The sequence below is a fragment of the Scleropages formosus genome, chromosome 13 (genome assembly GCF_900964775.1).
Source record: "Scleropages formosus chromosome 13, fSclFor1.1, whole genome shotgun sequence".
In the NCBI taxonomy this organism is placed as follows: Eukaryota; Metazoa; Chordata; class Actinopteri; order Osteoglossiformes; family Osteoglossidae; genus Scleropages; species Scleropages formosus.
The window spans coordinates 27,631,595-27,770,561 of NC_041818.1; the positions used below are offsets into that span (position 1 = coordinate 27,631,595).

Here is a 138,967-nt window from a genome sequence, read left to right on the forward strand (position 1 = left end):
TAGATTTTTATATATGAAGCATTTAACAGCAAACCAGGAGGCAACTTCAGTATTTCAATTACTGTCAATTATATTCCTTTTGACACAGTGGGACAAACCAAAGGGCCTGTTGTCTGTTTCAGATTCAAATCATGTTAAGTCCCAGAGCACATTACACACCATGTCCAAAGGGTTTAAATTTTAAGTACAATGCATTTCTTAAGAAGGCACTATCCATGCACAAACTTTCAGTTTAAAATTTTATTACAGGCAAAAATAACGAGGTGTACAAGACAATTAAAATCAACTAAAAACATTCCACATAACAGCATGGGTCTTACAGGTAGGGAAACAACTGAGACAACAAAATGTATAAAAAAAGAACAAGTAAGCAATCAGGGCGTGATTTTTAACCAAAATAACTTAAAATCCTTGACAGATTAGCCAGAACAATACTCAAGTATATTTTGAACTGCTATTGAACACTTCATCAATATCCCTGAGTTTGGAACAGCTAAAGCAACAGTCCTTGAAGTCGTCGTGGTGCAACAGATTCAAATACCAATCGCTGGACGTTCCGCAACTCAAAACGAGGCTACATTAAAAAGGGCCGCACATCGGGGTCGTTACACATGTCGGGCCGTTCAAACGGGCGCCGATTCTTCACACGGTGACGTCAGTACACGGGGAAAAGGGAAGCGCGACGCCGCGCGAGACAATGCGGCGACGGTTCGAACGCGCCACGTGCTCTCCCAACGGCCACCGTCAGTTTTTTTGTGTGTGTGTGTGTGTGTGTCCAGAAACGATGCATTTAAATGTTTAAAGTCCCTTGTTCCACACAAGGTCCCAAAAAGTAAGTCCCGAATCCTGCTTGTGGACATTTCATATTTTAGTGAAAACTTTTCACAGGAAAACAACGAGGCTGCCTCCTTAATAGCCGCCGTATCCCCCCCGGCCGTACCCACCGCTGCCTCCCCGAGAGTACGGTCCGCTGCTTCGGCCTGAGTAACCGCCCCCTTTCATCGCACCGTAGCCAGAGGACTGCTGGCCGTAGTCGTCGCCAAAGTCACTGTAGCCGTTCCCAGGCCCGTATCCGCCGCCCATTTGGTCGCCGTAGCCTCCTCCGTAGCCGCCTTGGTTTCCATAGCCGCCACTACTGCCGTAGCCGCCGTATCCATCATGGCCCCCGTAGCCTCCGCCATAACTGCCGTAGCCGCCGCCTCCTCTTCCCCCGCCGTAGCCATTTTGGGATCTTCCCATGGCCCGTCCGCCTCTGCCCCGGTTTCGGGCTCCGGCAGCCTGCATCTCCTGCTTGGTGAGGGCCTTCTTCACCTCCACCTTGTGCCCGTTGATGGTGTGGAACTTGAGCACCACCGCCTTGTCGGCCGAGTCGTTGTCCTCGAAGTAGACAAAGCCGAAGCCGCGCTTCTTGCCCGTCTGCTTGTCGCTGATCACCTCGGCTTTCTCGATGGCGCCGAACTGCGAGAAATACTCGCGCAGGTTCTCTTCCTCCACGTCGTCTTTGAGCCCCCCGACGAAGATCTTCTTCACCTTGGCGAGCGCCTCGGGTTTGCCCGCGTCCTCCCGAGCCACGGCCCGCTTCAGCTCCACGTTGTTACCGTCCACCACATGCGGCCTGGCGGCCATCGCCGCGTCGGCCTCCTCCACGGTCGAGTAGGTGACGAAGCCGAAGCAACGCGAGCGCTGCAGCTGCTGGTTCTGTACCACCACGCAGTCCGTCAGCTTCCCGTACTGCTCGAAGTGCTTACGGAGCCCATCGTCTGTCGTTTGTACATTGAGGCCGCCGACAAACAGCTTGCACAACTGGTTCGTCATATTTTTTCGTTCTAAATTTCCCCCCTAATTTGAAATGCCCTGGATGAATGCGGTTCCTTCCTTTTTCAAAGATTCGAGGGCGTATCATGGAAACGTCACTGATTGCGTCACTCCTGCTTTGCTTCCAAGAATTCTATTGGCTGCCCCCTCTCCATGCAGCTCGTAGTTTCTTCCGGCGAATCCCATTGGTTCTCCCTCAAGCCTCTGGCTGTAGTATCGACTTCCATTGGTTCTGTTTCGGCGTCGACTCTTCCTCTCTCCTCGCGCAGCCTTTCCTAAAAGATCGTGTACCGTTACGCCATTTGTAATATTAACGTATGAAATTATATATGTAAATTAGTACAGTAGACCTATAGTCGAGGAAAAAGGAATTAATGGGTTGTAGGCGTAGAAACTGCTCTTTTTAAACTACAAATTGCTTAAATGACCTTTAGTACCGTACCTATCCCTGATGTCAGTGAACAATGAGTAATTTTTATATAGATGTAACTTTTATAAGTAACCCTACAGCTCGTCCACTAGGGGGTCAAACCCCCTTCTGCTTGCACGCGTGACCCTTCCCCTCACGACACGTTTCGGGTAGATTTGACTCCCCGCTCTCGCGTGTGCGTTACCTGGTCGTGCTGTACAAAATGGTGAATAATTGGAGGGAATTTAGTACAATGGACCTAGCATTGGGATTCACTTTGCACAAAAGGTGGCAGTTGAATACTGATCACTGAACGTTGCGCTGCCATAAATACACAATAATATATACTGCATGGACTGGTCACGTGCTTGACAACTGAACTGAAACAGCAACAGCTGTAACTATATGCAAAGTAAAACGTACAAAAACTGGAGTACACATCTGCCACAGGATGACAAAAAAAATAGCACTCAAACTCAAAGTTAATATTTAAGAAACATTACACATAGTTGAACTCCCCACACACAAACTGGAGTATAAAATGTCTTTCACAAGACATCAAGTTAATGTTGGAGCACAAGGCAAAATTTGAGGGTGTAGCTACTATACCTGAGTGAATCTTACCAGGACTTATCCCTACAGCTTCATGTCTGCTCCACCTGCTTGGATTCAAAATCCACAGTTTTGGAGTAAGATAAAACCTTTCAGATCCTTTAGTTAGCAGCCCTGCAACTAGCAATTCCCGCCGTTCGCGTAACTTCTCAGCCACCTCATGCAGCAGAGCTCAATGCCCAAGAGCAATTCAACGAAAGACAAATGAAGAGGAGAAATGTTTTACACGTTTCCGAAACACATTGGCGTGAAGCTGCACAGAATGTTACTGCTTCATACAAGTATGCACTAAACTGGCTCCACAACTTATGAACACAACTGGGACAAGTCCAACATCATATTTATCAAGTCACAATCAAAAGCTATGCGATAAACATCTGTCCATTTTTTTGATAGTAGGTTCTGGAAAACCTCAGACAAAAAAAAAAAAAAAAAAAAAAAAAAAAAAAAAAAAAAAAAAAAACACCCACCCTGTACCATTTCCAGCCACCAGTCCATCTACAAGCACAGATCCAGTGGTTAGGAGCCATCCCAGAAGCACAGGGCAGTCTACTGAAGTGCACTCACTTCATTTTTATTAAATGGAAACTGAACACCCAGGGCAACCACACACATGGGTCTCATGATACTAAAGGGTATGAAAGGGGTTACTATGGCCTCCCACACATCCAAATTCCAAACCCACACAGATCATAAAAGCCAGATTCAAACTTACACCTGAATGTGCAGCTCAGGCAACGCAAAACAAAAGCATTACTCACCACACCATTACGCTGTTAAAATGAAGTCTTCACAAGCTCCTGGTCAATCCAGACTGCCGACTGATTTTTCCCCATAAACAAAAGCACTCGTCAACCTCTGGGCAGTTTCAAACTCATTGGCACAATCAAAAGCTTCATAGGAATGCCCCAAACAAAGGTTTTCTCAAAGTCTCCAAGAGCCATGAATACATCAATCTAACTTCAGTTTGTATTAAATTTGAAACATTAGAAAAAAAATCCTATTGAATGCTAGCTGCTATTTCACCTAAATGTTTAGGCAGACAAGCTGTGAACACAAACCAAGTTAACTGAAGGTAGTCCAAACATCTCATTTTGCCTTTTCTGTTAAGTACATTATAGTAGGTAAAGAAGTAGCAGTCACTTGCTATGCAGTAGACAAATTCAGGAAGTGATGAGAACACAAGTTTAAGAATTTTTATCTTCAAAAAGTTTAATTTCAGAAATAACCCAGTGTACGGGGGACCCCAACTTACGATGGTTCCACTTAAAATTTCACTTTACGATGGCGAGTTAACGATAGGCATTCAGTTTAAACTGTACTTTGAATTTCTTGGGTGCACAAGCAGCGCGATACTCTCGTGATGCTGGGAAAGGTCAGCACCCTGCATCTCCACGTCTGTGACGTAGATGTGTGTATTAAATGCATTAGACTTATGGTGGGTTTACATTTATTCATTTAGCAGACATTTCTCTAAAGCAACATACATCTCATGGAAAATACAATCTGTGCGTTACATTAGGAGAAAGACATAGCGGCAAATGCATGATTAAATTGTTTCCTTCATATGCACCGGCCTTCATGCCAGTTTCGCGGCATGTAACCATCGTAAATCGGTGACCACCTGTATAGTTTTACAAAAATCCAGTCTGACACAGTCCTATAAACCCCACAATATATGTACTTGCATTAAATATTTCCAGTTACAGTAGTTGTCAACCTACAAGATACACATGTCCTTAATGCCAACACTTGAACCTATAAGCATCAAGCTGGCACAGCAGGTTGCGCAGCAGTTGGGTCAGGAACTCACAGCCAACTTCCAAGTCCAGATCCTTCTCCACTACTCCCATATGATAGCGGAGTCAAAAGACGCAGCCACAAAATTGCTTAAAATTACTTTTGAGCAGCATAAGACAAAAGTTACGAGCATTACACGTTTGACATTCACAGGTGGGGCAATTCTTAACCAGTTACCATTATTCATTTTCTGTACAACTACATTACCTCCTTACTTTACAACTTTAGCTCTCACTATTTCTTGAACACTTGGACTGGTTTATGACCATGTAATAAACTGAAAGTGATCCTGTAGCCTGATGAGGATCTTCATGTTTGTAATTTATTCACTTGCTGTCTGAGTGGAACAAGATGAGAAGTTATGCTTCTGAAGAGAGGTCTGTACTTCAGCTATGCATAATTCGTTAACCATTTGAGCACCTCATTGAAGAGGTGAGATGAGCAAAGTCTTCTAGGATCACTGTGGCTGAAGGTTTGGACAGGACCTTAGAAAGGGAGAGAAATGCAAGAGTTTAACAAAATTACCAGTTTCAAAAAAGTAGTATCCATCACCTCAAATTCCAGATATCTGAACACAGGTCAGTGGAATAGACTCATGTCACCATATGAAATTTAATAGCTCTGCAAGTTAACATTTAAAAGCAAGACTGACAGTTCTTTATTAAAGAAAAATGAGTGGTTTAGACAAGTGGAAAACCATGTTGCATTTTTCAGAGTTAAACCACAAATCAGGTACAAGGTCTTTAACTGAAGTTACACCACATGGGGGATTTAAATAGCCTATGTTTATTTAAAAAAAAAGTTACTCACTGTGGGTACGATTTCCGAGTAGCGATGAACAGGAGTTGGCAAGGCTGTCTTTCGGTTGCCCAAAAGACATTCAGGGCAAGGAGGGAACAGGAAAATCAAGGCAATCCACTGACTCCCTGGATACAAGTGAAACACAGGCACGTGCAAATTAATGGTAACAAAGACTACCCGTGAATTACAATGACAACTCAAGTGCAGTGCACACAGAAAATGTGAAAATGTCTTCCCACGATCCAATTGCTTAATGAAAAAAATAGTTACTGTATTACACTTCGATAGGCATTTAAAGTAGCAGTACCCCCACAAGACGAAGTAAAACGTGGATTTTTTTTTTTTTAAGTAACGTGCATGTTACCACAGATTTTAAACACATGTTTAGAACCAAGAGATAGTTGAAGACAATGATTTACATACCTAGTTTTCAGTAGAACGCTGTGATCCTAACGAAATACGAGTCCTATCACAACCCCAGGTATCGAACACAGCCACTGTATAAACAAACTGCTATGGCTACTTTGAAGTACCAGGATTACAGTATGAACACCTAAATGTAGGAATCAGAGACGCACAAAAGCTCTTAGTTAACATATTAAGACAAGGGAGGGAACACATCATGACCTTTAATATAGAAAGACAAAAGGGAGCGGCCTGTCAAAGTGTACAATAATTAGAATGAAAAGCACTGTTCTGGTAGAACCAAGCTGGGGTCCAACCGAGGTTGTTACCTTTACTGGACGTGCTCCACCTGCCATCGCAGCAAACACTACTCTGCTACACCTGAAAATGAGCTTGAGACAATCTGGAGTTGTGCTTAAGGTCTGTTTTATTTTAAAAAGTCAACATACAGTTGCATACCAGTTTTTAACAATGCTAATTAAACTGCAACAAGATCATACATGTACATGAAAGGCATTTGTTGCTGGAGGGAGAGAGACTGTATGGGGGCAAGGAGGAGGAAAGAAACAAAAAAGCAATACCATAACTCTGGATCCATACATTAACAGCTCAGTAATTCAGCTTAAAATAGACATCTGATGGCACTTGGTTCCAAGGTAACTCACTGCTGTCAACATTACTGTACAGGCATTAAATCGTCTATTCATTAACAAAGTGGAAATATAAGCAAAAAGAACAAAAAAAAAAAAAAAAAAAAAACTCAAGACCTTCCAGAAGCACACAGGTTTTACAATAATACTTAGAGCACGAGCTGGTACTTTTTAAAAAGGAACAGAAACAAGCGCTAAAGCTACTAAAACAGTCGTTATAAAAGCTCAAGAGAAACGTGGACCGTGTTGTTTGGGCGCTTGAAGTAATTTGTATAAAAAAGACGCGCGATGAGGAGGAGCTGGGGGGTCTGCAGGGGGGTTCTCGTCCTACGGAAGGGGGGGTTGCGGGGAGGGAGGTCTTCCTACCTGGGACTGAGGTCTCGCAGGATGGATCACAGTGCCCGCTTCGCGCACCCTTCTCAGCAGGGCTCGGCTGGAGTTCGTGGAAGGTCCGAGAGACACGGCCATCAGCGGCGCCAGGAGGGAAGAGCTCCGGCCCGGGCTCTCAGTACGAGCCTCCGTAGCCCCCTCGGCTGTAGCCCCCGCCGCCACCCCGAGAGTATGGCCCGCTGCTCCGGCTCGAGTAGCCGCTGCCGCCCTTCACGGGCCCGTAGCCGGAGGACTGCTGCCCGTACCCGCTGCCAAAGTCACTGTAGCCGTTCCCACCGCCGTAGCCGCCCATCTGGTCGCCGTAGCCATAGCCGCCGCCGCTGCTTCCTCCGTAGCTGCCGCCGTAGCCGCCGCCACCGCTGCCGTAGCCGTATCCGCCATCACTGCCACCGTAGCCGCCGCCGTAGCCTCCGCTATAGCTGCCGTAGCCGCCGCCTCCTCCTCCTCCTCTTCCCCCGCCGTAGCCATTTTGGGATCTTCCCATGGCCCGTCCGCCTCTGCCCCGGTTTCGGGCTCCGGCAGCCTGCATCTCCTGCTTGGTGAGGGCCTTCTTCACCTCCACCTTGTTGTGCCCGTTAATGGTGTGGAACTTGAGCACCACCGCCTTGTCGGCCGAGTCGTTGTCCTCGAAGTAGACAAAGCCGAAGCCGCGCTTCTTGCCCGTCTGCTTGTCGCTGATCACCTCGGCTTTCTCGATGGCGCCGAACTGCGAGAAATACTCGCGCAGGTTCTCTTCCTCCACGTCGTCTTTGAGCCCCCCGACGAAAATCTTCTTCACCTTGGCGAGCGCCTCGGGTTTGCCCGCGTCCTCCCGAGCCACGGCTCGCTTCAGCTCCACGTTATTGCCGTCCACCACGTGCGGCCTGGCGGCCATCGCCGCGTCGGCCTCCTCCACGGTCGAGTAGGTGACGAAGCCGAAGCAACGCGAGCGCTTGAGCTGCTGGTTCTGCACCACCACGCAGTCCGTCAGCTTCCCGTACTGCTCGAAGTGCTTACGGAGCCCATCGTCTGTGGTTTCCACGTTGAGGCCGCCGACAAAAAGCTTGCACAGCTGGTTCTCCATGTTCCCTTCTGAAATTCTCCAGCCCAGCGGACCCAATGCTTTATTCTAGGCGGCAGTGGCAGGGAAATGGTGTCTAGCTCGTTTAAAATGGCCTCGTGACGTCATAAAGCGTACGCCTTCGCCACGCCCCCTCCCGCCAAAAGGAACAAGTGTACCACGTGACAAGGCACACAGCTTTTTTAATTGCAAATGATTTTTTTTCTCTTTAGAAATTAGGTTTCTTTTAAATTGTTTGCATTTACATGTTGCAATATATTTTGTTCGGTCAAAAGAAATAAAATGATAAAAAATATAAAAAAGGTAAGTTTTAGGTTTGTCAATAGAATTATTACACTATGCTGGATAAGATTTGAGTATTATCTCTCCGTTTTCTGTACCGATTGGTTTTCAGTGGATCGCAAATCTTTTTGGCATTGGTTTTATTTAAGCTTGTTTGGATTTTTTTTCTCCTAGTTGTTAGTAAATTGAATAAAGACATAAGTAGAATAATGATAGCTATTTTAGAAAGGAGACATGCCTCTGGTGGTCCTGCTGGTTTAATTTTGTCTGCATAAACCAAGATTTGAAAGAGAACAACCCCTGTGAAACGTGAACTGCTTAATACAGAGACACAAACTCTAGTAAATGACACAGTGAGGAGTCCTTCAATTATTCTGGGGCATAAATCCCTTGATTACAAGGTCATGTACAATATGAAAGTAAAAATAACTGGAGACCCAGCTTTATGTGCAAAGCTATTATTACAGCAATTACAGTAGGTTTAAAAAAAAAGACAAATCATTATTTAAATGATTTCTCAGTATATAATACTCATTTCATTTTACCAAATATATTTCTCCTAACACTGATACAAAACCAAATACTAAAATAAAGGCTTTAGGTCAGGAGTGTCCGAAATGTGATCCAAGGGCTCCACATAGTCTGCAACAATATTGGTAAAATTATTCATATATATCATACCTACCATAAATAACAGAAATTCTAGGTAATCACAGAACAATACAGCTATAGCTAGACATACAGTTTTTCGCATCACACCTAACTCAAATACAATAATAATTTTTCAGTTTATATATTTCTGATTCAGTATGTCACTCTCATTTTACATATGCCGCATTCAGACGAGTTCACAATAATGATTATGGACCTTAGTATATGACACCTTTGCTGTAGATTCAAGATTCAAGAGTTCATTGTCATGTGTACAGTAAACAGTTCGTTACTCGGTACAATGAGATTCTTACTCTGTGAATCCTCTCAGCAGCCTATGACATAAATTATAAGGACATAAGGAAAGAAAAACACAAGGAAAACACAGAGCGTAAATCACAAATTTACAAATTAGTGCAAAAATCCAAGAAACGAGGTTATATACGTATATAAAGCGTGCAGCGCGCAATGTAAATATGGAAGTCGTACATGTGCAAAGTCCTGCAGAGGTAGATTGGGTTTATTCGGAGTTGAAGGAGGGGTGTGTATTTGTGTACGCAAGGTATGCGGAGGTAGTCTGTGGTCTCTGATGATATTGGCGTTGTGGATGTGTATGTGTGTGTAGGAGGGATGGGGGTAGTTGACACCTCTCAGGATCAGAGGGTGAACTGTGTCTGCTGTGACGGGTGGAGGGGCAGTGGATGGGTGTCGTTCACAAGCCTGATGGCCTGTGGGTAAAAACTGTTTTTCAACCTTGAGGTTCTGGCTCTAACACTCCTGTAGCGTCTGCCTGATGGTAGGGTGTGAAAAGGCTGTGCTGGGGATGACTTTCATCCTTGATGATGTTAATGGCTCTCCTGATGGTTCTGGCCTGGTATAGGCTTTCCAGTGATGGTAAGGGCGTTCCAGTGATGGTTTGAGCAGCTTTCACCACTCGCTGTAGCACCTTACGCCTTCCTGTACCGTGCAGCTTCCAAATCACACTCTGATAGAGCTGGTGAGGATGCTCTCAATTGCACACCTAGAGAAGCTTCTGAGGATTTGGCTTGGCATGCCAAATTTCCTCAGCCTTCTCAAGAAATGCAGACGCTGACGTGATTTCTTCACCAGATGTGTTGTGTTGTGAGACCAAGTGAGGTCTTCAGTAATGTAAACACCCAGGAATCTGAAGCTGCTCACCCTCTCCACCACTGTCTCACCAATATGTGGTGATGAGTGCTGCTCACTCCTTCTCCGTGGATCTTTTATCAACTCCTTTGTTTTGTTGACATTGAGGGAGAGATTGTTGTCGTGGCACCACTTCACTAGGTCGGCCGCTTCCCTCCTGTATTCCGACTCATCGCCTCCCGTTATCAGTCCGATGACTGTCGTGTCATCGGCAAATTTGATGATGCTGGTGTTGTTCTGGGAGGCCACACAATCATGGATGAAGAGTGCGTAGAGCATGGGGCTCAGCCCGCAGCCCTGCGGAGTTCCTGTGTTTATGGTTATTGACCTGGATGTGTGGTTCCCCATTCTAACGGACTGGGGTCTGCCCGTTAGAAAGTCCAGAACCCAGTTGCAGAGGGTGGGTGACACACCAAGATTGTGAAGCTTGTTGATGAGCTTCAAAGGTATTACCGTGTCGAATGCTGAGCTGTAATCAATAAACAGCATTCGGACATAGTTGTCCTTGTTCTCCAGGTAGGTGAGGGCAGTGTGTATAGTTGTGCTAATGGCGTCCTCTGTAGATCTGTTCCGTCTGTATGCGAACCGGAGAGGGTCCAGAGTGTCCGGAGCGTTGGTCTGGATGTACCTCATGACGATTCTCTCGAAGCACTTCATCACTATTGGAGTCGTTGCAATGGGTCAGTAGTCATTGAGGCAGGATGCTTTGTTGTTTTTTGGCAGCGGCAGGATAGTGGTCCTTTTTAAGCAGGTGGGAATTGAGGCTTGTGCAAGGGACAAATTGAATATATCCGTAAAGACATCAGCTAGCACAGATGAGCAGGTTCTAAGTACGCGTCCAGGGATGTTGTCTGGTCCAAGTCTTTGCCACAACTGCAGATGCGACCGTGAATGGTGGGTTCTGTGTATTCCCTCCAGTCAGTTTAACACCCAGTGGTTCGTTATTCGTTGTACTGGTAAAAGAAAGATAGTTCTTCCAAAAGATTTGAAATTAGTTTTGTTTAGATAACATAGCACAACATGATTAAACACACACACACACACACACACACACACACACACACACACACACACACACACACTTTCTGAACCGCATGTCCCATGCAGCGTTACGGGGAACCAGAGCCTACCCGGTAACACAGGGCGTAGGGGGAGGGGACACACCCAGGACGGGACACCAGTCTGTCGCAAGGCACCCCAAGCGGGACTCAAACCCCAGACCCACTGGAAAGCAGGACCTGGCCCAACCCACTGCGCCCCCCCATGATTAAACATTTGTGCGTAAATTATCCATCCCTCCTTCACTTTGTGTACTAAAGAGAAATATGGAAACACACAGAAGACTTTGCATTGTGATTAAATCTGGCAGCTGCAATATCATTATCTGCTTTCACAGTATTTTAAATCAAAAGAGTACATTAAATCTGTCTGCAGAAAATATAGTATATCCCCAAATGTACAATGAATTTTAAGAAGAACTCATTGTTTTCAGTCTTGTCACACTGTGAATGCTAAATTTGGTTAAGCAGTTCTTCCCTGACACATGGGTAATACTGTGGCCAAATAGACTTACTTGGTTTAAGTAATTTTTATGTTATTTATGTCTTCATTTCTTTCTGTTTTAAAATCTGTTATTAGTCCCTCATTTACATGGGAAACATAGTGAAGCAATGACTTTACAGCTAAAGACAAGATTATAATGAAGAAAATGGAATGCCCAGAAATAATTAACGAACAATAAAAGCCACACACACATTTTCGGAACCGCTTGTCCCATACGGGGTCACAGGGAACCGGAGCCTACCCGGTAACACAGGGCGTAAGGCCAGAGGGGGAGGGGACACACCCAGGACGGGACGCCAGTCCGTCGCAAGGCACCCCAAGCGGGACTCGAACCCCAGACGCACTGGAGAGCAGGACTGCGGTCCAACCCACCACGCCACCACACCCCTATAAAAGCCACAAAGGACACCAAATAATTTGAACTGTTTAAAACATGTTCATGTCTCAGTGTCCTTCTCAGGTAACTACTATACTCTGGTAATTGTACACAGCATAGGGGAGAAACTCAGGTTGATCTTCTGCTGCATTTTCCAGTTCCAGGGAGAAAAACATACAAGTGAAGGGTAAAGTGACTGGTAAGGTATTATTAAGAGAGGGATGTACAAAGTACCTTTCAATGAGATAAACAGAATTCAGCAAAACTGGAGCTCACTGGTTACTCTTAGTTAAGTGTTAGTTAATGAGCTTTCTTGAATAAATTTCACCCATTCTTGTCAAAGAGAATGCAATGATTTTGAAGAGGTGAAAAATGAAAACAGATTGAAGATGAAAATTTATCAGAGTGGAATGGAACGGAATGAATGGAATGAATGAATGAATGAATGAATGAATCGAAACTTTGTTAACCCAAAGGGAATTTTTGTTTGGTTGCACCAGCAGCATACAGTATAAAAGGAATTTCACACTGGGATGAATCAAGTAAAAGTTGATTGGGAAAGTTTAATTAACTCATTCATTCATTCATTCATACGATAGTGTGTAAGATTATATGTAGTATTTTAGACAGATTATCTGTCAGATATGAAGAGTGCGCGATCAGCGCGGCGATGAGTTTAACGAATGGATCGCATCTGTAGCGAGTACAGTAGCGATACAGAGGATTAACATAATTTAACAGAATTTAACTTTAAGATAAAACGAAGACACCTTGGCTGTATGAGATACACGCAGTGCGTCCTGTAGTAAACTGACATGCATTATGCTTCAGTCTGGGGTATACTAGTACTACTATATATAGACTAAGGGATTGCTTGGTTCTGGCACTCTGCCATCGTGTTCTGTACCACGAGCCAAATGTATGTTGCATAAGGTGGGAATGCCTGCTAGTAAGTATCCGTCTGAGCCCACTGGACACACAAATAAAGATTCCGAATTAAACGAACACCCGCCCAAATCTCTCTAATTCACAATGATTCCCTGAGGAAGCGGCAAGCGGTCGGAGCGGGACGAGGAGATCTCGCGTGATGTGCGCGCGGACGGGATCTGAATTCAAATTACGGGTGAGGGAGCGCGCCATAGCGGGGGGGTGACGGCGAAGTTCGTTGGCTGAGGTAAAGTTACCTGATGAATTAATCGCTTTTACGAACGACTGAAAACACACACGAGTTAGTGTGACAGGGGAGTTTAAGTTGCTTGTGTTCGCGGGTTTTTAATTTTGTCGTTTTCGTTAAATTATATGTTCAAGCCGCACGGCATTTGCCTCATAATTCGCATTCGGAGCTGCTGAGTTGCAGGCGCCTGAGGCGGGATTCGTGTGTTATAACTTATATCATTGAATTCATCTGTATTACCAAACTTCTGCTAGTCACCACTTTAGTTGATTTCGTAGTTTCTTTTTTTGGGTGAATGAGATGACTCCGGATCTAAACTGCCTGTATTTTCACTCATTTACTAATGTATATATATATCATGTATACTGTCATGTGTGTATGTTTTAGTTCGTACCGGCGAAGGAGCAAAAAACCAGCGCGGCTCAGCACAGACTTTTTTGTCCTGTTCACTGTTGCCATGGAAACCAGAGTGAACATGGCCGACTGAGTGTGATTCCCATTCAGGACGTCTCTCCAGACTCTCTCCAGACTCCCTCCCACTCTCTGCCTCTAAAGGGTTTATCAAAGCCTAATCACAGCCTGGACCTGTCCTGTGGGACACCAGGCCTGCCAAAAGAAGGCTGTAGTGGGTAATATTTAGAAAATGTGCAGTTTCTTCCTAGATCAATAGTTTTGTCTGTTTATTATGTAATGGATGTTGTCGAGATTTATTTATTTAAGCTCCCAGGCCTGTTGATGTTCAGGTCTGGCCTGGGTGATTAAGCAATTGTATGTATATTGTGAATCTCTCCCTCAATGTGTGTGCTATAGAGAAATGTAGAAACAAATTCTTTCCACTGATTACATTTGGAATTACTTACTGCTATCAGTTTTTCTGATGTTTTCAATGACATCCCGTACAATTGTACATCGAATGCAATTGGCTGCAATAGGTACTGTGTTCCCCAAAATAGAGAACAATTGTAAGTCGGAACAGATTGTTTCCAGCCTTGTCAGACTGCATGTGATATTTGTACAGGTGGGTTTGCCCTGACTCAAGAAATATAAAGTGGACTTTAGGCTCTTTGCTGTTTCGATTTCTCTCCTTCAAATTTATGTTATTTTGTAGCACTGTTAACTTATATCTGCTTCAAATCCCGCTGAGCTCAAGCCCTTGTTTATAAGGGTGACATGTCAAAGTGGTGACAGACAGTAGAGATGCTCATGATCTCCAATACTGTTTCCTTTGAAAACAAACATCGGACACTTTTGTATAATGGTATAGCTAGAGGGTGGTGGTGCGCTGGCGCAACAGGTTTGGCCAGGGCCTGCTCTGTGGTGGGTCTGGGGTTCGAGTCTTGCTTGGGGTGCCTTGCGGTGGACTGGTGTCCCATCCGGGGTGTGCCCCCTTCAGCCTTGCTTCATGTGTTGTCAGGTTCGGCTCTGGCTCGCTGCAGCCTCGCTCGGGACAGGCAGTTGTCAACAGTATGTGTGTGTATGGGTATAGCTAAATATTGTAATGTGCCTGTTGAGCAGAATGTCCCTGATTTTAATAAAGAATAGTGATATTCTTCAAAATATCACCTCATATTAAGGTTTTCTGGGAAAATATTTTTGTGTTACTGTTGTGCTACTCCTCTCAGAAGAGGACGTCTCAAAATGTGTCCTTGAAGTTTAATACTTGGAGTTTCATAAACTTATTTCAAGTCTTTCCTGATAGATGTTGTGACTATAATCCTGCTCGACTCTGCAGAATGGCCAACGACAGCGAGGTTCAGCAGCTTAGATGCAAACTGAAAGAAGCAGAGGAGTCTCTGCAGAAAGCAGCCCAGTATGGCCTCCAATTGCTGGATGGTCAACTGGACCTTCAAAACCAGCTGGAAGAGCAGCGTGTTGAAATGACAAACTCTGTGGAGGTGAGCATTTACATTACATTCTTCATTTAGCTTATGCTTTTCTCCAAAGCAACTTACAATGTTAAGGTCATAATTATTACAGGCTTACAATCATTTACCCATTTATACAGCTGGGTAATTTTACCAGAGCAATTTAGGGTAAGTACCTTGCTCAAGGGTACTATAGCCGGAGGTGGGGCTCAAACCTGCAACCTTTGGGTCCAAAGGCAGTAGCTCTAACTACTATGCTACCAGCTAATCTTCCATAGCTCTGCCGCAATAACCTTGTCTTGGTGAATGCCCTGTGTGTATCCAAGGGGAGCTTTTTGTTTGTCATATTTTAGTTGTTGATATGGTTAAAACTACTTACAAAAAAGACCACTATGTGTATATTTCATCTTAAGAAATTCATTTTTGTGTAAAGGAACTGTTAGAGGTTGCCTTGGAGCAGCAGGTAACACTGCCGCTATACAGTGCCTCGGCTGTTAAGGTATTGGATCAGATCCAACTCAGCCACTGCGAAGTTCGCATGTTTTTCCATGGGTTTCCCATAGGTTCTGAGTTTCCTCCTACGGTCCAGACTCATGCGTTCCAGGTGAATCAGCAACACTAAATTGCCTGTCGCGAATGAATATGTCTGTGGGTGGCTACCCTGCAATGGACTGGCATCCTATCCAGAGTGTAACTCCCCTCCAGCCTCCACAAGCCTGAGAAGTTCAAGTTTCAAGTTTATTGTCATAGGTACAAGTACTGTGTACAAGTATCATGAAATTCTTCTTGAGTGCTTTTCCACAGGCTACGGACAAAAACAACAGAAATACTGCACAAAACAATGACAGTGAGTAATGCTAATAACAATAAATAACGGTAACAATAAATAACAGTAGACAGCCAGAGAACTCAGAACATGAGAATGCTTAAAGTGACAATGTAATCTACCAGTGTGCGTGGAAGGAGCAGTCCAACTCTAGTTACAAAAGGTGACACGTTGGTGAGTGTTGTATAATCTTACAGCACTGGGGTAAAAGCTGTTCCTGTACCTAGCAGTGCGGGTTCGAATAGACCTGAGCTGCTTTCCAGGCGGCAGAGAAGAGGAAAGTGCCCATGCTGGGTGATTATGATCTTTCATGATGCGCATCGGCTTTCTGAGGCAGCATGTAGTGTACGTGTCCCGTACTGCTGGTAGCTGTGTGCCAATGATTTCCTGAGCTGTTTTGAGAAAAATAATTGGTTAACAAAAGACCGTGAGTGAGTGATTCCAGCACAGTAAGTAAAATCTCAGCAGGAACAATATTTATTAAGTTATATTAATATTTATAACAATACCTGCTGGGGTTTGCCTGGACTAAGGCTAATGCATTTAAGCTTAATGCATTTATTGTTCTGGATCTGTGAAGTTATCAGTGGTTGAAAACTGTTCTGTCAGCCATTTCTGCAGCTCAGCTGAGTGACCAGCTTGACTCTCTGAGAGCAGCTTGCCAGTAGGAAGGAAGAATCTCAGCTGATGTGAAAAGAATCACTTGTCTGTGTCTACCGCTTCAGGCCCTTGAACAGGAAAAATACTCCCTGCAGAGGGAGGTAGAGCTTAAGAGCCGCATGATAGAAAGCCTGCGGTCCGAGTTTGATGCAGTCAAAGGCCAGCAAAAACTCCTGCTGGAGAAGCAGGAGGCACACCTGGAGAGGAGTCACTCCCTGGAGCTCAGTGAACTGAAGAACAAGGTGAGGTAGTTGACTGAAGTCCTGTGTTTAGTTTGTATTGTTCATGTGCTTGGAAATTTCTTTAATTTAAAAATTTTATTTATAAGTATTAAAAAAAGAACCTGAACACCAAATCACAGGATTAACTGGTTCAGTCTAATTCACCTGTTATAGATTTGTTTTTTAGTATAGTTGTAAATTAATACATTACACATAGACTCTTTAATATTAAAAATGAATATTTTAGTAGAGCATTTGTTATGGCAGTGGTGTAGTGGATGTGCCTCATTTGCGGCAACCCTGCAGATGGACAGAATGAAGGCAGAACTCGATGAAGCCCGGCTCTTGGAGAAGCAACTGAGGCACAAGCTAGAGCTGCAGGCTGAGGCCCTGAGCAGCAGAACAGAGGAGCTGCGTGTGTTGACGGAGCGTGCTCAGGAGACCATGTCATCTGAGATGCTAGAGCTGCAGGTTGAAAAGGCGGAGTTGGAGAATGTTAAGGTGAACGTCCGTATCCAGGCCCAAAAACATGAAAGCCACATCTTTCCGCGTTCAGAATATTAACAAGTAAAACAGGTGGATGGATGGAGCTCCTGACAGCTGTTCCTCACTCAAAATGTCCTCATTGCCAGAGTGCCTTGGAACGTGAACTTCACGAGTCCCACTACAAAGAGCAGCAGCTGCAGCTGGCCAACACCAACCTCCAGCACCAGCTGGAACGCCTGACTGAGGAGAAGGAGGAGCGTGAAAAGGAGGCTGTCTCATGCTTCAGTGCTCTGGAGGTCTAGTATCTCAGTGCTAGAATCAGCACTGCTTTCTGTGAGGGGCTGGGGGTGACGTACAGTTAAATCATTGGCTTAATTCCATTAAGCCAACTGTGCCACTGTGCTTCCTTATCTATTGGTAGCAGTTTGAACTTGTGCAGCATGGTGGTTTCCCCTTGGTCAGTGATTAATAATGTTGTCTTTCATTGTTTTGTATAGAAAGCTCGAGAAACAAACCAGGATCTCCAAATCCAGCTGGACCAGCTGCTGCAGCAAGCTCAGGACCCCAATAGCAAGGGCAATTCTCTCTTCTCAGAGGTGTGTCAATTCACGCAGCACTGCAGGCTGTGTGTGTGTGTGTGTGTGTGTGTGTGTGTGTGTGTGTGTGTGTGTGTGTGTGTTTCCCCCAGGCCTTCAGGTATACATATGTCTGACTTGCAGTCTCTGTGCTCTTCTAGGTCGAGGACAGACGGGCAGAGATGGAGAGGCAACTGATTAGTATGAAGGTCCAACACCAGTCCCTGCTAAAGCAACATACCTTTTCCAGACAGCAGCTGCAGCGTATGAAGGTACAGTCATCTTCACCTTTTGACTTGCTGTATTCTGGAACAATACAAAAAAAAGTAGATTGGACCTTATTTGTAGTGTAAAATTATTAAAATGTGATGGTGTCCATCCTCAAGCCTTGGGTTTCAGTTTTTGGTGTGGTGAGGTGCTGTACCTCCAGATGTGGAACTAAAGGTGACATGCTCTGAAATACTCCCCTTCACTGTCTGGCCCACAGGTGCAGATTGCCACCCTGATGCAGCTGCAGGGGTCTAGGGCAGACCCTGGGCAGCTAGAACGTCTGCAGTCCATGCTGTCTGAGAAGAACAAAGAGATTGAAGTCCTTATGATGAAGCTGCGGCGCTTGGAGAAGGTAGAGGTGAGTTCTGTCAGTTGGACTACATATGGCTCACGTTTCAAAGTCACAGCATCATTAACTGTATCTGTCACATATGTAATTTCCTGTAGATGACAGTAAAGGCTCAGCCATCCTGTGAACCTGCTGTGGCACCAGAGAGCAGTGACGGAACCTTTTACACCGACCTTCTTAAAATGCAGCTCACCAGCTCTCAGTAAGTATGCTATAAAGGGCTTTGCTGACATTTCTTACTGGGAATTCCTTTGTGAAGCCACATCAGAGGGCAAGTTATGTCTGGCAAAACACCTTTAATGTCCCACAGCGTTCATTAGCATGGCTCTGGAATGTACTTTGAGTCAAGCAAAGTTATGACACACTGCGGGTCCAGAAGTTGTTTTGTTTCTCTGTTTGTAGGAAGGATGCAGAGCAGTTAGGGGATGAGCTCTCCCGGCAAAGGATGAAGGCTCTCTCAGAGAGCCAGAGGGTCCTGGAGCTGGAAAGGAAGCTTTTTAGTGCTGAGAGGGCCCTGAAGCTGTCCCAGAGCAACAACATCAAACTGCAGGTCAAGTTGGATGAGCTGCGACTCAAATACGAGCCAAACGGTAAATGAGCCATGGTGGCCCATCGTTGTTTGTGGTTCTGTTAGACAGAGAAAATAGTCTTTGAGTTGAAAGGAAACAACAAAACTGACAACAGTAGATACTTACACCCTATTAGTTGCATGGCAAAGACAAGAAGGACAAGTAGCTTCATCAATGCTGAGGATCAATACTGACTGTAGGTTCTTGCTTCAGAACAAGGGATGCTGTAGAACTGCTTCAGTAAATAGCACAAGCCATATAAAGGTGTGAAATTACATGAATGCTGTTTTTAAAGATGGTTATGCAACTAAGAGTAATGATTATTGTTGCTGTTATCGGTTATTACTATGAGTACAAAACGAGTGCATTTTGTGATTGTCAGAGCTGAATAAGGTCCAGGGACAGAAGCGCAAGCTTGAGAAGCTTCCGGTGAACGACGATAACCTCCCAGGGCTGAAGAACAAGGAGTCAGAGACTGTTGAGGAGCGACAGCCTAGAGTTGTTGTGAAGGAGGAAGGTGAAACGGTGGCCCCTCTTCAGCCTGTGCGTCTCCCCGAGCCTAGCCATCCGCTGCCACGTGATAGCAAGTGTGTCCGCATCTGCGAGGAGCCCACCACCATCCCGGATGCCCCCAGGTCAGTGCCTTCATCCTCCTGCCGGCCTCTCTCCCTCTTCCTCCGCTGTGTCAACTATGCGTTCCTTTTCTTCTTCCTCCTGCTGGGCTTTGTGCGGAGCATCACCCCTCGTCTGCCGCTGCCCACGCTGGCCTTGCCGTTCAGAAAACCCGTCGCTGGGAAGAACGTGTACTGACATTTGTTCCTTGGGGCCTGCAGTGGCACAGCTGGTGCATGACAGTTCAAAACTTTCATGGATTCCTGTCATAGAGGGTCAGGTGGTGCTTTCAGTGGTTACTTGTATGTACTTTAGAGGAAATGTGAAATTACTATACTTTAATTTTTCCTTTCATTATTACTTTTATTAGGTGGCCAAGACTTCCAGCTGTTTATCAGAAAATGTTGATGTATGAGACATTGAGACCCTGTTTATTAACACTTTTTTTTTTTGCAATTTGTAAAGAAACGTTTTCAGAGCAGGTAATAAAGAAAGTATTACAAGGTTTGGAGAATGTGATTTCAGGAAGGTGTTCAAATGAAAAGGTGAAGGTAAGTGGCAGAGAGAAGGGGTTGGAACTAGAGAAGGATGTAAACTCATAAAAGCAAAGGGATGACTGAATTTATTTGCTACTGATATTTTACACAAGAGTAGGCTGAGAGTGTTTCTTGCCAGTAAACTAGTATAGCTGCATTTTTTATTTATTCAGTTTTTACAGTGCATTTCAGTGCCTTAATTTGTCAGTATGTATGTCTGTGACTTCATCCAACTTCCATCCACAATAAATGTTTTTCTTAATCTTATCTCAAGTATCTTTTATCCATTTAGCATTGGAGAAAACAGTCTGATTAAATGATTACATGTAAACTTATAAAGCATGAGAGGAATAAAAATACATTTTAGTGCAAGCAGTTTTGCCCTTCAACTGTAAAATAAAAAAATGTAAAGACAGATGTAGCTGTAGTTGATTTTAGAAGCTGCCTCTAACACAAGATGCCAGAGGCCAGGTGCGTGCTCTTGTGTTCTTTTACTGGCCCCTGGAGACAGACTGACAGTGCGCTGGATTACGGGGAAGGAAGGGGGGGAAGGGGGGAACCGGGAACTGGTATGATGGGGGGGGGGTCTTCAGGTTTGATCGGGGCTGGGCGAGGTTATCTCGGTCTCGTGCACAGTGTGCATGCTCTTGGCTTCCTTCTCCGTTTCCTCCCCTTCAATTTCAGGCACAGGAGTAGAGATAGTGTTCTTTATTAGCTTCACGTGTGGCGAACCCTCCCCTTTCTCCGTCCACTCTGGCATGCCACACTGCCATACCATGTTTTACCATTTGTCTTAAGGTATTTGTACAGATGGAGAACGTTTACTTTCTCTGTTTGTTTCTCAGTGTTTTCCTTTATTATTCTACCTTCCCTCAAGGTAGGACAATTGTAAAAAGTTATTTTGATGAAAACACTCCTGTATACCTCATGTATACTTCTGTGATAATTCTTTAAATTTGAAACCTTTTATTTAATATACAGGTAAAATCTAAACATGTTTTAAAAAAAAAAAAAAAAGTTGCTTATGCTAAAATGTGCAATTTAGACAATATAATAATTTTTTTACTGGTTAACTTTGTCCTTTATGTAGTCTGGTCCTCGGTGTTTGATTGGGTGTGTGAGGCCCATGGTCTAGGTCTTGCTCCTTAGCATTCCTTCCAAACTGTGTGTTTGTGGTCCTGATAAAGGTGACCACCAACCGGCTGCTTTGCCTGTAGGTCACCCCCGGTGGATTGCACGGTCAAGACAGAGAAGGCAGAGATGGTGGTAGATGTGGAGAACAGGAGAGCTGAGCAGACACGACCCCTTAAGTCCAATGGGGCCATCAATGTTGCCTCTGAGCCCACCATGGCGGACCAGTGTGCTCAGCAGTAGGGTCACGTGTTCCCAGGGGATCTCGATCCTCTCCTTTACCATGGTCGTCGCTTTCATTGCCTAAGAACCAGTGTTGAACCCTGGTTGTGAGGTGAACCTGCCTCAGAATCAGCAGCTTGTTTGCTTCAGTTTTGTTTCATTAAAAAATGTGCTGCTTTAATTCCAGTGACTGTGATGTTGGTGTTTTTTTTATACATGTAAACGTGTATGTTTGATATTAACTGTTGTAGCTGAATACAAAAGTTAACCACTAATTTAATAAAAAGACATGGAACTAGGTGGAGATTAATTTCTTCATTTTGTTTTTGGTTTGTCACCAAATTTAAGTTGTCTAGGGACAGAAACCATATGAGGCTAGTGGTGTAGAAGAGCCCTTTACACTGGTGGTTCTGGATTCAAGCCCCAGTGCCCACTAGAAGTGCTGTAGTAAATAAACCGTGAGGCTTACCTGCACTGCTCGAGAGTACAACAGGTAACACGGAATAAAGTGTAACAAAGTAGCAACATGCATTGGAAACACTTGAAACATCACGTTGAGAAATATAACTTGATTTAAGTATCCATGGCATATTTAAGTTCAGCATATTTAAGAGGAGAAAGAAATGAGAATTTGGGGTACACCAATTAATTTTACTGATTCAGTGACTCAGGGGGTAGAGCTGGTGCCTCGCAGGGCCTGGGCTGTGCGTCAGATGTTGGATCGATCTCTGCTCTACACGTGTCTATCAAAACCGCCACCCCTGGGCTGGGAGGTTCCGGGTTCGAATCCCCCCTCCTGCTCCAGCAACATACCACCAGCACCTAGCATAAGTTGCTCAAGTAATAATTATCTTGCATGCTTCAGAGAAATGCATCTTTTAACTGAATAATCAATCAAGTGTAGAGAAAATAGAGGAAAAAAAATTAACTGCAAACAAGACTCAAGAGGCACAACACTGACTGAACTGAATTGTCGCACTGGATGAAGTTGTAACCAAAGAAGTGCGCTGAGTGGATAAATCGTGAATATACCATTAGTAGTTTGTGTTTCTCTCGGTAATAACATGGAACAGGAACGAAACACTAAAATTCTCATTCATCTTTTTATTTTCCATTACTGAACCAAGCGAAAACTGTTTAACCGACGTCCGAATTTCGACATGCGTCACTCATTGCACGTCATTGCGTCATGAAGAAGAGACGCGCTGTAACCAATCAGATGACGAAGTTGTCGTTTTGTTCCGGAAGTGCACGCCGCTCGAAAGCTGATTGGCTAACAGCAGATGTGCGGCGCTCCGACTGCCTGTCGTGTGCCGTCGCTACTCGCTGCCTATATCGGTGTGTATGCGCGTGACACGTTGTGCGGTTGCGCTTTATTCGCGCTGTCGGCATGAGAATCTTGCAGAAAAGACGGTGTTAAAGGACCAAGTTGTGGGGGTGACGTTTCCGTGAGGAGCAGCAGGTTAATTTTTGGGTCGAGTGGATTTTCAGGTGAGAATGTGTTGCCGTTGTTGTTTGGTAGAGTAACTCAGTCATTACTTTTTTTCGTGATGTTACTTATTTGACGTTGTAAATTGTTGTGGAACAAAGGTTTTAACGCTGCGGGGTTTCGTGTGCTGCTGGTGGTGTATGTTACCTATGACCTCCTCCTCCACTCAGAACTGCTGAATCGAGTCTATCTCTATCTACCTTTGAAAACAGGGTCTTAACGCAGACCGACTCCCTCCCTTCGCCCACGTCACGTGTCCCATAAATGTTCGTGTTTTATATAATGCTGAGATCATACCTGTTGAATGACAGATAAACTTTCACACAGCGGCTCGTGTTATGTAATAAAAATAGGAAGGTGATCAGGAATTATTGATATTCTGATCAAGTTCTGTGCAGCTACTCGTGTGATGAACGTTGGCTCATATGGTGGAAAGAAACAAACTGCACTTATTAAGAATCACACGTCTGCATTCGTGTCTCTTCCTGCTATGTAATAAACACGTTGTATTGTCTATGAGATGTTGCTTTGGTGGAAAATGCTATGTGGCACCGGCCCCATGAGATGTCTCCCCCCCCCCCCCCTCCCCAAGGCGAGCATGGCTGCTGACCGCAGAGAGCTGCTGCTGGGCAGGTGGACCGTGGTGACCCTGCTCCTCTCCGTCCTGTGCTCTCATCTGGTTGTGGCAACCAGTGAAAAAGTGAGTATGTCTGGGAGGCCAAGGAGAGGGAGTCAGAAGGAGCCTCGCGAAGGTGTGTGTTCAGTGTAACTGCAGTGTGACTCTGTCCCTAACCCCCTTCCCTGGCAGCTTCCCAGGACTCTGTCTGCCTTGAGCGTGGTGGAGGGATCCGAGCCGAGCGACGTCGACGAGGAGGCCGAGGTGGACGACGAAGGGGACCCGGAAGATCTCGAGGTGTTCCAGCCCACGCACCGGTGGCAAACGCTCCGACCAGGTCAGCGGACACGCGCGCGCTTCTCCCGCCTGCTCCGGTTGGCCGCTCCGTGTTGGGTGCCCCTTAGACAAGCTCGGCCGAGCGAGCGTGCGAAGCGGGCATCTCAGACTCTCCACGTACGCTTTCCTGACCCCAGGTCAAGCGGTCCCTGCTGGCTCTCATGTCCGCCTGAACCTCCAGACAGGACAGAGGGAGGTCAAGCTGGATGAAGAGGCGCTCAAGTACTGGAGGAACGGCAAGAGGTACTGGCCTGTATTTTCCAAGGTCTCGGACGGCTTGTTTTCCTGAGCAAATTGCATTTGGTACCTTACCAAGGGTACAACAGCAGGGCCCCACATGAGATTTGTGCAAATGACGGCCTTGTTGCCAGCCACCCTGTACAAACAGCCAGCTGTGTGTCTCTCTGGGAGCCAGGCAGGGCATGGCAAACACGCGGTCCTCGTCCTTCACGGCTCAGGAGCTCAAGGAGGCCTTGAAGAAGTTTAAGGAAGAAGGAACGGAGCAGATGGATGAGGAGCGGCAGAAGGCAGGCACCCGCTTGACACATCTCCATCCTTCTTTCTTTCTAATCTTCATTCTACTTCTATGGATGCTGCGTAGAAGAGGTGCCTTTTAGATGTACGTGTCCATCTGTATGCAGGAAGAGGCGGACCTCCGGTCCCGGTTTCGCTCGCTGGATGAGCTGAAGAAGGACATGGCTCAGCTGGACATGCTGGTGGAGACGGACTTCCAGGTGATGAGCCGACTGATGGCCCAACTGAACCGTTCCAGTGCCACGGTGGAGGAGAAGGTCTCCGCTCTGCTGGACCTGGAGTACCTCGTGCACCAGGTCAGCCCTTGATCACACGGTGATGGACGAGTCGACGCGGCGCTTCCGAATGAGCCTCGCTTCCTCGTAGCTGTATTTCTCTGCAGCCTCTTTGTTAGCTGCTTCAGTAGCTCTGTTCCCTTCATATTTATGATAATTTTTTCTATGTTATGCAAACTGTCTCTCTGAACGCCGCTGTTTCACTGCGTAGCCTCATTCGTTCGCGTAACACAAACAACTATCTAGGCGCAAGGTGAACTCGTGAAAAACTCTAATTGTCAAAAACAGATGTTTTACAACACTTGACTGCTCTCTCCCCAGCAGTTTGTCATGTATAATTTTTTGATAAATGAAGATTAAATCACACCAAGTCACTTGTAATGATATTTCCTTTCAAGGGAATTCCATCTTATCCCTTTTCAGTTCATAGTTAAGGTTTTCCTTGGTCTCTTCAGTTTCCTTCACCGCTTTTTTCCAGAGTATTTTACTACAGAGGTCATTATGGATGCTAAAGATGTTTGGGAGATGCGTGGCAGTGACCACGGTTCTGTGACACAGCAGAGAAGCCAAGGAGTCTCTCCGGGGCGCGTGCCGAGGACGCTGCGCCCAGCGTGTGGGTCTTGGCTTCAGTAAGGTGCAGCTGGCCTGTTTGTGCCCAGGTGGACAATGCGCAGGACCTGGTCTCCATGGGGGGGATGAAGCTGGTCATGGATGCTCTGAACAGCACCGATGTGCGCCTGCAGGAGAGCGCCGCCTTCGTCCTTGGCTCCGCCCTTTCCGGGTACGCCATCGCCTGCACCCTGCTGTGCCTGGTCCGCTCTCCGGTGTGGTTACACTGCGATCTGTCCACACTGGCTGTGTTTGCGTTCGCTTTCAGACACCTACCGTGTGACCAGGTGCTGCGTGTCACCTTTGTGTGCTTCCATGAACGTAGCATGGTGAATATCACGTGTAATAATTTGTTTTTACCCAAAACGCCCTTTCTTTTTTTTTTTTTTTTTTTTTTTTCTCTTCCCCCCCCTTCCCTTTCTCTTTTCCTCTTACTCCATCAGTAACCCACGGGTCCAGGTGGAGGCGGTGGAGGGGGGTGCCCTTCAGAAGCTCATAACCCTGCTGGCGACAGATCGGCCTCTGAGTGTCAAAAAGAAGGTCTGTGAGCCACTTCTTCCCCTGCTTGTCCACAGTGCAGCAGAGGTTTCTCTAAACGCTACTGTAATAGTTACCGTTTTACTCTGTTATGTAATTGCTGCATTACATGTCCCTATTTTATGGTGGTTAAGTACCACAGAGTTCATTAAGTCCCCCTCGCTGCTGCTGCTGTGGTACAGAGTTGCTCCGTAAAGTACCCAGCTTTGTAAATGGGCCACACAATATAAAAATCACTTGCTAAGCAACACCGTGACAATAAACACAGTTGGAAATATGACTTCGCATTGTGTCTGTGGAAGTCAAGTTCACGTAGGGATTATTAAATCATAGATTATTAATAACTGATGAGGGGATTTTAGACCGCGGTGAGAACACCGGAGGCCGACCGGTTTAGAACTGGCCCGTTCAGTAAAGAAGTCGCTTTGCCCTTCTTGGGCTGTGACAGCGTAAGAGTACTGAGGGGATGATGTGGCACCGCGGTACATCGTTCTTCGCCTTCCTCTCCAGGTGCTGTTCGCCGTCAGCTCTCTGCTGCGCAACTTCCCCTTTGCTCAGAGCCGCTTCCTGAAGCTGGGTGGCGTCCAGGTGCTGGGGGACCTGTTCCGATTCCCGGCGGGTGCCTTGCTGCGCGTGCGAATCGTCACGCTGCTGTACGATATGCTCGTCGAGAAGGTGGGAGGTGGAGTCAAGCCGGGGCTGGGCTGCGTTGGTCTCTACTTGACAGCCGATGCGATCGACAGTCGACGGGTTGGTGGCGCTTAGTAACGCCCTGTCGCCCTCCTGTTGCAGGAGCTCATCTCTGAGGCTGGCCCGGACCCGCTTCCGGACTCGTCCTACCAGGAAAGGCTGCGCCAGTACGCCCAGGTCTCCCTGCTCCCCCTGCTGGCCGAGCAGGGCTGGTGCCGCCTGGTGCCCGAGCTGCTGGCGTCGCCAGAGCACGACTGGCGCGAGAAAGCACTGCGCACCCTGCTGGCCATGATGCCCCGCTGCAGAGCCACGTACCAGATGGACCCCCAGCTGGGCCATGCGCTCGGAGCCCTGCAGCAGCAGTACCGGGAGCTGGCGCTCGGCGAGCAGGACCTGGGCGAGGATGACCGCTACTTTGGTGAGATCCTGGAGCTGCTGGACACAGTGCTGCTGAAAGTGCGCTGAGCGCCAGATTGAGGGAGGGTCCTCACCCCGCCCCTGAGGACAGAGAGGACCGCGTGGCTGGACTGGGATGGGTCTAGTCTCCGAGGGCCACTGGCTGCACCAAAACAATGCTTTCTGGGGGGGCAGGCTTTGCCCACATCACCAGTCCAGTTCCAGGGAGAGAGTCCCTGCTGTTGAACTCGGGTGTAGAGTATGGTACTTTACTTGAATTGTTGTGGAGAAGAGAGAAATTTATATTTTTTTTGAATGAAAAGCATCACATAAGTTAAACTTTGTTTATTATGCCACTATGAATCTGCAGCTTTTCTTTTGATTCTGTGTGTGTGGTGAATTTCTTAACTCCTTCATAATGAATAATTTCTGCTGACCGGGGTGTCAGACTCTAGTTCCTCAAAGGCACTGTGTGTGCGGTTTGTTGTTGACGTCGTCGTCATCATCATCATTGTTTTTAAATGAATGAATACTCTGTGTGTGGGGGCTGCTCTTTGCGGCCGTGGGATCCCCTCTCGTTAACGCTTGAATGACTACAGAGGGGTAGCAGAAATAAGTCATACGGCTCTTCCGGTGTGAAATACCACACTGTGATTACATGAACTTCCCTTTTTTGTATTTCAAAGAGTGAAAAAATACTGTAACGAGTGTGTGCTTCAAGGTTCCATGCAGAGAGGGCTCTGGGACCCAGGCCATGTGGACTGCTGCAATTGACGAGGGAGACGGGCACTGTGTGCTTAATACATGTTTATTAGTATGTTGTCTGTGTGAGTGCCCCCAGCACCTGCCACCCCACCTCACCCACCCCCTGCAGCTCCTCGCCGGATGGGCGGCTCAGTCCTCAGCACTCTCCGGCGTGAGCAATGAGCACTGGGCCGGAAGCCCTGTGGGACAGAAACGGACCGTTTTACCGCGGTGCACCGATGGCAGATGGTGGCATAAAGACACTTCTCACTCCACCCCGCCCCAGTGTCCCACTGCCGCATTAACCCCCCCAGAGAGGAAAGTGAAGGTTGCTCTCCAGCCAGTCACCTTGCCTTCAGCTTTATTTAAACATTAAAAGCTCTGTTTCACATTGGTGGCCTCAGTCTTGTGATTTTCCTCCCCCACATCTGAGAGTGTGTGTGTGTGTGTGTGTGTGTGTGTGTGTGTGAGAGAGAGATGTTTTGAGCTCTTCTATTACCTCAGCGAACATGGGGTTGCAGGAATATCATATCGGGCATCCAAGGTAAACACCTGTACCCTCTCCTCCCATTCCCACGTCTGGTTAAAGATTATGCTGCTCTCAGATGAACCCCCCCCCCCCCCCGACTTGGCGTAAAGGGAGCTTTTCGGACGCTTGTTTCCATGGAGACGTGGGTCCTCGTTGAGCGGCGTGCTCACCCGTATTCAAGACAGAAGCTGCACTCGTTGGCGAAGGTCTTGCCGTCCGTGCCGCACACCGGATTGTAGTCCTTGGTGCACAAGCCCGGGTGCTCCGTGTCACATGTGGGCTGGTGACGGGAGAGGACGGAAGATGTCTTAGTGACCCCCGCCCCCATGTGACCGTCACACGTTCACCTGATGCATTCATTTGGAATCCAGGTGAGCCGAGTTCCAGAAAGGCCTGGAAGGAGCCCTCTGTCCTCTTTTCTTTTTTAATCCCACTTTGTACACCTGCTTCAGTGTAGAAAAGTGTAATTTCTATTCTCTTTTACCTGATGTGCAACACAGGTTTTACCTGTCAAACCTGCTTTCCTGAAATCTCAGTTGTGTATTGTGCTACTGTGACACTGCATTTTTGTGTGTGTAGGCAGGCATGCATCTGCCACTGTGGGGCGGCAGGCTCTACCTGTGGCTGGGACTTACCAGGTAGGGGGCTGGGGTGGCGTTCACTGGGGAACTGAAAGCTGAAAGAGAGACGGACAAGAGTGTTCAATGGCAGGCGGTCAAGGCTCCGCACTCCTGCTTCCGCTTCCTCTCCACGGGCCGTGCGGTCGAACCCCAACTTCTGCTCTTGGCGCCACGCAAAGAGGAGTGTGTGTTCTGAGTCTCCCTCCGGCCAAGAGACGCGTGCTGTCCTCCCCCCAGCAGTGTGAGGTTCGAGCGCAGGGCGCTGACCGCGAGTGTCCAGTGAGGGCGGAAACCATGGTTACCGCACCAAACGTTCATGTCTTCCAGGGGGCGACCGAAGGAGCACCTCCTGCCTCTCAGCCTCTACTTATAGATCTTCCTCTGCGGCCTCCTTTCAAAGTACTGCGCTTAAGTGTTTTTTACTGTGCATTCATTCTTTTTAACCAGGTACTTTTCTCCCATGAGACAGACAGTGAACAGAAGGTGGTATTTAGACCAAGGTGACTCCCTGCTGGACACAGTACTACTGTATGCTACCTGCACTCAAGTCGCTCATCTCATCACTCAGGAAACTAACACACACACCAGTCAATTTAGAGTACCTAGTTCACCAGAAATATGTCTTTGGACTGTGGGTGGGAGGAAACCAGAGCACCCCCAGGAACCCCACACAGACTGAGGGGGGTCACACCCATGTTTTTCGCATCACCCAGGTCCTGTGAGACAACAGCATTGTTCATTGTGCCCACCCCCACCGCCCCCCAGAGTCACGACTGGATAAACGTTTAAGCAGTTGTTCCCACAAGTATTTTTACACCCTTTTCTGCTCGAATTCTGCAGTTCGTTAGTGTCAGTTCTACTGCAAGGAGCGTAAAGCGTGTGATCTACATATGACTCCATATTTCTCGTTTACCACATGCTTTCCTCCGAAGCGACTGACTAATTATTTATTCATTTACACAGCTGCGTAACTTTTACTGGAGTAATTTGGGGAAAGTACTCTGCTCAAAGGTGCTGCAGCAGGGGGTGGGCTTCGAACCCACAACCTGAATCCAAAGGCACCAGCTCTAAGACCTACACTGCACACTGCCACCCCACGTTAAAAAAAAAAAAAAAAACCCAACATGGCACAGAGTTGTAAAAGTGATGTGCTCCAGTTACCGTGTTGTACCCTTGTTTCAACCTATATTCCAACTCCTGTGACACTTTCACTCCAGTTTACTGGAAGGTAAGTGTGAGGGGGAGAAATCAGTATTTTTTTTTCCCCCCTCTCTCACGCTTCCTGATTTTATAGAAATATAAGCCCCCCCCAGCGCACTCACCTGACAGGTAGAGCAGCATGGAGGCGCAGAGCACGATTACCAGCTTCATGGTGGCTCTAGGAGACGTGTGGTGCTTCGCAGGTGTGACTGACTCACTCTCTCTCTCTCCCTCTGTATGAAGTATCACATCCCGCCGCCTTTTTATAGAGGCCGCGCTCTGATGGGCGAGTGTCCACCCCCCACCCCACCCCACCTCATCTGTGCGCAGCCTCTGACATCATGTCGTTTTCAAGGTTGCCCGTATCTCTGCGCCGTGAGGATTTGTCACACTTCACACCCGTGTTTTTCCTCGTCCAGGACCCCCAGCAGAGTGGAGGACCTTTGCTCCAGTTGTCCGAGTTCAAATAAACATAAGTGCGAGTAAATTATCAAATGAATGAACATATCAAGTACATTTACATTTACTCATTTATCAGACGCTTTTCCCCACAGTGACGAACATCTCTGAGAAAAACACAAAAAGTACATGATACCAACAGGAGGAGAGATTTGTGATTCTAGAGTACAGTCCGTTTGTCTCACACCACGGTATAAACCAGTGTACATCACGTGAGTAGCTGCGTAAAGGAGTTTCGGTTGTTAAACTGTTCTGAAAAAAATTTTTGAACATAATTAACATGTTTATTGTGCGCTTAAGAGATCAGGAAGAAGTGAGTCTGAAAGAGGTGAACTTTGAGACCCTTTTTTACATGGTGAGAGGGATTCAGCAGTTCTGAGTGAGAGGGGGAGCTCATTGCACCACATCGGTGCCGGAACCGGGAACCTTTGTGCTTTTGGTTTTGAACCTTTTGTGTGTGGGACCAGCAGGTGGGCGGAGCTGGAGGAACGCAGCAGTTTGGTTGGAGTGTAGTGAGTTAACGGCCCTCAGACCTCACACCCGATGCTTCCAGGATAGGCTCCTCACCAGCATGACCCTGATCGGGACAAGCAGTTATTGGGCACCGATAAAAGACTGATGTAAAAGAACGAAACTGAGCGTAAATATTTACAGTTGCGAGTGAGACAGACTGTTTTCATGCTCTTTTGACCGATTCCCTCAAACGAGGGGGAGGTGCTGAGAAAATGTCAAGAATGACGGCAGTCTGGTTTGAGGACATGTTTACAGTTTGTACGAATTGACAGCAGGGCGACTCCCTTACCAGGAAATGGCTCCGTTTCAGCAAAGTCAACTACCTATTGTGTGCCATAAATGCAGCATGTGACGCTTTTGTGTTCTGTGAGGTGCTCCCGGTCCCCCCCCCCAACCCCCACCACCCGACCCAGCGCACGGAATCTACGATGACAACGAATGCAGGAGAGGAAAGGTCTACTCACTGTCTTCCACTTTTCGTTTGCAGAAATTGTATCGGAAACCATCGCAAAGATTTGGCGTGATGAACAAATGCCACAGTCCCAGACCGTCGTCACGCACAGGTTCGAAGCGCCGCAGTTGACCTATGAGGCAAATAAAGAGAAGAGCACAACATTCCACATGGGATGAGATACTCATATCTACTGTAGTGGCGTCTAAAAGAGTCACGTGGACAATTCCAGCTGCTCCGCCTCATAGAGCGAAGCACAGCTGGCAACGGAGGAACCCAAAGGGACGAAAGTAAATCACAGCGATTCACTGTCATCCCACATGTAGCTGAGGGATGACAGTAAGAGGCTGTGAAGGCCAGCATTGTGAGAGAGACGCTCCATTGGCCCTTTTCTCCTGCGCTGTGGTCTCATTGGGTCGGGAAGCAGTATGCCGTTTTACCCGATGGCCCATGGTAAGGAACACACACACACACACACACACACACACACACACACACACCGTTGTTATTGTGTCCGTTGTGCCATCAGACAAGGTAAAGAGGGCCACGAGGGGAACTCTCGGGACACGGGGACCGGAGACAATCAGAGATGGTCCATCTTGGGGGGGGTAACAAGGACCCGGTGCAGCAAGGGCCTCATTACTACGGTATTCCTCCGAGATGAGTCACACTTCTTGGGCAGTAGACAGTAGCTCGTCTTACACCTGACAACTCAAAACTGTTTCATTTTTGAAGCTGCTCAGGTTTCTCAGCTGAGATGTTTCCAACACATCCTTCGGATACCAGAATAAGCTCTCAGGATTTGCTTTTACTTTTCGTTTACCATGGCCACAGACAGCTTCGTTCCCGATCCCACCACAACAACGAGGGCACAAGCGAGGTGTACCGTGTTCTACCAGTGGTTACCTCATTTCTGGTCACCATGGTTCATGTTAGCTTAACTGAGTTGGATGGATGTTGGACAAACAGAAGAGTTGGACTAAACAGTGGGACTAAGGGTGTGCGCAGTAGCGGACAGCAGGGGGCAGCCGCGGTCCGAAGCTCCACAGACTGTCGAGGCCTCAGCGGCACGTCAGCCATTTCCTGTGCTATTTTTTATTATTATTGAACAAATCACACACGATACAAGAACGTTAATTCAGAACAGTCAACCCAGCCAGGGGGAATAAAAAAAAAACCCTAAAGATTACAAAACACTCCCATAAGCAGACATTACATTAAGACCTTAAAAATATTACAACAAGAATCAGTCTATGGCCTTCTTATTATCACACTCCTCCATGGTGTTTTTGTACTGCTTAACTCCTTTAAGAAAAACTGAAAATATAGGTTTTTTATTAGCAAATTTTGACCTGCGTATATGATCTTTAGCTAAAATGATTCATAAATTAACGATATGCTTGTTTCTCTGTATGTCTATCAAAACGAAAGAACCCAAACAGTACATATTCGTAGTACAAAGCAAAATCCTTACACAGTTTATCAGTAATAAATGTAGAGAAAAAGGTGAGGCACCGTTTCTGGGCGCAGGTTTACAAAAAATGCTTGACAGGGTAGAATTTGTGTAAAATCCTGAAAGCGATTTCCTTAACCTTGTTTGTTAAGAAGTGTTTGTGAGTCAACAGCCAGACTTTCTCCCACGGGACGATGTTAACAAACAAAGGTGTTCCACTAAGCAGTGACATAAAGAAAGGGGGCAACTTCATTCTGAAACAAAGACCGAACAGCTCTGTTATTATTAGAAACGGCGAGAAACAGATCTTTCCACACGAGTACCGACTGGATTCGCTATAGAAACAACAGCAGGGTAAAAGACTCTCAAAGTAGTCACGGAACTATTAGAAATAGCCTTTATTACCAGGCCAAACTCTTCCTTTGTGACATGAAACTCAAAACGTGACACAAATTCAGTGTAACTCATAAGAACTCCTCGTGAGGTCCTGTGCTTTATACACAATACGCGGGTTGTTAGAGAAAAGCGAGTTCTGCTTCTGGTTGTGTGCTTGGGGTTGGGAGGCCTTTACTACCAATTTGTGTTAAAACCACGATAAACATTTTATACGAAAAAAGAAGTATTCGTCATACGATATATTTTTGTTTTTCTTTTATTTCCCCGCCTTAATATGAAATCACCCAGCGAAAATACTAATTAAAAAACGAACAATTTCTTTGTATGTTGCAGCGCGTTGTCAAGCGCTAACATCGCTTCCGCATGTTGGCTACGTCACAGCTCCGCCCCTTTACTCTTGCGTCACGGCTCCTCCCCTGCCCGCAGCAGCTCGCTCGCTCGCTCGCCTGCCTGCCTGCCCAGAGTGCCTCGCGCCGCCTAGTTCCGCGAGGAGAAGTCTGCCCAGCTCGACACGGACCGAGGAGCGACAAGATGGCGGAGTGAGAGAGTTGCGCTTTCTGACGGAAAAGCTGCGACTCGACCGGTTCCTAGAACGCGAACGGGAAGGGAAGGTCCACCCGGACGTGTGGACGCCGACCCTTTCATATCTGAGAAAAAAAATAAAATTGGCCCAGTTGAGACGATTTGTAGGAGACGTCGACGTTTAACTGCTGGCTGGTGTCCTTGCCTTAGCTACCGAAAGGACTGGACTCGACGGAAAAAGTACAAAAGATAACCTTAAGCAGAGAGAAATAAACTGTAAAGGAAGGGGTTACGACTGTTTAATTCGATATAATTACAGTTGTAACGAATGAAAAGGTGTTCGTCGTGTTTGCTCCTCTCTGTGAATTGAGGCAGTTGAAGCTCTTAACCGGGACTCAGTCTGTTCTTGACGAGGAGAGGCAGCAGGACTGCGCCACTTCAACGATCCCCTCTCATTCTCTTATTATTATTTTTTTAAATAAAATAAACATCGAGTTTTTCTTCGTGATTTCGAGGACATGGCGAGCAGTAGCGGCTCCAAAGCCGAATTCATCGTCGGTGGAAAATACAAGCTGGTTCGAAAAATCGGATCCGGATCCTTCGGCGACATTTACCTGGCGATCAATATCACGAATGGAGAGGTAAAGCGATGTTTGTGGATTTCCGGACGTTGGTTCCTTATATTTTTATGAATAACGATCATGTTAAAGAAAGTCACTGACGGCCGTGGCATTGTCAGCTCATGACCACACTGCCAAGCGGCTCTCTGGCTAAATATGGAAGGGAATCATCTGTAGGCACGAAGCGACACTTGAAACGACGGCCTTACGAGTCGCCGTTTTGTGTGTTTATTTCCCACGTTTGTGTGTTTTTCTCCAGGAGGTGGCTGTGAAACTGGAGTCCCAGAAAGCCAGACACCCGCAGCTGTTGTACGAGAGCAAGTTGTACAAAATCCTGCAGGGCGGAGTGGGCATCCCGCACATACGGTGAGAGCCTTCGCACACACCTTAGTATTCCCCCCCCCCCCCGCATTTCAATCTGTTAGTTCTGCAAGCTAGCCAGAGTGGGTGGGTGGCTTGTTTTTCTGAGATTTCTGTCTGTGAAGGACATAGCCGGCCAATTTAGTCGACCTAGAGGCTAAAAATGCTACTTCGCCATTGCGTGGTGACTTAGCTGGAATATAAATTGTTTGGCGGTTTTTAAAGACGGCCTGGTGGAGTTTGTGGTGTCTGGTGGTGCGTTTTTCCCACCCAAACGGGCTCCCTGGGACGCCGGCGCCGTTGCAAATGGCCGCCCGTCTTTGTTGTGTTGCTCCAACATGTCCTCCTGCCCTCGTACAAAATGGCGGCTGGGTGCGGGCCGACGACAGCGCGCGGCTGAGCCTCCGCGACCCCGGGACGTGCGCTTGGAGGCGACGCGCGATGACGACAGACCCCTAACGTTGTCTCCAGTCTTTTTTTTTTTTTTTTTTTTTTTTTTTTTTTCCCGCGACAGGATATGCTGTAGCTCCACATTTCTGACAGCTTGCCTGTGCCTTTTCCCCTCTGAAAGCAGGAAGCTTGATCTTGTTAGCATATGATTGAACTCCAACAAATAATGGAGCTGTCAAAGCTACAATGAAACGTGTAAGATTTCCCTTCCTTGTCAATATTATTAGGCTTGACTGGTTTATGTCCATGGTAAGTACAACCTTAAGATGCATTCATTTGTCATGGATGTGCTGCTTTAGTTCTGCTCACTTGCACTTCCATATGTTTGTGTGTGGTCTGTTTCCTCTGCATAAAGGATATTCCACCCCAAAACAGCCAACCAGCACGAAGGAACAAAGGACTTAAGGCACCATGACTACCGTTTTTGTCTTAAGTGTCTGCTGGCTGATGACACTGCAAAATTCAAAGTAAATAAAATGTTACCAAGTTTTATGTTGGAAGTTTTGAGATGTTTTAAAATGTTTCTTGTGAAAGGTCTTGCATCTTTAGGTGTCACTTGATCCTTTCTTGTGGATCAGAGTCAGTTCAGATGCTTTCTTGTCCTTTATTGGCCTCTCTTAAGGCTCAGTGAAACATCTCAATTTGGAGACTAAATATAATGGACACAGCCAATGGGGAGTAATTCAAAATAAAATGTTTGACATCTTATTCCTCAAGCCAGGCTGAGCTGTCCAAGTGCATGAATGTCATGGTGACAGACTGAGCTGCTAGGGGTGATGGGAAAGCAGGATTAGGCCCCAGGGCCAAGTGAAATCCATCTGGAACATTTCTTAATCATATCTTTTAACTCAGTCAGCCATTGCTTCGCTTAGGTATCAAGGCTTTGTCTTTTCATGAACATGGGTGTTTCCTTTTGGGTTTGTTGTGTAAATTCTAATATCAGTGTTGGAGGTTACGTGAGAAGTGAAATACATAAAAGTGGCTTAACCATGAAATTATATATTTAGAATGAATCAGTTCACCAGGAATTTTCTGTTATTCGCAGAGGAATGTGTGTGTGTGTGTGTGTGTGTGTGCTTCTAAAAAGTTATTTAATTTACTGTTTCGCTTTTTAATTTTTCAAGACCAACTGGATTTTACATGATGATGTGCAATGGTTAGTCCAGTGTTTCTGGCAAAATATTAAGGATTTTTAGTGTTTCCTTGGTATGTTATTGGTTCTTCTGCTTATTTGTGGAAATTGGTGTTCTGAATTCACATTAGAAATTTACAGTTGAATGGATTGTGTTTAATAAACTAATATATTGAAATTTCTGGGTTAACCAGTCTTTTGAAGTGCTGAAAATGGTTCTCGGTAACTGGTAAACATTTTTTATACCCTAGTTATGGCTTGAAGCATTTTAGATGACGGATTTAAAAGGGTGTGTATGATTACATATGGATGGATTGCTCTTTGAGCACACTTCCTTATTGAGGCCTCTAGTTTTTAGACCCTCAAGTCAGTCATCCCTCTTATAAAAGGGAGATTCAGTAGTTGCTCAGTGACTTACTGTTACTTGCTTATCTGATGCTTCTGTCTAAAACATTTTATACTTGCTTTACTTGTTGATGCTGCCAGTTATTTTATTGAATAAATTCGAGCACCATTTTCAAGCATTCAGCATTGGTCTAAATTGAGTTGATATTCGTGAAGTTTGATTTACTTTTGTTACCTTCTGAATTGCCTGGAGCCACATGGTGGTTGAAGGTTCTGCATATCAAAATCTTCTATACAGTGGAAATTTTACTACTACTTGATCTATAACCTTTTTAGTGCAGCTTAATGCTTTCAGTGCATCTTCTGGGTGTGTGGATTTGCCTGCTCGTACAGTTAACCCAGTCATCACTGCAGGATGGAGAATATATTGCAGCTGACCCCAGTCAACTTATCTGTGAAACAGAAGGATCTCTGAAGTGACAAGGCAGCACTTTTCAACTTTGTACTCTTAGGCAATAAGGAAGTGACTTTCCTGTGCGAGTCAGTGTATCAGGTGACAGAGAATTGGGTTTTGCTGAGCTTCTTTGTGGCTGAGCCTTTTTTCTGGTTTTTGCTATTTTTCTGTTGTGTAGTTTGCAGATATGGTGGGTTTTAGTTTTTTGAGGTGCAGCGCAATGTGTGTGTAGTGCAGAAGTATCAACATGTGGTTGGAGTTGTGGATTTAAAGAGATTCCTAAAGGTGGCTGAAAAATGTCAAGGTTGTTTGTCAAAGAAATGTAGCTGAGATAGCAAATGTCGCTCTTAAGGGACTTTGTGCCTTACAGCCTGGCAGAAAATGAAACCATTGTCTGTGCTTGTTTATTCATTGCAGGAAATGACTAAAAGAGATTCATTTCCTTAACCTGAACACTTGTTTTCAAGTCTCATTCACATGTTGACATAATCACTGAATTTCCCAGGTTGCTGCTCTTGTGGGTTTAAGTATTTTTTTTTCCTCTCAAATCTGAATGCTATAAATTTTCTATTGTTTGAAGTCTTCTTTTTTTTTTTTTTTTTTTTCCTCCCCCCCTCCTAGGCGATAATATAGAATTTGCAAAATGAGACATTCAAAGGCTGCCTGGGAGTGTTAATGACATGTTTGAAAGTAAAGAACTTATCTCAACTTGCGTGTTGAGACTGGTTGTTGTACATTTTTGAAAAAGAACGTACAAACTGCATTTCAAAAAGGATTAATATTGAAAGTGTTGTTGTAGTTTGAATTATTTAGAGGTGTTTTTAATTCTCTTCCAAAATGACAATTTGTGTCTTGGAGCAGAAGTGAGTGCACTCCTGTAAATCCAATTAAAGATGACATTTTTAAACAGCTCCAGTTAAGTGGTGAAGACTTAAAACCATGAAAAGGCCTGTTTTTTTTTTTAATGTGTAAAAATTCTTTGTAAATTCAAAGATTCAAATACAAACATCTTGTCCCGATTTAAATAATGAAAAGAATTGCCCTTGAGTGGTAACTCGGGTGTATTGTGGTACGTGCATTAAATGCTGCTTACGGTAATGGGCTGATACATAGCTACAAATAAAAGGGTGCATGTGTCATTGTCATCAATTCAGTTTTAAATATTAAACTAACAGATTTTGCTTTTGGCTACATTTGGTGAAAGCAGTAGTGACTAAAGAACTCTTTTTGGTCAAAAGTTTCTCTTTCTGTATTTTAAGTATGTGGTTTGGCTGTTACTACATTGCACACCAACATGTTTCTGTACATTTAAATAGTTTTTGAAAATATGCATAAATGACATAGGCAGCCAAACTATTTTGTACAAATTACATACAAATGTTATACATTTAGGTCAGCATTATTTGCTGTCTAATCCACATGTCACATTTTTCTCTGCACTTTTCTGTAAGCATGTTGGGAAACTTGCCTAGGTGCATTTGAGAAATATAATCACTTGTGATATTAAGCTGCCTGCTGACAGTTCACCCCTAGTTTGTTGAAATAATTCTCATCTTTAATTGGGATAGCTCCTAGCGTAGTGGTCAGAGATGCTGCCTTTGGACACAAAAAGGTCACAGGTTAAAATTCCACCAAGCTGTAGGACTCTTGAACAAGTCAGTGGGAGTATCTTGCTCAACTATTAATGACCCAGGTGGGTAAATAATTGTAAGTAGCGTAACATTGTAAGTCACTTTGCAGAAAATTGTCGGCTAAATGAGCAAATGTAACAAACTAATTTCACTTCAAATTAAAGTATGGCATACTCTAGTTTGATTTCAAAACTATTTGAGCTCAGTACTTTTTTTGACTTGTTCATGTAGATTGTGATTCATGCGCTTTGAGTCATGCAAGGTTTCTGATTTCAGAAATGCTGAAAATTTATGTGGTCAGTTTTCCTTAAATTTGACAATCTTGCATTAGCAAAGGTGTTTTCTGTTGGTCCATGAGTTGTGCATTTGTTCTGAGTTTGCTATTCCAGACCTGAAGTATTTTCATGTTATGTGCACCACTTTGGAATAAAGCTCCTTCAAAATGAATATTGTACACACTAATTTCTTGGGCATGTCCATGAACACTTACATTATACTGAGGAAATGTTGGACTGTTTCAGTGCTTGACAAACGCCACAATGAATCATACAGCGAGAAGCTGACTAATGCTGCACACTGCTAAAAGTTATGGAAGCAGTCTAGTTTGTGAGATATCTGTACCATCAAGGTGAAGATGAAAAAGATTGCGCCCCCCAACACACAGACACGGAGTACTTCCTTATCAGAACAAGTAATGTTTTATAACTTTGGTGTTTTCAGGGTTATTCTGGTGTTTAGAGGCTTTGACAGTCAGTGCGGGGATGTGGGTATAGACTTTGAGCTGACTAATCAGTTGAATTTTTTTCATAAGGTGAATGGCTCAAACTGCAGTATTTTCCAGTGCATTAGTTTATTTGCAGGACCAGTGCAAAATGTAATCCTTAAAGGATGACTTAATTCCAGTTTTTTAAAAAAATAAATAAATAAATAAAAAAATTTAATGTCCTCACAACCAGATGGGCCACTTGGGCTTTGGTGTGTGAAGTTTCAGCTGCTTTCTGAGCCTTTGTCCACTGGCCTGCTGTGGCATAGGCCCTGGTATTACCCTGATGACAAAAAGAAAAATTAGCGCATGGTTCCGCTATTAGTCAGATAGCTGTGGTTTCACAGCAGTTTGGCAGCAATATGACTGGTGCAGTGACCAAGGCACCTCCCCGTAGCCCTAGAAACAAACTCCTCGGATCCCAGGGCAGAAAGATGTCAGGCCTTCAGCCTCTGTCAGTTTGTTGTAGCCAGTTATTTGGCCAGTCTGTTTTCTATTCAGCTTTGTTGTTCATCTGCAGACTGCCAGAGAAAATAATGATGGGGTTATATAATAGGCAATTTCTAGTTGCCCCCTGGCTCATCAGCACCAGTAGCTTTGTATTCAGAGCTCCTTTTGCAGAGTTCTGGCCTTCCCTGCTGTGCTTGCACATATTTCTCAAAATATGCTCTGCACATCAAATATCAATAGGAACAGCTGCTAGCGTAGTGGTTAGAGCAACTGCCTTTGGACCAGAAGGTTGCAGGTTTTAGCCTCACCTCCAGCTGTGGTACCCTTGAGCAAGGTACTTACCCTGAATTGCTCCCTGTAAAATTACCCAGCTGTATAAATGGGTAAATAATTGTAACGTTAACATTGTAAGTCGCTTTGGAGAAGTGTCAGCTAAATGAATAAATGTAAATATCTAATAATGGACGTGTCTCGGGTAGATGATAAATTTGATTTTCACAGTTAAATTGCTAAAGCAAAGGGGAGTGCTAATCGCACACCTGTGAATTGAGCGATGTGGTCCAGCGTGGCGCAGTTAAGTCAGCTGTTGAGAATCATGATGTGCATTGACAGCTAGGTCTGCAGCACTATGTATTGATAGTCTGCCATTTGATTTAGTGCTCTCATAAATGGTGTTTGTTTGCTAAAGTGTACTTGGTTTAGCATTTTTGGGTTAGACTGCACAACAGATCCCAAGTGGATGCTTGGCTTGTTGCTTATGTTTTCTTGTCGCCTGTGTTTTCTTATCTTAGAAAAATAGGGAAGCAAAAGTTGCATTCTAAGTCTTAGAATTACATATATGAATGTGTATATTGCCTCCCACTTGAAAAGTGTTCAAAAAAGTGCGTTTTGCAGCAGCTTGTGAGGTCTCGGGTTAAAACAGCCTGACCTTGGCCTTTCGCAGGCCATGAGTAGGTGAGACTTGATATGTCTTGTGTTACTGCTGCCAGCTAACACCTAAGCAGCCAGGTTTGGCTTGATGTCTGTATACTGCAGAGGACTTTTGGGAAGGTGAGCAGTGGACTGCAGATGTACATTTAGGACCTTGCTAGTGGTGTGCGTCTGGAAATATACTGGGTGAACTTCCCGTGTTCTGGGTCTCAGGTGGCTGGATTTGTCTTGCTATCATTTAATATCAGGTTTTTATTAGTTCTGCTGAGCTTTCAAATCCTGGGGATGCATTTTTCAAGAGTGGGGCTTTGGCATCATGAGACAAGATCAGTGTAGGAAAATAGGGCTTTTGTCCTTAAATAATCTCGAATTGTTAAATTCATGTGTATCATTGCATAGTTCATAAAATGCAATAATCTTCAGCTGGGAAAAGGGAAACAGCTTGGTGTTGTCATTTGCAGGTTTTGTGATGGCTTTAGGGATCTGGTCAGCTCAGTTTGCTGTTCCAAAACTGCGGGGATTGTCATTTGTAGAAGCTGAAAAGTTTACTTTAGAACATTATGTAACAGGTTTGTAATTTGCCTGACATCAACGTAAACTCACCTGAGGGACATAGAACCAGGGGCAGTAGTAGGTAGCGTAGTGGTTAGAGCCATTGCCTTGGAATCAAGATAACTGGGTTTAAATATTAAAGTACTCTCCCTGAATTGATACTATAACTGTAAAAATTGCACACTTGACTGAGGAAGGTGTTCTAAGTAGCCTATAATACAATCTTAACATTTACATTTATTCATTTAGCAGATGCATTTGTCCAAAGTGATGTACATCTCAGCAAAAGTACAATTTATACATTACATTAAGAGAAAGAGATATAGCTGCAGACGTGTGACTCAAGTAAATCTAGTTTACCTACCACTTGTTGCACTGAGGTTCGTCATTCAAATAGGTGCATAAAACACAGGATAGACAAATCCTACTACCCTCCCACTTTTTTTAAAAACTAATATTAAGATACACAAGCAAGCAAATACAGTGCTGGAGTAGTGGTTGATAAAAGGCTTTATCTGGTGATGCTCATGAAGTCACGGTGCATGCTCATTTACACCATAACATGAACTGGTGAGATCTTAAGTAAAATGGGTCCGGAAGAAATGAGTTTTCAGACTCTTCTTTAATGTAGAGAGAGTTTCTGCAGCTCTGAGTGAGAGGGGAAGGTCATTCCACTGTCAGAGGCAAAACCGAGAACCTTTGTGATTTACCTTTCGTGTGTGGGACCACCAAGCGAGCAGAAGTAGACGAGCGAAGGGGTCTAGCTGCGGTGTAGCGGTTGATCAAGACCTGTAAATAGCTGGGAGCAGTTCTATTGATGCATTTGTAGACAATAACCAGGGTCTTCAATTTGATTTGGGCAGCCATAGGAAGCCATTAAGTTGCTTTGGAGAAAGATATAAATAAGTAACCGCTGGTTATAGAATCCTTTCAGATGAACCTGCAGCCCAGACTGCATTGTTTTTACAGAACCTACTGCTCATCTCAGTCCTCAGGTTTGACTAACTGGTTGGCTGGATGTTTTCTGTAGCTGTGGTCTGTGGGCATTTGGTCATATCGACCAAATGGTGAACAAACTTATACAGGGTCTTAAATGGAGATGCTTGATTTCCCCCCCCCATAAACACCTCACAAAATGTAAATTTAACAATTTTTAGTAACTGTTGAAAGAACTGCTGAGGTTATGTGTAAAGCAGTAGTACTACACTGTAGTAGTCACTTGCAAACTGTTATGCATTTTATATTTGCCTCTGCTTTGAGTGAAGTATGACTGTCACACTGGTTTTTCACCGCAGGATTCTTTGGTTCAGAAGAAAACATAAGTGTCAGCCTTGCAGGATTCCGTAACATGGTCATTGTAAGGTTATGTGGGCTCTTGTGTGTGGTGTGGAGCAGCAGGGTTGCCTGCTCTGACGCATGTCTTGCAGAACCCACCCCTCTGCTGCTTTTGTGGTCATGTTAGCAGCTCTGATAAAAGGTAGCTGAAATAACTAGGCTGCTGAACTTGCTCTGTAAAAGCGTATAGAGCCCAGATTTGAACTTATATTGTTAATTACCCTGTTTTTAGTGTGTGCTTGGAAGGGGCCAAGTGACAAAGGGGAGAGGTGTGGGACTTGGTTTCTACCAGAGCCTGAGGATTGCTGCTTGCTGTATTTTATATTTTGGTTGGCTTTTTGCAGCACCTCGTCAGTTCTGTTTGCGGGCATGTGTGTGGGGCCGTTCCGGGTAGGGAAAAGGCTTGGCCGCTTGTTTGTCAGTCGAAGTGCGACTTCCTGCTGTGAACCCATTGTTTGGGTTGTGAAGCCTGTAGAACTGCGTAGATCACTGGCCTGGGCACGCCATTCAGGCCGTGTCAGGTCTCTGTGTGTAAAGTGATACATGCGTGCAGTGGCGACACAGCGGAGGACCTTTGTGCTGCCTTGTTCCCCACACAATATCCCTTTTGTTTGAGCCTTCAGCATGATGGTTGCCAGGCGACTGAAGCCATTTTGTGCTGGTGAGGTCTGGGGCTCCCTGCAATGTGCAGTAGCAAAGCTTGTGAACACTTGAGTAAAGGGAGGGTGAAAAATAAAACGGTTAATTGTAAATTAACCTCTGCTGTCTGTCCACATCTTCTGTTCAGGCAAGAGGTTCTGTTTTGTTAAAGGGAGCAATTTTAACCATCCTGATAAAGTAAATTTCAGAATAATATTTGACTAGTGTAAATCCTAGCTGTCTGTTCATCATAGTGCAATGCAAGAAGGATTATTTTGTTATGACCGTGCTGTTTCTGTGAATGCTCTGCCCTCTGTGAATGTGAGGCTCGGGTTTCCTGCATAGCTACACGGTCAAGACAAAAACTTGCTTAACCAGCCACCATTTGTTGAAACTCTGTAGTGGATCTGTAAAAGAAACTATTTAGCTCAATTCTGAGAGCTGAGAACTGCCTTTCTCTGCCTGGATAATGCTGATTTACTACTTGCAGTCCTGTTGTGTGAATGACCAGTAATTTTCTTCCCAGTGTCGCACCCCTCCCTGGGCTTCGCTGACTCGCAGTTTCAGCCATGCCTTGTTCAAAGTGGGCCGGGGTTCTACTCCCTAATTATATTAGTAGTTCCTGTATAGAATAGCATCTTTTTTTGAAGGCCTTTAAATGCGTTTGCTGCATTAGGAGGCACTTTATGGTCAGGTAGCTATTTGTGGGGAAAGTAGGACACCCATGATAAAGTGGCAAATGGAGTACTTTCTTTTGTAAAGTAAATACATAAATGGCATAAGCCGAGGTAATGAGCTCAGCTATGTCCTATACAGTGAAAATTTTCTTTAAATGTTCCTCTTATGTTGATTTCCATTGTATTTGATTGACAGTTCTGAAAGCTGTTTTGACTACACACTTGATCTTTAAAACAAATTCAAAGGACGTTTTTCTTTCTCATGGTCACACCTGGTTTCTGTGGGTTTTTTTTTTTTTTTTTTTTTTTTTTTCCCCTCCCCTACGTCAAAACCTCAGCTTGGCGTCTCACTTTCTGTTTGTCACAGTTTGAACTGGCAGGTGAGTGTAGAAGATAGTGTGTGCGTGGCACTTTTCTCTTTGGTTTCTGTAAATTCAGAGCATTTCATGTCCATTGTTAGAAAAAGTTTTGTAATTTCACCATGTTTGGTAGTTTCTTTGTGGAGTGGGTTCATTGTCATAGCTGACTTGTTTACTCTTTAAATAAGGATCAAGAACTGAATCAGTCCAAATTAGCTACTCTGGTTGAAAGGGCAGTGTGACTGTGGTGTTTGTGTTTCAGGTGGTATGGCCAGGAAAAGGACTACAATGTCCTAGTGATGGATCTGCTTGGGCCCAGCCTGGAGGATCTCTTCAACTTCTGTTCCCGCAGGTTCACAATGAAAACTGTTCTAATGCTTGCAGACCAGGTGAGGTGCCTCTGTAGGTGGAGCTGTCATGGTGTTAAGACAATGATTACACAACATTTCTTGCCACATCTTGAGAAACCTGTAATGGCTTAGCAAACTAGAATTTACCCCCCAGTCCAAAGAATTTTCTCATCAGTTTAGTAGTGATGACTTTAGTTTTCTTTCAAGAGCATTAAGATAAATGGTGTTCAAGTTAAATTTTGGAGCTTCTGTCTTCACAGATGATCAGCAGAATTGAGTACGTGCACACAAAGAATTTCATCCACAGAGACATCAAGCCAGACAACTTTCTAATGGGTATTGGCCGTCACTGTAATAAGGTAAGGCTTCAACACAGGTGCTAGTGTGGGTGCCAGGGTTCCTGCATCCAACTAAGGCTTCCATGGGTCACAGGGGACTTCTGCTCTAGGACAGCTTTGTGGGAATGTTACATTTACATGCAGATTTTAAAAAATGAATCAAAATTGTGATCGTGGATTATACAAGCTGTGTAATTCCCTTAATTTGTCTTCATAGTTAAGTTTTTATTGCACGTTTTGAGAATCCACAATTATACATAGCAGACCTTGTAGTTTTCCTCAGACTTGAGGCTGATTGTAGTGAATTAAGCTTGTAAATGTGATCTAGTGCACAACTAACAGGTTTATTCCACCTCTTTATGCAATGATCATGATTTGGTCTTGGTGTTTAAACTTTAGTTGTACATAATGCCGTTTTTAAATGTTGTCATAAACATCATTAAAAAAAAGAACAAATGAAACAGGCTTGTTTTTCTTGGTTTCCTGCTTTACATGTAGGAACTAGGAAAGGCTTCTGCATGACCTGTAATCCTTCTTGTGTGTATGTGTATTTGAGAAAATCTTGAGGTGTCGTGGTTCTTTTTTCCATGTTTTAAAAGTGTAAAGTTGCCTGGATTTGATTTTGTTTTAAATACGTCATTATTCTGAGCCCTTGCAGACAGGCAACATTCGGCAAAGTTAAAGCATGATGTGTGTTTGACGTGATGCTGCCAGCACAAGGTGTGCCAATGGCTGCAGTTACTGTCGCAATTCAAACACTACAGGTCTGAGAAGAGAGACGAGAGGTAGAGACGTTATGCAGCAGGTGCTGCTCACAAAGCCTGTACTACCATTTTTGGCAGTGCTGTCTGGAACCGAGTGTTTACCATTGTGTGTCTGTGTGGATGCCAGTCTTGCTTTTTTGTTTAAGCATATACATCAGTTATCAGTTTGTTTTGTTTTTTCCTAAAAATGAATCTGGCCAGCCTCCCGTTTTCCTACCCCATACTGCCACCAAACACTCACACTCATTCACACACCAGACACTGATACCCCTCTCAGTGAGTAAGTGGTCCTGTGGATGCCCAGCATGAATGTCTAGTCCAGGGTTGGACAGAATGCACCCCGGGCCCAGTGAATGGAAAAAGATGGAAGTTGTTGTAGCTTTTTCGAATCCCCCACCTCAGTGGAATCGACAACTCCTCTCCTCACTTCTAGTCCTTTGGCTTCCTCTCTTCCAATCTACTTCCTTCAAATTGAGATGCTTACTGCCTTTTTGGCTCTCCATCTTTTACCTGGTACTGTGGATGTGGTCACAAGGATGGATGGCAAATGGAGTCTCAAATTATACCTGATTTTGACTGAAATTCTGGGTGCAGTGCACAGGTTATTGTAGATCAGCACTGTTTGTCCCCCTCCACCCAGATAGACTGTTTTCAGTGTTTTTTGCTGAGTCAGATGGAGAGGATTGTCCTCTCCTCTCTCTCCCACTCACTGAAACACTTGTCCTGGTCAGCATACATCAATATGCATCACACATTTACTCTGTTCACCCAGTCTGCACACAATGATCCATTCGTAGGCATTGTCTGCAACAAAAATTGATGTACCAGCATCAGTTTAAATAGCTTTCACACCTGGCCCCCAATCAGTTGCTTCCACTGTGTGCAGAGTTGACTCTTGGCCTGGCGTCATTGTCAGCTGCTGCTTCTTCCTGTCGGCTGCCCTTTCGGACGTTTCAATGCAGGAGCGACAGTGATCGCAAAGACTTTTATTTTTTGTTTCTGCTATACTAAATCTGTTGCGTAATATCCACCTGTACAGACCAAACCATGCTCCTGTCTGCATGCTTTTTTGTTTTTTTCTGTAGAGCTTCACTGCCTGATGGGGCCTTACCACAGTTTGCCGGTCTTCTACCCTCTTCCTTACTGAAGTTATGGCACATTTTCTGTGACTTTACTACAAAAGTAATTGACGTCATTGGGTCGAGCTGGTCTTGCTGGGGACCCAGGGAGATGGTGACCTTGAGTCTGGGCGGCTGCATTTGTGTTTTAGAATCTCCTACTTGACTGTTAGATGAGAGCCACATGTAGGGGGTTGCCTCAGAATTTCCCTTTTAATCCTAGTTGTGCCCATAAAGCCAGCTGCAGCTTGACATAACTCTTCCCTTCCTCTTTTTGTGCTACCTCTGAGGCAAGGTATTTTGTCCCACAGTCAGAGGGGAGGTCATTTCGGGAAGACTTGTGTATTTAGTGGCACTGCTAGTATTAAATGCGGACGAATTGCCACTGCAAAGTCTCTTTTTTTTTTTTTTTTTTTTTTTTTTTTTTTTCAAAAAAAAAAAAAAAAAACAAAAGAAATGGGTTTGGAGAACTTTATTTATCCAGCTAAAATGAGATAGGGGTAGGAACAGCTGCTGGATTCTTAATTTCAAAACATACCTTTTTTGAGACGGCAGCACAGGACGCCCTCCTCAGCCCAGCTGGGACAGTGTGGAGACGGCTGTTTTTGCGGGGCCGGCTCTTTTTTTGGCAGGAGTCCAGCGGTCAGCAGAGCTCCCTCTCTGGCGTCTGCTGGAATCTGCATGTTGGTGGAAAGGGAAGGACGGCCTTGGCAATTCCCTCTTCCTGCCTCTCCTCCCTTCTTCCTCCTCTTCCCCCCGTTCTTTTTCTGAGCCTTGGTGTTGCCTGTCTGCGCTGGCCGTGTGGGGTTGTCAGCAATATTGTTTCATGCACTGCACCCTCTATTGTCTGTTCAGTGTTTAGAATCTCCAGTGGGGAAGAGGAAAAGAAGCTGGGCTGTTAGTTCTTCTCAGGATCCATCTTTCTCAGGATTAAACCAGGTCTGAACCCACAACCGCCTCCTAATCCCTCCACTCCCCCACAATTATTTGTTTTTGGACTCCCCCTCTTATTTTTAAAGTAGTATTACTATTTTAATTTGATTAATGACCATTAACACTCGTTGGCATTTAATCCAGACACACATGCTAAACAGATGAAGGGATTAATACGTAATCCAGATTGCAGGGATCTGTGTTTAGGTGAAGGACATGGCAAGTAGTTTCCATGGTTGGGTGAGAAGTACATCTGCTCTTGGACTGTGCAGAGGTCCTTTTTTAATGGTTAGTTTGAAAAGACTTGAATCTTTCTTGTCACTTGAAGCATAAATTCAGTTTCTTTTTTGACATACTGAATTTATTTTTTGAATTTATTTGCTGTTTCCCAGCTGTGTTGGCAGTTTTGGGTGAGGGTGTTGCAGCATTATTGCACGTGTGGTTGTTTCTGATGTGTGGTCTCTTCTTGCCCTGTGGGTTCAGTGCTGCGCATGCTCAGCTCAGAGGCCTGGAATGTTGTCATTGTAACAACCCAAGAAATCAGCCTTACAGGTGTCTTTTGGCTGTCCATGGGGTTGGGGCAATAGGGTAGCAGACTCAGTGCAGGTTGGCGTGTCACTCTTGGAGAACCTGAGTGGAGAACCGGAGCTCCTTGGTGTTTGGCATTGTGCAGGAGACAGAGACCACTCTTCCAGGTGCTCAGGAAGGGTGCTAATGTCAGGGTCTTCTGGCTCTTTGTGTGTTCTGGCTGCCAGTATGGGATTAAAAGCAGAGAAAAATTAAAAAAAAAAAAAAAAAAAAAAATTTTTATGTTTCCCCTCTTTCTGAGGCCTGAAGATGAAACTGTGGACATGTCAGATGGGAACTGTCTCTGACTGCATTCTCCTGTGCTACAGCATGAGTGATAGTGTTGGCAGTGATTTCCCTCATTCTGTCAGTTTACTCATGGGGTGCATGTCCTTCTATAGTTTGTGCTTCAACCTTTCCATAATACTCTTTCGTGAGCAGCCAATTGTAAGGCCTGTCTGCACAACTGCCTGCAATCTTAAATTTTCAGACCTCTCTTTTGGATGCTTCTCCTTTCACTCCAGCATTTAGATTAATCAATGTAATTTGTAGTTAGTGCAGTGATCATTTTGCCTTACATAAGCCTGAATTATGAGCCCTTGTGTAATACGGTGCCATACAACAAAAAAATTCCATGCTGACTTATGAAGATATCAGCTTTTTCATTCATCAAGCTTGTGTTTTTTTAATTCAAAAAGAGAGGAAAGTCAACCAGTGAAGCACTTCAAAATGAGAACCACACAATTTAAAACAAGCTGCTCAGGTGTAAGTTAAGACAACTGCTTTTTTTAAAATACAAGAAAATGTAAAAAGATACTTTTCCTCTCTTGTCCCTATGAGTTTATTCCAGTGGCAGCAAACTAGTTTAATCAATAGGTATTTGAACTGTGAAATTGGAAGTTGTTACTGTCATATTACAAGAAAATTAATCATACAGCATGATGGTATTTTGCTAAGCTTAAACCTTTTGGTATTTTCATTAATTTTAGATTTTTTTTAAGGAAATAACTGGATTTTGTTCCTCTACAGGGGCAATACATTAGAAGTGGGTGATTCTGCTTTTGTGGTCAAAATTACAAACAGTTGTCTACCTGTTGAGTATTTATCCAGTGGTAAGCCTTGAATACAGAGTGACTTATCTGGTTGAGGCTTTTTTGGATATAAAATGCGATTAGGTTTAATTGCCTTTCTAGATTACATACAACTTCCCTCTTGATGATTGAATGTCACAGCTGTTAGTCTGGCCTGTTCTGCAGTTCCTCAAACCCAGTCATGGTTAACATGCCATTTTCAGAACAAGTTGTCAGACCATCAAATGGTCCTGCTGGCTAAGTCCTTATCCTTTTCTTAAGCTGACTGCTTTGAGTAGCCTTTCAAACTGACCAAGGACATCAGGAGAAAATAATATTTTGAAGAAGTCATGTCCATTGGGAAACTTGGAAATAATTTTGCCTTGTGACAGTGACGTTCTGATAAATATTTATTGAACGTGGACCTTGAATGCACTCTTCTGTGTGGCAGGTATGTCAACTGGACTGCAACATTCACAGGATCCCGGAACAGCTCAAGTGTTTGCCTAGTTCTGTTTGAGCCCTCTAGCATCACTAATATTGTCCTTTGAAATGCTGGTGCTGAAAAGATGGAGGCGCATTGCGTTTTCCATGGCTCTGTGCTTGTGGCCCCAGATCCAGAAGGTGCTATTTTGGGCCACCTTCGCCAAGCTGCGTTGTATTAATAGATGCTGAGATGCACCTCTCTCTGCTGCTGGAGTTGAAAACAAGCAGTGTGCACTTGGGTGGGGGAGGGTTAAGACATGTTCATGAACATTTCAAGGTTATTTGGTCATTGACGGGTCTCACTCACCATGAAGCTGATTAAACGTTCGTGGTTGCCCTCTCCCTACTGGACCTCTCAGATTGAAGAGTTCAAATGGAATTTCACGCTTGGTGTAGCTTTTCATGACAAGAGGAAGTAAGGTTTAAATCCCTGGCTGAGCCTAGCGAGAGCAGACATGGGTGAGTGGTTCCATTTCATTATGATTTGTGACAGTTTCTGCTACCTCAGTAAAAACAAAGAGTAAGGGTCAGGGACAGTACAGCAGTAAAACTTTTCCTCAAAATGTTTTGTTTGTTAAGAGGTGTGGTTGCGTGAACTACAACATATTAGGAATGATTGGGTTTTGGCTGCTGTGTGTTCTTATTTTTGTGCCCTTGGCTGCATTCATCTCTCCCTCCCAGTCTCTCACTCTGTTGTCATTAGTAGCTTGTTTCTCTTTGATCCTCTGGTAACACACGGGTTCAAGTGTGTACGTAGATGACCATCAGGGGAAAGATGCAGGATTGCAAGTCAAACAGGACATGAAACAAGAATCAGGAACTATTTAACTGGCAATTTGAATTGTTTTTGTGTCCCAGCCCTGTAAAAAGACCGCATTCAAAATATCAGTCGTATTCTTGTGCTTTCAGTTGTTCCTCATTGACTTTGGTCTGGCAAAAAAGTATCGGGACAACAGGACACGACAGCACATACCATACAGAGAAGACAAAAATCTCACTGGCACAGCTCGCTATGCCAGCATCAATGCACACCTGGGCATCGAACAGAGGTGAGCTTGCTGGGTTGCCTCAGCTTCTGTAAGATTGCTGCAGTTTTTGTGCCTCTTCTCAGTATTATTCTGTGTGACGTTTATAGTAGTGTGCTTATAAGGACTGCTCTGTGTACTTCCCTCTCTGATGCTGACTGAAATGTTCTCCAGCCACCTCTTGGTGACACAGGCTGCAAGGCCTGATGTAATGGTTAGCTGTAGCGGTTCCTGTGATGACTGTACTTCCCACTGACCCAGAATCCCACTTCTATTAGATGACTGTCCTCTTCCTCCTTGGTAGCGCACATTTTAACTTGCATCTGTCAGTCACCCCTTCCTCCTGTGATGTGTCCTGATGTTAAAGAGCATTTTGTTGACCAAGCCATGTGCATTGAACTTATTATGGTAGTCAGCAGGTTGGGTTTGTCTTTACTTCAACCTTTACGTATCTCAATTATCAGAGTTGCCATCTTGATACTCACTGAGTAATGTCATGAGTTTCACCAGTTTGCTGTATTCCTCATCAATCTGGTTTACAGTCGCCGTGACGACATGGAGTCGCTAGGATATGTGCTGATGTACTTCAACAGAACGAGCTTGCCCTGGCAAGGGCTAAAGGTAGGTGAAGCTGGTTCTTAGGGGTTACCTGTCCAGAAAATTGTAAAGTAGTACTGTCCACCATGTCTCTGGAAAACTAATTTTCTAGATTTTTTGCCACATCATGATTTTTGTATACGTTTCACATTAAAACATGGATGTACTCCTTTTTTAAATTTTCTGCTTGATCTAAGCATGTATGATTTCTTTGTTGGTTTGAAGGAATGTAATTTTTTAAATGGTGGTTAAGGTGCATGGTTAGAAAGATTGGAAAGAATGAAGAGATTCTGAGCTGATTAACATTGAATAATTAAATGGACTTTCTGTCACAAGCAACTGGAAATTCAAATCCTGTAGAAACTCTAATGGCACCTTAGAAACTGCTTGCCCTGTTGAGGTTTTCCAGGTGCAGCAAGTAAGGTTTGACTGCACAATTGTGCTCATTCCTGACATATAAAGATTGACCTTAAACATTTCAACACAAATTCTAAGTTCATCTTTATTCAGTCCTGGTGTTTTGTAGGGTAACTTAGTTTTGTTGTTCACCACTCCACTGGGTTAAGCCTATGGGGTGGAGGAGCAGCTAGGATCGTGCTGCTGTGTTGCACATCATTTTCATTTCTCGCCCACATGTTCCGCAGGCTGCCACAAAGAAACAGAAGTATGAAAAGATCAGCGAGAAGAAGATGTCAACTCCAGTGGAGGTCTTGTGTAAGGTAGGGATTATGTTAACTGTGTTGCTCAGTCTGATAAGGTTGAACACACAATGAAGTCAAGCAGTTGCCCTGATGGATAACCTGGATAGCAAAGAGTGATTGATTGTGACTGGTTTAATTTCAGAATACCGTTGCTAAACCAGAGTTGTTGGATAATCCTATTGAAAGTTTTAAAAATGGCTCTCTATTTCACAACCTGGTGTTAATCCTGGTGTGAAAGGCAGATGGGTAGTGTCATGATTAATAAGTTGAACTTGTGAACAATGTTGCTGGTTCATCAAAGGGAGCACCTTCCATGTGTGTTTTTCAGCAAGGCTGCTACCCATTCATGTGTTGTACAGGCACAGAAGGTTTTGTTTCTTTTGGAGATCCCAAGCTTATTCTTAACACATTACCTGAACTTTTATTCCAAGCTGTACAAAGTGAATTATGTATAGGAATTGATGATACCAAAAAGGAAATCTAAATGTTAGTGATATGGTTTAGTCTTTAGCTTGTTTTACCTTTTTTTTTTTTTTTTTTTTTTTTTTTCCCCTTCCCCCCCTCCCCCTTTTAGGGCTTTCCTGCAGAGTTTGCCATGTACCTGAACTACTGTCGTGGGCTCCGGTTCGAGGAGGCGCCCGACTACATGTACTTGCGACAGCTGTTCCGCATTCTCTTCAGGTGGCCCACCTTTTTTTTTTTTTTTTTTTTTGAAAAACCTCTACTTCCCAGCATTACAAGTCACTGCTTGCTGATTTTTAAAAAAAAAAAAAAAAAAAAAAATTCTTTATTTTGGTTGCAGCTTGTTATCCGGGAACTGGGTGGCTCAGTTGATTTGTTAGGTGCTCCCTGCTACAGGACTGCTGAATATCTTACCAATAACCTTTACACGTTTTAGCAGACTAGTAATTTTGGCACTTTTGCATGTGAAAATGGAGAATGGTACACTTCCTCTTACGGCTTGAGCCCTCATGGTTGTTTTTTTTTTCCTCCTCCTTGCAGGACCTTGAACCACCAGTATGACTACACCTTCGATTGGACCATGCTGAAGCAGAAAGCAGCCCAGCAGGCGGCCTCATCAGGGGGCCAAGGCCAGCAGGCACAAACCCCCACAGGCAAGCAAACTGACAAACCCAAGAGTAACATGAAAGGTTAGTAGCAAACAGCCAAGCGACGTTTTGAGTGCAAAAACTGAGACACCAATTGCTTTACATTTTATACTTCCAAGAAATGTGAATTTGGAATATTCTCTCCCCCAAATTAAAAAAAAAAAAAAAAAAAAAAATGAAAAGCAAAAAAAAAAAAAAAAAAAACGGTGTTAGTTCAAGGAGACACCCAAAAAGTACCAGTACCAAATATTCAATTGGTCTGTCTTGCAGATGCAAAGACGTCCTTGGGAAATTTGGCTACTAACTTTAAACCCCTGTCTTTATTCTTTGGGCCTAAGCGGTGACTTCATAATTGTCTTCTGTGGACCTAAACCATTAAATGATCCCTTTCGTAAATTAACCTCCTTACAAATGGGATATAATGTGGTTACATTTTTTTGATCACTGTTCCTGGATCTAACACTTGTTCTTTATTGGAACATTGTCCGATTTACACAATGAGCGGGAGTGAGATTCTAACTACACACTAACAGTGATGTTTCTGCAGTCAGTTCTTCGAAATCTCATTGTTGGTGGTCAGCCTCACAAATGGTCGTGTTATCAGCTATGGAGATTAATGAATGTGATGAATGTGATATTTAACAATGTTTAATTGCAGTTCTAGGTACTTCTTTTCAATTAGATGTCTGATTTCTAGAATGAAATCCAGCCAGTTTTGCATCTTGTGAAAACTATTTCAAGCTTTCATTGGATTTCTGATGGAGTCATCTGGACTTGCACTGGAAACCAGCATTGTCTCAGATGTGCCTGATTTTTAATTTTTCCCCTCCCTGAAAATGAGTAATTACTTCAAAAGGAGCAGAAGTTGCCCTCTGACTTCTCCCCTATCTGTCTAGCTGTGATGAACTAGGAGCCTCCATGTCCTTTGCTAGTTTCTGATTGGCCTCCACCTCATTGCCAGAGAAGATAATGGAGCCTTGAGTCTATACATCTAGTTCTGGTTTTGCTGTCCTAGTGAGACCTTTGTTTCTGTTGTTGGTGAAAGGCTCGTGAACACAAGCTTTTTTGTCTGTGTGTTTGTGGTTGTTTGGATGGTTTCATATACAATCATGTTTCCAAATGTGATTCCAAACTCCTGGGAATTAGAGGGGTGCCACTTGAACTCCCTGCTGATACTCGTGTGTTGGTCTCTGGAGCCCAAGCAGGGAGTTGTGATCCATCCATGACAGTGCTGTACACATTTTCTCTTGCTGCTCTTTCTGATTTTTAATACTGTCATGTTAGGCAAATCTATATATCTATCTATATATATATATTTTTCCCCCCTTTTAGATATTCCATTAGCACAGTGCCCAGTCTTAGGGGTGCTTAGAAATGCATTAAATATGGATGTGAAATCAAAGTAAGAATGATGCTCATGTTCTCTTTCAAGGGACATCCTAAGTGGTTGCGGTAAACAACTGTGGCCTATAAATAGGATTTGCTGATGACGTGTTATTGGACTAATCCTTTGTGTTCTGAGTTGTGCCTGTGTGGAAGCTCAAACCAACATGGCTCAGCAGCAGGGGCCACAGTTCTTCAAACTCGTTCCTCTGTCATAAGCCCATTCGCTCAATTTAGTGACCCACCACCATAGCGGCATTTGGAAGATTTGGCTTTCATGGTGACCAATTAAATGTGACTGTCTTCATGAGGGAGGCTTGGACATTCTGCACCAGATGTTGGCATTGCTTGAAAGAACTTTTTGGAGTCAGGAACTGTTGGTTTCTTGGATACCATTTTGGCTTGTCCTGTTATATTAGCCTGAAGCAACAATGGCTGCATTGTTGGCGCTGGTTTGCGATTCCAGCCCTCTTGCGTAATTGCACAATGGCAGCACGTTGAAAGAAATTTGTTGAGGGAGCAGTTCTGGAACAATGGCCTTTACACAGGTAAGACTTGGAAAATCTAAGCCCCGCTGAGTTTGCCAATCTCAAGAATATGTAATTCTCTGAAGTGGGCTGTGTGCTGAAGTGCGGCATTTGAGACGGAGTTTAACGTGCTGCCAAAAAGTGAGAATTGAGCTGACCTTTTCACCTTGTTTCAGTGTGTCAGCTAGTCATTCCACACTCCTGTGAAGTGGAATTGCATGGTGTGCCTGGTTGGGATTGGTGGGAGCATGGAGTTTATTTGGCATATCAGTCTTTCCCAGAGTGCCACTGTCAGCTTCCTGTTGCCAGACTTCAGAACTCTCTCCATATACCTTGGAGGGTACCTGAGAGGTCCTGAAGAGATCCCCAGTCTTAACGGAGACAAGACTTTCCATAGACCTCGTGTGCTCACAATCATGCGACTATTTTGGGAAGATTGGATATGGCGCTCCTGTTAATTTAGTCCCTGCAGCAGGACTGCTGGAGGATTCCACTGCATGAGGTTTCTGAGCTTTGAAGACCAACCCTGACAGCTGACCTGGAGGACCTCTTTCCTGCCTGCCTGCAGCTGCCTAAAGATTCACCAACATGAATTGTGTTGTGCAATTCAAAAAAAAGGCGCAAGATCTTCCCTGTGACAGAAAAGTCAAGATAATTCTGTCAACCTGTCAATTTTTTGCTGCGCCATTTACGATCTGCTTCCTTTTTACTCCTCCTCCTCGATCAGTTCTTTCGTAGTCCCTCAATGTACAAAAACCTTTTTCAGAAAGTCAGGGTGTCTAACAGATTATATATGTTGTAACTGACAGGATTTTGGTGTTGGCTCATGTCTCCAGAATGCATACTAAGTGGTAAAACTTGTTTTTCCCCTCCCCCATCTCTCTCTCTCTTTCTCTCTCTCTCTTACTTGGTCTGCAGGTTTCTAAGCATATTAGGACAATGAAGCAGAGCAGAAGGGTCGTAGCAGGATTTGCCTTCCAATCCCACCCTGACATCTAGGATCAGTTCACCAAACCTGCCAGACATTGTGGGCAACCATTTTTATTTTTTTCTGCTGTTAAAGAACTCTGTTCCATATACTATATATGTAATCACTATATATAGATAACATGCACAGCATCTATCTATATATTGGTTTGTATATACTATATACACATAGAAAGCAGGCTAGGTATGGAGCTTTGAAGCTGTCGCCTTTTCTATTGTCCTGTTCCTGAAGACTTTTTCTTCCAAACTGAAGTGTATAAAATGGTTGGCTCACAGAGGATATAATTGTGCACTTGCCAATACTTCCCTGAGGTCTCTCCTCCAGAAAAGAACTGCTTGGGTCCCCCTCCCCCCCAACTCAGTCACGGTCAGGCACCATCTCCGACAGGGCTCAGTCCTCTCTGTTGGACACAAATACATTTGAAATGTACATTTTGTTCCCTGTCCTTTTTTTTTTTTTGTTTTTTTTTTTGTTTTTTTTTTGTTTTTTTTTTTTTAAACCCCTCTCCTCCCCTCTCACATCCTTGAGCAAAATGGAAAAGTGTAAAACTAGAACTGTTTTCATCGTCATGAATCTTAAAATCCTGGATATTACTAAGCAATCATTGGGTTTTTTTGGTTTATAAAGGTCATCAAGACTCTGCCTGCTGACGTGCTACAGGAGCTTCGTATGTGAAGATTAAAAAATTATAAATTCTAGTGACTACTAGGTTTCTATTTAGAACGCTGCATTAACTATATTGTACTTGGTATACTGAAGGCTAAAAAAATGTAAACACCACGAGAGCATATTCATTACAAATTAGGCATCACTTGACTAAAACCTGTATTGTAAATTGCTTAGATGAAAATTGTACGCATTCATGATCTGGTTTTCTTTTTTCCTTTTTGGAAATGTTAACATGTACAATGAGTAAACATTTTGTTAGAATACATTTTCTGCTATGATGGCCTAAATGTTGAGTTTGAGAAGAAAAAAAAAATGCTAATATGCTCACTCCACCCCACCCTTCCTATTTTTTTGTATGCGCATATATACATTTTTTTATCAGTAAGAATTAACCTTTTTTTCAGCTTTATAGTTGTCTTTTCCCTCTTAAATTTGTGAATTTTTTTTTTTTTTTTTTTTTTTGGGGAAAGGGTGGTTTGTTTGCTCCTTCCGGCAGGAAGTGGATCCTATCTGGAACTTCCTCTGCAACTGAGAATTGCGCCGCTGTTTAGGGAGGCGAATTTGTTTTCCTTTCTTTGATTCCTTTTTTTTTTATTGAAAAGGTTTGGAGGGTTTCTTTTCTATGTGCTTTTAAGTCTTGCAAAGAGAAAAGCGAGATTAATTGGGATTAATCTTAGCCTTCAGCCACGACAGATGCACAACACTCACCTGTTGGTTGGCTGCCATTCTCCCTATTACCGCTGACCCAGCTCGAGATATTTTACTGCTGGACATTATATAAAAGTGTAATTTATTCCCTTTTAGCATGTCAGAATAAATTAAAAACGACTTGTCAGAACCACTGTCCCAGTCTCAGTAATTTAAGAGGAACTATTTGGTTCTTTCTGCTGCAAACTTTCCATTTGCTTCCCTCTGAACTGGGTGGCACATTTATTGGTTTAAAAGCACCACTTTACTGAAGCAGTTAGTCCACGTCCTTTAAAGCTGCAGTAAGAAAACGGGACGTTTAATACAGAGAAACTCGACTGTCGCGATTGGTTCTGTGCTGGGTTGGTCACATTGGAGCTGAAAGGGAAAACTGGATTTGGTGCCGAGGTCTTGCTGTTATCTAGCTACACTTCCTGTAAAACAAATTAATGTTTGGGGGGTTGTGGGTAGTTGTAGGTGCTTGTGGTGGTGTTTAAAAAAAAAAAAAAAAAAAGAAAAAGAAACCTTCCAGGATTTATATCTGTAAATATTAAAATGGCTTCAAATTGCTCTTGTGGAAAATGTTTTAATTACACATAAATCATTCTTGCACTGATGGTAGACTGGATGCGGGAGGGAGAGGGGAGTCATTCATTAACATCCCTGTGCTTTTCAGAAAGCTGCAGTCTCACTTTCTGCGAACACATTTTTGATACATAAATGTTACTGGGGGAGGGGGGTTCACCCACCGGTGCACTGCGGGGAGGAGATGCAAAACGGGCTCAGGGTGGGACTCCGCGCCGCCGCTGCCCAATTGTGGCGAGTCTCGGTTCCGGCCTCGTTGTGCCGGGAAGCGTGGCCTCGGAGCACAATGGGGGCAGGACGTTTTGTGTGCACACAAAGGCCTGGGCCCCTGGGGTTGGTGGGTGGGAGCCCTCTGCTCAGCACCCTTTTTGTTTTAAACTCGTTGCTCGTTCCTCCTCGCAAGCTGCTCCGTTGTTTGCAGTTAAAGCCATCAAAGTAGATGTGATAGTCGCATTCAACCTGTTTCGCTACGGTTTGGAGTTCGAATTTGGCGATGAGGGACCATCCGATAAGCAGGGTGTGGGTCACCGCTACTTCATTTCATTGCCCGTCCCAGCGCTCGTCTTCGCTCTCGTGCGTGTTAACGTTTCTCCTCTCTCCCCGTTGGCACAGCGCCTTCAGCGCTGTTCTAGGATGTTCCGAGCTGTTACCGGAGAACAGCGGCAATGTTGAGCTGATGAAAAATCCCCCTGGCTCCCCGCCTCAAGCAGTCACGGTTGGCATCTCTAATGTATGACACAAGACCACCTTGACCTGTTCTGATGTCGGCGACAAAGCCTTACAGAGACACGTCTGTCCCCGTGGCTCTCGAGTCCGGACTCTGGACCCAAGAGGCATCGCTATTGGTCCTTCAAGCTGTGCTGCAGAGTGAGGGGTGGCAGTAGGTAGTGTTGTGGTCAGTCTGCCTTTGCGCTCGGAGGACCCGGGTTCGAATCCCACCCAGCTATACAAATGGGTAAATCGCGGTAAGTCACTAGAGAAAAGCAGCCACTGATTGAGTCAACGTCAAACATGTTTGTTTGTTTGTTCTCGGAAGTGGGCCGTGTAACGTGTGGTCGCCTGTCCCAGCGCTCCTATCTGCACCGTGATTCTCTTCCAATGACCGCGCTGTCTGCTCACCCTCGTGTGTGCGCTGCACCTGTCTCCCTCTTTGCCTGCTCTAGTGTAATCCTATTGCCACACTAAGCTGTGCGTGTGCGCGCTTTACACCTAACGTGGTAAGAACAGTCCCCGGACTCGTTTACAGCCTCGGCGTCCGCCCTGATGGGAATCTTCATCTCCTGCAGTGACATCACTCACTGCCCTTAACCAGTTGTCCAAGGCAGGGCCAGGGCTGTCCAGAGCCTATCCTGGAGGTAAAGGGTCCAAGGGCCCGTCAATCACAGGATATATAGCCAAGCCCACTCTGTGGTTAACATTTGACCGTGGGAGGAAACCAGAGAACCCGAAGAAACCCGTGCAAACTGCCTGCTGTGCCACTTAGACACATTCTGCACGAAACCTGGGTTTATTGACCCGATGTACCACAAACGCAGTACGACTAGGTACTGTGTAACATGTAAATCTGGTGTTCTAACAATGTCTTCATTATAGAGAGGTTCCGCTCGGTTTGTTTGGCCCAAACCCTCTCCTGGACCGTTGATTTTCGCCGGCTGTGCCGCCTAGTGTTAACCTTTGTCACCTGGGGTCAAAGGTCACCTTCGTAGTCGCAGAACAAATGGCAACGGAAACCGACGAGGGGGCCTCTGATCCTCGCTGCGGGTACCACTTTGGTTAACTTATCGCTACTCTGGGGCCGGTCGACGTATACCGTGGTAGTACTGTACCTAGCCGCAGTCAGGTCGGGCACCCGGTGCAGTGACCACACGCCCTCGGTGGTGTTGGACGGTCGGCAAGCGAGGCGACGAAACAAAACCTCTTCTCGGCTGCCGGAGTTACAATTTTTTCTGTGATTTGGATTAAAACTTTATACTTTTCCAGATGAAATTTGCAGCGCTACCTCACGTTGCCGTTCGTGTGCGGTCGGAAGAACCGCACCGCACAGGAGGCTGTTTGACGGCGCGGTTAAGGCACTAAAGCATCCCCGTCGCGGGTCTGTCGCCGTGCGACGTTGATCGTTTCCATTTTTAGCGCACTTTCCCATCACAGTTGCAGTTAAGCTGATTTAAGAGGTGTACTTTAGCAAAGTGGACGCAGAGCAGCGCGTCCAATTTCACTAAAAGTGTGCGCGCCTGGGTTCGAGGCCAGTCGGCCGCACGGTAACGGGAACGCGAGCGATTCGAGTTCGGGAGAGGCCTGCGGGAGCGCGTCGCTCGGCTCGTCTTCTGGGTCTCGCTGGTCGTGCGCGGGGCCCAGGAACGGGCCCGCCGAGCGAAGGCTCGCACCCGAGTCACCGCGGACGGCCGGGTCCCGGCCCGAGGCGGAGGCCCTGCTGCCGTCGTCGCGGCAACGGAAAACACGATGGCGCGTAGACTGGTACCGGAAAGCCCTCGAGCCCCGTCTTTTCCTGCGCTGAGGCTCGTGCCCTTTGGCAGCACGTGTTACGCGTGAAACGCTCACGCGACGGCAGAGCACGTGTCTCAGCTCTGAAGGGTAGAGGCGCTGAAAAGGGTCTTGCGGTAAAATGCGGGAGAGCCTCATTCTAGGCGCGCAGCAAGGAAAGAAAGAAAGTGAGTGACGAATTTGGAAGCGGCTTTAATGGAAGTGCTTTCACGCTGCTGTTCCTCCCACAGAAACCGCCTCCCTCTGCGGAGCTGAGCGGCGCCCCCTCGTGGCCGCGCTGAGAACTGCAGCCATCCGGCGCCGTTGCGTAAGCAGAGCGCTGTGCGCGCGGCCGTCGCACGTGGGCGGCGAGCGGAGCCGATGCGAGCGAAAAGGGAATCGCGAACGCCTAAGGGACGGGCGGCTGCAGACGTACTCGACGTACGCTCTCCGGTCCGGCTGAAACGCGTCTTTGCGCTGCAGGAGGAAACTCGAACTGCACGCGCGCTGAGCCAGATTCCAACCCATGTCTGAACAGCCCAGGTGCCATGAGGCACTAGTGCTACCCGCTGTGCCGCCCTTCCCCATGTACACTTTGCGTTTGATGGCCACAGGCCTGGTTCGTGTTATGCCCACGGGACACGGGATGTCATGTAGATGCGTGTGGGGCAGTCGAGTGGCTGCAAGCGCTGACCGAACCCCCCCCTTCCCCCCAAAGCCCCCCCCCCCCACGGGGGCACGCTTCGGACGGTTGCAGTGTTCAGGGGTTCGGCGTTCAGACCCAGGAAGGAAGGTTGAGAGGTGCATTACTGGCATGTGTCCCCTGTGTCCGTGTCCATGTTGCCATGTTGTGTGTGGTGAGGTTACCAACACAGAGGGGTTACCGAGTGAACAACCCCCAATACCCCCCCCCCCCCCCCCCGACACACACACACACACACACACACACATACTCTCACTCACTGTTTATAAAGGTGGCAGTTAAACAAGGCTCCCCCTATCTGTTTCTGAGGGACATTACAGGTCTTTTTAGAGCACAGTCTGTCCAGGCTGCGCTGGAGGGCTGCCAACCCTCCACCACACACACACACGTCCAGTGCTCCATCAGGTCGCTTCTTCTCTGCCCCCTCCCTCCCTCCCTCCCTCCCTCCCTCCCTCACCGGCAGCCAGGATGTGTGATCTGTTTGCTCCTGCTGTGGAAACGGTGAAGGGCGGCAGATGGAGAGGGGCAGCCCTTCCCCCGAGGGACGAGGCCTCCGTCAGCAGCGCTCCATGGAAACACCAATGAGATGTGTCCCCTGGGGGCCGGGGGTCTGTGCCCAGGCTCGGGGTTCGATGGACAGAACGGTGCAGACACGCCCCTCCTGCAGCTGTCGCCGGGGGCTGGGCACGGACCGTGGGGGACGGGAGGCTGCCTGTAGACCTAGGGTGGGATCACCGGTGCAGTAGGAGGAGCAAACCACCCAGCCGCTCCCCCTAGCTCCGCCCTACTCCCGTGATGGCTCCGCCCACTCACAGGACTCCACAAACTGTGGGGATTCCTGTTGAAATGGCCTCGACCCAATTGTTACTGACAGGAAGTGGAGGAACAGGTGAGTCACGGTGGGGAGCCGCACCCAAACGGGGAGGGCGGCGCCACCGGCTGATTCAGCAGGTAAAAGATACTCTGGGGAGGGTAGGAAGGTGCTGCGTGATTCATCCGAACCCTTTTCCGCACTGTTGTTGGCTCTGCCAAGCACCCCGGTCCCCTGTGACTCATCTCCTTGTGCCTCATTGTTCTCACACACACACGCAGAGCGAGTGCATTCAGGACACAGGATGCTTGTTTCTCTCGAACCCTGAACCGTTCAGCTGCCGCTTGCTACGGATGCCAGCGGGAGCCATATGAGAAGCGGCCGTCTTTGATTCCACAGCAGGGCTTCATCAACACCGATGTGACACTCATCGCCATCAGGGGGCCCGGTGCTTAGAGCCTTCGCCCTGCAGTCGAGGCACCCGGGGTGGATTCCCACCCCCGCTGAGGTCCCCTCGAGTGAGGTGCCAATACTGTAAAAATGACCCAGCTCGATACGTAAATCAGGGTAAATCAGTGTAGAAACCTCCCGCTGAGTGTCCTGGTCAGACAGGTGAATGTAATGTGTTTATCCGCACACCTTTCCTGTTTACTGGAACCACCGTGTGATGGACAGACACACCCCACGTGATTGTTCTGAGTGCTTCTGAAATCCCCCGTTAATCTCCGCATTCATCACCATTTGTTCCTGGGTTTTGCGAAAGGCTGCTGTCAACACGAAGACACGTATGATATGAGCTTCTGGCCATGAACCCGAGCATCACCTTGATCATGTCTGATAGGTAAGATGTTTGGAGGCCGGACCGGTTCCTCGGTGGAATCCAGATAATCTGGACCATCACCCCTGTGGTGGCTTCTTTACCTTCCAAAAATAGAAACAGCACAACAGCCCCACCTGGTGGCGACACAGCGTAAAGGCTGCTGTAATTTTTATTCCAACCAGCAGATGGCGCTTTTACCCACATGAGAGAAATATGATGTTGAACTGGTGTTGATTAGACTAGAGCACAAACAGTGTGGCCGTGATTTTATCGTTATAAATATACATAAATACAGACATAAGTAAATTGCTTTCAAGTTTATTAAACACTTGACATCTCACATGCCTTTACACTTTACCCAACACAAGTGACACGGGAAATAGCCGCTTACGCTCAGCAAAGTGGATGATTATGACATCTCATCTGTAAACACTCTGAGAATCATTGAATCGCAAATTTAGATTCATTTAGAATCAAAGCACATTTACTGGTGTAGGTGGGCGAACTCTGCCTCTGATTTCGTTTGGCCGTCGCTTCAAACGAACGCAGACATTCATTCGCCACATCTGGCGAGCATTTGTTTCAGACATGCTGGTGTTTGCGTGTGTAAGAGTGAGGAGATCCTTGTCCTGATGTCAAGTTGCCAAGCCCCACCCCCAAGAACAGTATTTCCAGGAATCCCCTTATTAGTGCCCAAGGGATTCCTGGGAAAACTGGACCCCGGGGGCAAGGAGAAGAGCAGCGGAGGAGTGGTCGAGAGGAACGAGCCGGAAGGGTAAAAGAAAACAAAATAAAGGACACAAATAAACGTTCACAGCAGAGGTGACGCGCCGCCGGACACGGACGCCGAGGAGGCGCGACGGCCCTGTTGCTTCGCAGGCTGCGCCGCCGTCCCGAGCTACAGTGCTTCATCTCAGACTCCCAGCTGACCAGAGATGCAGCACTGCACCGTGGGTCCGGGGGCTGAACCTCCGTCCATCCGATGCTCATTTTTTGGACCGCCCCCGGTAGCTGCGCTCACCTCGCGACCTCTGGACTGGCAGGGCCTGCTGGAAGGAACGAGCACAAGAAAAGGCCACGGTGAGGTTCGGCTTCACCACTAGGGGGCGCCATCTAGGAGGATGGAGCACGGAACACGGATGCGCTTTGACTCGGCTCCCTTCCGTCTCCTGAGAGTCGCTTTACCGCTCCGGTTTGTCCGGAGTCCGAGATCCTGAGCTAGAACGTTCAAAGTGCGGCTCCCCCCGATGCAAACTCATCGAAGGCCAACTCTAATCTCTTTAAAGTGCGGTTGCAAACATAGGAAGCGGCTCCCAATTCTCAGGACATATATAGTGCCCCCTTGTGGACTAGGCCTGCAGCGCCTACTTTTCCAAAAAGGGACGTTCGGAGGGAAACTCTCACGCGGTTCCACGTATGGCAGGCGGACGAACCCGTGCGAACGGCGCACTTTCCGCCACGGCGCCAAACGGGCAGGGCCTAGAGAACGACGGACACACTTTGGCAAACGGTGAACTGTGCCGCTTCTCGCCGGTCCCTCTGGCTGACATGAGCTCCACCGCGAGAGCGAAACGCTAAATGTGGATGTGAACCCGAGCAAGTCACGGCACAGTGGCCTCACACACACACACACCCAGTAGACATGTCCTGCACTTCTCAAAGCACAGTGCCGCTCATAATTTTGCTTTTCCCAGATCAGTTGGCTCCGCCCTCCGCCCAACACCCACCCTAAGCATCATCCTCAGCAGTAGGATCTTGACTTGTAGATGCTGGAAGTGAAACTGAAGCAGTTTCTCCCCCAGGAGGGTATATAAAAACCATAATAAACGCATTACAGGCACGGCCGGTAGCGCAGGGGTTAGAGCTACTGCCTTTAGAGCCAAAAGGTCGCAGGGTCACGCCTCCCGTCCAGCTGTAGGACCCTTCAACAAAGTACTTACCATAAATTGCTCCAGTAAAATCACCCAATGCTGTAAGTCACTTTGGAGAAAAGCAGCAGTGAATAAATATTAAAACCAAAATCCTGCTCGACCTTCTATGCGGTAAAATCATCTGCTTCTCGGGCCCATTTGGCCAGAACGAAACCCGAAGCACAACCCTAGAGCGGCTGCGGGACGAACGAGGTCCCGAGCCGCTAAAGACAGTTCGGCTTCTGCCCCCCACCCCCACCGTGCGCCTTTTCCATACTCTATACGATGCGTCTGTGCGGGACCACTGAGCCCAAATATAATCGGTATGAAATTTATCTCTGGAAAAGAGGGCAAGAGGAAAAAAAAAGAGGAGAGGAGTGATGGGAAAAGAAAGGCAAGAATTCCTTGGCTGTTTTGAGCGCGTTCCAAGGAGCGCGAGCTTTAGGTTGTCTCACATCCCGCTCCTGGAATCTGTCTCGGCCCATATAAGGCGTTTTTACGGGACTTTATTTTGGGATGATGGAAAATGTAGCTGCGCTCTCAGTAAACAGTGCGCCTCGCCGTTCTGAGCCCGTTTGTCACAGCGCGTTCTGCACCCCCAGCCCCCACCCCGCATCGCACCGCCCTCCGCATTCATTCCCTTTTCGAGCCGCTCTCTGACCGCGGTCGCTGCCCACATAAGGGGGAAAAAAACGGTGAAGGTGAACGCGGGGCCGGCGGAGCAACGGGGGGAGCGCGGGGGGAGGCTCCTCGTCTCCTCGTCTCCGTCCTGCTCCTTCCTCCGGCACATGGCTCCGAGATCCCCCCACCTGTGCCCGGGTGCCCGATGTCCGCCGAGCTCCGCCGTCTCTCCGGAAGTTTCAACGGCCCGGACTCGGGTACGGAGCCGCCGCGGCCGCGCCGGCGTTCGCTAAACACGCTCCGTGTGCCCCGGCCTCCCGGGGAGAAACGACCTTCAGGAAGTGCCGAGGACAACTCGCGGGACCCCGGGAATCGGCGCACGAGGGGACCAGACCCCCCGCCGGGCTCCGGGGTCACATCGGAGCGGTCGTCGGCCGCCCCCACCGAGAGGAGGGACAATGACGTGCCTCATGCTGGCGTTACAATGCGACCGAAAAGACAGACGCTCGCACGCGAACACACCGTGCTAACCTCAGACACGGCAACAGCGCTGACAATTTTCCCAAAAGCGACAGTGTAAATCTGCTTACCCCCATTTACCCATTTGAAGAGCAGGCTAATTTTTCCTGTATCAACGCAGGCTAAAAACCTTGAGCGAGGCTGCTGCGGCGGGAAGCGGGCTTCAAATCCGCGACCGCCGAGCGCAAAGGCAGCGGCTCTAACCGCGTTCGTCGTCAACGTAACGGCGCCCGGGACCGGGACCGAGCCCCTCGCGTCACGTGACCAAACCGCACGTCGTTCCGCAGAGGGAAGACGGCTGTAAACCGTCGGAGATGCGAGCCGTTTCGGGCCCCGAGGCGCGTCGGCCACTTTGTTGCACGAGCGCCGCCGGGTTTGACATCTGCTTCCGGGATCCTCTTAGGCCAGCATGGGCAGCCCAACCACCAAAGTCCCTTCTTTAAGCTTCGAACTACCAGCAAGTGCTGTGAAACGCTGCAACCGGCGATGGCTGCTTCTGTGCCCTTTGGAAACGGGCCGCCAAAAACATAAATGACCGGAGCCCCCTGAAGACCGCTCTGCTCGCCGCGCGGCTCGTGTGTCGCGGCGACGAGGGGCTTCTCTTTCGGGGTCGCCTCGGTCGTGACCACAGACGGTTAAACGAAACTGAGGTCGGAACCGGCAGCGCGGTCGGGATCCCGGGTCCAGCACCACGCGGCGGCGGTTCCCCGAGCGGTTCGCTCTCCCGACCGCAGCCGAGCGCCGCTGCACGACTCTCTGCTGCGACTGGAACATCTCAGCAATGACTCCTTACAGTACTGAGTTCGTGCGTGTGGGGGCAAATGTCGAGTGTGTGCGTGTGTCAGACATGCAGGCAGACGGAGCGGTGAGCGGTCGCCATGTTTACACGGATGAGGCAGCGTTCCCGCTCAGCCAAACATTGCCTTTTAAGGGGTCCTCTCCTCTCTGCTCCTCTCCTCTCTCTAAATTATCGAGGCAGGAAGCGTGGTGGGGTGGGGTGGGGTGGAGAGCGGGGGGTCTGCAGTCCTCCCTCCTTCTGCACCCCCCGCTTCCCATCCACTGCCTGCCATCGCCACACGGTCGCTCTCAGAACGGCCTGGCGCTCGCGAGTGCCGTACCGCAGACACGGACCGTATGGCGCCGTGGACCGACCCAACGCTGCCGTCTGGCGACGCGACCCGGAGCGGAACGCACGGAGGTCGCGAAAGACCGCGGCACAAACCGGGTCAGCCGCGCTCCCGCTCGACCCATCTCCAGTGGTCGATGTGTCCCGTAGCCGTGCACCTTGGTTTTTACCCCTTGTGCCATGTTTCTAATCTCTTATATACCGTTTGTGTGCCCGTGAGGCCCGGTCTACGGTCACCGGTTACGATTCCACGACATTTAGAATCGTTTGTGGACACACGATGCGCAGCGTAAGCAGCGGACGACCGCGCGTGCAGTTCGGAGCTGCGGCGCTCGTGGGCGACCGAACAGCCGGACGGCGCTGGAACCGCAACGGTGACACTGGAGCACCGGCCTGAGGGGCCCGGAGCTCCTATTTATAGGGAACAACGTAAGACAAAGAGCAAGAAAAAGAAACCACCCCCCGACCCCTGACCCCTGACCCCCCACCCCATAGCAGACTCTCACTCAGCTTTATGGAGCTTTAGTGGAACAACTAGGAAATAATCCAAGATCCTGGACAACCAGCAGAACATGAGACGAAGAAACACAAACACAAGCTTTAGTGAGTAACTCTGATTTCTTTACTCCCATAACGAGGGAGGACGCTCTTGAACCCGGGGCCGAGCTCCCTGGGGACCGCAGGCTCCTCGTGGCATTTCCGTGTGCTCGGACTCAGACGTTGGTCCCAGCGAGCGCGAGCATTTCCTCCTGCGCTTATCAGCACCGAGTAAACAAACATGGGCGCCCCCCTCCCCCCCAACCCCCACAGCTGGGCAGCCTTTCCTACTGCGCTCCTCTATCTTTTTCACCATGTTCCTCTATCTTGTGTACCACGCTCCTCCGGCTGGAGCAAACCCTTAAATCCCGTGTTCGGCCTACGCGTGGGGTCTTGAGGGAGCACACCGAGGCCCCCCAGTCTCAAAGCCCCCACAAATGGGTCTCCTGCGAGCAGAGGTGCGCAAGAATATGGAGGGGACATATTTTCTGAAGGCTCGTGGCCATGGGAGGGACCATGTCTGAGAAACTGTGAGATGCGATTAAGGGGTCCAGAGAAGGGGGGGGGGGGGGGTGACATTGCGGGACGGTCACCCTGTCGTCCAAAACGTTTGACGGTCGCGCTGGAATTTCAAGAAGCCGAGGAACTCGGGTTGAAAGCAAAACTGCTGAAGCCCGACCTCAAATGAAGAGGGGCAGCAGGAGTCACTAAGGGACGGAGGGATCGCGCTCGTAGATGTTTCCACATGTTCCCGAAAGCGACAGATGTTCCGTAAGACTCGTGACGTAACGCGATTAGTTCTGCAAACGTAGCTTCGCAACTATGCAAATATCATTTCTGATTTTGCTTGCTGTGGACGGAAAAAAACTTCCATTCCATTCACTCATTTAGCTGCTGCACTGATTTTACCCACTTACACTGATTTACCCTCTTACACAGCAGGGTTCTCTTTTCTTACCGGAGCAATTCAGGGTCAGTATGTCTCTCAGGGGTGCTGCAGTGGTGCGTATCATTCGAACCCATGACCGTCGGAAACAAAAGCAGGGGCTCTAAGCACCACGCCACCTGCTGGCCAACGCAGGGATAAAACTTGCTGAGCTGAATTATTTAACCCCCCCCTTTTACTGCGCAAAGGTGTCAGGATTGGTGACCCTGGAAAGGCGCAGGAGATGCTTTGCAGGCCAGAGAGGAATGAACGTTGCGGACAGAAAAGTGTCCGTTACAGGCCGGACGTTCTGCACGGAGACGGACCGAGGACAGAGCCCTGAGGAACACATCGGAAGCGCTGGTTAACTTTACCTCTCCTCTTTCTAACCTGTCCCTCCGTCCACCTATTTCCATCCAACCAGCCGTCAGCGGAGCGGCGCCTCCCCGCCGCCATCGGACGCTCTGAAGTGGACCTGCGCCTTTGAGTGCTTTGAACCCGTCTCCATCCTCCTCCCCGGCATGTGACTACTTGTTGGGAACAAGGGTCCCCCTGGGGCCCCCAGTTAGGGGGTAGATGCAGAGAACAGGGGTGCGAGTGGGGGCAGGGAGGGGTCATGTGAAACTGCTCCAGCTTGATGGCTTCCAGACTTTTGACTCCTCGGAAAATAAATAAAGCGTTTCCTCTCCCTCCCTCGGCCTCCTGCTTTATCTAATCTGTCCATCTATCCAACCGTCCAACCGTCCTTTGGCATGATAACGCTGGCGAACGCCGTAGCGACCGAGGAACCGTGTTTACTATTCATAATTAGTGTAACAGCCTACTTTACTTTAAGAGAAAATGTTGCTCGCAGACACACACAGAGTAACAAGGACAGATTTACTGTACATTAAGTAGAATTCACCTTGTTCTTTGCACATTGGACTCCAGACTGTTCGGTTCCTGAGGGACTCCTGCGACCCCCTGCGACCCCCCCCGCGGACCCTAACAGAAACGTCCCCATGACGCCGACGGGCCGAGGCTCCGGAGCGAGTCGCGTGTTCCGGGATAGGCTCCGGACCGTGACGACCCTTAACGGGACAAGCGGTCAGCGAAAGTGAGCGAGAACCCGAGTCGCACGTCCTCTCAACACCGCGATGCCGCGACGGGGCCGCCGGGCCCTCGACGGCGACCGTACACCCGGCCCCGTCAACAAAGCAGCCGACAGGGTGTCCCCTGGTCAGTTCCCCAAACTTCCCCGGAAGAGTTAAAAGCAGAACAGAACTAGAACGTGACCACGAGTCACACACACGGTGTTAGAGGTTCGAAAAACAGGGGCTGGTTGCGTGTGGCGGCCGTTTCCTTGGTGAGTTTCTGGGAACGGAGGCCACCGGGTGTCGCAGCGGTTAAGGAACGAGACGTGCGTTTGAGAAGGAACTAGGGGAACTAATTGGTCGGTCGCCGGGGTCGGTCCACGGTCGCCATGACTTCGGCGCCGAAGCACAACCGCGACGCCCGGACCGGCCTCCGAACAGCTGGCCGCATCTGGTGGCCCCTCCCCGGCGGGACCCCTCGCTCTCCTGTGCCGCGTTTGAGCCGCGCTCCTCCGAAACAAAAAGCAGGAAGACAAAGGGCGCGGGCGGGGGGATGGGGGGGATCGCATTTCTCGCTCGCCGTGCCTCTCGGCCCCGGAGGCCTCGCGCACCCCCCCAGGGCCGCTGTATCGATCGCTGCTTTACTGCGACATTTAGAACTTTTACCTCCATTAAGCACAAGGACCCTCCCCCCCCCCGACCAACCACACATTCCCGTTCAATACTCATATCTGGGCCCCGATCGGCCCCGATCGGCACCGGACAGGCCCGGCTGAAGGGTACAGAGGAAACCGAACTGGCACGGCGGAGCGTTCCTGTGGACCGTTCCAGGTTGAGTTAAACCGACCGCTCCAGGTCCTGCGCTGAAGACCGGACGCTTTTTCCCCGGAACGAGTCGCACAGATGCGGTTTGTCTGTTCGTGCAGCTGTCACACAGATGTGTAACACAGGAGAGGAGTTTTAGCCCCGGGGGAAAACGGTCAAATATAACGCACGATTCCCTCCGGTTCGAACCAACAGCCTTCTGGCCTCGAGTCCCTGTACTGAACCATAATCATACCTGCTACTCTGTGGTCTGGAAGCGCACTCTGCATTAATGGTCAATATTAATGGTCTGCATTAGAGGTTCTCTCGCATGCACGCACGCACACGCACACACACACACACACACACACACACTCTTATGACCACATCATTGTAACGGTACAAATAATAAAGAAGGCACCTCCGGCACTATTTTCTCCGAGTGTGTGAGAGTAGAAGAGAACCACAGTGCGGTCACTATGACAGCACTGCGACCCTGACCGTGTGACCAGGTGACTGTGATCGCAACCTCAGTGCTGCTCTTCACCCTGAATGAACCCACTGCGTGTGAGGTCGGGACACACGCACGCACACACGCACACACACACACACACACACACACACACACACGTGCACCTGGATGAAGTGTGTTTCAAAAGTGACAAAGCTAACCTTGACCCCAGTGACCTGCACGCAAGGGCTGTTCACCGCCGATCCTGCCCCACCACCCCCCCGCTCAGGGCTCCCGCTGCCCCGTCCCCCGACCCGGTGCCCCGCGTGCAGAGACCGGCGGCGATCGGTTCTCGTACCTGTAGGCGCTGCGGCTCGAGGAGGCGGAGGTGGCGGCGGCGGCCCGAGGGGGGGGCCGGGCGTCCCGGCGCTGCTCCCGCGGCCTCCTCGAGCGCCCCGCTGTCTGACGGGGGTCCCCGGCGCACGGCTCCCTTTTGAAGCTGTAGCGGCGCGAGCAGCAAACACTTTTCTTTTACCTTATATGAGGCGGGGGGGCCGTCCCACCGAGAGGCCGGCCGAGGAGGGGCGCGCCCGAGAGAAGCCCCCGAGCCTCGCGATTGGCCGGCCCCCCATGACCCCAACCCGTGACCTGCGACATCTGAGGCGGAGAAATCCAGAGGGGTGGGGTAGGGGGTTTGGGGGGGGGAGTGGATTCCCTTGCAAAGGAAGCCACATTTGACAATTTTCATATTTCTTCTAAATTTGGAGATTTGTGCCCGTGCTGGAGGCTTGGCGGCTCGATCCCGGGGCCATGTGGAAGCCATTAACGGCGCAGGGCTCCCCGCCATGCCGGTCGGCCACGGCCCTGGGAACGAGAGCAGCGCTCAGACGCACTTATTTGGGATAATTAACTTCCTCTCGGAGAGGCGCTCGCTGCCCCATATGGGAAAGCATTCGAGGAAGGTGGGCTGGGAGTCGTGCGCATGCACGCACACACACACACACGCAGGCAGGTTGGAGGAAGGAGAAAGGCAGAAAGGAGGAGGGCAGGATGGGAACTGCAGACACGGGTTCGAGGAACGGAGAAAAGGGATCTCTAATTGTTTTAAAAGACGAACCCGTGGGGGGGGTCATGGCAGGAACGTTTACGCACGCAGCTGCTGCTCTCCGGTTGGCGACGTTCACTTCTGCTCCGAAAAGGTTCCTGCGGCGCCGGAGCTGGAGGACAACTGTGTCCACGGTGTCCCTCCTCTGTTGACGTGCTCACGGGAGCCCCTCCCCCCCCCCGCGGCGGTCTGACTCGCAGGACCGGGACCGCGCGCGGCTGTCGGCGCCCCGCGTGTCGTTCGGAGCATCGCGGAGCCTTTTCCGGGAGGCCCGTGGGGCCGCAAACATCCGGCGGCCCTTTCGGTGACGCGGGACACGTGTTTAGAAACGGCGCCTTTACGCGCTCGCAACGGGGGACGGTTGGTTCCCACGGTGAGACGAGCGCCGCGACTGCCACCGCCAACGGCAAAGTGCAGCTGCTTTGAGCTGGAAAAACGCGGCGCTTTCCCACGCAGGCCTGCCCCCCCACCCCCTCCCAACGCACGGTCACGTCCTCCCCCCCCTCGGGCCGGCAGGCAGCGCCGCGGCCTCTCGGCTCCTGGGCCGCGGGTTCAAATCCAGCTCGGTGCGCGCATGCCTTTGTGCGGATTTCCTTCCGGTGCTCTGGTTTCCTCCCACTGTCCATTGACAAGTGTTTCAGGCGCACTCCAAATTGCTCTCAATGTGTGTGCGCGTTTGTGCGTGTGAGCGAACGAGTGCGTGCGTCCTGCCCTCATCCTGTCCAGGGGTTACCCTGCCTCTGAACCTGCGCTTGCGGGATGGACTCCGGACCACGGCGACCTGGTGCCGGACAAGCGATAATTGGAAACTGATGCATGAAAAAAATGATTCCAGGGACGGGGTGGACAATAAAACACACACACACACACACACACACGTTAACCCTGGACGTGAAGCTGCAGTAGGGGGTACCGACCCCGTCGCTATCGTACCCTTTACGCATCCCGAGGACACGGCCTTCGAACCGTCCTGCCCGGCCCTCAAACATGCGGCTCCGCTCAGGGGCTCGAGAGGAGCAGAACCAAAAGACGGTACAACGTCACTTCTCCGCCCTCCTGCTCCCGGACGCGTCTCTTACGCCGCACGAGAGCGGCGGCACCGGTTGAGACCCCTTTCCGGGGTCCGGGGCCGTCGCTCACCCCGAGTCCCGGACAAAGGCGTCCGGCCGCAGGACAAATGAGCGCAGCGAGAAACAAGTCGATACAAAGAGGCTGTTGCTGATGGATTGCGTACGGCGTGTGTAGGGAGTGAGCATGAAGTGTGTATAGAGTGTGTAGGGAGCGCCTGTGGAGTTGGAGGAGCTGCGTGCTCACCAGCCCCCCTGGACACCCTCCATCAGACACGCAGCAGAGAGATGCTAAATTTAGCCGCCGGTGCCGGGGGTTCGAGCGGCGCGGGGTCGCCGCAGCGAACCGCGAAGAGACGGAGCGCAGGCCGGTGCCTGGGGTTCGAGCGGCGGAGCCCGGGAGGAGGCGCAGAAGCCTTAAAAAGGCAATGTTTGGGAAGAGTCCCTGTTTACACGTGTGCCGACTGGCGCTGCGGCGAAACCTCCCCCCCCCGACCCCGTTCGCGGGCCGCCGGGCGCCGTTTGAACTCGTAGGTGCGCTCCGTTTGCCCTCATATGGCGAGGGGCGCTCGCGTTTCCGCCTCTTCTATTAAACACTTTTCTCATGACTCAGTGTCCGGGTTCCAGGGCTCCGTTTGTTCGCATGAAACACGTCGCCACCATTAGTCTTCCCCGCGGTCGCAGCGTCTCGCAAGCGCGCGTGCGTCTGGGTGCGTGCCGACCGTCGGGAGGTTGGGACGCTGGCGGTCGCTCGCTCAGGACTCGGGACATTTACCGTGTCCTGGTTCGTCACCCCACTCTACTTTTACAGTGCCATCACAGGAGCTGCTACTCCCTGTCTGTGTGTGTAAATCTGACACGTTTCTTAGTGTTTTGTACAGCAGTTTCCCGATTTACCCATTCACGCAGTCGGGCCATTTTTACTGTGTCATTCCAGGATACGTACCTTGATCAAGGGCCCTATAGGTTGGGGAAGGATTTGAACCAGGGTCTTGTCGCTGCCAAATCACGGCTCTAACCGTGGTAAAGTACCGTTTTGCTGCTGTGTGCACCACGATGGGTTAAGCTGAACAAACACACTTTCCGGTGTTCGCGCTTCTCCGCCTCCCCGCTTCCTCACCGGCCGGCGTGTTACGCACGTGCCGATCGGGTGACACGTGACCCACGGGGGGGGCGCTTTCCCCCAGCGCGTTACAATGATGGACACTTCTCGAACTGCGACTGTGGTAATTTCACGGTAATGCGAACGCAAGCTGTCGGGAAACGGCCCTGGTTTCGGTGGCACGAGCGCAGAGCTCTACCTGCAGCTTTCGGCACGTCAACCCCCCTCCCCTCGGGTGTCACCTTTGCTCTTTGCTCCCAAACGGTCACTTCGCTGCCCTTACGAAGGGTTCGAGCCCATCTGTGAGCTCATGTCGCGTTCCCGTGGCGACGGCTCCTCCGCGCGTCGGCCTCCAGGAAAGTGTTTGCGCTCTTAATGACCGGGATGCTTTCGCTCTGATGTAATGCCCTTGGGCCCCGAGTTGTTCCGCTCCACGCTTAAAAAAAAAATCTTCGGAACTGGGGTTTACTGCGGTAATGTATCCCACGACCCGTTTCGCTGCGCCGCGCATTTCTGAGAGATTGCGCTAAGAGTCCGCCGCCCCACGCGGAGCCGTGTCCACCAGGCCTCCCCGCGACACCCGGACTAGAGCGGAGACAACTGCGTCTTTCTTTCTGCTCCCAAACAAACGTTGCTGTAATTTACCTTTTGGTGTCATAAAGACCAAGTGGGTCGAGGCGTTTGGGAACGAACGACTGCATCTGGTTTTCTTTAACCCTAAACAGGTTCTTTGTGTCGCGGGCAGAATGCCAAGGGACCAGGCATCTGGCAGAGGGGGTGTGCTGGGGGGATGTGCCGGGGGGGGCGGTCGGGACAAAAGCCATACTAGCAACTGACAACAGGATGTGCTGGGGTACGGAGGACAGAGGGCCCACCCCTCCGTGTGACGGCTCTCGCTGGCCTAGCGCGCTGCGTGCGTGTGCTGAAACGAGCCCGTCTCAGCCATCCTGCTAACTAGCGAAGCTCCAGCCCGGTGTTGCGTGTCTTCTGGTTCAGGCCACGCGTGTCGCTCGGATCGCGGATGGCGCCCTATGCCCATATATGGCAGCTGCCCCTCACCGCTTAGCCCTCTTTATTTGAAAGCCGAGTGACCGGCGCGTTCCGGCGCGACGTGGGCCGATGGAGATGCTGGAGGGAGAAACGAGTCGAAGGAAGCCAGGCAGATAGTCAGGGTTGCGCAGGCATTCCAGCGCTGATCGCACTCATTTATAGGTTGGACCTTAAAAACAAGCCCCGTCCTGTCCGTTTCTGTAAACGAAATGACCCCCCCCCCCCCCGGCGGACAGCATCGGCAGAGGAAGCAGCGTTTACGAGAGCTTTGCTCTCCTCTGGGGTGCAGCTGGGTCAGATAAGGCTGGTGAGCGGGTCCGTTGCCATGGCGACAGGCCCAGCGCTGCCTACGTGCGCCGAGTGTGGGCTGGCAGGGAGGTGCGGAGGGACGGGACGCGGCGACAGGAAAGAGCCTGGATCTGAGGCCTACCAATTAGCGATTAGCAGGGTGCGCGGCGTCCAGCCTGGCGAAAACACACCGATCCTGCGAGAGTGTCTGTCTGTCTGTCTGTCTGTCTGTCTCTCTCACACAGGTGTGCTGCATTTCTTTCTAACAAGGTACCAGTTTTATATCTACTACAACTGTAAAACAAACCTGTTGTGAAACAGATCAAGAAGGTTTGGGGGCACAAGCTTGGCCTTATTGTAGCGAGGAACCCACGTATGTATACAGCATGGTCATTTTTACTGCAGTAAGTCAGTTCGGGTAAGTACCCTACTCAAGGGTACTAAAGTGGGAGGTGGGATTTGAACCTGGCTCTACAGTGCAATGTTACAGCAGTAGCCACTACGTCACCTACTGCCCCCGTGACAGTTAAGAAGAGTCTTGTAGCCTGAAGGCTGCAGCTTCGCGTCTCGATTTCGGCTCCTTCTGTGATACCTTTGAACGAGGTCCTTTCCCTGAATTACTACAGTAAATCTGTCAGCTGTTATCGCAGTTAAAAAGCCCAAGTCCCAACAGATAAAGGCATCAAGTAAATGTGTTGAGTAAACGAGAGTAAACGTGTAAATCCACCTCGTGGTTCCCTAGAGCGGACGAGCCACAGGCCCGGCGATACGCTGAAAGCGAAGAGAGGAAATGACCAAGGTCAACGCACGAGTAGGTTAGTGGGAAAGGAGCTTTTGGCTCCAACGATCCGGCAGGATCCGAAGGTGAACTCGGGCAGCCCTGGGAAGACGGGACGCTCCGGTACCGCGGGACACTAAGTGGCCGTGTCCCAACATTCAGTGTTTACACCTATGAGGTGCTTTTTCCTCTTTTGCGAACTCGCCGCGACTCGTGCAGCAGCGGCAGCACGTCGAACCCGCAGCGCTGAAGCAACACAGTCCAATATTTGGTTTAAGTGGGAACATATTTCAGCTCCTCCTAAAAGTGGACTAAGATGGAACGTTTCACTTCCTCATGAAAGAACACGTATATCATGTTGGAACAAATATATCTGAAAACCGCACATTAGATTGTGAGGCCATTGGACTGCACGGAATCAGAACTGTCCAAACACAGTAAAAACAGTGTAACGAGGGGAAGCAAAACAGACCGTAAGTAACAGCAGGCTGGACAGTTTCCGTGGTGTCGTGGTCGTCCTGGCACCTGTTTCAGCGCGAGACGAGCCGCAGGTTCGACAGAGCTCACGCACAGGATCCAGCCCCCGCAGCCACAAATTATCCCCCCCACCCCGGGATGGTGCGAGCTGACAAACGACTGCGCTACTTGGACCTGGTCGGTGTTTTGGAGAGGAAGGGTAAACGACGTGACAGGAGCTGGCGTGCGGGGGATGGGGAGCAGGCCGACCCTGTCGGGGGGAATTCCGGAACCTGCCCATTAGGGTTCTGTCCAGAGACTTTAAACAGCCCCCGAAGGATGATACTGTGACCAGAAGGCTGTGTGGTCCAATCCCAGGCGCAGCACTTCGCTGAAACCTTTTCCCTCTTTCGGTCCATCAGCTTTACCATAAATGGAGGGATTTAAACTAAAAAGGAACCTGGGAAGGACAGTGAAAAACTGCAGGGTGCAGCCCGCATCCCCCACCCTTTCCCCAACCATGTTAATCTACACGCCGAACACTTTTCACTCTGAATAAACATCCTCATGGTCAAGGCGCCTGAAGAGCTGCGGTCCAGTCCACCTACGGCTGGAAAACCATGAAATTAAATGTGTGGAACCCACAGCCAGGCACGTGGTCCTCCGTACGCTCATCAGTGAGAAGATGCTCAGCGATGGCCTTTGTGGTCGGGACTGAATGAAGAACACAAGCGACCGTCGCCACTCGACTGCTTTCTCCCTTTTATTAAGTGAAATAGTTTTCTGTTTTATATAAACTTATAAAACACAGTGTCCTTTACACACAGCCAGTCTGTACATGGTGGGGGCAGCAGCACAGGGAGGCCTCGCACCTCAATCGCTTCCTACGCCACACCGACTCAGCTCACAGCCTCAGATGAGTGCGGTCAAAATGGGGCACAAAAACACACACGCACCTTCAGCAGTGCACCGAACGTGGCACTGGAGGACAGGAGCGTGTCGACAGGTATGCTGGCATGGGGAAACACTGGCCGTTGCCATGGCGACAGGAAGCCGCTCTGGATTCGCCTCCTGAAATGTGGCTCGTTAGCAGCGAGGAGCACTAAAACACACACACACACACACACACACACACACACACACACACACACACACACACACACACACACACACACACGCGCGCGCGCGCGCGCACACACGCTCTCAAGGCTCCTGACACCTGAACTTTGTTCACATTTTCCCCCCTTTCCTTCCTCCGATCAGTGGAGGAGGGTAGAGAAACAGCAAAAACTTGTTCTTTCCCTTTTAAGAACGGAAGAATCGTTTCAAACTGAGCTTGGGCTCAAAAACGGAAACGCTGGGGAAAAAGAATCAAACCCCAGCACAAAACTGACAATAATACCGTTTAAAAAAAAAAAAAAAAAAAAAAAAGACTAAAACATGAAAAAACTAAATAAAACAGCGGTAGAAAAAGCAAAAAGGGAAAAGTGGCCTAAGAGAACCTGAGCAAAGGCCAGGGTTTCTGTAAAGGTCAAGTGTCTGCAAGTGCCAGTGACAGGAGGGCAGAGGAACAGCTTCCCAACACACTTTCTCTCTCTCTCTCTCTCTCTCTCTCACACAAAGCCCTTTTAACAAAAAAAAGTTCTTCACCAAAAAGCCACCTATGAAGACCACCTCCAACCTGAGGCTCTAGAAAAGCAGTGTGTGTGCGTGTATGTATGTACACATACATATGGGCTCAGGGACTCTTCCCCGTTTTACACAAACGCACCCAGGTGACGCCGCCGTTCCACGGGCAGGCTGTGTTCAACGAAAGCACACAAGGAGCAGGTGGGAGCGTGAGTGTGTTAAGAGTGTCCTACAGCGAGCGAAGGGAAACCCCACTGGCCGAAAACATCTAATCAAACAAAATCTAATTATTAATATTGCCGCCTCCCTGCATGTAAGCAAAACAAAGTGACCCAGTGCCCTGCATCACTGCACTGATCATCAAGCAGAAGTCCATCAGTGGGGCCAGCAGTTGTGGGCGGAGCCTGAGCGAGAGATGTCGTCGTCGTCGTCATCATCTTTGTCTACGAGGAGCAGCTGAGGGCTCTAGATGTAGTCGTCCTCCACCGGCTCTCCGCGGACGTCGCAGTAGTGAATAAATATGGCCGCTACACGCTGGAAAACGCCCCGCCGGGTCTGCCGCCGCTCCGAGATCTCCTCCCCAATGGTCTCCATGCAGATGTCTGCAGAGAGCTGGCCCTTGCGGCGCGGGGCATAGATCGTCGCTGCAATGACACACACACACACACACACACACACACACACACACACACACACACACACACACACACACGAGCGCACGCAGGGCTCAGTTCCACCCCCACAATCCTGATATGACCTTGCACTGATCTAGGAGCTGCTATGAACGCCATGGCCACAAAGACTTGAGAAAGAAGGCACAAGTTTGCTTAACCCTCCTGACCTGAGCAATGGGCAACAAACATGTCCTTGGAGCAGAGAACTTTCTCACACTCACACACTGTACTCACTGCTCTCGTCATCCTCGAAGTCGTAGCGAGCGTAGCTGTTGGGCTCAGCCGTGCGCAGCGTGCGAAGCCAAGGGAAGTCAGTGATCATGGAGTAGGGGGCCCCGTCCACCAGTCCTAGGAAGGAGACACAGGAGGAAGCGGCTCAGGCCTCACAAGTGGGGCTACGATCACATGACATCGTGAAACCGCGATGGACTGTGCAATTCCTCACTGGCCCACGATGAGGGTTTCAGGCTCATGGTGCCACTGCGACCACATGTCCGACTGTCCACATGTTTGACGTGGCGAGTTCCCTCACGCAGGCCAAGTCTCCCCCTTGGGGCAGGCAGGCTGTGACCGAACTGCCATTTTGATTTGGGAACCGAGCAGAACTGCCGTTCTCACGCACTTTGGCTCGGGGCTCCCACATACTATTTATGGAAGGATCCGGAGGACTTATGTCTCTATGAGGCGGGAAGGCTGCTTGTGGCCGAGCGCCATCTCCCCATCGGCCTCTCACCCTCCAAGGTGTAGATGTCTCTGCCCCAGGGGTAGTTGGGGTACTTCTTGACGTCCTCCTCCGTCCGTGTCGCCTCAGGGAAAAACTCGTACTTGATGAGCTCCCTATGGGGGGGGCAGGGAGAACGGAAGTGTTTATGAGCGAGCTCCCTGACGGTTTCTCTTTTTACACAGGAAGGAAACGGGAACGCAGTGTAACCAGCAGACATAAACATCCATCTAAGTACATCCTTACTGGGTTAAGAAAAACATTCATCTGTGCGCTCAATGGATCACTAGTGCGTCGAAACATTGCCATTTTACAGAGGTGGAAGAAAGAGCCCCACCTACTGTCAGCATTGGCTACTTCTGGGACAGATGAGTGAAACACTGCCCCCTACTGGAACACGTACCCGCCAGCTGACATGCCCACGTCTCCCTGTTTTGCGCAAACAATCTGAATTATAAACATCAAGTGTGTACGAAAGCACAAACAGGTGCTTAATTTGAAAATCACAAGCATAAAAAGTTCAACAGCAGACCAAATAAAATCTGAATAATCTGACAAGTTTAGAGCAGGAGAAGATGAGCACTAATCAAGTGGCGTCAGATGAATATCAGCACCAGGAACTGTAGAGGAACTGTTTTGGCTGCCATAGATTTATAACCAAAAAAAAAAAAAAAAAAAGAAAACAGTGCAGGACTGCAGGGGACCCTGGGGTATAACAAAGTTGCCCATCATCTCTACCACATGGCGGGGAGAGACACTGGGGTCGCCGTCAGCACAACTGTGACTCGAGACACAGCCGACACTCACTGGCTAATGTTGGCGATGGTGTCCATCCAGCTACGCACGCGCACTTTATTCCTGATGTTGGGAGGGTTACTGAACTCGTGGATGATGCTGATGTGGTAGGGATATGGACCACGGAAGAGCTTTCTTTCCAGCGCCAACGAGTCCACCTGCAGGTTGGAGCCGAGCGGCACAGGTACGATGAACAAGGTGGCGCCCAAAGCAACGGGAAGCAGAACGGGACAGCGGAGCTTCCGGGGATCCGACCTGCTGCATGGGGCGCATGTAGATGATGCGGTTCCTCTCAGGGGCGATGCGCAAGATCTGGTCCAGCACCTGCTCCATGTCCAGCTTCTTGCACTGGGCGTAGTCAAAGCGGTTCACGATGGGCGCGTTCTCCACCCTCAGGTGCTTCAGCACACGGCAGCGGGTCGCTGGTCGGGACGAGGCGGAGCACGGCAGTTCAGTCGACCGAGCAGGACTCGGCTCGGCAAGGGACAGAGGGCGGGAGGGGAGGACCTACCGTGAACGAACATCATTTTGGGGCACTCCTTCAGCACAAGGTCGGTGATGCCGCAGTTGGTCAGCGTGATTCCTACCAGGTTTTTGGATTTCAGTGTCAGCACCTGGTGAACAAAAGGACGAGAAGAGGGGATCAACTCTTTACTCAGTGGTGCCTTTTGTAGAGCAGCGTGTTTAATGCACACTGGACTGGGTTGGGACTCACCTGCACGTGGTCATCTTCGGTCACTGGGTCACTGGTGCTGGTTGCCTTGTCTGCAGTACGTTTCCTTTTCACTGCAACCCGCGGCTTTGCTGTGGTCAGTTCTGCCAGGGAGCAAGAAAACCTCGGAAACTCATACTTCTCTAACGCGACTTACACAAACTTACCCATGTATAGAGTGGGGTCATTTTTACTGCATCAGTGCAGCGTAAAGTGCCTTAAACAGTACTGCCCTGGTAACACCAACACAGACATAGTCACACTGCGGAAGTTCAACAGGCTGAATTGTACTGCCGTGTCATCCTGTGTGAAATATGCCACAGTCATCTTTGAGCCTCACCTTCCTTAGATGTGTGCAGGAACCGTGTCTGTTACTGTTTCTACACAGAAGGAATTCAGTTTCTTTTCAATTCCCCCTCCCACAGTGACAGATAATTCAGAATTATAGAACAACACACATAATTAAGAGAGTAAAGCAACTGAACAAACTTTAAAAAAATTGTAGGAAGGTGACCAGGAATCGTCTGAGTTTTATGCACCTACTTGTGCGATGAACATCAGTGCAGAGTGGAAAGAAACAAACCAAATTTACTTAAGAATCACACATCTGCAACTATGTCTCTTTCTCCTAATGTAATGCACAAATTGCATTTTCTCTGAGATGTACATCGCTCTGGAGAAAAGCATCTGCTAAATGAATAAATGTCAACTGGCAACAGCGGAGAGGAAAACAAAGACCTCCCAATTACAGCCAAAGGAAGACAAACATCTGGGAGTCCAAGTACCAGTGGCTGCCCCCACTCGTAGTCACCAGGAAATTGATACTGTAGCATTAATAAATTAATCTCTGAAGTCCTACCTGCCTCAGATATCAAAGGGACAGAAGAGAGTCGGCTGCGGGCGCGAGTAACAGGTCGCCGTGGAAATCCTTCCCGTGGGGTGTGGTTCTGAGCTGGGTCTCCCCCGGCATCCAGGTTTCCCCTTTCGCCACTGTCCCCGCGTTCTTCGACCACCGCCCGCGTTCTTGCAGGGGCCTCGTCGATCACCTCCCTGGGCCCTGGCCCCACCCCTCTCGCAGGCTCCACCCCGAGCCTCTGACCCGGTGGATGCGTTCCTCCCCTAGTCCGACCCTCAGGGCTGCTTCGAGCCCTGTTACACGTGCAGCGTGCCCTGACTGCACCTTCCCCGCCGGCCGCGACGGCTCCTGGCCCTTCCTCTTGATTGGCCGAGTCCTCCCTCCAGCGTATGGAGCAGACGCAGCCCCCAGCTGCGCACCCTGCTCCCGGGTCCCTGGAGCTGTGGGTCCCGTGCTCGGTGCTCTCCGTGGCGGCCTTCATGTCGGCCTTGATCTGCTCGCTGGTGACCTGGCAGCCCTTCTCGCAGCTGTGCTCCTGAGGGGGGGCTCCCCTTCGGCGCAGGGGCGTCTTCCCTTTGCCTGGAACCGTTCGGGGATGAGGGAGAGCGACGGAAGGACAGGTCACTGGGACATGTGATTGGACAGGAGACGAGCGGAAAGCCGGGCTCCTCCTCTACTCACTGCTGAGACGGGTTGCGTCCGCTGCTCCGGGCTCCGGGTATGAGGGCTGGGTCTGGGCCGCCACTCTGCCGGAGTCCTCGCCCTCCTCGCTGTCTGAATCGGACACCGTCACGGGCCGCTTTCTGCCTGCTGCCTGGACCCCGCTGGGGCCTCGGGTGGTTGGGGGGTTGGAGGTACACAGTGAACAGAGGGAAAGTTTCCTGCAGCTCCACTCCCCCTAGAGCCTGTACTACACAACATGTCCTCAGTGTTTGAAAGTACGCAGTACTGCATTACTGCGGTAACATACTCATTACAGCTAAAGGAGGAGTTTCCACTAGTTACTAGTAAGGGTTCACACACTCCCCCCCCCCAAAATTGTCGAGGGGCCCTTTGTTCAATAACGGTCCAATGTGGCGTCTGTTAAAGTCTTATCGATCATTATGATCACTTTCAGGAGCCATTTGTTTTCAAATCCAGATACTTAGAATGATGCAAAACTTTTCTCACAACCAAGAAGGTGAACGAATGTGATGAAAACAGAAGGCAAGAACACCGCTGGTACTTTGCTATGGTCGACTGCGCAGAACTGCTAAACTGTCCGACGTCTTATTTTGCATTCTTCATGCGCTTCCCACATCACGTACCAACTCTTTTCTGAGATTTCTCACCCCATTTACACACCCTGTTGGAGAACCTGTCTGCCGGGTCCAATGCACGTGGACTCACGCATGCATACTCGCACTCTCACACAAACACACTCAATGTGCCAAGCCCACGCAGACCTACCTGCTTGCTCGCGGTCCACGGTTCCGGTCGGGGAAGCCGCATCACTCGGGCCAGGTGGCTCCCGCTCTGGGCTGCTGGCCGCCGCTGCCACCTCCATGTTTTCTTGGACCACCTCGTCCACATTGTTAACCTCTGAAGCACAACAACGGGGAGCTCAAACATCTCGGCACACCGCATGTTCTACTGCCAGCCCAAGAGAGCTTCATCTCATCCGCTGATGTGCCTCTGTCTCGGAGATGCGAGGCGTTTAGCCGAGATGGGGCACGTATTCCTCTAACATGTGAGCTACGAAACTGAGCAGGAAGTGGAATATGACCATGGCTAAATCAGCCGGTGCTGGGCAGCTGAAGCACACTGGTCATTTTTCGCTGCGCAAGGAGAACGAACGCTCAGCCCAGACCAGCCAGGATCAACACTCACCGTTGTGTGCTTCCAACGCTTGGCGAGATTCAGTGCAGCTGCTAATGTTGTCAAAAGATCCTGCAATTACTTTTGTTCTTTAGCTGATACTTTTCTCCAAAGCGAGTTCCGGTCAAGCTATTTACAGTGATTTACCCATTTAAACAGCTGTGAAATTTTTACTGTATCAATTGAGGGTAAGTACCTCGATCAAGGGTACTACTGCATGAGGTGGAATTCGAACCCGGGTCCTGCAACTGCAAGGTGCCAGCTCGAACCACTACGGCACCCGCTGGCCCCAAACTGGTGTTTCGGTTTAATACAGAGAGGTATGTGCAGCGTACCGTGGTTGTGCTCATTCTGCCAGGGGCCCTGCCCCACCTCGTGGCCCTCCTCATTCTCGTTCTCCTCGTGCGGAGGGACGTTGGCCGGGGCAGCGTTGTTGGCGTTGTTGTTGTTCTGGTGGTGGTGGTTGTTGTTGTTGTCGTTGTTGGAGTTCTGGTTGCTGACTAGGGCCGACGACACGCCGATGCCAGTTCCAGCGCTCAGGCCAACGCGGGCACAGCCCTGCCCAAGAGAAGCACTCATAACAGAGGGAGCCAAACTCACGGACCTCCCCCCCCCGGGTCAACAGGATCAATGTGCGAGACCCTTAACTATGAGGTGCACTTGGGTGGTCAAAAGATTGTTAGTTTTTGCTGCAGTGAAGCTTCAAGTTTCTTATTCAAAGCTTTTGTCTGCAGACGATGTGGCACCTGCAGCCGTCATCAGGCAGCTCACCTTGGGGGGCTCACGGAACATCTGGTCCAAGGAGATGAACTCCAGGCTGGGCAGCATCTCGATGAACTGGCTGAAGGATTCCAGCTTGATGGCGTGGCAGCGCACCAGGGTCAGGTCCACCAGGCGGCTCCAGCGCGCATGGTCTGCGGAGGAAGCGAAGGTCCTTCTGAGACCGAAACCCCCACCGACACTTTCCCACCAGGGCTGCAGGTCAAGACACAGTGACTCCCCGGAACGACAGGAGCTCGGGGGCCAGTACCTGAGAACCAGTTGTGTGGGTTGTGCAGGTGCGGGCAGTTGTAGATGACAAGATACTTGAGGGAAGAGAAGACCTCATTGACCGCCTTCATTCCAATGTCCGTGATGATCCCCGGGTTCTCAATGACGTCCGCCAGGCCGTACTTCACCAGCTCCGAGTGGCTCATCTTACCTGTAAGATCATGGGTTAAAACTGAGTTCCGCCGAACACGCCCTCCTGAGACGGCACCGGTTTGCTACGCACACTTTCGAGGTCCAACGGGAGTGTCCCTTCGGACAGAGTGCTCACTCACACTGCAGCAGGAACTCATCCACGTATCCCAGGTGCAGTGTCTCGAACTGGGGGAACTCCAGCTCGGCCATCTTGAGGGCTGAGAAGACGCCATCTTTAGTCAGCGAGGGCTGGATCCGCACTTCGTGGAGCCTGGAAAGACCGGGGCGCCACAAGGGGAGAATCAGCAGCACCACAGCCACTCGACATGACAAAACGAGCTAAGACTGGGCCCCGGTTCAACAGCAAGCCACCTGTGAACGTCAAAAGAGGTTCTTGTGTCTTCCCAGAGAAAGGGAAATGGGGAAATGCGCTGCGTGATGTAGGGACAACAGCGCCGGTTTCAGCCGAGCGTGCGATCTGTGGAGGCAGAGCGGAAGACACACTCAGCCGTCCAGCGGTCTCTTACCGGCGAGCGGCAGTGATGATGAGGTAGCCCAGGTCGACCTCGAGGGCGTTCTTACAGGCCCCAAACACGATCGTGTGCAAATTACGAAACCCCCCTGGAGAGCGAGAGAGAGTGGCGTCAGACTGCAGCAGAACCGCAAACTGTGCACCGCTGCATAGCTGGGACAGGCATCACGCATGTACAGGTGGTGCTGGACTTGGGCATCAAACTACCCTATTTGACTTCCAATGTTTGGCTGTAATGTCTAGCGCTGACGTACCATGTTTCTTATTCGCTCACTCAGCGTGAATCTGAGCAACTGTTTTATTTACAGTACGTTTCATCTGTCATTCCATTCAAGCTACTTTCTGCACAATGACTAGCAAACAAAATTGGAAATGTTCCGGTGGGGCCAAAAAAAAGGGGGAGGGGTGGATGCACCATGTCTGAGATCATAACTGTTGTATAACAGATAAACTTTCATGCAGCTACTCGTGTGATGAACATTGGTTCATATGTTCGTGTGCTGTGGAGTCTGTCCTCACAGGCTGTATTACATCCTGCGGTGGCAGCTGCTCCACACAGGACAAGAAAGCCCCACAGAGGGTGGTCAAAACAGCTCAGAAAATCATCGGCACACAGCTCCCAGGAGTACAGGACACCTATACCACACGCTACCTCAGAAAGACCAAGCGAATCATGGAGGATCACAGTCACGCTGTATGGGCACATTTCTCTTTTCAGCCCTCTGGAAAGTGGCTCAGGTCTATTCGAACCCACACTGCTAGGTCCAGGAACAGCTTTTACCCCGTTGCTGTAAGAGTGTTCAACACTCACTAATGTGCCACCTTTTGCAACTAGAATTTGCACTGATTCCTCCAAGAACATCACCTGCATTGTCACTTTTAAGTATTCTGGCTATTTATTGTTATTTACTGTTATTGTTACTGGCATTATTTATTGTTTTTTTTTGTGTAGTACTCTCTATTGTGTTGTCTATAGTCTGCGGAGAAGCACTCAAGCAAGTATTCCATAGTACTTTGTACACGGTACTTGTACTTATGACAATAAACCTTGAACTTGATATGGTGGAAAGCAACACACCAACTGTATTTCAGAATCACACGTTTGCATCCAAGTCTCTCCTTCTGCTAATGTGATGCACGCATTGTATTTTCTATGATGTGTACATCGCTTTGGAGAAAAGCGTCTGCTACACGGATATACGTAAATGTAAAACAATACTAATACAGAATAATAAAATGAAATGAGTCAAGAAACGTAACAAAAGCCTATCGTACAATCCGTTGGCTTATATGTTACAGTAAGGGTTTTTGCAATTTGTGTCGAGGTTGTGGGAAAGGACCAACCACCAGTAACAGTCAGTCTCTGGCGAGGTGAGAAGGCCTAAGCACGACCATCCAAAAACAGCTCCTTCAAAGCACGACCCTCACCTGACCTCCAGCTGTCCTCCACCACGTGCTGAATGAGCCCCCCGAGGAAGGGCACCCTCACCAGCTCCAGCTGCTCCAGGTTGCGGGCGGAGGCCAGGCCCGTCACCAGGGGAACGTACTTGAGCGAGTTGGTAGGGCCGGCGCAGTTCCTCATGACGAAGGTGCGCAGGCTGACACACAGGAAGTCCTTGAAGGGCTGTGGTTTGGTGAAGCGCACCCACTTAAGGTACAGGTGTTTCAGCATGGAGATGCAGGGGATCTCCGGCACATTGACCCCTGCGGCAGACGAGGCGCACGTGAGCAACGCGCTCGGTCGCTCTGGTCAATCAGAACGTGCTCCCGGCCTGTGCTCCTTCACCTACCAACCAGGTGCAGTGTCTGGATTTTGGCCGCCACCGGGATGGTGAGCTTGTTCTCGGGAGGGATCGGGAAAGCCCCGTTGCGGTTGCGGAACTTGCCCAGGATGTGCACCTGGGGCATGTAGTTCCAGATGGCCTCCACCAGCTCCAGATGGGATGTCTCCACTCCCTGGTGAGGAGGGAGCACAATAACCACTTTATAAGCAGCAGCAGCAGTAGTAGCAGCAGCTTCTTGTCCTCGGTAGCAGAGAGGGGCACAGAGGACCCATTTTACTACTAAAATCCTCTGTAAGATACCATCCAATGTGGCAGAGCACCGCTCACCAGCAGATTGGGGCAGGCCTGCAGGGCCTCCAGGACACCGGGGATGCTGAAGGCCTCGTAGCCGCGTACCCGACGGCGCTCCAGGTAGCGCGGGTGCAGTCCGTACAGCTGCTCTAGATCCGGCATCTTCTTGAGAAGCTTCAAGAAGCTGGAGTCTGTGAAGCCTGAAGGGGCACATCAGTGGAGGACACACTTTTCAATGCAGGGTCACAGTGGTCCAGAGTCTCCACTGGAAGCTGAGAGCATGAAAGAGGGTACAACTTGGATGGGATACCTCTGTAACACAGGACAATCTCTCTCTCTCTCTCTCACACACACACACACACTCAGAACGACCAATTCACCCGAAACCGAAACGCAAACCTTCAGCTCAGGAGTAGTGAGGCTCCACCGTGCCTCCCTCTACTGCATTATTAATCTTAAATTCATACTGTAAATGTTCAGAACTCGGCATTAAGCTGACGCCCTGCTTTCAGCGAGCGCACTGCCGGCCTCAAGGTAAAACCAACTAAAGGACGTCGCAGCGCTCTGCCGACGCTCATCCCGACCACTCTCAGCAGACGGGCGTTGCGGGTCCCACCTGAGGGCATGTACTCCCACCAGCGGCTGGCACACAGGTCCACGACCTTCACCACGCGCAGATAGAGCGTCACGGCTTCACGCAGCTTGCGGGACAGACACTCCATACACATGATGTCCTGCATGGGGAGGTACCTGGAGCAGGGGAAGGAGGGCTGTGTTTACCAGGGGGCGTTACCTGTCACAGCACTCTGCCGGGGGCCTAAGTAAAAATTTTTTGAAAACAAACATTCAACTGGGCTCATCTGACAGTATTTTTGTGCATTTCTGGATTCAGATGAATATCGTCACACAGACACCTCGACGTGGATCTGAGTGCAAGCCATTAATGTCCTTAAACACGGAGCGGTGAATACGAAGCACATCTGTGTGTCGAAAGAAAATGTCAGCAGACCCGAGAGCGGAACGGGAGCCGAAAAGGCGCGCGCGCAGATGCAGAAACCCGCTGCTCGTTCGGGCGAGTCGCAGCCCCGAGGGGTCGCCGGCTGTGCGGAACCTACCGGAATATGTGGCAGAGGACCTCGTGCGAGAGCTCGTTGATGTAGTCCTTGGGCTCGTCCTGCCTGCCGGACTCGGAGACGCTCCCGCCGCCGCCCTGCGTCTTGGACGACTTCCGCCTCGGACCCGTCATGTCAGGCGGGGGGAGAGGGGGGTTCACGCGGGGAAGGCAGAAGAGTCACTCCCTCTCTATAGGGCCTCTAAACACTCGTCATGTGTGTGGACACACAGGTGGGCGTCACCTGTATGAGACATGGGTCGAGTTTCTCACTGCAGTCAGCGAGGGCAGGGAGTTACAGGACCGAGAAAAACAAACGAACACACACACACACACACACACACACACACACACACACACACACACACCTCGACCTTTAAACAGAAGCCTAAGTCTCCTTTTGTTTACTAGCACGAGTCAGTAAGAGGTTAAGGGATGTCCCACCATTGCTCTGTTAACAGCGTGTGAAAAGCTTCTGTTAAAAATAATACCTTCATTTTAGTGACACGGAGCTACATTAAAATAAAAGCAACTCAAGTGGCTGAAAACAAAGACACAACTGCGGTCACCCCGAAGGGACGGTGTGGGACAGCGTGGGACAGTCACAGTGTCCTCCGCTCATCGATCACCGGCGGTAAACAACGTGGTAAACACTGCGGGTAAGACTTGTAAACACTGATCACAGTGAAATACAGACACACACGTGTCGGTGCTGAACAGAGAGCTTCCAGCAGTGAGTCTGTGTGTGTGTGACACTGACACAGCAAACTCTGTGACAGTTACAGCAGCGACACTACGGTATACTACACTACACTATAGCACACTGTGACTGACTTGGACAGCGGCGCGTTCCAGCAACACACACACACGTACAGCGCACTTTCTTTCCCTTCAGTCAGAAATGGGGCCAGCGGCGGCGGCGGCTGCGGAGGACCGTCAGTCACACGCATCGGCTTGCTGCTCCACCGGTCGGTCGGTCGGTCGGTCGGTCGGACACAGACACTCAGAGGGACGGAAGGCGGCAGACGGACAGCGCGGCTATCGCGCGCGGGCAATTAATTAGCTACCATCGGCGCCGCACAGCCCCCCGGCGGTGGAGAACTCAGCAGTCGAGGCCTCTGACTGTGAGTCTGTGTGTCTCTGAGTGAGTGCGTGCGTGTCGAGCTCCGGAGCTCCGTCTCCTTCGGCGTACAAAGCAGGCCTGGAAACAGTGCCGAGGTGCGGGAAGGTAAACCGGTACACAACACACTCCTCCCGCTTCAGCTCGTCCGGAGTCGCCTAACAAACACGGGAATCGGCCGCTAAGTTCAACCTTCCGCTTCGTTCCTCTGCGGCTCCAGGAGGCACTTCCGCTCTCCACTGGTCCCGCCTCCTGACGTCACTATGACCTCGAGGGTGGGCGGGGTTAGAATAGGAAAACAAATCTGTTTTGTTTTTCCTTTTAAAGAGAAGTATACAAGAAAATATTTTTTAAAAAGTACCCACGGGGTAGAAATACAGATTACAGTTTACATGAAACTATCTGAAAGAGTGTGATCGTTTTAATTGCTTTTTTATTAGAGGAGTCTTGGATAGTAGTAATGTAACCAAGCAGCACATTTTTCCATAACAGTGACAATGGTTTGCGAGGGAGAATATTTACACTGATGGAAATTTTGCACTTTTTGCCAAAGCGGACAACAAATCGGACGAGAGGCTCGTAGACGCTCTTCCGCTGTCCTCTGTCACCACCTCGTTACGTCACTAAGACCTATGCTGTGGGCGGGGCTAAGGGTCGGACAACAAATCGAATGAGATGTTCGCAGAAACACCGCTGTCGCTGTCTCCGCCCCTTACGTCATGTGGGCGGAGCTAGAGGCAGGAATTCAATCCGAAAGAGAAAAGTCGCATGTGTGAATTGTTATTAACGCTGGTTATGTGTATACATGTCATCTTATGAAGGAAGTTAATATGAGTGCCATGTCAAGAATGGTGAGACATACAACTAAGAGGGGTTTATGAATAAGGACCTTTAGCTTACGTAGGAAGTGGGGAATATACAGATGACAGACATGTGTCAGCTGCTGGTGAGTGAGAGTCCCAGTTGTGCGTTGAATAAACCAGAAGACCACACGAAGCTTAAGTAAAGAGCAGCAGCAAATTAATTTGATTTATTAACAATTTGGATAATAAATTGGAAGTGCTGCAAGATGAAGAGGATTTTTGCACGGGGCTCGCGAGTGGGCGTTCGCTCCTTCTGCCACCAGGTGGCGGCACATTTTCACGAACCCCCAAAAAAATGGAGAAAAAGGAATAAGTGGAATATTGTGACTGAATAAATATTTGTATTCGAGCTCCCTGGCCAGCAGCGGTAGGAACTTACAGTAACCTCGTCGCTTCGACTGGTAGTATTATTGCATGGATTTCTGAGAAATGGTGAGGAACGTCACAGGGCACTTTCTCCCACATTCGTTCCCCAGAGACTGAGAGAGATTCACTCTCCTTCAGTCCTTCCACATGTGACTGACACGTGGGACAAGTGGCCCCACGAATATTCTCTCTGCGTGTCATTGATTCTGTTTTTCATGCCGTTGTAAAACTTTTCTGCAGGATAATCCGGAGCGCAGAGTCAGCTGGGGACAAAGTAGTGGTTCTCTCAGAGTCCTGGTTGTCAGGGTCCAGGTCGTGGGGCCCCCCATACGTGACTAATTAGCGCAACCCTAACGTGGTGCTGCGATCCCTCGGATCCCTCTGGGAACGCTGGTCCTCTTTTGTGGGAGTTTAAAAGCGCCTCTTTGCCTCCCGCAGCCCTATGCAATGTCTTAAACCAACAGGGGCCTGGAGGCCTTGCTGGGAATGTGCAACGCAGCACAAAGTGCAGCACTAAACGGCGTCCTCAGCACATTCGGCAGCCGCTCCACTTCACACACCTGTAAAAACCAGCAGTTTCCCCAGGATCAAGAGCACAACTGCAGCCGCTAGCGATATATTTGACCTGTTTGTCCCCTTGGAACAAAAGACGTCACTCCAAAAAGTAAAGAAAGTGACCAGTTTTATTAGAAAAATATTTCTGAATGATTCTGTATAAACACAACAACTGGACTAAATGGAAATGAGATGCGTTTAACACCCACTTGTAACACTTGGACACACAACTGTCACCTTGGAACCTGGAACCGGACTTAATTAAAACCAGACAAAAAAAGATTTGCCCAACAGCTGGAAATAATCAAAGATTATTATTGCAATTAAGACCTAATATGGGCATATACAAAATAAATACTGTATATAAACATAAAATCATCAGTTTAATATATATCACATATCATTTGAACTGTTTAATTTCTGGGCCCATCCTTTATATTGGTCTCTGGTGTAATTTTCCATCAAACCTTATTAGGAAACATGAGCACATTCACATGGGTAACAAATATCATCCATTCAGCTAATTTCAATAACTGCTTGTCCTGAGCAGGGTTGCAGTGGTCTGGAGCCTATCCCAGAAGCATTGGGCATGAGGGGAGGTACACCCTGGATGGAATGCCAGCCCACCACAAGGTAGCCAAACATACCCACACTATGGACAATTTAGTGTCTCCGATGTACCTGAACTGCATGATTCTGGAGTGTGGAAGGAAACCCATGCACACACAGGAGAACATACAATCATCACCGAGACTAGGCAAGGATCGAACTCACGTTCTCTCACACGAAGCAGGCATTTGCTGTGCTGCCGTGCCGTATAAGTAACATCAGCAGATACAAAAACACATAGCGTGACATTTTAAATAAAATACACACTTTAAGGGAATCGTACATCATACGCATTTTTCTACACATATCTTTTACAAATGTCTTTGTGGCAGCTTTCATCACAAACAGTACAAAAATTTCGGGAATACTGTGTTTTCCAGACACAGAACATCTGTGAAAACAGAAACAGAAAGGAGGCCCTTATCAGTTCATCCTCTGACACTTAGTCCCTGACTTGTCTCACACACGCTGCGCGATCTCAGCCTACGGGTAGCCGTGTCACTGACGTACCGCAGTGTGATCCTGGCACAACACAGTGTAAACAGCACTGCTGCTCGACCTCAGCAGATTCATCACAGTCACAGCTTCCAGTTTACTAAAGCTTATATGGGATTTCCTAATATTAAAATCCGCTGCGGATAACACAGTAACACAGTAAAAGGAAACACACGGCAGTATGCTTGTGCTCTGTACTGATGGGAGTATTTCTAAAGCAGATAGAGGTGAGTGTGTTTCCCTCCTCTGACACTCTCCACATTGCCTCTTGATGACAGGTGCTGTCCAGGTGTGACATCACCGCTCAGGTGAGTACTCCTCCTATGTAAACTCTGTGGCTCAGCTGGAGTTGAGCATTGCAAGGCCACGCGGGTTGGGGAGCAGCAGGGGCACGAGGAAAGGACCAGGGGGCGTTCATCAGCACTGGTAGTGGAAATGTTGGTGGATCTTGCTGTCTATGTGAGCGTGGCAGTGGGTGTGTGTGTGGGTGTGTGTATCCGTGTACACTTTGGAGTAGACTTTCTGGGGGCTGCCAAAGGCCGGGGGGCTCACGCCCAGCAGTCTCTGGTTGGGGAAGTCAGGCGTGGTGGCGCAGGTCGTGGTGGAATCCTTATCCCGGTGGCTGGGGACGGCCGCTCGAGGCGCCAGCACGCCGTGACGCCGCCGGCTGTGGCACAACCAGAGCACAATGGTGCCCACTATGAGCAGAGCTGCTGCGGGGATGCCGATGATCAGTGGCCATGGCAGGCCTGAGTTCAGGTGTGGCGGTGTCACTGTGTTCTCCATCTGGGGGTCTGAGCAGGCAGAAGATAGATTTATGTGAGCACGTTTTTAAGAGCAGGTTCACACAGAGCGCCATCCAGCAGCACAGTGACACATCCTGACATAAGGCGTGGCTGTGCCATTTCTTTTCAGATCAATACATTTTTGTCTTATCTATTGATCTTTAAAAGCATATAAATGTACTACGGCTGAGTAAAGCAAACAGTTTTCCTGGTTACTTATTTAATTTAAATGTATTTGCTTTACTGGTGCTTTCTGAAATATTTGTTTTGTCACTGAGTGAACACAGCCGGTGTTACCATCCAAACCAAGAGATGGCGGTAAACAGCATCCAAACAGAACCAGAGCACAAGACCACCTTAATTCAACTCACTTCCCCAATATTTACAGCTTATGGTGTTCCTGAGTTTCAGTGATCAGTAACAAGATGAGAAATCTTGCAGATGTTTATGGGATGAATGTACGAACAGTCACCATTGAAGTGGAGTTTGTGGAGACACATTTTTATCTGCAGTTATTTTAAATTAAATTAACTAACTGCGGAAGCCTATGGATTTTGCTATTTTAAATTAGTTTCACTTTGACATAAAACATCAGGAAGACACTTCTGGTCTCAGTTGTGTTCGTAAGTTGAGGAGCTGGCATACACTTTTTTTTTTTTTTTTTACCCATTTGCATATAAATTCTGACAAATATTACATTGCCTTTTGGACCCTGTTAGAGTGAGATCTGTGATTTGGGGGACCCCCTCCCCTGAGACCTCACAGCAGAGTGTGGCACTGACCTGGCAGCACGGTGAGGTAGGCGCTACGGAAGCTGTAGCCCATGGTGTTGGCCCCCAGGCAGATGTACATGCCAGCATCTTCCTCGCGGGCCTTGACAATTGCTAGTTTGTTGAGGTAGGAGCCGTCAGGCCGGGACCACACCTCCCCCGTGGGCAACACCACAAAGTGTTGCCCTCCCACTTCCAGGGTGGAGTTGTGGCGTCCTTCGGCACCTGGGTCCACTCGTTTGAGCCACTGGATGACGGGCTTGACGTCGCTGTGCACCTTACACTGGAAGGAGGCGGTGCCACCAAACTCCACAGTGGTGTTGAGCGGGTGGGTTCCTGTGAGGATGGGTTTAGAGTTGGTACGTTCTGGAGAAAGAGGGAAAAATAGAGGCTCGTTCAGTTAGGAGAAAATTTATTTGTCAATTCATCTGACACCATTCTCCAAAGTGACCTAGAGCGTTAAGGTACTCACACTGATTTATCCATTTATACAGCTGAATAATTTTTACTGTAACAGTTCAGGGTAAGTACCTTCAGCAAGGGAACTACAGTAGGAGGTGGGGAAAAAATAATAGTTAAGCAAAATTTCCTCTTGTGGAGGCAGAAAAAATCTTGATGCAGTTGAATAAAATGAAAATTAAGTAAAAATAGAATGAAAGCAGAATGATGAAAATATGGTTTTGATATCAACAGAATGTCTGAATGGCCCTGAATGCTAGGATAGTTACCAATGACGTCCACCTTGTAGGTGGCGTTGATGTGCCCGGCCGCATTGGACACGTGGCAGGTGTACTTGGCACTGTCCTGTGGCTGCAGGTTCTTCAGGGTGAGGGTCCAATGAGGGCGCCGCCCCCGACGCGGGACTGCCAGTTGGGTGTGGTCTTTCCACCAGGTGACGATGGGCTCTGGGCTCCCGCTGGCCAAGCACTTGAGCCTCACCGAGCTACCCACGGGCTGCTCCAGGACACGGCGCCGCATCTTGGTGGGCTGACTGAAGCGCGGTCTCACTGCCAAGGCCAGTGGGGACAAGTGAGGGCTTGTTCAAAAGGAGGTGACACCATCTAAACTTTAGCACCCATTGCCCACTCAGCCTGACCTGATCATAATGTTGGGCTGTTTTAATACCTCCACACCTTTTCCCTGGTTTGTCTTTTTTTTTTTTTTAATAAACTAGGACTTCATTAATTGGTTTTCCATCCATTTGTCCATTATCAGTAAACACTTATCCAATGCAGGGGCAGTGTGCGCCAGAGTCTCACAGGGTATAAGGCAGGGTACACCCTGGACAAGGGTCCAATCCATCACCGTGAAATCACATAGTCTCATTCAAACACACACTATGGGCAATTTACAGTCACCGATTCCCCTGTCTTTGGGAGGAAACCTATACAAATGTGGGAAGAACATGGAGACTCCACACAGACTGAGCTGGATTTGAACCCACACCTAAACCCACACTTCGGGAGTTATGAGGTGCCTGTGCTACCAACTGTGCTATTGTACTGCCTTTCATCCTCATATGCAAGAACAGCTAATCCAGGGGGCAACTGGTATCATAGTGGTATGAGTTGAACTTTGGACCCAAACATTGCAGTTTTTAATCCCACCTCCACCTGTAGTACCCTTGAGCAAGGTGCTTACCCTGAAGGTGCTCCTGTGAAAATTACCCCGCTGTATAAATGAGTAAATAATTGTCAGTAGCATTACGTTGTAAGTCACTTAGGAGGAAAAACATCAGCTAAACATGAAATAGTATTCATGATTGTAATTAAAAAAAAAAAAAAAAGTAATTATCTGAGTGAATGTCTCCCAGCTTGACTGACTCCTAAAAATGAACAGGGTTCCTCTGTGCATGAACCATCTGTGAGTCTGTGGATGGTCGAATGAGCTCACCCAGGGGTGGTCCTGTGGGCTCCTGCTGGGTCAGATCTGCGCTGGGCTCCTCTGCTCCATGAGGAAAGTGGCGCCGTGTGTCTGCTGAGTCGTCTGGAAGACATAAGCAGCTCTGTCAATGGCTAATTCACATAGACATGTGGGCCCGCATACACACTGTACACAGAGTAACCTATACAGTCCCTGTCAAGTCACAGAGGCATCCATACCTGGACTGACACAAAAAACAGAGCTGGGCCACACAATCAGAGATGGGAAGTGAGAGAGAAACACTAGTGTATGATGCTTCTTTAAAGCCCACCCCAAATGGAAGTACATGTTGTTGAATAAGGAACAAATAAATGAATACATGGGGGACATGGTAGTGCAGCACGTGTGTGCGTGTGTACAGGCGGGACACAGTAGTGCAGCGGGTTTGGCTGGGTCCTGCTCTCTGGTGGGTCTGGAGTTTGAGTCCTGCTTGGGGTGCCTTGTGATGAACTGGTATCCTGTCCGGGATGTATCCCCTCCCCCTCCAGCCTTGCGCCCTGTGTTTTCAGGTTAAGCACCAGTTCGTTGTGACCCAGCTCGGGAGAAGCAGTTTCAGCCAGTGTGTGTGTGAATGAGTAGATGAGTAAGGAGAGCAGCAAGGGCTAGAAAGCAAAGATCCCTCAGCATTTCAATTTCCTCTGACCTTTCTTTTTTTTGTTTTCCCCCTAACGAAAATCAACTTTTAACAGTCATTGAAAACACAAATTAAAATAGAATATGGTGCAGCAGGTCACTTAGTGGTTAGAATAGGTGCCTTCCAGTCAAAAGACTTGGGCTTGAATCAAACTTTCAGCTGTAATACACTTGATCAAGGTATTCACCCTGAACTGAAATAAAAACAACCCTGCTGTATAAATGAGTAAATCAGTTTACCTAGCTTATTGTATTAATTAACTTTTCTATGAGATGTATGTTGCTTTAGAGAAAAGTGTCTGTTAAATGAATGAACGTAAATGTAACATTAGTTGAAGAAAATCAGGAGGTAAATGAATAACTAATAGAATACTAGGGACTTCTTTCACAAATCTGTGGTTAACTCAAGTGTATAACTTTGATCACTAGAAAGTTAACTCTCAATCTGTAATATAACCTGGACAAAAACTAGGAGATTTAGAAACTATTCTCAGTTTTCTTGGACTGCTATATGGAGATTCCTGCTAAATACCGTACGTAACCTTTTGCATTTCCTCAGTTCACTCATTTAGTCCCCATGCTGTTGTGACTCAGTTCTGTTGAGCAAAAAAAGAAAAAAGTAGAAACCTGCATGTACATGGAAAAAAAAACACAGCACTTTTCTATTACAAAAATGTAATAACAGTGTCATAAAGGGAAGAAGGATGTGGAGATCAAGATGCAACTCCACAGAGCTTCTGCCTCCACAAGATAGTGCTCATTTTTCCAAATCCAAACAAGCAAGATACTACACGTTTACATTCTGACACTTCTCTCCACAGCAAGTTACAATGTTAAGCTACTTATCATTATTTATCCATTTATACAGCTGGGTAATTTTACTGGAGCAATTTAGGGTACGTACTTTGCTTAAGGGTACACAGCTGAAGTTTGGATTCAAACCTGCAACCTTTTGGCTCCAAAGGCAGCAGCTCTAATCACTACACTACCAGCTGCCCCCCACACAGGATTCTGGAGGTATCCATTTAAACAATTAATATAAAAATTGAGTGTTAGTTTACTCCTCTTTCTGAGCAGTGAAGGCCCACCCAATATAGGTATTTGCAATTGTAAAGTCCCACAAACGACCATGTTTAGAAGACAAACAGCGGTGCTAACAAAAGGTCTGATTATTTGCACTCCTGTAGGGCTTACAGAGCTAAACTCCTCCATGTTGTGATTTCAAGGGTATGAAGTTTTACGGCTGGGTGGGAAGCGCAACCAGCTAATGTGTATTATTTTAACAGGGTTTGAGGGGGTGGACAAACAGAGCTGCTATTGTTGCTTCTCTCGAGTTTCCACACTGTTTAAAACAAGACTCCTTGTTGACTTAACCCTGAGCAGGAAACCAATTAACTGCCTTTAACCTGAATGGTGCTGGCGGCATTGAGAGCCTCGCTTTGTTTGGGCGGCGCTCTGGCCCTGGGTGCCAGAATGCGTGAAAGACCCTCCTAGGTAGCCCTCCACTTGCACCAACGCCCCTATGCCAGCAACCCTGCGCAAACAGTCCCATCTTGATCCAGGGAAGTCCAAATCAACAGAGCGACTCAACACACTCATACAAAGGGCTCTCATAGGTGTATGGGCAGCTGGGAGGGGCTGCTAATGCGCTGCAGACGTCATCATTCCGTCTTTTGCTTGGCAGATGATTCACGTGGGGCAACAGGCCAGTCTGTTTGGGAACTTCCTTTTCCCATAGCACAGATCTGCTCTTTTCCCTTTAAATTCATTGGTGGCATGAGAGAAGTTCATCACTTCTGCAAATCCAGTAGACATGCTGACAAAAAACATTGACTGGGTGCTTATTCTGGATTCAAGATGTTTTGGCGTTATGAGTAACTATGCCCACCCATGAATCAATCCACCCATCCTTTATCAATTAGAACTTGTTCAGTGCAGGGTTGCTGTGGTCCAGAGTCTATCCTGGAAGTACAGAACATGGATGGCTGGGTGGGGCAAAATATTTTAAGGAAAAATTACATCTTCAAAAGTTTCTGTTATGAGACGAACCAACATCCTATTGTGTGTGTGACTGCATGCGGTGTGTTGGCAGTGTCGCTAGGGGACCAGATCTGGGCTCGTGGCCGAACTGCACTGCCTCCAAGGCCACAAAGTGACGCCACACTGTGAGTCTGTGCCAAGGAGAGTGCCACCATCTTCCATCATAATGACAGCGTTCCTCTCTCTGAGAGCTTCGAGGGCACGTGTGTGTGGGTCCGCTTATCCGCAGTCTGGTGCCACCCGCCAGTTCTCACATTGAGGGTTAACAGGGTTTGCTGGGGAGCTGGAGAATGTGCCAGAACATCCACATTCTGGCCTGCTTCCTAGCACTCTCCTTCCCAACGGTGGCCACAGCCACTTCTGTCTGGTTGGATTAGGGGTCAACATACTTCAGTCCTGAGTTAATCCATGTATATTGAACTACTGCATTTCTGGCTGTGACACACCTCCCGGTGGAGGGAGGAGCTAAGGGTAGCCCCCAACCGAGGCTTCAGTGGCCCACGTGCCTCCATTCAGCAGCACTGAGTTGGAATCTGGTAGCTTTAGCTGGGGCTAAAGGGGCCTAGGCAGGCTTTGCTTCTGGCTGCCTCAACCAGCACCTGGGGATTTTGTCTCAGCGGAAACAGAAGTGCCAGGTCAGTTGAGAGTGTGACCACAGCTGATTGGTTTGATTTTTTGGCAGTTTGCTTTCACCAGGGAGTGCTCCTGCTGCTTTTTCTCTGGTAACGTGGGACAAAATCAGTCAATCTTGAAGAGGCTAACTATGTGAAATCTACTGTAAAAACACACAGAGGGATTTAAAGACCTTGTTTCTAACAGGAGAAAAGGTGTATGGTACTCTGTGAGCATCCTGAATTATCAACACAGTTTACTGAGCCACATTATTTACAGCCAGGGAAGGAAATTGCAGAAAAGCACGACTGGACTTTAGAAATCACCTCTCACACCCACCCGCCCGCCCGCCCGCCCCCCCCCCCCCTCTCTCTCTCTCTCTCTCTCTCTCTCTCACACAGGCTACATTGAACACACACTCGTAATGGAGCAACAGTGTCAAAATGGGTCCAGTGGAGTCAGGGCCCCAAGGGGATGGTGTTTATGGAGGACTGTGGTGTTTTTTCCCCCTACATGGAAAACTTTAAAACCATGCCCTCAAAACCTTTCCTTCTCCATTCATACCTGCACAAACACACACACACACACACACACACACACACACACACACACTTCCATGCAGGCCCCAGAATCCTAAAAGGAGGCAGAACAAACACAGAGCTGTGAACCAGCCGGAATGCGCCGGAAGGTTTTCACTGGAGGGAGTACATCTGAATAACGCAAATGCTGAGCAAAATGTTGATGAAAAGGCCATGTTACGCACAGTGCATGTAAAAAAAATCTGAAAAACCAGAGAGACAGGAAGGAGTTGCTGATGGTAACAAATACTATTCTGTTTATTCCTATATCTGTTATTAATGTGTGTGTGGGAATGCCAAACAGAAAGCAGAGGAAAGCACTCAAAGATGCGTCAAAAGAGGGCATTGCAGGGCATTTCAGACTTTCCTTAACTCAGAATAAAGATGTCAATCTTTAACTAACTCACCGATGTTGCTGCCATCAACTGCTACTGAGGCTACAGACTAGCTAAGAACACTCTTTACAAACTGCCATTAGATGCCAGCTATCACACACAGTGCTTCGAGTTTTGGCTAAAAATCTCTATCTTGTTCTCAAGTGACCACAACAACTTTTTCCACATTGCAGCAGGGTCACTACCCTGCTTTCTGGCATGCTTCAGATGAGCTTCAGGATGGCTTTTTTAAGCAATGGCTCCTTTTGTGCCACCCACCCATACGCAAGCCCAACAGGACCCATGACTCAATAAAAACCATGCTTACAATGAGGTACATGGCTGTGAAAAAGTATTGGCGTTCCCCTCCTATTGCAAATTTTTGACACTGAATGTTTTCAAACTTTTAACCAGAATTTAATATTAGATAAAGGGCACATGAATGAACAAATAATACATTTTCACATTTATTTATCAAACACTTTTCTCCAAAGCAACTTCCAACAAACTCTATATAGTGTTATCAGCCCACACACCTTATTCACCGAGGTGACATACACTGGTAGATAAACTACTTACAATGGGTCACTCATCCATACATCAGCGGAGCACACACACTCTCTCTGTCACTCACACACTATAGGGGAACCTGAACAGCATGTCTTTGAACTGTGGGAGGAAACCCACACAGAGAGAACATGCAAACTCTACACAGACCAAGCGGGGCTCAAACCCACGTCATTTTGCACCACCCAGGCGCTGTGACACAGCAGTGCTACTCGCTGTGCTACCGTGCCACCATTTTTTACTTGTTTAATTTATTTAATGAACAAAATTATCCAACACCAACTGGCACTGTGTGCAGAAGTAATTGTCCCCTTACATGTATTAACTGGCTGAGGTACCTTTAGCTGCAATGACTGCAACCAAACACATTGTATTGTTCGGTATCAATCCTTTAAGTCACTGCAGAGGAATTTTAAGTCACTCCTCCTTGCATTCAGTACTTTCTATCCTGCTCTTGACAGTTTAAATTTTCTCAAGCACTTAGTCCTGCAAAATGTGACTTGTACACTCTTGTACTTAGCAGTTAAGACAACCTTGCAAAACAGCTATAGGAACATTTAGGAGGTAAACAACCCTGAACTCATTTAACCTCTGTGATCTCTGCACAGCAATAAATCACAGCTTACTTTAACAGTTTTTCTGCCCAGTAGTCAAGAACTATCGTTTCTACAGTCCCATCAACAATCTGTGGCAATATCTGAAAATTTGGGGTTCACAAAGATCATCCAACTAACTTGACCAATTGGAACAAATCTGTCAAGAGGAATGGATCAAAATGACTTTCAAACAGTGCCAAAAGCTGATGCATACTAAGTCCATATCATTTAAAGCTGCTATAGCAGTAATGAAAGTTGTACCAAGTATTAATGCGTGGAGACTGAATACTTATGCAAACAGATTATTGCAGTTTTTTGTTTTTCTAACATAAAACATTGTCACTTTAAACTGTGACTTTCAGTGTTTTGAAATATCAAAAAGAAAGACATTTAAGGGCACCCTTCCTGATGTAGTAAAATGGAAGAACTGGACAAGGGGGCGAATACTTTTGTAAGGCCCTCTACGTTCCATGCAGACCGCATTTCAAAACACACACACACACACACACACACACACACACACACACACACACACACACACACACACACACACACTTTCTGAACCGCTTGTCCCATATGGGGTCACGGGGAACCAGAGCCTAACCTGGCAACTCACGGCGTAAGGCTGGAGGGGGAGGGGACACACCTAGGACGGGACGCCAGCCGTCGCAAGGCACCCCAAGCGGGACTCGAACCCCAGACCCACAGGAGAGCAGAACCTGGTCCAACCCACCGCGTCACCGCACCCCCCATGCATTTCAAAACAGTGCAATTTTAAAAAGTAGATGTTCTAAAAAAATGAAGATGACAAACCCTCCGGTTTTACACAATAGCCTGAGTTGCTTTTTAAAGAAAGCGGATGTAGGATGGTTGCTCTGCTGGGGGCCGTTCCCGGCGGGGCACACGGTTCCAGGCGCCAGTGCCACCCGACAACCAGTAGAAGCTGGAGAAGGAAATTAGAGAGCTGGAGGGTATGTCGAGCGTGGGATTCACAGAGGAGCTGAAGAAGAAAGTGTAATTAGAAGTCTCTGTCTTTTATAGTGCCATTAGCGGTTAGCTGCACCAGGCACAGGGCAGCCATGGAGGAAGTTGCCCACCGTTTCTTCTCTCTTTTTGTCTCATGCCCTCCCTTCATGAAGGCGAGTGGTGTGTCCTGGCCCAGTTGCTGGTTCCCCTAATTAGTGCAGATGAAAGGATCTTTAATGTGGACACTGCGAGAAGGTGGGTCGTTTGCATTCCTTCCATTTAATTAAAAGGCCTCACTACTGTTTGGGCTCTCCTGGGGCCGAGGGGGAGATGAAAGGGTGGGGCAGGGCGGGGTAGGATACGGTAGGTGCATAACCCTGGTGGTCTTAATTCCTGTTACGATGCTGCCAGTGTTGTTGTGTTCCCAGTCCAGCAGAAACTGTGAAGAGTTTCTACAGTCTGCTGGGCAGCAGCACCTTACGGATAATTCTGAGACAACACGCAGCAAGTGGTATAGTGGCGCCATCAACTTCCTCTCAGTGGTCCAAGTTCAAATCCCACTCCTGCTGTAGTTCCCTTGAACGAGATCCTTACCCTGAATTGTTTTAGTAAAAAAAAATTACCCATCATAAATGACCATACTGTATAAATAATTAAATCATGCTAATCAAGTACCTTAGTGTACAAACCGCACATTAACAGTTGCTTTTGAGAAATGTGTCAGAGTTATTATTATTAATCTTATTCTTATTATTATTTATAAGGACATATCTGGATTTTGCCAGATCTGCACCCTCTCTCTGTTCTTGTACTCACTCCACATCTCTTGTGTTCAGTTTAGTTTCACAAGAGACTGGAATGTTTTCAATTCCACAAAACCATCCTTTCATCTTTCATTTTTTCTTCTCAAAGGCATTTCTTTCACCACTCTTGCAAGCATGAATTAATTTGTGCCCATATGTGTTCTGTCCTTTTGAACTGAACTTACAGTGACAAAAAGGGAGTGTAGACACGATGAAAGGGCTGGGTTTAGCAGCAAGCTCAGTATCATTCTATCTGTAAGGAAAGTTAAAAATGAAATTATTCATTCATTTATCTGATGCTTTTCTTCAAGGCCACTTAAAGTGTCAGGTTTGTACACTAAGCTGTTTACCCCATTTCACCCATGTATACAGCTGGGTTATTTTTATTGTATTCCTTTAGGGTAAGTACTTTGATAAAGGTTGCTACAGAAGAAGGTGGGTTTCAAATCCATGTCAGGCAATTACAAAGCAATGACTCTAACCACTGCGCCACCTGCTATGGGCTAGATGGATAGCATACTTGTTGGACTGATCTTGTTATTGCAATGTTCTTCATGTCAGGCTATAGCCATCACTCCTCTCACTGCACACAGTGCGACGGGGCGAAGACGGGCGGCGCCCAGGAAAATGTGCTTGCTTCAGGCAAATCCAAATAAGAGCCTCCTCACAGCGGCAAGGGAAAAGTAATCCTGAGAGTGGTCCACTCCAAACGTTTAGACAACACTAGCGAAACTACTGAGTCAGTCTGTTTGCTGCAGCATTCAGGAGGGGAGGGGGGGGGTCTGTGACCACACTGACCTATTCACTTCCATTAAAACTGACACTCAGAACAACTAATCCCCCTGAGCTGCTTGCCCCCACCTCCCGCTATCACAGACACACAGAATGTACACACCGTACTGAAACAGAGCGCTGGGCTCCAAATTTGGCCTCACTCCTCTGCCAAGCGCTCGCCTTTGTCTCGTGCTACGCTCGAATTAACATTCTGGGGTTATTTTGGTTCACTCAGCCTTTCAGCTAATACTACAACCGACTGAGTGAGAGTGAGCTGCAATGCATGTATTTCCGTAAACAAAACAAAAAAAATCTGATGCATCAGTCGGATCACAATGTGGTCTAGAGCAGCAAAGGGACACTGGGCTGTGACAAGAGTGTGCACCATGGATAGAATGGGAATGACCCAAGGTGAGCCATGGCATCCCTCCACAAATGTCACACTGAAGGTACAGTACTGGCAGAAGGTGGTGCAGTGGTTAGGGCTGTCACCTTGTAATCTGGGGGTCCTGGGTCTGAATCCCACCTCCAGCTGTAGTACCCTGGATCAAGGTACTTACCTTGAACTGATCGTGTGCATACTGCTCTTCACTTCTTGCTAATGCACTTTTGCCAACTCTGAGTTGTACATCACTTTGGACCAAAGTGTCTGATAAATGAGTAAGTATAAGTTTATGGAGGGCCATGTAACATTTATATATTGTATATATTTACATAATGTGTTCAGGGTCATATACCAAAAACAAGATCCAGAATAAACGGCAAGGATGTTTGTGTGGTGTAGCAATTATAACATCCAGTTCTTACCATAAATTCCACCTGCTTGAAAACAGAGCTTTAAGAACAAAGGGAAGACCAATAAAACTATAGTTTGACTTAACAAAATAGTGCTCATGGTCCTGTTGGACCAGCACAGAGTTTTGTTCAGAAAACAAGCTTTAAAAATGAAGACACCCCTCAATTTAATAACAAAGTACAATAATTTGGTGGCATATTGCACACATGCTCATAAGGTGTGTTTACACAGAAACTGTGGCCTCTGTGTAAAATGAGGACTCAGTTGTCATAGTTACCTCACCCAAGTTCATGTCCAAGTGATTATCTGAATCCACTGGGCCAGGTGTGATGGAACAAAAGCTGAAATTAATTTTTTATGACAAGAAGAGTTCTTTCTGCTCTGCTACGACAGCTGTTAGAAGATACCCCTTGAAGAAGTAGAGGTCTGGTGCGAAGGCTTGCTGGAGCTTGTTTCCCAGGGAACTGGAGCTGCTCCCCGGACAGCAGGAGGGTGATATTGAATGTCATTAAATGTCTCCTCTCTGCAATAATTACATCTCACTGGAGTTTCCCCAGTTGAGACGGGCCCACTAGGGTGTCTGCTGCTAAAATGGACTTATGAGAGACCACTCTGAGGGTTTAAGAAAACCCTTCTGCCCTCTCACCAAACAAAATGGATTAGTTTTCAGATTTTACGCTGACTGCTGTGAGGACACATCTCCAGGATGCTTCAAAATCATCTACTCAATACAGAAGCTCACTTTCTTCCCAGATCTTATATATCTCACTGTAATCACTACACCACCTTCTGTCACTATTATAGCAGGATCACTATTTGTAGTCCATCTGATTTCCCTATGTCTATTGTGTCTTAGTTGTTTTCCCACCTTTCATTTCATCCTGGAGGGTTACTTGTTTTTGTCCATCCCAATGACATTGATAACTGAAAGAGCTCCCATAATGCGCCTAGAGACAACACAGTAATACATTGAGCTAATAAGTTAATAATTGTGGGGACAGCTGTGCGGGATTAGTTGTCCTACAGTCATTTATGTTCACATTTATGCATTTAAGAGACACTTTTCTCCAAAGCAACACATTCAGAGTAAACAAAAGCAGACAAAAGACATTTCACCAACAGATGGAGAGACATGTATGTGTGATTCTCAGTACAATTAGTCCAATACCACCATTTCTGCCAGCATACACTGCATGAGTAGCTGCATATAGAATTGACAGGGACCATTTCCCATTCTCCTTCCAGTGGGTGCCCTAAAAAACAGGTGAGGAGAAGACAGACAGTGCCACAGGAAGAGCCTAAATGTGTATGCGTGTGTTTGTGTGTGTATATGTGCATGTGAGAGAGTGTGAGTGTGTGTGAGGAGGTGGTTTTGAGCCAAAGGGCATCTTAACACCAACAAAGGAGGACAGATTTACTGTCATCCCTCTGTTTTGAATGCCAGCCCTGCCAAGACCCCCCTTCCCCCCTTGCGGAGATAAAACCCCACCTTCAAACCAGGGCAGGTCAATCCCGTGATTCCTCGTAGGCATTAAGCGTGCTGGCATCTCTCTTGACACATGCTCTCTGAATGGTGCAGGTGACAGCAAGCAAGATGCGGCTCTCCTCAGCCACATCAAACACATTTCCTTATTTAAGAGGCACGCTTAATTCATTCATCAATCCCAATTTCCCGCTCTGTCTGGAAGGGGCCAGTGAAAAACTTTGAGAAGCGCAGTATTAAATTACGCTCTTTGTAAACAACCGCCCGCGATGCTCGACGCACATATTGTGTGACCGACATGGCAGGTAAAGAGGCCTTTGTTCACTGCACTCTATATGAAACCTGAGTAATGAGCTGCTGCCTTCTTTTCCGCTAAACGCTAAACACCCATAAATCCTCATTTGCACAATGGACACACTTGTCTGTAAATGAAACCACATTCAGCGAATGGCGTGCTGCTCCCCAGCTTGGCCACTCAATGAAACGGTCCAATGGAAGGCAAACTCGGGGCCTGTGTCCTGCTCAGCTTTCACTACATCTCAGAGAGCAGCTGTGAGCACTTTGCTGGGTCTGGAGGTTACAGTAAATAGGCCCCAGTTACTCTCGTGGTCTCACTAGACATTGCTGATGGGTCTGACAGGAGATGGATGATGTCATTTATACATTCAAGATTCACTGTAGGTTTGCATATGGGACTGTCACCTAGGTGGCGAAGGCTTCATCCTTGGCTTTGCCCACAGACAGAAATGGTGAAGAGAAAAAAAGCAATGGCAGAAGAAATAGAGAATCCAGGTGGTTCCTCTGGGGGTAGAGCACAAGGTGGACAGAAAGATAAGGAGGATGAAAGAGGACCACAGTGCACCACGGGGTGTACAGAGGGGTTACTTACCCACAACAACGAGAGTGTAGTTGAGGGCAATGCTGCCGAAGCCATTGGTGGCACGGCACACGTACACGCCAGCATCTTCCAGCTCCACATGCTTGATCTTGAGGCCATTCTTCAGCACCCGGTAGTGGCCCCAGCCACGGTTCACATTACGACCGTCCTTCACCCACAGCACCAGGGGTGGTGGGTCCCCCTCCACAGGGCAGGGCAGGCGCACCATCTGGCCCAGTCTTGCCATCTGCCTCTCCTCCACGGGGCGGCTTACTTGGGGAGGGCCTGGAACACACACACAGACAGCATGTGGCACGGTGGTTAACGACACAGACATGTCACCTGAATGCTGCTGGTTAAAGGATCCAGGGGAAGGTACAGCAGTACTGATGGTCAACTTAGTGATTCTTCTTTGGTTCACCATGAGAAGCCATTCCATGTGTAACACCTCTTCTTTTATAAATGCCTGCTTTCATGAATCACAGCTAAATTATACTTGCCGTTTATTTTTAATGGAATTTGTGTCACTGCTCTCTGTAAATAAAACATTTTGCTCGCCTTCAATAAGACATTTAATTTAATCCATGTGCAAAAAGTCTACAGCTAATGAGCTTTGGCAAGAGAGTGGCTCCTAGAGAAAAAAATGGAACTAGCAGGGCAGTGGACTGTCAGTCTCTCCCTCCCAGTATGACCCTGTCCCCCTATTTTGGGGCCCTAAGCTAAAAGAAAGGCTCTGCTCTCTGGCCAAGTCCCATGCAGTAACCATGAACCTTGTTAGGGGTGCTGTTTAAAATCCTGTCCTTGCTGCTGGCTTTTTGCATCTATTTCACTTTCAAGGCTTTCACCAGAGACCTGCGGCCTTTACGGTAAGATAAGAGAAGATTATCACTCTCTGCTGAAACTATTTATCTTTTTTTTCCAGACATGCCTTTGTGCACAAAGTCCTTTTCATGGTTGGTGTTGAGTGCAGGGAGTCTCCTGGGAAAGGAGCTTTCCCTGTTTCCTGCAGTCCTGCTGAGGCACCTCAACACTGGGGAGGTGTGTGTATATGTGTGTCTGTTGGCTGGCTGCTCTCATTCATGCCGGGTACTGTCACATCCTGTTGCTGCAAAGGGCAACTGCTGCCAGAGCCGCCAAGGTTATGGAAATTGAAAAACGAAACTCTGCAAATTTACCTTTTTTTTTCCCCCTTATTCCCCCCTTTTCTCCCCTCTGTCTTTCTGCCGGATTGAAGTGCTTTCACCTGGAGTTGCTGGTTGACATCCAGGAAAGTGCCAGAAGAGACATGTGGAGGGAGGAAAAATAATTGGGGTTGTTTTTAGTACTGGAATTAAATTACGGTGCATTCCAAAGCATTAGACAGAGAAGGTTCCTCTCCTCTATTTTTTACTTCCTTGAAAAAAATCCTTCATGAAAAAGGAATGGAATAAAAACCCATCTTCCACAAACAGAAGGGAGGGGCCATATGGCATGGGAAAGGTCCCTCTGAGATGAAACCTCTCTATATATGGGGGCAGCAGGGGGCAAAGTGGTTAGAGCAGCCGCTTCTGGAAAAGCTTTCTTCTCTAAGCTGCGTTGGAGAAACAGGTCGGCTAACTGAATAAATGTAATGTAATATAAAAAGTTCCTCACCGTATCTGCAAGCTCACAAGTTCGGTAATAGAGAGCAAACGAGATGATGCTCAACAAGCCCCCCTTCTTGCATTAATGAGTGTATAAATGTCAGAGCATCAGATGAGACTGAAGCAATGACACATGACACCGGAGAAACTGCAAGCTGAAAGAGGTCACTCGCTGCCTGTGATTTAACGAGTTTCAGTGTGACGTCGGGGGAGAGCAAAGGGTTCGAGATCTTGATTCAGAGGAGTTCCTTGTCAATTCCTCAGACTGTGATGCAGTGCGATGGACCCACAGTAACCCGTCAGACACTAAACGGGGCCCTAGATTAGCTGGTGACAACAACTGTTTAATCGGTGGACCTCCATGACCTTATTTCTCCAAGGTGCCCCCTGACACAGACTTATCAGACAACTGGGGACTCTTAACTGAAATGGCCTGGGGGGAAATGTAGACATATTTTACTACATAAATGTCCATCCATTATTAATAACCACTTGTCCAGTCAGTCTATTACAAAAACACATTGTATGTCGCAGGCTAACCCCTGGGAAAAGATGCCAATCCACCACAGGGCAATTACATATATACAGTCATACACACACACACACACACACACACACACACTGTACAGGTAATTTAGACTCTTCAGTGCCCCTTAAACATGTGTCTTTGGACTATGGGAGGAAAGCACCTGGTGGAAACCCACATGAACATGGGGGAAAACAACGAAATTTGTACAAACTGAACTGGATTCAAAAACACAGCCCAGGAACTGTGGGGCACCAGTGCTACCCACTGTGCTGCTCAGCTAGTTAATAGTATTCATATATGAGTAAACTGGAAGTAAAACTGTGCCAGTGATACCCTGGGGAAGTGGCGAGGAGACGGCCTTGTGGAGATAGCCTTGAAGGTGCCTGGTAGATGACGTAAAGACCTCCCTCGTCCTCCCCACTATGGGCTTCTGACTCACTCTCCCCACGCATGTGTTACCTATGGAAAACATACAACCATTCCTCCCAACTGAAGTGCAATGAAAGCCGAATGGAGACCCCATCCACTGAGGTGTTCACCACATTGCACCCTTGCTATTGTACAATAGACACTGTGAACCTAGAGCAGGACAGGGAGCGAGCACACATGTGGAGCAGGGATCTCACACTCATGTCAGATCTCCTTTCCCCCTTCCCATGGCAGGTCTTCCACCTCAGGGATCATTGCATGAGTCACACGCATATGCATGATCTTCCGCAGAATGTTCTAACCATCCTACACACTGTCAAAAATACTTTTGAAAAAATTATATTTTGTGGTACTTTACTCCCACTTTCCTTCAATTTAGTCAAAACCAAACAAGTCTTCCCAACTTTAGAACACAACTGGGACCAAAAGTCTGAAACTCCAGTCACTTTTACCACTAAGTCACAACCAATAAAAGCCCAATAGTACAGATGTCCCTCCATTTACTCACTGGTGAGGTTCTGCATAAATGTCAGACATTGCTATTATAAGTAACAAATACTTTGTAACACACACACACACACACACACACACACACACACACACACACACACATTTTCGGAACCGCTTGTCCCATACGGGGTCACAGGGAACCAGAGCCTACCCGGCAACACAGGGCGTAAGGCCAGAGGGGGAGGGGACACACCCAGGACGGGACGCCAGTCCGTCGCAAGGCACCCCAAGTGGGACTCGAACTCCAGACCCACCGGAGAGCAGGACCTGGTCCAACTCACCGCGCCCCCCTACACTTTGTAACACTTTTTGGTTATTTTTATTCATGTCAAACTACATTAAATTGAAAAATAAATAAAAATAAATGCTGTCTCTACAAACTCCTTTCCAATGGCAATTGCTGACCGATTCTTTTCATAAACATATGTAATGTTCTTCATCTTGCTACTGATCACCAGCACTCAAGAACACCTATCATGAGCTGTAAACACTGTGCAAGAGAGTTGAACTAAGGTGGTCTTACATTCCTTCTCTGTTTGGCTGCTCTTCACTGGGATATTTCACCTTGGCAAGTATAAACACAGGTTATTTTCAGTTTTCCACAGATATAAAATTTAAAAAAAAAAAACAGATACGTGAAGAAAATGCACTTAAAAGTGAATAATTAAACTCAAAAATGTCTATATATTTGAAAATTTGTTTGTAACACAAGGAGCAAGCCTTTCCAATTCTTAATCTCTCACTCAGCATATGACAGGGACACCTACAGCAGCCCAGGAAGGATGGATACCAGGCCTGTAGGCAAAGGGGTCAGCAGAGGGCAGCAGACACATTGCAGCTGTACCATGCAGTAGCAGGGACCATGCTGCACTGGGGAGGATTTGTGGAAGCATGGTATACTGACCAGTACCTCAAGAGGCGCTTTGAAGCTGTGGTGCTCATGGGGCCATTGCCAGGGCCTCACGGTAAGAGCTTCAAATGGCACCGCTGTGTGGATAAAGGAGTTTGTTGCTGCATGGCAGACTGTGGAAAGGGCAATTGCACCGGGCTAGGCCGATCAATAAAAGGACTAATTCCAAGTGTAAGGCACTACAGATGTCCTGGGTGATGGGAGGGGTCTGAAGGGGTTGAGCGAGCCTTGACAGAGCGAAAGCCCCTGGGCTGGGGGCTGCGGCGCTGGCAACAAATGTCATAAATACAGACTGACCTGGGACAAAGATTTCCATTCATACAGAAAAAAAGCCTGGCATTCTGTCGCCTTCCGGAAAGGACTTGTAATCCGTCCCATCTGCTGTTATTAAAGCACTGCTGAGGCCTGCAGGTATCACAGAGGTATCAACTTAGGCACAGTCAGCCAGCTGGAGGACGTGTGCCATATGTCAGATATGATCTCCCCGTATCTCCCTGCTCAACATCCTGAGACAGAGACAGTGGACTCACAGCGTCCACCTGTTTACATGCACTGATAGGAGAGTTTGACGAAACATAGCCGTTCCGCTCATTACCGCAGGGAGACATTATCGAGTCCTGACACTTCTCTGACATGTTTGACTCCAGTTACATTACATTTATTCATTTAGCTGACACTTACAATGTTAAGCTACCTACAACTATTTACCCATTTATACAACTAGGTAATTTAGTGCAAGGATCTTGCTTAAAGATACAACAGCAACAATAAGTGACATTTGAACCAGCAACCTTCAGATTCAAAGGCAACAGCTCCCTCCACAACGCTAACAGCTGCCCCACCTCTGACAAATCACTGAGTAGAGGGAGACGGGGAATAGTTTGTTATCCCATCCCCCTCCTTTTTACCCCTGGTGTACCCATCTCTCTGTTGCTTACCCAACGACCCTCAGTGATAGATCTGTCTGCATGGCTGACTGCTTGCTCCTGTCCGCTGAACATACAGCCACCCCCCCGGCCCCTTGCGAATCTGATTCCCTCTGACCTTCTTCTTCTCTTGCCAGACCTTTGTGGCTGGTCCTCCACCCATTGACCTCCTGTGGAAGACCTTTATAGTTACTCCCATTCTCTTGTACACCAGACACTCACATTTCCAGCTGCTGTCAAAGACAAGGAACAGCTGTATCACCAATGTATTAGCAACAATGCTAACACACAGACTTGGTCACGTTGCAGCAACCCCTGATTTAAATGGAATCCCTCCACTATTGATACTGGGGTGGGAGGGCATCCTCACAGAGCAGCAATGGGAGCGTAGCACATCTCTCTTCACTGTGACCCTAAGGTCCTGGCAAATGCATAACTGCCACTAAAATCCCACCCTGGCTGCCTTGAATGACCCCTGGCTTTGGAAAAGACAGGCTGGCGCCAGATGGCGCTTCTGCCTCTGCGAAGTGATACAGCTGGAGCGTAAAGAGATGAGAAGATTGCATTCACAGGACAACAAACCAGCTTCTTGCGCAGTGGAGCCCCTGATTTCTGGCTCCCGCTTTGAATCATAGCGGCTCATGTTCCCCAGGCTGCGTGTTGTTTCTCGTTGCACTGTGGGCTGCAGCCGTGTTGCTATGCGGGTTGGCGCCCGCAGGCCTGGCGTCACCCCCCATCCCTTTGCAGGCCACTGGACCACCAGCAGCAGCAGCTTCACCAAAGGGCTGGTTGTCGCTCCTTAGTAATAGGGCTGGTATACTGTGGGGTTTCTAGGTAGTCTGTGCCATGCTGCAACAGCTGCCTGCTTGCAGCTGGCAGCCAGGGGGTGCTCAATCCATTTTCAGTTCTCTGATGCACTTTTTCATTGGTGGTTGGCCCAAGTTGGCACCCTGTCTCTTTCCATCAGTCAGGACCTGCTGTGGCTCTAGCCCCTCTTACTCAGCACTTCCTGGGCCTGCTGCACTGAAAGAGCCCTCCAACTACCCCCCAAACCCTGCCCAGAGACCCTCTATCCTGACAACTGGTTTCCGGTTGGAGGCCGTTTTGTGTGAAAGCAACCACAAGCGAGTGTCCATTTTGCCCCAGGTTCCGGGTGCACAAACACTCTGAATGCGACAAGCTGTTAGAATAGGACACCTGACTTTTTATAGAGAATTCTGAAAATCATCAAGAGCTTTCAGAGCGGTTTGGGGTAGAAGGGGAGGAGGGCCTGCACAAAGAGCCTGTAAGCTCACCTCTGGTAGGAGACAAAAGTAAAGACCCCTCAGTCAGAGGAGGGGCTGAGCCAACAGGACCAACTATCTCTTGTTGAACCCTTGGTCTGCTGCTGTGTGTACATAGAGTTGCAAGTCCCTCTGTGCATGGGAGAATGGAAAACAATGGCAGCCGGATGAGAGCTGCACCTCCTCTCCCGTTGACCCATAGAGTAGCCTTCCTCCACTCTGACCCACCTGAGCAAACAGAGTACTGCTCAGGTGAGCAAGGTGAACAAGGGAAGAAAGGGCAACCCACCAGCGATGACACATCTGTGACCCCCCAGAGCCACTCACAGTGGGAATCTTCAGCCATCTTTAGGTAAAACAATGTAGCCCCATAGAAGCTTAAATGCAAGCACATCTCTATGTCTTTTAAAGCCTCCCCTATAAACACCAACACATTTCAGAGCGGCTGTTTTGCTGAACTACCTCATTACTGCCGCATTTATGCAGCAGTGGTTCCTCACAGGGAACACTTGCATGTCTTAAAATGCACGCTTCCAGCAGGGCAATCTCAGACTACAAAGGCATCAATGGAGCCGCCTCAGTGACGGCAACAACAACAACCAAAAAAGATGTTTGGTCTCACAGAGTCAGATTTCATCCATGTAGACTTGTAAGGGCCAGATGCTAACTGTCGGTGGCATTCCAGCACGATACTATCAACTCCTCCCCTGCTGCAATCCCACACACACACACACATACACACATGCAAACTGAAAAGCCTCTACCTTCCCCAACATCCTCTCACAATAAACCCCCGCATACAACCTTCCAACCATCCCAACCCATGGTTCCTGCCATACTCAGAGATCCGCAGTCATAAATACATTCACACGTATATATAATAATCTGAATGTTTGAATCCAACAACCAGGTCCATTAGATAGCATAGTAGTTAGAGGGTCTTTTTCAAAGCTGAAGACTCAAGGTTCAAATCCCACTCCTGCTGTAGCCTCCTCAGTGAAGGTACACTGGCTAGTATTCAGTACAATGACATTTTTGCTTGGTTATGCAATAATTTTACTTCTACAAGATACTCCTTTTCTGCCTACTGTGAGTTCCACTTTGCAAAGCACATAGACACTATGCTTCTTCTGTAACAAAATCAGCTACTGCACACTTTCCTGTCACATTGACAATCTCTCAGCCAGTCACACCCCTTGAATAAATACTGCATCACAACTAAAACAGAACAGTCTATGTTTATATTATTATCATTAATTCATTTAACTGATGCTTCTCTCCAAAGCTGCTTACATAATTAAAGAACTTATACTGATTTGCCATTTACACAGCACAGTAATGTTTACTGTATTAATTCAGGGGAAGTACCTTTGGTACTAAAGTAGGAGCAAAGATCAAACATTTATTAGTTGAGCTACAGTAGCCCCTCTAACATCATAGTTTCTGCAAGTTTTGCAGAATGAAAGACATAGTGATGTTGAAAAATGTATTTCTTTATATCATAAACATCCAAAAGCAAAATTATCAAAAACCGTCTCTCTACCAAGCGTACCCTGCCTCACATGCTATATTTCCTGAATAAATTCCGAACCACTGTGACCCTGCAATGAACAAGCAGTTATTGACAATAAATTAATGCATGAATGAATGAAGAATAACATTAAAGGAAAAGCTAGAAATAATAATTTTGTTAGAAAAAGTATAAAATATGATAGCGATCACCCTTATCCAGAAAACTTTATTTTTTTAATTTAGGCAACAGTTTTTGTTCAGGAAGGAATTATTTTTTTTCTAGAAAAATAATGATAATTCAGCCCTGCCTCAACAAGACCAAGCCTAACAGGGTGAGTCTGTGGAGTCAATAAACCCTGTTGTATGTGGAATGGCTGTACTCGGAATAAGTACAGTGAAAGGTTCACAGCCAAATAATGAGTAAATCATAGCAAAGTTGCATTAGACAAAGGCTTCAACTCAATATAGTTGTTGTAATTATTATTAATTATTATTATTATTATTATTATTATACGGGAGGCGCGGTGGCGCAGTGGGTTGGACCGGGTCCTGCTCTCCAGTGGGTCTGGGGTTCAAGTCCCGCTTGGGGTGCCTTGCGACGGACTGGTGTCCCGTCCTGGGTGTGTCCCCTCCCCCTCCGGCCCTACGTCCTGTGCTGCCGGGTTAGGCTCCGGCTCCCTGCGACCCCCTATGGGACAAGCGGTTCAGAAAGTGTGTGTGTGTGTATTATTATTATTATTATTATTAATAATTTACTGGTGAAGCGTGCCCCACTATCAGCATGGCTAAAATGTCAGAAATCAAAGTTTTGTCTACTTCTGCTGTCATTCCTTTGGATTAAATTTCCAGCAAATTTCAGATACTGTCCAGGATGCAGATGATACAGATTGTGGATGATACCTTTGTGCTTTTTAACATCACTGGCATTTAAAGTTTCTGTCTTTCTTATCATGGTCACCATCACTGCGCCCTTCTCATATCAGCTTTGGATGATGACAGCTATTGTCTACTGGGAATCCTGCAGCATTTATTTGAGCTCTGTGTTCCCTGTTAAAGTTCTATCTTAAACAAACAACAGAATCTCTTCAGGAGTGAAGATACTGGTGAGAAAGTGGTCCGCTGCCAGCGTCATGAGACTCAGGCTATCTCCGACATGGATGACATCACCGTCTTCAGACATTCCAGCACAATCAGGGGGACGTGTGGAGTGGACATCCCTGTGACTACAGATTGGGTGCCAAAACTCTGGGGACAGGGCAGCCTTGAGGTATGGGTTCCTCTGAGCTCCACTGTGTGCATTGGGGCTAGAGTGGTCAGAGACACCGTCCTAAAATCGAAGGACCCAGGTTACTCCCTCTTTAATACCCTTGAGCAAGGTACTCACCCTGAAGTGATTAATTCATACTTTATCTGCTGCATAAATGATAAATCACTGTTAATAGTGCAGTATGGAAACCTCACATTGTAAGTGAAATAAATGGTGGTGGTAGTAGTAGTAGTAGTAGTAGTAGTAGTAGTAGTAGTAGTAGTAGTAGTAGTAATAATAATATGGATCTATAGAGGAAGGATAGAAGAGTATTACACAGACAGCTGGTAGTATAGTGGTTAGAGCTACTGCCTTTGGATCCAAAGGTTGCAGGGTGAAATCTCACCTACAGCTGTAGTACCCTTGAGCAAGTTACTTACCCTAAAATTGCTCCAGTAAAATTACCCAGCTCTATAAATTGATAGGGGGTGGGTTGGACCAGGTCCTGCTCTCCAGTGAGTCTGGGGTTCGAGTCCCGCTTGGGGTGCCTTGCGACGGACTGGTGTCCCGTCCTGGGTTTGTCCCCTCCCCCTCTGGCCTTACGCCTTGTGTTGCCGGGTAGGCTCCGGTTCCCCGCGACCCCGTATGGGACAAGCGGTTCTGAAAGTGTGTGTGTGTGTGTGTGTGTATAAATTGATAAATAACTCTAAGTAGCTTAACACAGTAATTTGCTTTGGACAAAAGTATCAGCAAACTGAATAAATGTAAATGTAGGAACGATAAGGGACACTGGACTTTAGGCTGCCCAGCTGAGATACTGAGACAGCAGCAGATCCCATCCTAGAGAAAAGGGAGGGTGGTGGATGCCCAATGTTGGGCTGAGATAAGGACCTCCCATGGGGTCTCTCATTATCTCCCTAATGAACTGGTGGATGTGACACCTGCCGGGAGAGGCAAACGGACAAGTTCTGCCCTCTGTTACTCATTTCACATGTTTGTTGACTCAGCCGTCTTCGTCCAACCTAGTACCATCCACGTGAGTGCCCATCGACCCAGTGTAACCAAACTTTCCTGGATTAACCCAATCTTCCCACCTCCTCATGACTTTTAGTGTGCAGAATCCAGTTGGTTAAGGCGCAGCCAGGAGCAACAGCTGCAAATTGGCCCTCTGCTCGACTTAAACCAGGAATCCAGCTTGTTGTCATATACCACTGAGCACCAGGAAGGCCATTATAAAACAGTTTAATCATTAAAAAAAGTCTAGCCAGCAGGAGACATTTTAACATAAGCGGCTGTTTCAAAACCTTCTGGCTGCCAGGGTGACTGCTAGTGTGGAGCATTGTTCTGGGAGATTTGTGGGGTGTATTAATTCATGGTGAAATACACAGACTCCACCTTGTTTATTAGACTAGACACAGTCTGCTTCAAATGAAGTCCCAAGCAAGCTAGTCAGCGATGGTCAACTGGCCCTAGTTGGAGGACATCACAACTGAACACAGTACCTCCCATGTGCAGTGCAGTTTGTTCACGTTTGGACAGAAAGTGGGCATTAATACCAACACAATTCCTAGGCGCAAGATGGGATTGCACAGCTGATTCGTTCCGGCAGCCGTGGCAGAGAGCGAGACACAGGAAATGTTTGACCGGGTGAGGAGGAGCAGCAAGCCAGAACATTCCGCAAACTGCCTCTGTTCACACTTTATCGGGTCTGGCGGGTGTTAGGGGGCCCGCCGATCAGCCCCGTGCTCCAACACCCGCCTGCCTTTCTTCAACGTTTAGCCTGCGGTGGCCTTCTGCAGGGATTCTGTCCAGTGCAGACAGACTGCACACACACATTCACGCAAAATCCTGAACTGTGCTGATAAAAAATAAACACATAAAAAACGCTCCACGTGTGTTCCTCTGCTGTGCATATAAACACAGGGCGTAGGAAAAACTTGCCTTACTGTCGACGTCTCCTAATGTCTGTGGGCGAGAGTGTGTGAAAGCGCCAGGGAGATGGCCTGGGAAGGAAACAAGACAGAGGGGTGTATTTGGGTATAAGCACATGTGGACTGTGTCTCTTGGTACTTTTTGCCTGGCACTGAGAGTGACAAATGCTTTCTCAGCCCCCATTCAGCAGCAGTCCCTGTCTAGTGCATTGACACCTTTGACAAACCAACATAACACTTGCCCACCTTTGAGCCGAGCCCTGGATGGAATTACAGAAGTTTCCCGGCCAGTCCACAAGGACAAATGGATACGGCTCCAAGACCGCAGCCTCCCACACTCCAGGTGACAAGTGATAAAAGGAGTTTGAGAAGATTATTATTATTTCTCATTTATCTGACATTTTTCTCCAAGATGACTGACTGTATGAGGTTTGTACCCCAATATCCTACAGTAATTTATAGAGCAGGGTAATTTTTACTGTATCACTTCAGGGTAAGTACTTTAACCAAGAGTACTACCACAAGAGCAAGGTTTCGAACCCAGGACCTTTGAGTAAAAGGCAAAGGCAACATGAGGCCTAGTAGGTAGGATGTGTTGTTTTCAGGGAAAATCACATAAATAATGCAAACTGGTTGAATTCAGTTTTAGTGTCCTTTCTTATTATAACATTTTGTCAAATTCAGGTTATATATGGTAGGTGAAATTTTTTTTACATTTTACCCAATTATACAGTTGGATGGACTATAGGTTTGGTGTACTTTTCTGAACTTTACAACAGTAGCACATTTACATTAACCTTGTTGTTGTTGTTAATAATAATAATAATAATAATATTATTATTATTAATAGTAGTAGTACTATTGATAAGTCTTATGCTTTTCTCTTAAGTGATTTACAATGTTAAGCCACGCATAACATGTTTATACAGCTGGGTAATTTTTACTGTTTCAATCGCGGATGAGAACTCTGATCAAAGGAACTACAGCAGGAGCTGGGATTTGACTGCAATGTGTTGCCTGAACTAAACTAAAATGCTACATATCTTCAGAGACTCTTTGGTAACAGCCCTGTGGACCCCCCAACGGGGCCTATGCTGTCTCATTTATCTTTGGTGCTTGGTTCCTGGCCCTGAACCGAGACCTCCCATTCGGTGCCGCTTGCGGAATTCTCCGGAAGCGCACACGACTCCGCGCATGGCTGCGACTTGGGCATTCCGCAGATTAGCTAAGACAAGGCCACACGAAAGGCGCCATCCAAACTCAACAAGCATAACGCTTATTGAACACCTACCAGAAATCAACTCCCAGTGCAGCTCCTCTTGGTAAACCCCCCCCCAGATTAAGACAGAGAGAAAGGATCATGCAAACTGTTGCTGTTTAACTAAACAAGGAGAGATAGTGGTGTTCAAGCCCATCTGAGGTCAGAATGACAGCACTGGGTGAAGATGGAGTCAGTGTCATTTACCAGTTTCGATGTGCCCAGAGTAGAGTGCGATTTCACCCTGTGTTGTGTGTTTCATAACTTTAATGTGTTCCAAAGGTCAGGTAGTGAAGGGGAATACTGTGAACAGTGCACCCAATGAATTGCATCCCTGTCACCTGCTGTAACTTCCTGTGCTCGAGAAACCTTTCACATCCCCTTTAACAAGCATAACTATCTGGGAAAAAAATGGAAAAATGAACATGACAACTTCAGGTCAGAAATAAATGTACCTGAAGTCTACAATCGTTTTACAATTTCACTGAACACCAAAAAGGTGTACCGCATTAAATAATGCAACTGATTATTGATTATTACTGAGAAAGAAGAAAAAATCTAATGATCCACCAATTTATTGAACTCTTTGTCCAAAGTAACTGACAGTATTAGGTTTGTAGACTAAAATACTTGCAATGATTTCTATACCAGGGTAACTTTTAGTATCAATTCAGGGGAAGTACCTTGAATAGATACTCAAACTTGGGGGGGTGTTTCTGGTCCGAGGAGGGTGGGGTCAAGGCAGACCTATGTTGACCGCCACCCTGGACAACTTCTTTGCTAACTAAAAGCTTTTTAACCCAGCTGGAGAGGCACATTTGTGCATTTTTAAGTTTCCTTCATAGTTATGAATTCAGAACATGGCCTTGTTTATTTGTCCTCCGAGTTGCACTGCTACTTTTACATGCATGTCAATTTGTGTGTTGCTGCTGGATGTGCAGTGACAACCCCCCCCCCCCTTGACGTGCACCAAATGTCTGCCGATTAAAGGGGTCCTTGTCCGGGACCCTTGCTCACAGCAGGGTTGAAGAGCTGACCAGGGCCCCTGTGAAGCTCAGCTGTTGAGAAGGGCTGTCGAAACTAATCACTCTTCCCTGGGACCAGCAACCAGAGTCACCCCTGCTGGTTTCTGGTAGAACTTTGACTAAGGCTACATAGAGATCAAGGGACTCAAACTAAAACCCTACAAGTTTGCAGTTATGGTCCTTGACAGCATTGCTGCCTATTGTCCCTTTTTCTCCAATTTCCACAAAGGAAATAAAGCCCAATAAACATGCTGTACAAAAGCCACACAATGCAACAAACTTGTAATTTGATTATTTTCTCTTCTTTTAAATCCACTTAAAATACATTAAAAACTACATCAGCAACTGAAGTTACAGCTGATTGTAAGAATTTTTCAGGACACATTTTCCAGTTTATTTTGTTGCATTTTCTTAATTCATCTGTTTTATACCATTTCTTTTTCATAGTAAACCAAACATGACCTCTGAGCCAATAGATGGCAGGAAAAAAAAACAGTCAAACAGAACAGAGGTGTGGAACCACATTAATTCATCTCACTTCCACAGTGTTTACAGCTTGCTTTTGTTGTTGGTGATCAGCATTGAAAGTACGCAGCACGGAACATGTTTATGGGATGAATCCGTCAACAATCAGCGATAAATAAGGCAGGACATTTTTATATTCACTCACTTTAAAATAGTTTGTTTTATTGTAGATCCAAGTTAAAAAAATATATTTTAAATATTTACAAAACACTTTTTATTTATAATAGCTATAACCTAACCTTTCATATAACCTACCAAAGTGAATACACTGAAAGGTGTTTATACTGATTGTGACTTACGAAGTAAAATGGCTTTAGATTTATAAACAAACTTACAAAGTTATAAGCAGACTTCTGTTCCCAGTTGTTTTTGAAACTGAGAAGGTGTAGTATATTGTTAAAACTGTTAGTTTTCTTTAGCTTTTCCAGAAGTACCTTCACAAATGGAAACCAAACATAAAAACACAACACTCCTCTAACCTTCCTAGCTATTTAAAAGACATGTATAGTCAAGTGAGACAAAATATAACCTGGGATTTTAGAGGGCAGACTAAAACACAGAAATAACTTTTGTTTTCACACACGGAACACAAATGGAGTCTGGGAAAAGTGCTTCGTGTGTATAAAACCACGAGTTACATCCATTCTCAGATGTCACTCTTTTTGAGCGAATCTGAGATAGCAAAACGGTTGTGCAGAAATAGCAGCTTAGTGTGGTTCACAGAGCAGGGAAAGAGACAAGCGGCGCTTTGTGCGGAGGAGCGTGTGCATGTGGCTCCTTGGGACAGGTACAGTACAAGTCACCATCTGTAGTACAGTATACAATACAATGTACAGTACAGCTCATCTGCAGTACTGTTTTACTACAGTTTACAGTAAACTCAAGAGTACAGTTTACCATCTGCACTTAATCTACACTACAGTTTACAGGGCAGTTACTACAATCTATAGTGCAGCTCACCATCTGTACTAGTGTACTGTACAATCGATAGAGCTTGTCTATACTGTAGTAGGCTATATAAACAAAGTATATTAGTACAGCACAATATATTATTGATGTACTAAGGACTCTATGTTCTATAATACAGTGCACAAGACATGACTTAATCCAAACTGAGGCTGACAGTAGCACACTCGGTAGTACAACATGGTACAGTACAGTACTGTCCACAGCAGTGTGAGTAGAGCAGTACATGCATGGTGTAGTACAGTAAATACAGGCAGCCGCACAGTAGAGTAAGCACAGTTTTACATCACCGTGACGTAAAGAGATTAGTTTTACAAGTAATACTGACGTGAAATATGAAGAAAAACGCGGTGAGAATAACAAGAAGAAGAGTGAGTGAAGGTAATGAAGTGACGGTCTTACCGAGAGCCTGAGCGGACAGCAGCAGCAGGCAGAGAGCGGGCAGCCTCCCGAGGGAGAGCCGGCCGAGCACCTCCATCATCATCCCACCTCCAGTCTGGACACTTCTGAAAAGAATGAATGGACATATGATGATGATGATGATGATGATGATGATGAACGCCGAGTTCGTCACACGCAACAACAGCTTTTCGGACTCCGAGTCCGAGTTCACCGTTCACGTTGCCTCAAAAAAAAAAACCCTAAGCGGAATTAATGCTAATTATTATGAGCTAAAGAAGAGCGACTCACCTGCTGAGGCTAATTCCGCGTCTCCCAGAAATTCTCAGAACAAAGATAGATAGAAGAAAAAGTCGGAAAAGAGGGAAAAAGCGGACCTAACGGCACTAAGAACTCTGCGCCTCAGACGCGGTCAGACGGTGGACAGCGGCACGAGCCGGGCGCCGGTCACGCGCCACGCTGGGGGGCAGCACGCGCTCACGCCAAGTTCCTGGCGGGACACTAACCGCTCTCGCGCCCCGCTCCGCTCTTCTCCTCAGCATCCCTCTCTCAAGGAGGAGCGCGCGCGCGCGCGGCGCCTCGAGCCGTGCCGCACAGCTGTGGAGGGGGGGGAGGGACCCGGTTCAACGTAACGGCGGAGTGGGGAGCGAGCGGCCTCTAGCGGTCAGAGCGAAGCGTCAGCCTTAGAATAACTGTGTTAGCGTCACATTTACATTTATTCACTTAGCAGACACTTTTGTCCAAAGCGACTTCCAGTGAACTCTATATAGCGTTATGAGCCCACACACCTTATTCACCGTGGTGACTTACACTGCTAGATACACTACTTACACTGGGTCACTTATCCATACATCAGTGGAACACACACACTCTCTCTCTCTCCCCGTCACTCACACACTATAGGTGAACCTGAACAGCATGTCTTTGGAGTGTGGGAGGAAACCAGAGCACCCGGAGGAAACCCCCAGAGACGCAGGGAGAACATGCAACTCCACACAGACTGAGCTGGGACTGAACCCACGTCCTCTCGCACCACCCCAGCGCTGTGAGACAGCAGCGCGACTCACTCAGTCACTGTGCCACCACACGCATTACACTGTCAGCGTTAGAATAACTGTGTTGGCATTACCCTGTCAGTGCGATGCTCCTGGGGGGCGCAGTGGGTTGGACCGGGTCCTGCTCTCCAGTGGGTCTGGGGTTCGAGTCCCGCTTGGGGTGCCTTGCGACGGACTGGCGTCCCGTCCTGGGTGTGTCCCCTCCCCCTCCGGCCTTATGCCGTGTTGCCGGGTAGGCTCCGGTTCCCCGCGACCCCGTACGGGACAAGCGGTTCAGAAAGTGTGTGCGTGTGTTATGCTCCTTGTTAGAATAACTCTGTGTCAGTATTACACTGACTATTAGAAGAACTGTTTCACTCCATATTAGAATAACTCAGTTAGTGTTACACCCCCAAGCTGACTTTGAGCAGTACACAGATTTTTTCCCTGACCCACAGCAGCAGTGGAATTTTCTCTGGCCTGTTGACATTCATGTCTCTTTACCGTTACCTTTACCGCAGCACTCTATTCATCCCAGGGAGTGAGGTACTGTTCAGAGAGGACAGCGATGGAGACTCGACAGCACACAGTTGTACAGGCACAGTGAAGATGACACCGCACCGATGAGGTGAAATGTGCCAAAAATTTACTTTCGACAGCTGGAGCAGATAACCGTTGAACCCACAGCCTACGGGACAGCATCAGTCTTGTTTTTCCCCTACTGACACAGAGCTCTTTCACAGTTTTGGTAAGTCAAGCGCTACCACTACACCACACTTTGAAAGTTCACAATAGAACCCCAGAGCCTATCAATAAACAGGGTACTGTACTACCAAACCTGCACAGAGCAGGGGATCCCTTGGTCAAGTGAAAGGCACACACCGCCCCTCCTCCAGACTTTCACGCCAAAGGCACTTACGGCAACGTCAGATTTTCCTGGAACCTGGGCAGGGCCACTGTTTGTGCTGCTGCTCAAGTTCAGCAGTCAACATGCGGCGCTCTCATGTTATAGTACCGTGTGTATCATGCTCACATTGTTTTCGGTTACGTGTATAGCAGGTTAGTTTAAAATGTGACAATATTAACTTTACTACAAAAACAGGAACCCCGTTTTACCTTTACGAACATAACAGAGGCTCAACACCAAATGCAGAGGTCATCCCCAACATTTAACAAATACCCACGTTAAACCCAACAAGCAGCGTGGTTTAAAACACCACTGTACACATGCTCATGAAAGAGACACCACGGGTGATTTCAATCAGGCTTTATTCATTTCATTTTAGAGTCCACACGAAGCTCCACAATCCACCAGCGTTGGCCATCTCCCGATCCAGTAGCAACACCTAAAAAAGGAGAGCGTCTCATCTTAATATCCATTGTGCACCAGCTTTCGCAATTGTCAAAGAAACTGTCTCAGGTCTTCTAGTCAGGTTATAGCGGAACATGTCCATTTTAACCTGTGCCAAAGTCCTGCGTTTGTTGTCCCAAGAAAAAAGATCATAACAAGGAAACAGCCTCTGCTATGATAGTACTGACTTGGGGGTTCACAATTCCAGAAGAGCCACCTTGCCTCTAAGGTTACCTGGTCTCCATCGCCTCCCCTAGCTTCTCTCAAGCACCTGGGCCACCTTGCTCTACAGGAATACCTGGGCAAAAAGAACCGTGGGCTTAAACAGAGCAACGCATCCAGCCAGGACTTCACTTTGGATAAAGAAGCCCAAGACCGAGCGCAACGGCAGTCGCTACAGAGTGCGTTCAGTGCTTTACTGCTCTTCACAAAGTCAGAATGATGCGTTGAAAAAGCATCATAACCACCACCCAAGTCCAATTCCAGTAAACTGATTTTAGGGAAATAAGATCATGTTAAGAAAAAGAGGTACCTACCATGTTTCCAGTAGCGACCCGTTGACTTGTCAGGACCTTCCACTCTGGAAATAATTTTTAAAAAATCCATTAAAAAAGCAGTACATGTTGACAACTTGACCTGCCGGTCCACAAAGAATAAAATGTTTGCCCCCAGACTAGGGCCGCCCCAGCGGACGCGGCCCACTCTCAGAGGGACGCGGCGCTGCCACAGCCTGGCATCGGCAGCCACTAGGACAGTGTCTCCCAGAGCCAGGCATCAGCGGCAGCCCCTTCCTCTCCCAGCAGAGTAACACTGGTTCAGGCACGGTACAGGCCTGCACAGCTGACTGCCGCTGAGGGGGTGTACGACACCTATGGAGGAGATATTCTGACAGTAGTATTTTACTTACCAGGATTGGATTCATCCAAGGTCTCTCTCTCACATCAAGTTATTTCATCAAGGGGACTCCTCCCGTGGAAAGCAGAGCACGGTCCTCCCTGTGAACACACACACTGACTGTAGTAAAACAGTGCCCCACACTTCCAAACTAAGACACCGGACAATCAACAACAGTTGGGTTCCAGTTCGCTGTTGTAACTAAATTTGTCAGTCCACGAGAAACGGGGAGCAGCAGATGGGACCCGGAAAGGGTCCGGGCCAAGCGCTACTGTTACATTTTATGATTTTTCATTGATGAATTTCTCCAAATAACAATGACCTACAGTTCACAATCCAGCGCGCTCCCACGACAGGAAGTGCGGGGACGCGCACGCGGCCGGGCTCCAGGGCTGCCGGAGCTGCGCGCGGATATATCGTCACGTTCGCAACATCTCACTTATTCACTGGCTGTTTTCCCCGAGTCCTGCGACCCACTCGGTAAACTGGAGCTCGTGGTCCACTTAACACACAACTACTGACGTTCCTCCTCACGCTCACACTCTCTCTCGCGCAGAAACCCGAAGAGTGGAGACCCCGAGCTCATTAAACACAGCAAGCAACCACCACCACCAGCAGCAGCAGCAGCTAGTCAATTACTCGACAAGTTGAAGTTAACCAAACTCTGAGCTCGTCGACATAACCCGGACCAGAACTCCTTCCCTTCAGGGCACGTGGTACACAAAACTAATTTCCACGTGGCAAACACAAACACAACCTGTTGCGTTTGGCCGTGAGATCACGTTTCGGAAAAATTTTGAGAGAAATTCAAGCGGACCACTAACCCCTGACACGCACGTCGACATCTTTCACCATCCGCTCTGAACCGAAGGGACGAAGGAGAAAAGTCCGGTCCTATTTATACTACAGTGGGTTCCCATAGTAGTGCGGTGCATTATGGGATAGGTACGTCCTGCACGTAATATTTAAATATTTCGCGACCATAGAGCGCATGCGAGGTTAACGTCTGGCGGTGCATTATGGGATATTTAGCACCTCCCAGTAAAAATGACAATTTTAGCTTAAAGTTTACTTTAACGCACTTTAACTGAAAAATAAAGAGTAAAACATTTCCAACTCGTTAAATTAGTTTTTAAATTGCATGCTTCCTAAGAAACTCGAGTTACTTGTGAAAAGATCCCTACGGCGTTAGCTCAGCATAGCTACTGTTAGCATAGCTCCGCGTCAAGTCATCAACACCACCAGCACCACAGAACTTTAATGTCAAATTTTATTAGAAAATGCGGTGGAAGCATTGAGCATTACCACTGTGTCTTCAGAGAACATAGAGGCTGGCTGGCTCTAAATTTCTGACTCACTAAGCTGTAGTTTTCATATTTCACATAGGATTTTAAACTTCCAAGCTTTGCCAGCTCCATTTCTCAAGCCAAGGTTGAAGGTAGGATAAACTCTCCAGGAAACAAACTCCATCCATGTCCAAAGAAATAAGTGCAGTTCACTGTAGAGACCCTTGACTATAATTTTGCAGTGTTTGTACAACTTTTTCTAAACCTCATCTTTAACTAAAAAGATTATCTGAAACCTAAAGAGATCCATCCATTCGTGTCACAGGTAGGCCATTACATGCAGGACTGTTTCATAAAAGCAACAAAATGAAACTTTACCACATTCCTTCAGAACTGAGAAAGAAGCAGTGTACCACTCCGGAGACGGTACGGTACCTCACATGGCCCACATGTGACATGATCAAGAGCAATCTTCTCATTATAAATGCACAGGGTGGGAGATTCTTTTAACTCCTCTTAAAGCAAAAACCAGCACTATCATTTTCAAAATTACATGGAAACAGGCAATGTAAAGTTTTAACATTTTACTAAATCATAATACCGACAGACATGTAAAAATTCAGACAAGATACATTTGTTTTTGAACTATTAAATTACAAAGACGTTAAGGGAAGGGCATACAGTTTCAATTACAGCGTACTGCAAAAAACACAGTATGTGAAGATGACATTGAAGAACCGCTCAGGATCAACTTTGTCAACGCTCCCAAGCCATCCAGTCCAATTGTGTCCATGACAAAGACTCTACTGTTGTCCCTCCTTCTTCTCCTCCCCACTGGCTCCTGAGCTGCTCCCGCTGCTGCCTTCCCTCTCTGAGGCCATCTGTACAACAATAGTCACAGTGAGCGGGTAGCCACGTGCTGCTAAAAACCATCCAAACATGTCAAATGCAAAGTCATGGTGACTCAACACTTTGCAAGATGTCACTGGATGAGTCCAAATGCAATTTGTGCCAAACACTTTCACCAGGGAACAATAAATGGCTTATTTCCTGCCACAAAGCCAAACTCTTACCTTCTTGTAGGCCATCTCGAAGAGCTTCAGTGATGCCTGCTGAAGGTTTGTGGCCGCTTGCTTGATGTTCTCGCCTGTCTCCGAGTCCTTCCTTGAGAGGAGTTCCCTCACCTTGGCGATCTCCTCCTTCAGTTTGTTGCACTGTAGAGGAAAGAATTCATGGTAACAGAGCCTTGTTCTGTATGTGCTGGAAATTTTAGGAAAAATATTTTAAACTTTAGTCTATGTGGACTAGTTTCAGCCGATTTTCCAGCTCTTATTAGGACAAGCTCAGAAAGAGAGTTACAATTCCATAAGAATTAGGTTTTGTTTGGTACAAAGCTCAAAAGATCTCCTGGACTCAGCACTGTACTTGAACAGCCCCATTCTATACAAGATCTGGAGGGAAAGCTCAGAACATTGTTTCCAACGTGCCTCATCAGCAGGTAGTTGATCCTTGAACTCCTCCATCTTGGATTCTGTATCATGGACAATGCCCTCTGCCATATTCACAGCTTCAACACGATCCTGAGAAGTGAGAAAATTTAGTCTAACAGTTACTAAAAAAAACCCACACGGGTGGTCTTATAACTGGAAAGTTAATCTTTGTTTAAACACAGGTTCTGCATTACTTTTCCCAAATATGTCTGCAGCGTTCCTAAGACACCAGGGTGAGCAGTTCCTACCTTCCTCCTACGGTCTTCCTCAGCATACTTCTCTGCGTTCTTGATCATGTTCTCAATGTCATCTTTGCTGAGGCCACCAGAAGACTGGATAACAACTGGAAACGGTAATGAAAAGATAAGAGTGGCTTAAACCCCTTTGACAGACTGTACCCCACTGAAATTTGTCCTGCATGCTCAGTTACATTGAAATCTTTCCCCACTTTGAGGTCAGAATGATGTGTTGATCAAACCATCACAGCACAAGATGAACAATGATCTCAGAGAGCAGTAGACCCTGGGAAGGCGGCTTACTCTGCTGCTCACGACCAGTGCCCTTGTCTTTCGCTGACACATGGACGATTCCGTTTGCGTCAATGTCAAATGTCACCTCAATCTGAGGGACGCCCCTGGGAGCAGGAGGGATTCCCACCTACACAGAAGGTAGGTAGGTCATGATCAGGATAGGAAACATGGCTAAAGCAACACATTCAGCTCCATCTGAATCGGAGGAATAAAAACAAAAACCACACCAGAGTGAACTGTCCCAAGAGCTTGTTGTCAGAAGCCATCTCTCTCTCCCCTTGGCACACCTTGATCTCCACTTGAGTCTGGCCATCAGCTGCTGTGGAGAATACCTGAATGCAGGTACACTTCTTCAGTACAACTTGAAGGATTACTGCTGCAGCATCTTTTATCCCAACTGTAAAAGTAGTTTTCCACTGGCTACTTTTACTGGCTGTACGAATAACTCACCTGACTCTTCTTTGTTGGAATGGTTGTGTTGCGGTTGATGAGTTTGGTGAAAACTCCACCAAGGGTCTCGATTCCAAGAGAAAGGGGGGTGACGTCCAGAAGCAGAACATCAGTCACATCTCCAGCCAGAACGCCGCCCTGGATGGCAGCACCGATAGCCACTGCTTCGTCGGGGTTAACGGACTTGCTTGGGGCACGGCCAAACAGATCCTGAACAGTTTGCTGCACCTGGAAATGGAAGCAAGGCAGGGTCAGGGAATGGGAGGGTGTGGCTTGGGCAGCCAGGTGTTTAGTTCCAAAGACCAAAACGAGAAAAATGCCTTACCTTGGGCATACGGGTCATGCCTCCGACCAGCAGTACCTCACCGATATCACTCTTGTTAACCTCAGCATCCTGCATGGCCTTCTGGCAAGGGGCTACCGTCCTGCGAATCAGGTCTGCCACAATGCCCTCAAACTGGGCACGTGTCAACTTCATGTTCAGATGCTTGGGGCCAGAGGCATCCATGGTCAGGTAAGGAAGGTTGATGTCCGTCTGTATGGACAAGAGTGCGGTGAATAAAGCAAGTCTACTGCACAGCCAAACACTCAGCGGAGCCACTTTTCAGCACAAGGTTGGGTGAAGTGTTTGCCCCCAGACTAGGGCCGCCCCAGTGTGGGTGTGGACACGGCCCACTCTCAGAGGGGCACGGTGCTGCCACAGCCTGGCATCGGCAGCTACTAGGACAGTGTCTCCCAGAGCCAGGCATCAGTGGCAGCACCTTCCTCTCCCAGCAGAGTAACACTGGTTCAGGCATGGTACAGGCCTGCACAGCTGACTACCACTGGGGGGCAGGGGGCTATAGCACATGGCTGTACAGGCTGCTCAAGCAAAAATCACCTGTTAACACTAAAATTGTACAGCAGCTACAAAAATACACACACCTGTGCAGTGAGAACAAATGTATCACTGACATCAAGCACTAAGAATAATGTAAGATATAAGGGCAACGGAAAGCAGTAAACACCGGTCATTCCAAAGCCCTTGAGTCATCTATCTAAAGATCAATACATGAAATGTAAAGAGAAACAGCAGCAGAATTCAGTCACCTGCAAGGAAGACGACAGCTCACACTTGGCTTTTTCAGCTGCCTCCCTCACCCTCTGAAGAGCCATGTTGTCCTTGGTGAGGTCCACACCAGACTGCAGAGACAACACAAGTTGCAGAAACAATGGAGAACAACAGGAGACACTGTGTGACAAAAGCACACTATTCACTGACCTCCCTCTTGAACTCTTTGACAATGTACTGCAAGAGGTGCTGGTCGAAATCTTCTCCACCCAGGAACGTGTCTCCATTGGTGGACTTCACCTCAAAGACACCCTTCTGGATTTCCAGGACAGAAATATCAAAGGTGCCACCACCCAGGTCGTACACTGCAATGCTGCAAAAGCAGGTTTTGAGGAGCACGTTCAACCACATCGTACCATTTCAGAGATGGAGAATTTATTAAGAACTATTCAGAACAAAGGTCAAAGAAGGAAGCCGATAATCCTCCAATATGCCTAGTCCAGTACTTTCAGGCCACGCAGATTTAACCGGTTAAACCTTTGAAGAAACAGTAAATTCAACACCGATATAACGCTCCACAGAGCCAGTGGCACCCCACTTACATCTTGTCCTGGGTCTTGTCCAGGCCGTAGGCCAGCGCTGCAGCCGTAGGCTCATTGATGACCCGCAGCACGTTAAGACCAGCGATCTGACCTGCATCTTTGGTGGCCTGGATGTAAAACCAGCCAGTTAAGACATGGCACAATGCTGCATCCACAGTGTAAGCTTACACTGGTTAGAAGGTAACGTTAAATTCAGCTAAAATTCAACTTGACCCACTTCTGTCAAACAAATATTACTACTTTCACTGAACAGGAAGACTGCTACGTGGGTGATGTCAGAGGAGAGTTACCTGTCTCTGGGAATCGTTGAAGTATGCCGGAACTGTGATGACAGCATTCTTCACATTGTGCCCCAAGTAGTTCTCTGAACAGGACAAGCATTATAATCCATCAACATCCTCCTCTAGGTAAGAGGTTCAAATTCTCACAACACTATCAGTTACCTGCTGTCTCCTTCATCTTCATCAGCACAAAGGCCCCCACCTGACTGGGGGAGTACAGCTTCCCGTGAGCTTCGACCCAGGCATCGCCATTGGAGGCACGCACGATCCGGTAGGGCACGTTCTTCCTGCAATCCAAAGGAGCAAGAAGGACTAAAAACGTGCTGACAGAAGCAGCAGTCGGACTAACAGGCGAGGCCTTCATTTCCATGCAAACTCACAGGTCCTTCTGCACCTCGGGGTCATCGAAGCGCCGGCCGATCAGCCGCTTGGTGGCGTACAGCGTGTTTTTAGGATTGGTCACAGCCTGGCGTTTCGCTGGCATGCCTACCAGCCTCTCCCCATCTGCAGTGAAGGCTACCACCGAGGGGGTTGTCCTCGCTCCCTCAGCATTCTCCAGGACCTGTCAAAGAGCCCAGCCTGATGAAGCACAACTTTCCCCAGACAAAAGTCCCCAAAATGGATTAACAGGGCTCCAGCTGAACTAATGTTACGCACTTAACACTTCTGTAGCATTCAATTCTTAAATGTGTATTATCGCCAGGACAACATTTTCAATCTCAAGTTCACTTGGTGGTGTTCAGCAAGAAAGCAACATGGTTACAGAATATTTGAAGAGAGACCTTCTTAGGTAGGGACACTCACCTTTGCCTGCTTCCCTTCCATGACAGCTACACAGGAGTTGGTTGTCCCCAGATCAATTCCAATGACCGCTCCTTTGATCGCCTCTGACCTGAAGGGAACCAACCGCTGTCAAAAGGTTGACGTTTACTTTTAATCACCGAACACAACCACAAGAAGTCCGGCGGGAGACACTCACGCATAGCTGCGTCTGGCAACGTTCTCAAGCGCACGTTGGCTCAACGCGCTCCAGCAGGCCTGCAATGGATGGAAAGCAGATCAAGTCATCATGCTGGACCGGTCATTGATTGACTCGGTGAGTTCAGTAATCGAGCTTGTAGGCCGAGCGAACCGGGGAGATGAAGAGCACGGTGATGAGCTCCATTTACACGTTATGACTTTGGTCGAAGCCCATGACGGTCACACAGGATGTTCTGCACTGCTCTTCCATCACAGGACAGCACTGCACTGCCGCTCTCTTCATTTCACAGTGACAGTTTCAGTAGATTTTCTAAGTTTCGCTGCCCGCGTGAGAAGGAATCTGATACAACACAGCACGCGATTATGAAACTCTCCAGATAATTTTAAGTAAAAACCATGAAAATTACACAGCCTATATCATATGTAACTGTGGAGAATTTCTTCAGCTGAGGCCCAGTAGCGGGTCCTGACTATTAGACAGGGACTCGAGTGAGCCTCCTCTGGCCTTTACACCGCAGAATCAATCTGAATCTGTCAGGAGAGATTAAATTCTCCTCGCGGGCCACGTCACGTGGACACAAGTTTGGCAAAGACCTAAACGGTTAGGGCAGAGGCACACGCGGTAGCCTAGCGACACACATTGACACAACGTACGACATGATCTTGTATTTACTTCAATACTTGTGAAGGTTGGCGGGAAGGCCCGAAGCGAAGGGCCAATGCTTCTAACGTTACTACTGTCCAACAGCCACAACAACGAGACAAGCACAGCCCACACACACCACCACCTGTGTGGCTGTGAAACCTCGCAGGCGGCCGGCAGACGGCGAACAGCTCAGGTACCTTTTTCAGGACGGAGGAGGTGTTTCCACCAGCGCAGCCTCGCGGGTGGATCAGGCTCCTGCTCGCGCTCCTGGCCACATTCAGCATCATGGCGACTCCGGCGTCGTTCGTTGCGCTCTTTAATCAGACAAACCGGTTCTGAGAAACTTACTGCGCTGCTCACAAATTCCGGCGCTTTGTCGGCTTGAGACACGAAGCCGCAAACTGACACAGAGCTGAAGCGCTCAAAGTGCACGAATGTCGAGTGCTGAGTGTTGCGGGCAGCTCGGCCTCCGGACGTCCTCGCAGCAGCGCAGCTCCGCGTTCTTCTGGAACTCTCCAACACATGGGCTGCACCACGTGCCCACGAGGACCCGAGAGAGCCGCTCCGGGGCTGCCCGACGAGCGCCTGACTCGATTTCGACGTCATCGGAAGAAAAATCGACTGAATCGCGGCATGTAATTTGCGAATTAGTCTGCTCAGTATCATTGAATAAACACATTAATAGTGAAAGTTTACATCACTAGCGTTTGGGGCTTAATTTTTGCACACAGTCTACACTGGACACGGCGGGGACTTTCGCAGGATTCGCGAAGCTGAAGGTCACTGAAGAAGAGGGTAAAATTACAGCGCAGTTACATCAGAGACTTGGTGCCGTTCGACCCCCGTAGCATCTAATTAGTAGAATATCTTTGTAACAGTTTTACTAAGTTATAGCTACATCTGTCTAAAGAAGTAATGAATTAGGTAGAGAAAGCGGTATTTTGAAGTGGTCCCTATTGTATTTGGAAAATTTAATCATAAAACTGTGTACTTACGATAATTTAAAACAATGTTTTACCTCGTAATTAGGAGGAACAAATCACATACAACAGATGTCACATATGACAGCAGATGTTTAACAAATGTTTTACTTTTGCTGCTGATTAACGTGCGGTAGATGAATAGATGTAAAATGTAAACACACGTCATACGGGGGGGGGGGGGGGGTGCGCACCCAGGGCGGGACACCAGTCCGTCGCAAGGCTTCCCAACCAGACCTCGAGCCCCAGACCCCCCAGACAGCGGGTCCCGGCTAAACCCGCTGCCTCACTGCGCCACCCGATTATAGCAATCTGTTTTCCTATAACTGCCCACCTATGCAAAACAAAGTTTTTGGGTTTTCACAAATGACTCTTTTAAAACACCGACGTGTTAAGATCAGTGGAATATATGTTGAATACATCTTCCAAAATGCTTCTGTAAGCTTTCCTATATAAAAAACCTCTCGTTTTCAGTTCGTAGAAAGACTCCGCTGTCACTTTAAGTGACTCGCGCCTTTCTCTTAGTGGGCGGGAACCACGTCACGTATTTAGTCTCCGCCCACTTCGGACAAACTAATACGGTCGCGTTTTTTTCTCTTCTGAGCCCCCAGGAGGAGGACCGTAAGCGGTTCGAGCGCAAGTTAGACTTAAACTACAAGTTGCTTTTTGTATTTGATGTCCCTGTTTACATCTTAAGCACGCGAACACGTACATTCATGTAGAACAAACCTCCAAGAGAGCTCAAAAGTCCATTCCAGCAGCTCTCCTTGTCCGTCTCCTCTCTGGACTCTGATTGGACGCCACTCCTCGCACGTGTGGGCGTGGCCTGGGCCTTACCTGCAGCACGCATCTACAGTGTTTTGCTTAGAGACGGAAAACTAAACAAAACACTGCATGGATTTATTTCTTTATTTATTTTAATTTTATTAACTACTTTTTTTTACCCGCTTAGGGTCACAGTGGTCCAGAGCCTATCCCAGAAACTAAGGGTGTGAGGCTGGGTACAATCTTGGCGGGATGTTATTCCATCAAAGGGGGATCACACACCCACATTCGCTCATACATAAACAGTGCAATTTTAAGTCACAAATTCATCGGAAGCGATACGAAACTCGTGTATAGTAGTAGTGGTTTAGCTGATGCCTTTCTCAAAGGTTGTTTATAACTTTAGGTTTGTGGGCACTATTTTTATGCTCTGTGTACAAAAAATAATAAAACTACTGATTAATGACACATTATCAGTGACATAAAATGATGGTTTTATGGCTGATTTGCTATTCGGCACTCGAGCCTGACATGAAATACAACTACTGCTGCTAGTAATGATAGAGGTAATAGAAGCAATAATAAATGTTAAATCTATGACATATTGTTATGGTTTAGTTGTATACATTTCTAGGGGGTGCGGTGGCGCGGTGGCGCAGTGGCGCAGTCCTGCTGTCTGGTGGGTCTGCGGTTCGAGTCCCGCTTGGGGTGCCTTGTGACGGACTGGCGTCCCGTCCTGGGTGTGTCCCCTCCCCCTCCGGCCTTATGCCCTGTGTTGCTGGGTAGGCTCCGGTTCCCCTGCGACCCCATATGGGACAAGTGGTTCTGAAAATGTGTGTGTATACATTTCTGAAGTGTCCAGCAGAACATGTGTACTAACTGCAGCAGCTAATCTATTTACTTGACACTTTTCTCCAAAGCAACTTAGAGCAGTAGTTTCCCTCCAATTATTTACCCCTTTATACAGCTGGGTAATGTTACTGGAGCAATTTTTTTTTGGGGTAAGTACTTTGCTCAGGAGTACTACAGCCGAACGTGGGGATCAAACCTGCAACCTTGGTGTCCAAAAGCAACAGCACTAACCACTCTGCTACCAGCTGTCCCACTATATCATACCTGTCACACTTCTGGGTTTCTCTCCTCTAAAGATGGTGGTGCTGCACATCCTCTGCACCTCCATCACACAATCATGATAATTGAACCCATGTGAAAATGTCCTTGTCAGAAGTAACTGATAAGGCCACAAACTTTCACATTGCCATTTGTAAGTAATTCTGCACTTCCTATTGATTTCTCTCTTTTACTTGTGCACAGACATGTTTATCCTGCTGTGCACTGCTGCTCACACACACACACACACACACACACACACACACACACACACACACACACACACACACACACACACACACACACACACACACACACACACTTTCTGAACCACTTGTCCCAGGGAGCTGGAGCCTAACCCACCAACACAGGGTTACAAGGCTGAAGGGGGAGGGGACACACCCAGGGTTAGGCTCCAGTTCACCACAGTCCTGCTCAGGACAAGTGGTTTTTGGCAATGGATGAAATATTTTGTATCAAATTTCACCAGAGAACACACACACAGTCTGAAACCACTTGTCCTAAGCGGGGTCGCAGCGAGCCGGAACCTAACCCGGCAACACAGGGCATAAGGCTGGAGGGGGAGGGGACACACCCAGGAAAGGACACCAGTCCATTGCAAGGCACCCCAAGCGGGACTTGAACCCCAGACACAACAGAGAGCAGGACCCGGCCAAACCCACTGCACCCCTACATATCGCACAACAAGACATTAAAACACATACGTACTGTCAGCAGTGTGTGTGTGAACACGTAGTCTGTTATAAATCTGGAGCCCTAAGTGCTTTTGGTTTCTAGTCCCTAATATAAAATGCGGTTAATCATATTTTAGAATCCTCTGAGACTCGGAGTGGGACACTACTCTTGTGGTAAAGCGGGACACGGTGCAGCAGTGTCCAGAGATCAGGAGATACACCTGGCAGTTTTCTACATGCTGCATAAGCACACAATGAGAGCACAGTAGCAGTGTGGAGATCAGGTCCTGTTCCGATGCCAGATTAATGTTCTAAGAGCCGGTGTGACTGGTGGTGTGACCAGCAGGGGCTGGTGACAGATACCAAGTTCTCAGGTGTGTCCGTCTTCCTTTCTTGGTCTTGGAGCTGCCTTTTTTTTTTTGGATGTTCTCAGTTCTGCAGCTATGATGTAACAGATGAGTCGTAGAAATTTTGTTTTCCAAAGGCTGTCCAATAGTAATTTAATATAAAATTTTTTTGATCACATGGTCATTATCCATATCTCAAAGAGAGATTGGGACATATTCCTAAATGGGGGGGGGGGGGTGTCCTCCAAAATTAAAATGGTCCAGATTTGTTCCCCAGAACATTGTGTATGACTGCCATGAGTGTTACTGCTAATTTGCTCCTGTGCTGTGACCCACAGAGGTTGTTATAGCTGCCACCCTGTCTGCCAAGGACCCAGCTTTGAATCCCACCACTTGCTTTAAGTTCCCTTGATCAAGGTACTTTCCCTGAACCATATGGTACAAATTACCCTGCTTTATGCATGGGGAAATTGCCCACCTAGGGAGTGAAAACACATTCATTGTTAAAAGCTTTTCAACGTAATATATGTACGTCATGTAAGTGTCAGGTTTTGGCGGCTGACTCAAGATGAGGTCCAGCAGAATCACGCCAGTTTCTTCTTGTCCTCCAGCCACTGGGAGGAGGTAAGAAGCAGGGCAGTTCGCCACTGGCCTCCTGCAAAGGTCATTTATTCACCTGACAGCATGAGTCTGTACTGAACACTGAAGCAGTCTGTGTATGCACCTACATGTTCTCTTTCCTTGCCCATTTTACCCCCCCCCCCCAGCACCTGCAAGGTATTGTAAGTTACATGCACATTCAGAGTAAGTACCATGCTCAGGGGTACTATAGCAAGGGATAATCAAACTCAGGTCTTTCCTCTATAACTAGTATGCTACTTGATGCCTTAATTATTTACAAATAGCACTCACTAATTTGTGTTACTCACTAATTTGTCTCCTCCGTGAACCGCCACCTTACTGTGGTGGAGGGGTTTGAGTGCCTGAATGAGTTCAGGAGCTATGTTGTCTGGGGCTATATGCCCCTGGTAGGGTCTCCCATGGCAGACAGGTCCTGGATGACAGACGAGACAAAGCGCGGTTCAAAAACCCCTTATGAAGAAAAAATCAAGGCTTTCGTTTACCCCGCCCGGTATGGGGTCACCGGGGCCCCACCCTGGAGCCAGGCCTGGGGGGGGGGGGGGGGGGGGGGGGGGCTCGCATGCGAGCGCCTGGTGGCCAGGTCTATGCCCACGGGGCCTGGCCGGGCTCAGCCCGAAGCCATGACGTGGAGCCGCTCTTCGGTGGGCTCACCACCTGCCGGAGAAACCGTAAGGGGCCGGTGCATTGTGATTTGGGCGGTGGTCGGGGCCGAGTGCCCGGCCGACCCAAACCTCGGGCGCCAACTCTGGTTTTTGGGACTTGGAATGTCACCTCACTGGCGGGGAAGGAGCCTGAGCTGGTGCGGGAAGTTGAGAGATACCGTCTAGATATAGTCGGGCTCACTTCCACTCACAGCTTGGGTTCTGGAACCACTCTTCTCGATCAAGGGTGGACTCTCCACTATTCTGGCGTTGCCCAAGGTGAGAGGCGGCGGGCTGGTGTGGGCTTATTAATAGCCCCCCAGT

At 47.8% G+C, this 138,967-nt stretch overlaps 9 protein-coding genes, 1 long non-coding RNA gene and 3 other non-coding genes across 20 annotated transcripts; 3 read left to right on the top strand and 10 right to left on the bottom strand.

Moving 5' to 3' along the window:
- Positions 1–747: 747 nt before the first annotated feature.
- On the bottom strand, positions 748–1,909 carry LOC114912093 (heterogeneous nuclear ribonucleoprotein A0-like). Its single transcript, XM_029257146.1, has one exon. It carries the CDS (start codon positions 1,813–1,815, stop codon positions 910–912), a length of 906 nt encoding a protein of 301 aa, XP_029112979.1. The 5' UTR covers positions 1,816–1,909; the 3' UTR covers positions 748–909.
- A 2,398-nt stretch (positions 1,910–4,307) lies between these two features.
- Positions 4,308–8,023, bottom strand: LOC108923143 (heterogeneous nuclear ribonucleoprotein A0-like). Of its 2 annotated transcripts, XR_003798073.1 has the most exons (3): positions 6,859–8,023; positions 5,447–5,562; positions 4,308–5,121 (listed from the first exon to the last, which is right to left on the bottom strand). XR_003798073.1 is itself a non-coding variant. In XM_029257145.1 (1 exon), exon 1 carries the CDS (start codon positions 7,943–7,945, stop codon positions 6,998–7,000), a length of 948 nt encoding a protein of 315 aa, XP_029112978.1. In that variant the 5' UTR covers positions 7,946–8,023; the 3' UTR covers positions 6,251–6,997. The 2 variants fall into 2 exon arrangements, 1 of the variants encoding a protein (XP_029112978.1); XM_029257145.1 differs by lacking the exons at positions 4,308–5,121; positions 5,447–5,562 and having other exon boundaries at positions 6,251–8,023.
- A 5,085-nt stretch (positions 8,024–13,108) lies between these two features.
- Positions 13,109–21,720, top strand: spdl1 (spindle apparatus coiled-coil protein 1). Of its 3 annotated transcripts, XM_029257142.1 has the most exons (13): positions 13,109–13,155; positions 13,543–13,784; positions 14,888–15,050; positions 16,572–16,748; positions 17,034–17,228; positions 17,360–17,509; positions 17,711–17,809; positions 17,950–18,060; positions 18,276–18,416; positions 18,506–18,609; positions 18,810–18,997; positions 19,359–19,611; positions 21,342–21,720. In XM_029257142.1, the coding sequence occupies exons 3-13, from the start codon at positions 14,889–14,891 to the stop codon at positions 21,496–21,498; spliced, it is 1,737 nt and encodes a 578-aa protein (XP_029112975.1). In that variant the 5' UTR covers positions 13,109–13,155; positions 13,543–13,784; position 14,888; the 3' UTR covers positions 21,499–21,720. The 3 variants fall into 3 exon arrangements, with proteins under 3 accessions (XP_029112975.1, XP_029112974.1, XP_029112976.1); XM_029257141.1 differs by lacking the exon at positions 13,543–13,784; XM_029257143.1 differs by having other exon boundaries at positions 13,115–13,784; positions 18,276–18,410.
- A 1,020-nt stretch (positions 21,721–22,740) lies between these two features.
- On the top strand, positions 22,741–27,061 carry sil1 (SIL1 nucleotide exchange factor). Its single transcript, XM_018733841.2, has 10 exons — positions 22,741–22,968; positions 23,559–23,666; positions 23,775–23,919; positions 24,056–24,161; positions 24,334–24,445; positions 24,560–24,748; positions 25,387–25,508; positions 25,780–25,876; positions 26,384–26,548; positions 26,666–27,061. Exons 2-10 carry the CDS (start codon positions 23,565–23,567, stop codon positions 27,026–27,028), a joined length of 1,401 nt encoding a protein of 466 aa, XP_018589357.2. The 5' UTR covers positions 22,741–22,968; positions 23,559–23,564; the 3' UTR covers positions 27,029–27,061.
- Positions 27,062–27,749: 688 nt separating this feature from the next.
- LOC108923203 (serine protease inhibitor Kazal-type 1) lies at positions 27,750–30,310 on the bottom strand. The gene is made up of 4 exons (XM_018733842.2): positions 30,175–30,310; positions 28,868–28,908; positions 28,403–28,512; positions 27,750–27,903 (listed from the first exon to the last, which is right to left on the bottom strand). The coding sequence occupies exons 1-4, from the start codon at positions 30,221–30,223 to the stop codon at positions 27,861–27,863; spliced, it is 243 nt and encodes an 80-aa protein (XP_018589358.2). The 5' UTR covers positions 30,224–30,310; the 3' UTR covers positions 27,750–27,860.
- Positions 30,311–33,757: 3,447 nt separating this feature from the next.
- Positions 33,758–58,007, top strand: csnk1a1 (casein kinase 1, alpha 1). Of its 4 annotated transcripts, none has more exons than XM_018733582.2 (11): positions 33,758–34,487; positions 34,726–34,832; positions 44,806–44,932; positions 45,154–45,252; positions 47,969–48,052; positions 51,079–51,218; positions 51,737–51,815; positions 52,436–52,510; positions 53,067–53,173; positions 53,495–53,643; positions 56,430–58,007. In XM_018733582.2, the coding sequence occupies exons 1-11, from the start codon at positions 34,365–34,367 to the stop codon at positions 56,435–56,437; spliced, it is 1,098 nt and encodes a 365-aa protein (XP_018589098.1). In that variant the 5' UTR covers positions 33,758–34,364; the 3' UTR covers positions 56,438–58,007. The 4 variants fall into 4 exon arrangements, with proteins under 4 accessions (XP_018589098.1, XP_018589101.1, XP_018589102.1 ...); XM_018733585.2 differs by having other exon boundaries at positions 53,495–53,607; XM_018733586.2 differs by lacking the exon at positions 47,969–48,052.
- A 20,491-nt stretch (positions 58,008–78,498) lies between these two features.
- Positions 78,499–90,575, bottom strand: fbxo38 (F-box protein 38). 2 transcript variants are annotated; one of them, XM_029257608.1, is made up of 21 exons: positions 90,085–90,575; positions 89,216–89,455; positions 88,717–88,850; positions 88,137–88,300; positions 87,816–87,981; positions 87,454–87,729; positions 86,021–86,114; positions 85,634–85,764; positions 85,342–85,512; positions 85,083–85,225; positions 84,647–84,869; positions 83,904–84,035; positions 83,136–83,285; positions 82,458–83,033; positions 81,602–81,702; positions 81,398–81,500; positions 81,142–81,308; positions 80,899–81,044; positions 80,104–80,207; positions 79,605–79,718; positions 78,499–79,340 (listed from the first exon to the last, which is right to left on the bottom strand). In XM_029257608.1, exons 2-21 carry the CDS (start codon positions 89,344–89,346, stop codon positions 79,162–79,164), a joined length of 3,405 nt encoding a protein of 1,134 aa, XP_029113441.1. In that variant the 5' UTR covers positions 89,347–89,455; positions 90,085–90,575; the 3' UTR covers positions 78,499–79,161. The 2 variants fall into 2 exon arrangements, with proteins under 2 accessions (XP_029113441.1, XP_029113442.1); XM_029257609.1 differs by lacking the exon at positions 90,085–90,575 and having other exon boundaries at positions 89,216–89,558.
- A 1,639-nt stretch (positions 90,576–92,214) lies between these two features.
- Positions 92,215–122,949, bottom strand: fgfrl1b (fibroblast growth factor receptor like 1b). The gene is made up of 6 exons (XM_018733325.2): positions 122,871–122,949; positions 107,809–108,081; positions 96,668–96,760; positions 95,503–95,781; positions 94,787–95,140; positions 92,215–94,013 (listed from the first exon to the last, which is right to left on the bottom strand). Exons 1-6 carry the CDS (start codon positions 122,947–122,949, stop codon positions 93,637–93,639), a joined length of 1,455 nt encoding a protein of 484 aa, XP_018588841.2. The 3' UTR covers positions 92,215–93,636.
- Positions 122,950–125,153: 2,204 nt separating this feature from the next.
- LOC108923090 (uncharacterized) lies at positions 125,154–127,028 on the bottom strand. The gene is made up of 5 exons (XR_001965192.2): positions 126,984–127,028; positions 126,160–126,247; positions 125,789–125,832; positions 125,487–125,550; positions 125,154–125,247 (listed from the first exon to the last, which is right to left on the bottom strand). It is a non-coding gene; the product is annotated as an uncharacterized LOC108923090 (long non-coding RNA).
- LOC114912163 (small nucleolar RNA SNORA74) lies at positions 125,910–126,107 on the bottom strand. Its single transcript, XR_003798118.1, has one exon. It is a non-coding gene; the product is annotated as a small nucleolar RNA SNORA74 (small nucleolar RNA).
- A 973-nt stretch (positions 127,029–128,001) lies between the features above and the next one.
- On the bottom strand, positions 128,002–133,984 carry hspa9 (heat shock protein 9). The gene is made up of 17 exons (XM_018733590.2): positions 133,661–133,984; positions 132,816–132,874; positions 132,641–132,728; positions 132,217–132,398; positions 131,999–132,123; positions 131,846–131,919; positions 131,556–131,662; positions 131,164–131,326; positions 130,992–131,084; positions 130,228–130,437; positions 129,903–130,130; positions 129,680–129,784; positions 129,462–129,579; positions 129,171–129,265; positions 128,920–129,012; positions 128,506–128,646; positions 128,002–128,313 (listed from the first exon to the last, which is right to left on the bottom strand). The coding sequence occupies exons 1-17, from the start codon at positions 133,748–133,750 to the stop codon at positions 128,236–128,238; spliced, it is 2,049 nt and encodes a 682-aa protein (XP_018589106.1). The 5' UTR covers positions 133,751–133,984; the 3' UTR covers positions 128,002–128,235.
- Positions 129,340–129,411, bottom strand: LOC114912164 (small nucleolar RNA SNORD63). Its single transcript, XR_003798119.1, has one exon. It is a non-coding gene; the product is annotated as a small nucleolar RNA SNORD63 (small nucleolar RNA).
- LOC114912161 (small nucleolar RNA SNORA74) lies at positions 130,526–130,731 on the bottom strand. Its single transcript, XR_003798116.1, has one exon. It is a non-coding gene; the product is annotated as a small nucleolar RNA SNORA74 (small nucleolar RNA).
- Positions 133,985–138,967: the final 4,983 nt, after the last annotated feature.

Coding starts and splice junctions, on each gene's coding strand:
- LOC114912093 (XM_029257146.1), bottom strand. CDS start 1,815: ATGACGAACCAGTTGTGCAAGCTGTTTGTCGGCGGCCTCAATGTACAA.
- LOC108923143 (XM_029257145.1), bottom strand. CDS start 7,945: ATGGAGAACCAGCTGTGCAAGCTTTTTGTCGGCGGCCTCAACGTGGAA.
- spdl1 (XM_029257142.1), top strand. CDS start 14,889: ATGGCCAACGACAGCGAGGTTCAGCAGCTTAGATGCAAACTGAAAGAA. Junction 17,510..17,710: donor CATGCTTCAGTGCTCTGGAG/GTCTAGTATCTC, acceptor TGTTTTGTATAG/AAAGCTCGAGAAACAAACCA. Junction 19,612..21,341: donor ACCATCCCGGATGCCCCCAG/GTCAGTGCCTTC, acceptor CTTTGCCTGTAG/GTCACCCCCGGTGGATTGCA.
- sil1 (XM_018733841.2), top strand. CDS start 23,565: ATGGCTGCTGACCGCAGAGAGCTGCTGCTGGGCAGGTGGACCGTGGTG. Junction 24,749..25,386: donor TGGAGTACCTCGTGCACCAG/GTCAGCCCTTGA, acceptor GTTTGTGCCCAG/GTGGACAATGCGCAGGACCT. Junction 25,877..26,383: donor CTCTGAGTGTCAAAAAGAAG/GTCTGTGAGCCA, acceptor CTTCCTCTCCAG/GTGCTGTTCGCCGTCAGCTC.
- LOC108923203 (XM_018733842.2), bottom strand. CDS start 30,223: ATGAAGCTGGTAATCGTGCTCTGCGCCTCCATGCTGCTCTACCTGTCA. Junction 28,909..30,174: donor CATGCTGCTCTACCTGTCAG/GTGAGTGCGCTG, acceptor TCTCTCTTTCAG/CTTTCAGTTCCCCAGTGAAC. Junction 27,904..28,402: donor AGCTTCTGTCTTGAATACGG/GTGAGCACGCCG, acceptor TCTGTCCCACAG/GGCTTCCGGCCCAGTGCTCA.
- csnk1a1 (XM_018733582.2), top strand. CDS start 34,365: ATGGCGAGCAGTAGCGGCTCCAAAGCCGAATTCATCGTCGGTGGAAAA. Junction 34,833..44,805: donor GTGGGCATCCCGCACATACG/GTGAGAGCCTTC, acceptor TTTGTGTTTCAG/GTGGTATGGCCAGGAAAAGG. Junction 44,933..45,153: donor TTCTAATGCTTGCAGACCAG/GTGAGGTGCCTC, acceptor CTGTCTTCACAG/ATGATCAGCAGAATTGAGTA.
- fbxo38 (XM_029257608.1), bottom strand. CDS start 89,346: ATGACGGGTCCGAGGCGGAAGTCGTCCAAGACGCAGGGCGGCGGCGGG. Junction 88,301..88,716: donor GTGGGAGTACATGCCCTCAG/GTGGGACCCGCA, acceptor GTGCCCCTTCAG/GCTTCACAGACTCCAGCTTC. Junction 81,703..82,457: donor CCCTTTGATATCTGAGGCAG/GTAGGACTTCAG, acceptor GCTCCCTGGCAG/AACTGACCACAGCAAAGCCG.
- fgfrl1b (XM_018733325.2), bottom strand. CDS start 122,949: ATGATGGAGGTGCTCGGCCGGCTCTCCCTCGGGAGGCTGCCCGCTCTC. Junction 108,082..122,870: donor GCTGTCCGCTCAGGCTCTCG/GTAAGACCGTCA, acceptor TGTGTGTTCCAG/GCCCTCCCCAAGTAAGCCGC. Junction 95,141..95,502: donor CTACAAGGTGGACGTCATTG/GTAACTATCCTA, acceptor CTCTTTCTCCAG/AACGTACCAACTCTAAACCC.
- hspa9 (XM_018733590.2), bottom strand. CDS start 133,750: ATGATGCTGAATGTGGCCAGGAGCGCGAGCAGGAGCCTGATCCACCCG. Junction 129,266..129,461: donor CACTGGTCGTGAGCAGCAGA/GTAAGCCGCCTT, acceptor TACCGTTTCCAG/TTGTTATCCAGTCTTCTGGT. Junction 128,647..128,919: donor ATCAACTACCTGCTGATGAG/GCACGTTGGAAA, acceptor TTTCCTCTACAG/TGCAACAAACTGAAGGAGGA.